Genomic DNA, 144,179 nt, shown 5'->3' on the forward strand with positions numbered 1-144,179 from the left:
GGAGCCAACTAAAACGTTGCGGATTCAGAGTTTCCACAATGCTTCAACAGGCTGGATGTTAAACCAACACAACGGCAATGGTGGGGGGGGGATGTAGAGGGTAGAGGGGGGGGCAGGAGAGTGAAGAAATTTTGTTCAGAGAGATGGATATTGAAGCTTTTATCACAGGGACGCACCCATAAGCAGCCTTTCTTCGTCTGCCATTCATTCACTTTCCACTAGGGGGTAGTAGTAAATGTAGCTAAACCACCTTTGATGGGCCAGTAGAGTTCAAGCAAGGCGACAGCACCCCCTGGTGAGTGACAGAAGGATTGCATCAGGTGGGTAGCCGTGTTGGTCTGTAGTAGAAGAGCAAGATTTGGGTCCAGTAGCACCTTAAAGACTGCAGCCATCATTTTCTTGGGGGAACATAGAAAGTCTGACTTGGGAATCAAGAAACTAGTCTAGATCTCCCAGAGCTAGCTATATAACTATGGCTTGGAGAGGGGAAGGGGGGAGATTGCAGGCACGTGAATAAAATTTGCATCTATGTCAAGCCAAGGACCATTCCCCTTAATCCCCTCTCCCACCCTTGTCAGTTACACTAAGTGTAGAGAGTTCAAAGACGTTTTAGCAGACGAATGGCTTGAAAGGAAAAATGTGGTTTTCGTAACTCTCGAGTTTCACTTTACCTTCAAGGGAACGTTTGGGGCTCATTTATTAATTTAAGGGAAGGCAGGTGGCTTTCAAAGGGGACGCTGAACCCAACAGTCATTTCATTGGAGAGGGAGAGAGAAGAAACAGAGGCCTGTGATGCAAAACTTAAGCACTCAGCAACTTTGCACTCCTGCGCGCCCCAACCTTCCATTTCTCTCCGACATACAAAGCCTGTAATTTGCAGAGAACTAACAGTTTAGAGGGGGTAGGATCCCACAGGCAACACATCTCAGAGTAGGGTTGCCAGCCACAGCCAGCAGCCCCCCAGGAGGAATTAGAGGGGCAAGGACAGGTGTTCCAGCATCACATCACAAGGCTGGTTCCAGGTTTTGCAGGGCAAACAATGCTCACGGGCCCCCTATGCCCACTACAAGCCCACCATCTTGCCCACCAACCCACCTGCTGTCACTTGCCCACTTGCAAGCGCTCCCTCTGCCTGCAGTCACAGCTGCACTTGGTCTGCGTGCCCTTTCCCCGATGCTATGGGGTGGTGGGTGCAGATAGGAGGGGGCCTGCCATGGCCAGCGGGAATGCTGATACACAACTCAGAGCCGAGTGCCCACCTAATTCCCTAATGGTAGAAATAGAAACGGCACCAATTCACCACGGTGTAATAATACTAATATTATTTTTGAAAGAAAGACCGATCGACCGATCGACCGATCGACCGACTGACCGACCAACCGAAAAAACAAAAGAACGAAAGAAAGAACGAAAGAACGAAAGAAAAAGATTACAGTTGGCATTTTGGAAGTTAACAACCAGAATGATGCTTTCCAACATGAACCAGGTGTCATTCTGAGAGTCATCCTGAGAACACGACAAAATGGTGGCCTGGAACCATCCCCATGCAAGGAATTATACTTGTATTCTGTGTACAAGCAGAACAATTGCAACAAATCCGCTCGGGTGGGGGGCACAGATGTGACCATAAGAGAGAAAGAACGAGAGAACGATAGGCTGATGAAAACTTTGGCTTGGACCAAGCGATGTTCAAGCAGAAACAGAATTAATGCAGTTCCACTTCCACAAGGTCTTGTGCAACAACTCATACTTTCCTCCCTATATATTGTTGTGGAGAGTGCCATCAAGTCATAGCTGCCTTATGGCGACCCCTGACAGGGTTTTCATGGCAGGAGACTAAGAGAGGCAGTTTACCATTGCCTGCCTCGGCCACCCTGGTCTTCATTGGAGGTCTCCTTCCCATCCCATTACTAACCAAGGCTAACCCTGCTTAGCTCAGAGTGCCAATGACTGGGTTGCACAAGAACTTGCACAAACAGAAATGCAAGAGGGGATACAGTAAGTTTGATTTTGAGCAAGCAGCCACCACACATACTCCCTTTCCCATTCCCACTTGTGCAAGAGCTGTAGCTCATGTGGAAATTTTGCACTGGAGCCAACCTAATATCTGGAACCTTAAATATTACTCTTTGTACCAAGGAGGGTAATTGTGATGCTTCGGGCTCATATCAGTATCTCTCAGTAACATTGCAGGCCTTGCTTGTTTCAATATATGGCCCATTTGTTGATTACCGTACTGGCTGCGTGTGTGTGTGGTGCCCCCAAGTCATAGCTGACTTATGGCGACCCTGGCGGGGTTTTCATGGCAAGCGTATCAGAGATGGTGTGCCACTGCCTGCCTCTGCAGCCCTGGTCTTCGTTGGAGGTCTCCCATCCGATTACTAACCAAGGCCAACCCTGCTTAGCTTCTTAGATCTGATGAGATCAGGCTCACCTGGGCTATTCAGGTCAGGCCAAATGGGGTGGGAACCTGCTATTAACACAAGACAGTTAACTGCAGCCATGCAAGGAATTCTACTTCCAAAAGCATTGGGAACTGCTGTTCAGCTGCCCTGTGGCTCGGGTTATCACGTGTGCAAGGAGGGCCTCCGGTCAATTTCATAAATGGTATGAAGGCAGGTAAATTAATTGCACAGTGACCATCCCAGCTGGCCTAAGGCAGGTTTCCAGTAATGAATTGCCTGCTGTTGTTGCCGCAGCATATTTGAGGCCTTTGGGATACTAACTGGGTAAAAAAGTAAGAGAAAATAAAGAGGCACACCAATCACAAAAAGATTTTTTTAAAGGCCAGTCTGATGGTGGAAAAAAAGGGGGGAAATTTATTACTGAGTTTAAAAATTCCCCAGATTCCCTACACGTTTCACCCAACAGGCTTCTGTTATTTTTTTCCCCAGTGTTCCTTCAACAGGAGCATAAGATAAATAGCAAAAAATATAAGAGCCACCTTATTGGATCAGAGCGAGGTCCGTTGATTTAGAAACCTGGTTCTGGCACTAGCCAGCTGGTTGCCCCTGGGAAAACCCCAAGCAGAGTGCGAGGATGCTAGCCTCTCTGCCCCAGCATAAGGCGATTTAAAAGCATATTACAACGGAACTCCCTAACAACCACCCTGCAAAGTAGGCCAGCACCTTCAAGTTAAAGAGATATGGCACATTCAGTGTACAGACACACTGGCATTTGCACCCTGATCTGAGAGCAGACTGCTGTCTCTGGGGTGGATCACAAAAATCGCTGCTAACAGAAGGAATTTCTGTAAGTACTTTGGGGGTTCTCTACTTCCCCCCTACCTCTGCAGCCTCAAATGTCCCCGATGGCATGACATTATTTTCGGGCTGAACCATGGCACTTCCACTGAATCCTAGAGTATCGTGATGGGCTCTTCCAGGTTCATCTTGGAAATGACATTACGCCATCAACACAGGGGCATTTTTCTTATCCGCCCCCCACCAGCCTAGGAAGCCATGTAGGGAGGGGATGGTTGCCAGCAAGGGACCTGGAAGCCTTAGGGACAGGGGACCCCTAAAGAACAGCATGAGAAAAGAGTCAAAGCTCTGCTGTGGGAATCAGAGAGAAACATTCCCTTTCCATCCGTGGAACTTTTCCGCTGGATCCAACTCCATTCTCTGCTTGTGCACACAGAGGTCACCGAAACTATGGAATGCCAAGCTCCATCTCACAGTCTTTTCAGACGAGGAGCTTCCGAGCCTGCAATCCAGTTGATAGGAAAGATGCTAGAGCCCTGGCTCCGCTCCACCATACTTCAAGATTTTGGTGGCATCCGAATGAACCCAAGTGCTGAAACGGGTCTCAGCTGAACCAGCTCCCGTCAGCCAAAACATGACCTCTGTGTAGGCTGAAGTTCTTGCCACCACTTGACTTCTCGAAGAACAATTTTTAAAATACAGTTCCCTGCTGAAAACCTTAAAGCATTTCCTCCTGACTGAGCATCCCTCGTTTGCCCCTATTTTCCCCCTTTATGTTGCGTGGTCTGTGTAACGAAACTGGCGGATCAGACCAACAGCGCATTTCACAAGCAAAGTTCAGAGAGCAAAGCCGAGCTGTCTTGGACCGAGTTTGCAAGGGTCGGTTGATAACCGCAAATGGTTGTTGTGGGTTTTCCGGGCTGTATTGCCGTGGTCTTGGCATTGTAGTTCCTGACGTTTCGCCAGCAGCTGTGGCTGGCATCTTCAGAGGTGTAGCACCAAAAGACAGAGATCTCTCAGTGTCACAGTCGATAACCGCAAAGTTGCTCCTCATGTTGCTCCTCATGTGGTAACCTTCTCTTGTGTAGCAACAACATTCTGTAAAAGGATTCCCAGGAAGCAACATCTGGAACTATAAACTAATCGGGCAAGGAAGGGTAAAATTGTGTTCTTTTTTTTAAAGAAAGTAGAAGATCAAACGTCAATCCAGTCCACCACCCTGAGAAGTCTAGGAAGTTATAGACAGGAAACAAAGGCAATAGTCTTTCCCCCTGGTTGCCCCTGGCATCTATTATTCAAAGGTATTCTGCTCCAGGTATGTTTATCATTTCGTTTATCAGGGCAAAAAACCCTGATAATGAGCATTCCAGTTAAACACAAAGCAGGAAGCAAACAGACTGGGGACCCCCTCCCGTAGCTTCTCTTGACAGGACCAAGAATTCCCGTCACATCCCATCCTGCCCTCTTTCATTAAGCAATCAAGAGACGGGATAATCAGCCAGTAATAGTAGCTCCGTGATAAACAAGTCAAAATATTGTGACTCTTCAGCGCGCTAGTAATTTACAGCTCAGATCTGGTTTTGAGTGCATGCTTTAAAAAAAAAAAAAGGAAGCAAAATCCAGTCCACATATTCATCACAAAATAACCTTCCGGATCGTGTAAGATTAACAAGCAACAGCCTCTACTGACAGTACCCTTGCATGTGAATACAGAATACTTGGATGCATTCCTATTTCTAGTCCGTTCCCATTCCGAGGGCTGGGAAACAAAACTCAGTCGTCGCCTGATAAAACACAAGACGATGCTTCTATTCGGATATATGTGATAAAATTAAGATTAATGCCATCTCAAAACTGCTCAGCTCCGGCCATAAAGGACCACACTATAAATGATGTTCGACACGTGGATGCTGCTGAAAATGGCAGCCCTTCCTCAAGACACCTTTCTTCCTTTCCTCAGAACATGTGGATGCTGTTCTCTTTGTTGGGAAATTTCTACAGATGGAAGAGGAGAGGCAATTTTTACTAATCCCCCGCCCCCAGGCAGACATGTAATTCCCCCTCCACGGTACGAAATCTGTCTGTTTTTATATTATTTATTTACATCAATATACCCCAACAGGAAACCAAAGTGGCTTCCATCATTCCCTTCTCCTCCATTTTATCTTCACAACTCGGTGAGGTAGGTTTGGCTGAGAGTATGGGACTAGCCCATTTAGGTTGCCCCGTACGTTGCGAGATCACTGAATTTTGAATCTTACCAGCCTCTGCGGCACATCATTTATTTAGTTATTTTACTTCACTTATAGCTCCATGGCTGAATCCACACACCCACGGAGCGTCCCGGCGTTGCGCTAAATGTTCGCTAAACACCTGGAAGTGTAGCGTCTTTCTAGCGCGATTCGCGCTAGAAAGACGCTACACTTCCAGGTGTTTAGCGAACATTTAGCGCAACGCCGGGACACTCCGCGGGTGTGTGGATTCAGCCCATGTTTCTCCCCAAAGGAGGCGCCAAAGCAACTTACATCGACATATTGTCGAAGGCTTTCAAGGCCGGAGAACGTTCGTTGTTGTAGATTTTCCAGGCTGTATGGCCGTGGTCTTGGTACTGACACTGAGAGATCTCTGTCTTTCGGTGCTACACCACTGAAGATGCCAGTCAGAGCTGCTGGCAAAATGTCAGGAACTACAATGCCAAGACCACGGCTATACAGCCCGGAAAATCCACAACAACCAACTTACATCGTTCTCTCCTTTTGATTCTCACAACAACCCTGTGAGGTAGGTTAGGCTGAGGGTATGGGACAGCAAACTTCTATGGCAGAGTGCAGATCTAAACCTGGTCCAACACTCTAACCACTACGCTACAGACGCTCGTTCTTTACATTTCCTCCCCTGCTCTAACCAAGCTAATTACATTTCACATTGCACCACCACGTCCTCTCTTACTTCTTTGCAGCACCCCTCCCACTTTCCAGCTGGGATAAAAAGACTCAGATCTCCCGTTCCTAACAAAGGGAGCTTTGACTCTTGAAAGCGAATACCCTAGAAACTCTCATTGGTCTTTAAGGTGGCACTGGGCTCTAACCTTGCTCTACTGCAGAGCGACACGGCTGCCCACCTGCAACTACACCACACTGCTTTCAGTAGCAGGAAAATGCACTCTGTCGTGATTGTGAGTCACATGTAAGGATGTTTAAACATAACAGGGAAGAGTTCAGCGATGAGATCCAATTTTCAGCAGTAGCGCACCACACCAAGTACAGTGTCTCAACCTGCCTTAAGAAACCGTATCTTAAGAACTTATTGCAGCCTACCTGAAAGAAAGAAAATTCCTGGACTTTGCTGTGCTCCAACGAAGAAGGAATTTGTTTATAGACCCACCCCTTTTCACAATTAGTACAGCCAAGGGGTTTGCAAAAGGTAAGCTAAATTGTAAAATGTATCATCTATCCAGACATCTTACACACTCTCCTAAATACGGGTAAGGAAGGAGCCGTTTTCCCTGCTACTCATTGCCAAGTTTCAAAACTGTAATCCTAACGGCTTCTATGAAACCACAACTCACAACTATCTGAATTAATTTTTAAAAATTGCAGATCTTCACCAAGAATTTTACTGCCTAAACAAGTGTAAATAATATGCTTCCAAACGTTCAGTCCCTTTGTATAAATTTTGCTTCTCCGAGTCCTGTCACAAAAAGAGCAAAAAGCTACACCGGACACAAAAGCTCTTCTTTTGGAGACTCCAACTCATCCCCATGTCTGGCTTCTGGCATTTCACATTGCTGTGTGTGTTCTAGAGCAACGTGGCCTAGAAACTTGGTTTGCGATTTAAAAGCGGGGGGAGGAAATAAAGGGAAATGATTACAGCGCACTTACATGGAATCCTGGGATACACCAAGCTTTGTTTATAATACCACAAGGTCTTGCATGGAAGACTGTAAGAAAGCAAAAAGCATTGGGGTGTTTTCCTGAAAGGTGGGGGGAGCACAGCTCTGGAACAGCTCTCAAAAATTCAAGCATGCTTTTTGTATATTTAAGACAAAGGCTGTTCAGTGGGTTTGACAGATGGCAAGAGGCTTTTTAAAAACAGACTTGCATATTCCAGGTTTCATGAGCGAACATTCTGGTTACTAATATGACAGGTTACAAACATCAGAAGATTTTGCTGTTAATTAGCCATTTGACAAATACCACGTCCCGGCAGCACACTCCAGACGCTTCCGTAGCACTTGGGTGACACCTGGTGGTCACACGTGGTTTTTCTTCTTCCCTGTGTCATACTCTGTGCGTGTGTGTGTGTGTGTTACATATATATTACACACACATACAGGGAAAGGATTGAAGTCCTTATCTTGCAGTAAACTCCATATGCATACATCAAACGCATCAAGAATTTTTCCAGTGCAAGGTCAACTAAAGGAGGTGGAAGGACACACCGACAGTTTTTTAAACCGCAACACCTAAAGAAGATTCTGCCCAGGCAAGCTGGCAGGATGGAGTTAACCATGGCTGCGTGTCAGCAGCAGGGTTGCCAACCTCCAGGTGGTGGCTGGAGATCTCTCAGAATTACAACTGATCTTCAAGTCACAGAGATTAGTTCCCTTTGGAGAAAACGGCAGCTTTGGCATTATACCTTGCCAAGCTCCCTTCCCTCTCCAAGCTCCACCCCCCCCCCCCAATTTCCAAGAATTTCCCAACCTGAACCTTGCAACCAAAGGGCTGTTCAAGCCAAGTAGGTTGTTGGTATGTACCATGTCTCCTTTGGGAAGCGCAACCCCTGGCTACGTGACAACCTACCTGGGCTTCATCAGTACATATGTTATCTGCCACTCTAAGCTCCTATCTGCTGTCATAGATGGAAGAGGAATAAAATGGCTGCAGAGATACTATTTAGACAGTATGGGGGCGAGGAGGGACCAGAAGCATCACTTACAATGTGTTTTAGACCACAGGATTGCTCGAGGTCACATATAGTACAGTGCAGACCACCCGTTCTAGCCACATTGATCACAACAATATAATGGTCCTACAAATCCAGAATAAGTCCCGCATGCACACGTTTCATAGGCCGCTGTATGGTTTGCGACAGTCATGCAGTTTGTTTGGATCAAATGAAAAGTGCCAGGAATCCATGTATTTCTCAGCAGGCAGGTGTGATCTGAAATGTAGGGTAGGTAACTGCCTTCTGTCCCCCACCATGCTGCCCATAAACAAGTGTACTTGCAGCCGTATACCTCTATGAGCAACTTCAACAAATGTTCACAAATTTGAAGGTAAGATTACAACGGTTCAAGAGCAGACCTTTAAGCCTTGAGCTTCCCTACTGAAACAGCAACCTGGCCAAAGCAATTCTGATTAGCTCTGTTCTCCAAAGGGTAGTCTGTGGGCTGGTGTTATGCCACGCAGCCCTCTACAATCTCTCTAGTAAAGCGCAAAACACTAAAGAGTCCAGTAGCACCTTTAAGACTAACTTTTTTGTAGCATAGGCTTTCGAGAGCCGCAGCTCTCCCCATGCATCTGACCAAGAGAGCTGTGGTTCTCGAAATCTTTTGCTACAACCAAGTTGGTTAGTCTTAAAGGTGCTATTGGACTCTTTAGTATTTTGCAGCTTAAAAGAGGTAGAGATTGAAAAACAAAATACAGGTCAAAAGCAAGCCTACTCCACGGAGGCCAATTCATTCGGATTTACCGGCAAGCCATCTATGGAAGCACAGACATATGTTCTCGGGCACGACTGTGCAAGACCACAGCTGCTGTATGCTAAAGATCTAACATTAAAGAGGGAGACCCTTTCACATGCAGCTAACACCAAATGCATTTTTTAATTCTTACACTTCATTAGCTGAGGGAACAGTTCAAATTCCGTTGTGGGCAGAATGAGGCCATTCAAAACTAATGCTATATTTAAGGGCCAGAAGAATCTCCCCGTCAGCAACTCGAGATACTCTGCAAATCCACTTTACTTAAAAAAAAAAAAATTCAATAGAAGAATTATGGTTATATAAAAAATATAGTCCACCGAGAAGAAGAAAAATCTTCTAGGATCAAATGGTACGCCGATGAATATGTATACCTGAAGGTCAGCTGCTTTCCTGTGAAAATGTCATTTGGTTTTTCTCAAGTATTACTCAAAATAAAACTGATACGATCTTGGGTTTTTCCCCCCCTTACATGGAAGGGGGGAAAGGCCTCCAAATTATTTAGACAGCTTGGCTTGAAAAACACAGATGCAATTTGTTAGAGTTGCTTTCCCCCCTTCCAGTTCTGCCATCCTTCCGTTTAATATGCAAAACTGTATTTGCATTTGTCTTAACCTTTCTAATCCCTCTTCCTCTCCCATCAATTCTGAGGTTTAGACAGCAAGGCCGTAAAGCATCGTAGGTCTCTGGGAACTCAAAGCAGCTGCCGATACATTTGTGCTGCAAAGATCACAAGTCTGAGACCCAGTTGGGTTGCTTCACAGCACAAGGCGGTCCGAGTGTATGGCAATCTGCCAAAGAGAGCAAGAGTGGAGGTAGAAGTGTTTACATAGCTAGCAAATGACATTACATGGCTGAGGAACTACTCTGAGTTTAGCCAACCACCAGGTCGCACAAACTTGCATTGCTTACTTGAAACCGAATGCAACCTTTCACAAAGTTCATCTAATTTGAGGCAGGCTAATACAAGTCCTTTTTTCATATCGATGACACTGTCTGTACCAGAGGTCCCCAACAGGGTGCCCACGGGCACCAGGCACCTACTGGTATGTTTGCCGGCACACACTTGTTTCTTTTCCAAAGCAAAGAACCAAACTTGCATTTTCACCAATTCGCTGGAGTAGACGGTGCTTCTGAAGAATCCAGGAAGTGTCCAAACACCTGTTTGGACCATCTGCCTCCATCGTCGCACCTCCCATTGTTTTGAGATTGGACTCAGCCAGTCATTTTGTTGTGGTGCCCACTGCCTGTTCTTAACGTTCCAGAAGCACCTAGATGATCAACAAGGGTGATCATCTTGATCCATACATTGTTATCCCATCCTTGCTTGAAGGAACGCAGGTGGGGAAATATTCTTCTTCCCTCCTCCATTCTATCCTAACATTATCAGGAGGTAGCTTAGGCAAGGAGCGACGGGGCCAAAGTCAGCCATCAAGCTTCATGACCAACTGGAGACTGGAACCCCAATGCAAAACCTTGGTTGATGGAAGGAATTTCCATCAGCAAGAAAGGATGTCTCCATCTCCTCCGTCCCACCACAGCTCCCAGGGGATAGCACTAGCATGGGAGGGGAGAAATTGACAGAGGCCAATTGACACACCGCATTCCAGTAGATCCAACCCCAAGTCTCCAAATAGCTAGCCCAACATTTCAACCACTGCACCAGAGCAGCTTGGGTGATATGGCTCACCCAGCTAGCTTCCCAAAGAGTAGCTCTTGCAGAGATTTGTTTTCAAGCACCTGCCCGTGCTGAGAGCATAACTTATGAAGACCACCATCAGATAAGTCAGGGGGGATGTGAAGCAGCAGAAGGAAAAGGATATTGCCTCTTACTCTGCTCAGGCGTTTCTGAGAAACAGGAGGCCAGACTGGGTGGGCCCTTTGGTCAAAGCCAGGACATTTCTCTTTCCATCAAGATAAGGAGGCCCATTCAGCTTATTCTGCATTAAAGCTTATTTCAGTCAGCACTGAGTCGCTCATGTAATTCACCACTTCTTCAAGCCCCATTCATTTCTATATAGAGTCCATATCCAATAGATCCTGTGGCAGTAGGACAAGAAAGCATTGCAGAGAAGAAAACTAAAAACATTACATTCAAACAACCTAGTTTCAGGTAGGTAGCCTTGTCGATCTGCAGTAGAACAGCAGCATTTGAGTCCAGTGGCACTTCAGAGACCAACAGGATTTTCAAGGCATAAGCTTTTGAGAATTGGAGCTCTCTGAAGAAGGAAGATTTGACTCTTGAAAGTTTATACCCTGGAAAATCTCACAGGTCTCAAAAGTGCCACTGGACTCAAATCCTGCGATAAGAACCTAGATTGATCTCCAAAAGAATACTTATGGAAACTTAAACCTATACTCATTTCAGTAGAGGCTCTGGAGAAGTTGACGGGTGTTCGCCTGTTCTGTAGTTCAAGTTGGCCCCACCGTTTTCCAGAAGCAGCCATAATCTCACAAAGAGATCATTGCTTTCTTATAAACCACCAGCAAAAGAGACTATCAGTTATGGCAACAGGAATGAGAAGGCCCCTCAAAGAGAGAAAGACTGTGTAATATTTTATATATGTGCCACAGCTAAAGCAAAAGTTTTGTGGGGTAGAATGAGTTTCCACACTTGTGAAATTTCCTAGTAGTTCTCAGTGTAGAGAACCTCTCCATCGTCACATGGAATGCAGTACTGGGCTGGGAATTCTGCTTTCAAAAAGTCTCAGCTTAAGCCATAGGGGATGGCCGAGTACAAGATCTAGAGCACAGCTCCCCCCCTCCCACCCCACCCCCATTTTTGCTCCTCTAGATTAGACAAATAAAATTAGGCGTTCAATTTGCAAGATTCAGCTTTCCCTGGTACAGAATTTGGACGGTCTGTGGGCAGAATTTTTATTTTCCAAACACATGGTGCTGAGCCTAATTTGTCTATGGTTAAGATGGGCAGTCTGGGAAGGACCAGTATGAAAATCGTGTTCTGGGGACTGCGGGGCTGCATATCTTCCCGGATCCCAGTAACTCTCTTTTCCCAGCTGTTTCAACCTGCACTAGCATCTTTTCACAAGATATTTTCGATGCCTTTTTTTAAAAAAAAATAAAAACTCATGGATAGACTTTCTAATGCAAACTCATCGTGTATACACATACACAAAATGCAACACTTACGTGCCCATCCAAGCTAAAGAACCCTCGCCTTTTCATTGCTATGGAGTTGCAGAAGCACCCACCCCTAAGGAGAGGCTATCATTTACGTGGAGAGCCGTACTTGTGAGCACAGAATGGCATCTAACCAGCAGCTGTTCAGTGGAACTGGGGGAGGGAGATGTCCTGACCTAGCAAAGCAATAGTTACATTCCTAACTTGAGGAAGCAGAAATGGGGTGGGGGAGGCCATCACTCCTACATTCCGAAAAATTAGCCGCCTCCAGGACTGATCCAAATCACAAGGTCCTTCCGTGCCCCCAAGTGTGCAAAGATGAGAGACTGGGTAGAACTCCATTAAATGTCAGTACTTTTTTGTCTCTCCAGCAGGCTGCAATTGTCATTTTAGCTGCTGTCACGCGTATGGCTATCAAATTTTTCTGAGGTGTTGGCATATTTAAATCATACCCCAAATTTAGCAAAATTGCTTCTGGTGTTAATGGTACTGAAATGGTTGTCATTTCTAATATTAATGTGGGTAACTTCTAAGTCCCACAAATCACAACTTGGTATTCGAAAATCTGGAATTATTTAATAATGGAAAAGATTGCAGACCAAATAAAAATGACAGAAAACACTAATTATGACTCCACCTTTTTCAAAACTTGGTAGCCCGTACTGGAATATATAGAGAAACAACATTCATCTACAGATAGTCAGATACATACCTCGTTCTATGAGTGGTTTGGATACTAAGAGAGCGTAATTCTCTTTTTTGTTGATCTAATGTCTAGTCACTTATAAAATTCTCCATATGATTATTTGGCATAACTTCTAGTTGTTGTTTAATCTGAAAGCTGACTGTTAATGTACAAATTGTTATTGTTTACTGGTAGTTACATATGGCGACTGATTAAATTTTAAAAAAAAATTAAATGTCAGTACTTAGCAGCTATAGAGAGGGGAGAACAGAATGAACCACCAGGATATTTTCTGTAATTTGAGTTTTTTAAATCCACCAAGCAAGAATTTGGAAGTCTCTCTCTAGGTAGTCTCTCGCATCTTGCAGTTAAAGGCAAGAAATCTGGTATGAAATTGCCGATCGACATGCGTACTTCAAGCAAGGCCTGCAATCTATCCATCGTGGGGCCTCCACTTCAATCGAGGCAGCAAGAAATCCCTGGCAGACAATAAAAGACATACAAGATTTACTGACAAGTACCAGTTTTCATTTTACAAAAATTCTGGAAGGTCAGAAGTTAATGCTAACAGTTTGCTCTAAAAAGGGCTGGCGACAACCCTTTTGAGGAACCGCAGAGGTGCTGCTTGGGGGATTTAAAAAACTTACAAGCCAGTAAAATGCACCCCTGATTTCCCTGACGTGCTGCTGTCCAAATTGCTCCAAATGATGAAAAAGGAAGTAAACTAAGGTGTCTTGACCTATCAGGAGCACTGGTAAGGATCATGCAGCTCAATTAACTAGCATGCCGAAGATATTGTAGAGTGAGATCTCAGACCACGAAGCAAAGAAGGGTTATCATAACCTAATGCAGGTCAATGCACATTCCAGGATTTTGTAAAGACGGGGAGCAAAAGTCAGCTTCCTGAGAATAATACGACGTTTAAGTTTCTAGCCCCTAGGACTTCGAGAAAATGATGCCTGACATTAACAAGGTATCAAGTTTCAGCATTCTAGGGTGTTTCTGCTTTTAATCTGCACAATATGGCTCATGAACGGTTATACCTCGGAAAATAAGGTTGATCTTTAAGGTGCTACTGATGCTTTAAGGTGCTACTTGAAATAAATTCGGGGGGAAATTGAGCCTCCTCTCTTGAGTTCTGGGAAACACCTGATATTCTGCATGCACAATCAGAGCTCCAGAATTTCTTGTTTCATACCAACAGCGGATGAGAGAGTATAAAATTATTCATGGGTTGTAAGAGAGAGGACAGCCTTGTTTAAACGGGCTTCTGTATTTTTAAAAAATCTGCCTAGGAAACATCACTGCTTACGGCTTCCCATCACAGCTGAATGACCTGCTAGTTTAGGAAGGTATTCGAAATGGATTGCTTTAAGGATCATCGAGGCCGATTTTAGATTTGTCACATCGTTCTCTTCATTGAATGGATGTCTAGAATTCTTTAAATTGTTATTGCAAGCTGCCTCTGCTCTGAGTAGAAAGACAGGATGCAAACCCTCAAAGCAAAACGAGCTCCAGCCCGATGTTTCCAACATAGCAGCTTCGAACGGAGGGAGTTCCTTCCATAGAGAAGAATTCCTGAATAGGATCTTCCACTTTCAGTAGCATGAATTAGTACAGTCCAAGATCAACCATATCCCCATCATCTGTGTGCTTACAAGGGGCAAAGCAAGGCAGGGAGGACACACCCTTCCATGCGAATACGTGTCCTGCGACTTGCTCAGTGGTTGAACATCTGCTTGGGAACAAAAGGGGTTAAATAACAACCTAAAAGTGTGTGTGTGTATGAAATATTTAAAAGTATTTATTATAAATGTGCACCAATGTGAATAAAAACAAGTTTAAAACATAAGGCCGGAATGGCAGGCTACATATATATACACTCTAAAACTTGCTAAAACATCTCAAGATACAGATGATGGTACAATGCAAGACCAAGGTGCAGTACTAACGGACCAGACGTGTTTCGGCCCTTAGGCCTTCCTCAGGGGTCAATTGTAAACAATTTATGATCAAACACACCCACAGATATGGAAACCGATCATGCAATGCTCCCGGTGTTTTATCTAGAGCTGTAACAAAAGAAGGGGGGGGGATTTTTTTAATATAATATAGTCCATTCTAAAGTGCTAGAAATATTCTACGTAAAATACTGGATCAAAATTTACCTCTAGTATTGTGTGATAAACGGCAAATATTGCAGTAGACCCAGGACTGCATTCACACAATGCTCTTCATGTACTGGTTTCCATATGTGTTTTAGAGTGTATATATATGTAGCCTGCCATTCAGGCCTTATGTTTTAAACTTGTTTTTATTCACATTGGTGCACATTTATAATAAATACTTTTTAATATTTCATATACACACACACACACACACACTTTATACACACTTTTAGGTTATATATACTTTTAGGTTGTTACTTAACTGCTTTTGTTCCCCTGCTTGTTTGGGTTGAGTTTGTGGGGGTTCCCCCCCCACCCCTTTTTTCTTCCTTGCTGAACATGTGCTTGGCCGGCAAAGGGCCCTGGTTCGACCCCTGACATCTCCAGTTAAAAGGACCAGGCAGTAAGTGATGTGAAAGATGTCCCCACCTGAGACCCAGGAGAACCACTGCCAGTCTGAGCGGGCAATATTGACCTTGATGAACCAATGGTCTGTTGCTATATATGGAAGTTCCATGTGGCCGCCACACATTTTGAACATGACGTGATCACCTTGGCATGTCCTCAGTTTGCTCACAATTGCATTGATTTTTTAAAGCCTCTACTATCCAAGTATCAGCTCCGAGGCCCACTATCCACCAGGCAAGATGGACCCAAAAGGACTGAAAGGATTAATGACAACAAAATTCAAGCTTCTTCAGAACCACAATCCAACATGAGAGGTTTCTAGCCATAATGGCTGTGAGAAAACATGGGCAGTGGGAAGTACCCACTGAGATCTGTGTGACCAAAAGGACAGCAGAAGGCGGCTTTGTGTCGTGGCTGCACACCAGTCATCCATGCCGTTCAGATGTTCTCTGTTCCCTGTATTGATTTGATCATACTGTGTAACTATATGCTCTCTTATTATGCTCATGTACCTTAGCCATTATATTCATGCCATCTCGAGCTTGCTTAAAAACGAAAGCACTAATGTTGAGACTGTTATCTCTGAAGCCTGCTACTGACCTTGTACTAAAATGTAACTCTCTGCACGAGACAGAGGGAGTTGAATTCCTTGTTATCTTCTTGCTTTCTCTGGCCAGACAAAGCTATTGTGTTGCTCGTGAGAATTGGGACTTTCACGCCTTTTTGCTAACTGCCCCAGGGGAGGGGGAATCCTGCTCCTTATATCAAAGTGCATACGCTTGTATTCTCATTCCTGCCAATCCTATTCATCTTTGGAGGACCTGTGAACTTAATGGATCTCTATAATAAAACCTTTTCAACCAAGACCCTGGAGTACTTGCTGTGAGGGGTTTGGGGATCTATCTGTCATGGACTGCTATCCCTACAACTGACACTTTGGCATTCTGCATCCTTGGATCTCCCTGTAGCTAGCTAAAATTACAGCTACAGAAGAAATAGAGACCGACGTGCAGCCTGCTCTTCTCACAATTCTGGGGAGCGGAGGAAACGCGCTACGTTGTAATAAGGACATGCTGCAGCTTCCAAGTCTCAGTCTTGACACTTATTTTTAAAAGCCAGATTCTAACTATTATGACCGCGGAATAGCTTAAAAGAGTCTGGAGAAACCTACGGAGGTCTCACAGCCCAGAGTTGGCTAGCCTGTTTCCAGAGCTTAGGGGCATGATTTCCCCAAATCACTCACTCATTCTATCCCTTCCCATGACTATTAAAACCAGAATAAGGGAAGAACACACGGTAAAAATAAAATTATGTAAAAAACATGCAAATGTGCCTAATCTGCATATTAGTATAGTCACAGAATTTAGCTTTCCTTGGTGGAGAATATGAATGTAAGGGGAACACAGGCACCGCTGGATGAAAATTCATTTCTTTTACTTAAGCAAAATGAGCGCGACCTTGAGTACGAAGCAGTTAAGTTACATAAATGTCTGGATCGGAAGCTGCAGGATTTCAGAATGAAGACGGTGAGAATCTTGATCAAGCAAATCCTTCCGTTTCTATCTGTGCTCGATTTTAAGCTTGGACAGACCGTTAGTGCCACATATTCAGATGACGAACATTCAAGGCCAAGATCCTTCTAGGCCATTGCTTGCAGAACCCATTCATCTTCGGCACCAGCCTTTTAGCACTGAACGCCATTACAGCAATTATCATTCCTGGCAAAAGACTCAAGAGTTGTCTTACGATTTTGTATTTTAATCATCTGGTTGCTTTGTGCTCACCCACTGTAAAAAAAAAATAAGCATCCACCATTTCTGCTTCACGACTGGGTCTTGTTTTCTTGTCTCCTATTCATAATACTGAAGAAAAAAAAGAGGATGTTCTAGTCTAAGGCTTACATGATGAATAGCTGAAAGGCATAGTTGCCACTAAACTGCCCTCATTTTGACAAATCCTCGCAAGCCCTCGTGAGCTTAAATAGAATATTCAACAAGTAATTGTTCAAAGTTCTAGAGCCTTATCAGAAAGCGCTTGTGGAGAATTTTTTACATGCGCTTCTCTAATGGAATTTGCTGCTCACCTCCGTGACTTCACGCTGTCAGCGACAGCATTTGCATGCTGATAAATTAAACTCTACTGACGCCAGGGCAGCAGCATGATGAAGAGAGACCTGCCTCGCCTACACTGGTTAGCGGTACAGTAGCCACGGCTAATACAAAGACTTCTCTCTCAGCTGACTGAACGAGCAAACGTTTTCTTGCATTATGAAATTAGAGGGGAGAGTGATCGCGATTGGAGAAAACTACTGTGCCAACACCACCACAAGAACTCTTAACTGGCAATTAAACCCATGCAGGCACATGCCAAGGACTGGGAATATTGTAGCATGATTCACCACCTTCCTACTGCCAGCATTCAAAAAGGGCTTCCTAGATTAAAATGGCTGTTGCCTTTTTTTTTCAAACCTTCAGCCCAGGTGAGAAAGCAACATTAGAAGTCCTGTGGGAAACATGCAAGGATCCCCCCAGAAGACAGGCAGTTTTGGGAAAGTGTCTCCTACGGTGAGCAAATTTGTAATACTGACGGATCACCAACAGCACCCACCTTTCCAAACCACAGTCTTTAGAGTTCTATCAATGAGGAGAGATGTCGCTGAATCCGACAGACCTGTTCCACTAACAGCAGTGCTTTCCTCCGGCAAAAGGAGCTCCCCTCACACCTTCCACTGCAGAAGAATGCCTGTGCTATCGGGGGAAATCCATGAGATCCAGTGCGCACACACAAAAAAAGTGCTATGTGCTGCAATTGATGCCTCCCACCACAGACTTCAGGAAGCTCATAGTAAGTTCTCGAGAATCCCTCTTTCGATTTTTAATAAGCATCTAGACAGCTTCCAGCAAACCTGAGATGGAATTCCACAACAGAGATGCCAGGCTCTCGCCCGTAACCCCACAACCCGTGTCTCCCCCCACCCTTCCCAATGACACCTCAGCACCTATTTTTGATTAAAAAGGGACATTCAAATAGAAGCTCACACATTGCACCAGTGCACCAGGTAAACTCGATCCGTCCACAAGCTCATTTGTAAGATTAACTCCAGGCCCGGGAGAAGTGATTGCACCCATTTTAATCCTGGAAGGACAAAAGGCAGACTTGCAAGGCAAGAAAGGAAGCAGGGAGACTGCATGGACATTAAGCTTCCGCACAGGATAGATGTACACAAGGATCTGCAGGTGTGAGTAGGCTTCGGTAGCAGGAGTAAGATGACAACACCCCATCAGCCCAAGAGGAGAAGGAGAGAGCAAGGATGAAACGCCATCACTGCCATGTTACCCACGAGTCACTTGAGGACAGGCCCCATAAGGAAGACCACCAAATCCAATTTAACGAACATCTCCATATTTTATTAGTATGGAAGTGCGTCTCGTACAAGGGATTGCTTTCAAACTGTAGGAACGTGGTGAACTAGTAGGCGCTCAATAAAAGAGTGAAATGACTTCAGCTTTTCTTTAATAGGATTTCCACAAACTAAAGAGACAGGCCAGTGTCCAACATATCCCTTTTCTTCCAACTTTCATGGGAATACAGAATGAAAAGACAGTCACAATGGGGACGGGGGAGTTAAGTTTAAAGGGGAGAAAGAAAGAGGTTCTAGCTGCTGTTATGGCATCGGGGTTGGTTTTCTACATTCAAAGCGTTATTGCATCAGAAAACTGGATCATGCACGTTTATGTTCAGACCAAAAAAAAAAAAAAAGTTTTAACCTGCATTATTCTCGTCATTTCTAGCTACGCTTCAAAGGTGCACCAAATTCTACAGTTTTGTAATTTCTTTTTTAGTTGCATGCTTTGTCTACGCGCATGCGTTAGATAATAAATATTAAATACAGGAAAGAACGTTAGAAAAAAAAGAGAGAACTAAACTGACACTTGGGGATATTTTGTGGCAGGTCTTGCCAGTTAAGGAGGATGTCAGAAAAAAGTTTGAGGTAATTACGTTGGCCGCACCGCTCAGCCCGAGACTCACTTGAAATAAATGGAAGTTTTTCCAAAAAAAAAATAAAAAAAATTCAAGTACAAATATCAGCTGGGGCTCTTCAAAATGCCAAAGGAGTCGTAGGGTTTTGTTGTTGTTGTTGGTTTGCTGCTGCTTTTCTCTTTTTTTTTTTTCCTTTCTTAATTTAGTCCATGAGCCGGCATTCACAGAGCTCCTTGTAAATCCTTTTTCGCACTCTAGGCATGTCTTCCTGGGAGAACTGAAAAGGCTGGTCTAAGGCGAGGCACTTGCAGTACTGCGGAGAGAACAGAAAAAACACAAATGTTATTAAACGGGGACCAGCAGTTTCACAAGCAAAATCTTTTTTTTTTTTTTAAGATTTGAGGGGAGAGAAGTGAGAGGGTGTCCCCCCACCTCCGCTCCTTACCTGGAGCACAAAGACTCCGCAGTCACTATCGTTTTTCTGTTGTGGAATGCACTAGAAGGAATTAAACACAGAGAGAGTTAAGCCGAGATGGACCTGGGCTTCCCACTAGGAACTCCAATGGGAACCCCCCCTCCCCCACTTTTCCCTCTGCCCTTTCTCTCCTTCGCAAATCCCTACTGGGCACTTTTATTATATTTAAATCCTGCTTTTCAGACAACTGTCACCCCAAAACTGCTGGGGGTTGTACTTAAATTTAAAGTTTTTTAAAAAAAGACTAGAAACAGAAGATTGGCCATCAAGGTGCAGAGGATACCCAGCTCTTTATCTTGCTATCCAAATCCTCTGATGATGCTGTAAAGAAAACAAACTGAAACTGAACCCAGACAAGACACAAGTGGTGCCGATTGGACAAGCTGATTATCTTGAAGGACGCTGTGCTTCTGACCTTTGACGGGGTTCAATTGACCCTGGCTGACTCAGTTAAAAGCCTAGTGGTTATATTGAATCCAATGCTGTTGCTCGAGAAGCAAGTAAACACTACTGCAAAAAAAAAAAAAAGGGCCTTCTTCCAACTCAGACCTGCCTGGAAGATGGCCCCCTAACCTTGATATGGCCACCTGGATTCATGCCACAGTAACGCTGAGACTAGACTACTGTAATGCACTCTACATAGGTCTCCCCCCAAAGTCAACTCGGAGACTCCAGCTAGTGGAGAACACTGCAGCTCTTTTACTTTCAGGAGCTAGATGGAACCTGCATATTAATGTCCATTCTGCAGTCACTCCACAGGCTACCCATCAGCTCCTGGGCTCGATTCATGGTCATAGCTACCATATTCAAAGCCCTTCACAGCCTTCACCCCTCCCTCCTATCTGTGCAACTGCCTCCCTCCCTACGTTCCACCATGGCAGCTTTGTTCATCTGGAGAGGAGCTTCTGCAGATACCACTCTGGAGTGGGGCAAAATCAACAGCTGCCTGGACATGGGCATTATCTGCACTAGTCCCCACGTTATGGAATGGCCTGCCTGAGGAGGTTAGGAAAGGAAATGCAAAACTGAATTATTCAGGAGGGTTGTCTACTCAGATTACAGGGCTGAGTCCTAAGAAATAGCTCAGAAAGATGCCTTGGTAAGGGACAGGGACTACAGACTATGCTACTGGGTACTGTCTGCTGATGTAGATACACTCCTACTAGATAGTTTCCATGTTGCTAACAGAAGTCATGTTAATTAGTTACACTTTGATTCAGAAAGGTTTCATCTCTGTATTTCAGCTTCATGCTCGTTTCCAATTTCTAAGTTTCTGATATCCTACCCTACTTCATTTGTTCAGTGAATGTCTGAACTGTGGATTATATTGTATTTTGCTCAGTGAATATCCTAGCCGTTGATTATATTGTATTCTCTTGCACTGTGTAATCTGCCCTGGATCTCAGCAAGAAAGGTGCATTATAAAATAATAAACAAACAAACAAATTTTTTAAAAAATGAGGACAGTATCTGTTTTGTCCTGGGACCAAGCTGACTGTCCCTGGCTGAAGATGCGACGGGGAAAACTAGGACCTTAATCCTTCAACTTGTGACAGAAGCCAGAGTGTTGTCCTTCGCCTCTTGACACGAGGAGTTACCCAGAATCCCCACCGGCCACTTCCAAGATGCCCAGAGGAGTTTAGACAGTGGCATGTCACTGCTGTTCCTTCCCGCCTTTGGACTGTCACCCCTGCATAAGACAGGGCGGGATGCTGCCTCATGGTCAAATAAAATGGAGCAGAGGAGAACGACGACAGCAGATTTCGGTCCTCACTGGGAGAGAGGCAGGGTATAAATGAAGTAAATAAATACCCCTCTCATTCTTCCCAACTGTGACAACTGGGGAAGGGACCTCAAGCTCACTCAGCAGCTACCTGCCTGCTTATTACACCTGTCCCCACCAGAACCCTCCAACTTCACTGCTTACTTGGAGCTTCTAACCAAGCCAAGAGGGAGGAAAGAGCAGCAATTGTACACCCCACCCTAGGAATACTGTTCAGAAAGGACGAGTCTCTGCCTAGTATGCTGGGAGGAAGAGGAGACAGCAAACCCCTCAATGACATGCAAAGAAAGGGAGGGTGTTCGCTTCAATTCCAATGAAGGAAGGTTCTCTCCCCTCTTGTAGATACCAATTCCCTATTTAAAAGAGCAATGCCACCCCTAACCTGTATATTTTCTCCCTTCCAAGGGAAATTGGCTCATTTTTATGTGAACCCAGTTCCTCCGAAGTGCACAGGAGCAACAAAACGTGGCCATAGAGTATGGCCAAGGTCTCTGCCTTCAGAGGCCCTCAGATCCTTGTATGGCTTGGCTGGAGTAATTTAACACAACGACGTATTTTATAATAGAAAAGCAATTACATCTTTCAACCCAACAGCGAAAAAATTTAATGACCGACAGTATGGTTCCTTCTCAATTATTTTAAGTAAATATTTGAACGCTGCTATCTGCCCTACACAGGAATAATTTATTTCACGCCTGCGCTCAGGCTGGTGCGTGCAAAGCAAGACATTCCAGCCTAGAGGGACATTTGTTTCTAGGCTCTGTTCTACGGGATCCCCGATTTCTATCACTCATTTCTACAAACCCCGAGAGCTACAAAAAGGCATTCCAAGGCAGTTGCACAAACTAGGCCACAGAAGTCACTTGCCGTCTGACAAACCCACACATGTGCTACTACTGCAATGGACTCTACGTACCGCTGCTCTCCTAGACATCACAGAAGCTCGCACGAATTGCCTAGTTTTGGCTCAAGCGAGGCAATCTTAATATTACCTGAGCTCTGAAAAACATCGGTCGCCACTTCTTTCCAGGCTCAACCCAAAGCACTGCTTCTAACTTTTAAAACCCTTCAGACATTCACGTACTATACAGATCATCTCTCCCTACGCTACTCACAACAATCCTGACTCTAGCATGAATATCCCTGGGTGACCTGGGATTAGTCATGCTCAGCCTAACCTACGCAGCCTGCATAACATAAGGACCACCGACCCCCATATGAACCTACCCGACCATTGCGGTCAGCCCTCTTTTGTGGGCCCCACCACCTGAGGCTAGATGGGTGGCAACCTGAGAGGAGGTCTTGTGGCACCAAAACTGAGCAATTCCCTTCCCTTCATTTTCCCCGCTCACTCATAATCTTCCACCAGCTTTTGTTTCATCTGCCGTACTCTCACTGACTATCCTCATCGCTGATTTAAATCGTGGGTTTTACAGCAATGTGTTGTTTTTAAAAGTTGGTTTTTAATTTCTTAATCGGTCACCGCCTTGATGGCGCTAATTGGGAGGAAATGCTCAATTTAAAACAAGCGCCTTAAATACATTAAATAAGCCTGCTCGTACAGAGTTGTGAGGACAAGATTGGGAAAGGGAGAACGCCGTTCGCTACCCTGAGCTCCTTGGAGGAAGGGGGAGATAAAATGACTGAGGTTGGGAGACACTTACACAGATTAATGGTTCTTTGTAAGGGGGTGCAATTGGGTCCAGGATTTGGGAAAGAAGCCACATTTTTGCCAATTTGGCAAATACAACTTTCCCGGATGACGATAGAGAATCCCAGATCCAATTCGGGTATCTGAATTTCTAACACAAATAGATGTGCATTAATTTGGGAATGATTAATGGGCTGTTTCCTTTGCTGTTTCCCAGGAAAGAAAAAGTAGTTCCCAACTATTTTGCGGGGGGGGGGGGGGGTATCATTTTTAATCCAAAATCCACCAAATTTGAAAAGCGCCTATTCCTGGCTGTCCTCTGAAGACCCCCCCCCACCAGGTTTCAGGAAGATTGGACCCCAGCATCCAATACTATGGGCCTCTGTACAGGGTGCCCAGCCATCCCATTTGTTTCTTTTGTGGGGGAAAAGTCAAAGCTGACCCCCGCGGATGAAAGACACAGGTGCGAGAACGTCATGGCCAAGGCACGCTCCCAAATGCAAGCTCAACACACAGAAAACTTAACAGAACCAAACTGAAGCTCCCTACTACCCAAGTGCTCCCTGAACAAGCTTCTCCGCCACTCTCCATTGTTCCCAATAAGAGGATATTTTCCAACCTGGTTCGCACGGGCAGAAAAATACCACTGGATTTCCCAGATTTGGGGGGGGGGGTGCATACCCCTAGTTCTTTGCATGACGATACCCACATTTTTGTACCTGTTTATTTTTAAACTGTTATTGTCTTTGCTGCAGTAAGTGAACTGCCTTGGGCTCCTTCTTGGGGGTGGAAAGATGCTGGGGGACAAGCATTTTAACATAAAACACGTAAGTTTACATTAATGTGAGTAATGTAGATGGGCTTGTTGGCTAAATGGGAAGAGGCCCCTTTCCTCAAGCTTCCCCACCTGGGTGCCCAGAATATTTTACTTCCAAAAGGTAGCCAGGCAAGGAAAATATATTGAGCAACAACTGCCCAGGAGATCCAGGAAGCAGCTCAGCACCATGGACTTAAGCCTGAGCACCACCGCCACACGTCCTCCTGGCACGTCCTCTCCTGGGGCGACTGGTGAAGGGAGAGAAGGAAGCACTTTGGGGCTGCGTCACAACAGCCTGACACATTCAACAGCCTCAAACTCACGGAGCCAGAGTGAGGGGCAACCTAGTTGCCAAGTCTTGACTGATGGCAGCCACACCCCCAGAGCTCACACAGCTGCCCCCCATCCCAGCTCCTGCAAGATATAAACAGCTGCAAAGACTGCTGCGTTTACACCTTTGCATTTTTTTTTCCAGTGGATACCTCAACATTTAACGTACACACTCACCCCAAAGCTTCCTGACAACTAAAATGGTTCTCTCAGTTCTCTGTCTCGTATCAGCACATCCTCCGAATTCTCCTTATCTAAGGAGAATTCGGAGGATGCAACCCGGTTTAACCCAAGAATACACATCCTCCGAATGTATTCTTGGGTTAAACCGGGTTGCATCCTAGATCTCAAACTGCCCTCTTCTTCTGCGCTGGTGTAGAAGTCACCAGTGCAAAGGAGGTGAATAGAGTCAGGGTGGGGAGAGCTACTTCCATACGGAAATAAAGCTTCGAGACGTCTCACTGTGAGCGGGAAGCCAACGGGAGGCTGTCTGATATTCAATGACCCGTTTTATGTCTTCAAAGCTATTACAGGAGACGGCTTTGCAAGTCACAAAAACCTCTCCCTTTGCACTTCTCGCAAGTTGTTCCCTTTTATCACCGCCTGATGACATTCGGTTGTAAGTAGCTGTCGTATTGGGAGTAATATGCCAGGCTCCATCACGCTGGAGGAAAAAGCCATCCTTCTCCACTTTTACAGCATCTGCCCAATGTTTAATTCCTCACCCCATCCCAACATGCAGCACGTCGCCTGCTCAGGATGATTGCTTGTACTGTAACACGCAGCTGAACCATAGATAAGCCGTTACACTTAACAGGTCTTGAGCAAACACGACTCTCTGCCTCTTCTTTCTCTCACCTTTACAGTAGCAGATAAAAGTTTATTGTGCAAAGGAAGGGGAGGCAGCACTCCACCAAACGCTGAAGCGATTTCTCCAAATCCTGATTCCACATTGGACTCGGATTTCATGATAATGTTGTTCCTCGGTAGCCAAAAGGTGAACATTTCACCTGACCGTTGGTCACCCACAGCTTCGAAGCATCCTGGCTTCGGCACTTAGACCAGCATTTCCCACCCCGTGGGTCAGGACCCAAAAGCGGGTTGCAGAGCCTCTGAAAGTGGGCCGCAGGCCAGCCATGCCCTTTGCATGCTTCTCTTTCTCTCCTCTTCTTCCTTTCCGGCTTCCCCCATTCTCGCCTCGCCCTCCCACTTTGTGACAATAAAGGGAGGGGGAGCTGTCTGGCAACTAGTAACATAACCATAGTCACTGGAAAAAGGGGGGGGGGAAGGCTAGACAGTAGGTGGGAGCTGTTCAGCGCATAGAAAAACGAGAGGAGGAGGGAAAGAAATGTGTGTAAGCATAGGCTATGTCTTGGTGCTGCTCCTTCAGCATCCCAACTTCTTGCCCAGCTCCCTGCAGTGCATCACTGCCCCCTACCTGCTGTGGCAGATGTACTACACTGAACCACTTGCCACCCACCTCTGCCAATAGCTGCCGTCTTCCCACATCTCCTCAACTGGGTGCCCCACCCAGCTCCTTCTCAGGCTCTTGCGTCAGCCCTGGATGGATCACCATACAAATGAAGTTTGGATTTGTGGTTCACCATATGAAGAAGGTTGGGAGTAGAGATGAGCATGAACCAAGAAAATGGCAGTTCATTGCGCTTCGTGGTTCGTTGCGTTTCACAAACCACGAACAATCATGAAATTGCCCAGTTTGCAAACCGGTTCATTTGGTTCATGAAAATGTCACTTCCAGGGCAGCAGAAGGTCTGCAGAAAGCCCCCCCTCCTTGCTGAGGAAACTGATTGATTGGCGCCAGGCTGTCTGCAGTGATGAATTGAAAAACGAACCAAACGAACCAGGGTAAAAATTATAGCAGTTCATCGCAGGTTGTCAGAAATGCCCTCTAACAAACTGCCGGTTCGCGAACGAAAAAACAGCCTAGTTTGTGACAAACTTTGTTTCTTATTTCAGTTCGTGCCCATTTCCTGTTGGAAGCCACTGATCATACTGAAGTTTGCATGAGGTGAGGGACCACAAAGCGCATTGCAAAACATTCAAAGATGCTACAGAAGGGACTATGGCATTTGTTTCTATTCATTGGTAGCAATGGCTAGCAAGATGCTCTCCTATGCACGTGACACAATAAATTCACAGTATAGTCCCATCTCTGCTTGATCTTCTCCTTAAGGCTGTCTCTGAAGGAAAGAAGAAAGAGGGCCTTTGGGCCTTTCACAGCGTATTCTCTTCACCAGTGCTGCTACTGGAACAGCCCATCTTTGGGAAACGAAAGCCTTATTGGGACAGGGATGGAAACTCACGGGATTCATCACAATAAATACCCTTGCCAGTTCAGATGTCAGGGCCAGTAGGATAAATTTCAACCAGTTTCCCTTTATCATGCCCAGTTTCCCTTTATCATGCATGAGCTTTCATACCTTCTGAACTGGGGTATATATATTCCATTATAATGGAACACTTTGCTCCGCCCCCCCCCTCCGATATTTGTGCAAGTTGGTTTAGTTTGTGTTTGTTAGCTGGAAGTGTAAACTGTATGAGCTCTCTTGCTCTGAAGCCAGTTGCTCCCATCCTTGTGAATAAATCAATGTTTTGAGCACAATTTAAGAGCAGCAGGCCTCTAATCTGGAGAGCCCGGTTTGATTCCCCACTCCTCCGCTTGAAGCCAGGTGGGTGACCTTGGGTCAGTCACAGCTCCTAGAAGCTCTTCTTAGCCCAACCCACCTCACAGGGTGATTGTCGTGAGGATAATAATAACACACATTGTAAACGGCTCTGAGTGGGCATTAAGTTGTCCTGAAAGGCAGCGTATAAATCGAATGTTATATAAACTGAATGTTGTTGTTGTTGTTATCCATCTCTGCGGCATGAACTTCAGAGGGGAATCTGAGTACCCTATTCCTGACTTAGAAGCAAAAGGGAACGTTACATAAACACTATTAAGAGCTGTTAAGGACTTGAGAGAGATTGCTGGGAAAGGGGAGCCCAACCTGTTTAGAATTCCTGGGGAATTTTCCTGGGGGAACCCACAAAGTATGCAGAAAACTGCACAGCCTGACTGCGGCATGGGAACCATCAGTTCTGCAAAGTGACGGAGCAGCTAGCCAGTTCTGTGCTCAGCAGAGAGAAGATGTGAAACTCTACGCCAACCCACTTTTCAACGCACAGCTAATACATGTTAACAGAATTACCCTGGGAGCAGTTCGCCCGTGCTTAAGAGAACTTTCTCGCACAGAAGCAAACGCATCATGACATGCAAAGCTTCTGGCAACCCTTTTCCACCCTGTAGCAGTTGCCATGTGGCTCAGCGGAAAAGCTGAGACATACACGTAGCCCCTTCTGCCTTATAGAAGCTGCCCCTAAGTCCACCCACACCGCTTACCTTTGTAACAGCAGTCTGCCAACCCTGAAGAAACTCAGGCTGGTTCTTCTCTTTAGCTTCTGTCAGCAAGTATTTCCGAATGTTCTTTAAGAGGATTAAAAACAAGAGTCAGTTCTCACACGAAGGATCTTTTAAGGGAGAATCCAATGCGAAAGTGCTGAATCAGGATTCATCAAAAGCTTCAACGCTATTGCTTCCGAAGGTCTGGACAAGGACTTCAGTTTCTTCCCTCACTCACTATAGGTGCTAACAACTCAGCATGACCCTTACAGATGCTAAATTGGTCAGCTATACCTTTATACTCCCCTAACCTGAATGGTCTAGGAAGCGCCATCTTGTCAGATCTCAGAAACTAGACAGGCTCGCCTTTGGTTAGTAACTGGATGGGAGACCACCAAGGAAGGCCAGGTTTGCTATGCAGAGGAAGGCAACGGCAAACCACCTCTGAACATCCCTTGCCTTGAAAACCTTAAGTTGGCCGCAACTTGAGGGCACAGGGGGAAAAAACCCACCCTACAACAACCTTGATTAGATCTCATTTTATGTTATTCCTCCTCTGCCTAACAACTGGGAGTGGTTCACTCTGAATGGGCTGGTTTCTCAAAAGGGCTTTTGTTTTAAACTGTTCTCTCCAACGCTTTTCTGTTGCTTGTAATTTCAGGCATAAAATTACCTAAAAGGATTTATACTTAATACATCTGATGAAGTGAGCTCTGACTCAAAAGCTTAAACTGGAATAAACTGTTCATCTTGGAGGTGTTCCGGGACTCTTGTTTTATCTTGCTTCCTTAGAGAGGCACCTAGATGCAGTGAGTGGGGTGTCAAAGTTAGGAAACACGGAATTAAATCCCCATTCGGTCAGGATCTTTACATGTAAGTTCAGGAAGCTCACCATGCACTCATCTCAGCCTAGGCTAGTTGATATGCCAAGTGCACTAACAAGGGGGTGGGATAGAAAAGTGATAAAACAAAGGCACAAGGTGACCGAAATGCATTTAGGATGGGCCTAAAAAGCAGACAGGAGTTGCCCCTTTCATACATGAGAAGTATTAATTAGAGCAAGGCTGGGGATAGGTCAAAGAAGGGTTAATTATACAAGCCTGGGCTTGGGGTTGTAAGAAGAAGGGGATTTGGGCAGACGAAGAAAGAGCAAGCGAGAGTCTTTGGGACAAGGACGTTCTTTGTCAGGGAGAACACGGTCATTGGCCAGAGGCTCTACAGGTTAGGGGATACCAAGACGGCAGGCAATTCAGGCAGAAGCACCGCCACAACCTGTCCCAGCATCGGCTTAGCACTGTCCTTTCTCTACCCTACTTTTATAACCTAGATGTTCCTCCAAGTGTGGGAGAGGTGTTGTGATTCTGAATTTCTTTGGGGGTGGGAAAATGTGAGTTTCTGCACTGCATCCTGCTCGTGGATTCTAGTTTAACCGACAAAGTTCTTCTGCCCTCTTTTAAGATGGAATCGACTGCGCTTTAACAACTGCTTGGGGAGTTGTGCCACTCAAAAACAGGCTTCAGTTCTAATGATCTGGGCAACAGACCCTGCACCAATGGAAGAGAATTAATACGCTGTTTTTGGTAAGGGCAGTCCAGAGATTAACAGATGAAAAATACGCAAAACTTGCAATTGACAGTTCTATGAAATGATGGCCCAGTTCTTGTTTTGAAAAAGACAAAAAGCACTTTATAAGAACACACCTCTTACCTCTACACAGAACTTAAAATGAATGCCTTGAGAGTCGTAGAATGAAATAATTCTGTTAGGGAGATTCACAGTAATGAGGGACCAGTGGACTTCCAGATGAATGGGAATTAACAAGAGGGTCTTTTTGAAGAGATCCACCTGACAGAGAAAAGCAAAGTCACCAAAAACTGCTTGGCTACATGAATCATGCAAATGGTGTTATACTTAATATGCGGGTGAGGCTGGAGGAGAAAAACGAAAAGCTGTTTCTTCCCTCCTTTTTACAAACTTGAAAATGTTTCTCCGGCACACGTTTAAGCCATGTGTTTAGCACAACTGCCTGCCGACATGCTATGAGACTCCATTCCCTCCATCCCTGTACTATTGCACCATGGGGCTGGGTGGCAATTAGGAGCTAGTGTGACAGTGGGTGTGACGGATCTGTCATGTCTGACAGACTGATTTGTGGAATCAGATACCAATGTGTCTCTGTTGGCACAGCCCAAGACGTTGACTCTGCTTGTCATAGACTTGCAAGACCAGTACAGCAGATAAAAAAGATTTGCCACGGAACCCTGGGGTAGTTCCTACCACACCACTGAGCAAAGCTTTATTTATTAACAGATATCCCACCTTTCCTTTTGGCTCATGTTTGAAGCCTTCTTCCAAGCGAAGGAGCCTTCCTCTACATTAAGTGGCTCTTTCATTGGAGTAACAAGTTGCAGGAAGTTTCAAGTGGGCAGCCATGTTGCCCTGCAGAAGGACAAGATTTGAGTCCAATCGCGCCTTAAAGACGAACAAGATTTCCAGGCAATAAGCCTTTTTGAGAGTCAAAGCTCCCTTCGACATCTGAAAGCTTATACCTTGGAAATCTTGTTAGACTTTAAGGTGTTACCGGACTCAATCCTTGCTCTTGAGGAAAGCTCCTTAGGTTGGAGAAAGGCTAACTGCAGGATGGTTAGATACATTTACCCGTCTTCCTGGTCCTAGACACTGCCTCCATCGGGAAATTTACCACTACATCTCAGCTTCACAAATGTTGCACAGAGACGATGACATCTCCCCGCACCCGCTCAACACCCTGAACTCCTTAGAGGAAGGACAGTGTCCTGACATGATAAAAGGAACAAAGAGGGTGGCGTAGTCAGACTCCAGCCCTCGCCCTCGAGAAATGGTGGCTATAAATCAAAGCACTGCTGAGATCAGTTCAAGGACGCCAAATGGAAAAGCACATCCCCACTGTGGCAGAACCTCACACAAGAGTGCCACATCCGGGCCTCCAAGGAGCACATTATCTGGCCAAAGGAAGCCACCACTTCAAGTGCTCTTTGGTTATGATGCTATAGCGGTCATCCAAGTGTTGAACAGAGTTCAGAAGCAGCATCTGGCTCGGCTGCTGCTGATTCTAGCCTGTTGAACAGACCAGTGAGGGAGGAAAGGAGGAAGAGGATAGCAGAGAGGCAGGTTAAGGAGAGACCTTTTTTTAAAAAAAAAAAAGTAAAGTAAGCCTTGAGGAATTCTAGAAAGGCACAGCTAATCAACATTGTTGACAGACAGAGCAGAGATGAGGCGTTAAGTGTCCGCTAAAGGATGAACATGAGAAGACCAGGAGAAAAGGATTTGGGGGTGTGGGAGACCAGTTAGATTCTTAACTGGAAGACCCTGGCATGGCTAGCCTTCACACTTGCGATCCCCTAAGCTCCGGCATGAGCAAGTTTTGAAACCTCCTTCTACTGGATTTCAGAAATGCAAGATGGGAAATCCAGGGTAAGCAGAAGGCGAAAGGCAAATTGAACTCTGAAAGCTCTAATGCAAGGTGACACTGAGAAGTCCACAGCTGCTATTTATACCTGAAACAACCTGCCTTCCTAAAAAATCTCTTTATTCAAGGTGGTTTACAGTATACTGACCTCTACCATCCTACCTTTAAAAAAAAACATTAACAGCACCATTAGCTTTGATTTAGTCATTTAACCGGTGCTAGAGGCCAAGCTAAAGAAGTCTACTGAAACAAGACTTCCCCACTCTCTCAAGCACTGGAGCTTACGTGGACAGAGGTGTTTCCTTGGGGAGACGCTGTGGCACAGTGGCAGAGCACAAACTTTGTATGCAGAAGGTCTCAGGTTCAAGTCTTGGCATTTCTAACAAAATGGATCTCAGACAGCAAGTGATGGAAGAGACCTTCATCTGTAGAAGGAAGTGGCGGGGCTGGATTCAGACAGAGCATCTGCTTTGCATGCAGAAGACCTCAGAAGTATTTCCAATTGAAGGAACTCAGAAAGCAAACATCGGTGGAAAGAGATCTCTCTGCCCAAGTCCCCAGAGAGCTGTTGCCAGTCAAAGTAAACAACACTGAGACACATGGGGCAACAGAGTGGTTATATGCTCAGGTTCAGCAACCCAGACTGCTGCCATGTCCTATACATGGCAGCTAACCAACCCAACGCACAATCATAAGCTCTATACAGCCCAAGCTGCAAATACGCTGGCATGTGAGTCAGTGGCACACACTTGGTGGCTCATGGAGAGCCACAACCGCAATTACCGCCAACCAAAAGAATGCCAGAGCACTGCAGAACACAAAAGTAATATTCATCTTTTTTAAAAAACAGAAAAGGTACTTAAAGAGCTCCTTAATGAAATCTGACAAATTAAGGGTTACGACGTCCCTTCGTTACCAGAAATTCTTCTTTTAGACCAATGGGACAAATGTAAGGCCCACATACCCACGATAAGAAAAGACCTTATAGCCACATGAGTGATTCCACACACGTTGGATAATGCACTTCCAATCCTCACTATAGATCATTTGGAACGGATTTTTTTGTGTGTGGAACAAAAAATCCACCTCAAATGACTGATAAAGTGCAATGAAAGTGCATTATCCAACGTGTGCGGAATCACTACATTACTAGTGGCCACCAAGTGTGCTATAGCTGCTCTTTGGAAATCGAAATCCGTCCCTTCAATTGACAACTGGCACACCAAAATTTGGGATCACTTTATCTCGGAGAAATTATATGATAAAGTTTATCAAGTAGAGCACTTTCCAAGAACTACAAATTTCATGGAGAAATAGTTTCCATTTTTTGAATACCTTGAAAGTAACAGTTCCCTACCAGGTTTAAAACTCTTTCATATGTATGCAAATGTGTAGGTTTTCCTGTGCTTTCATTAAACACTGTATTACTACGATAAGGTTGTTCATGTTGGACACTTTCTCTCTGTAACCTCTAATGAACCAGCTATGACCTCTTGTAACTCATTGCGCTATATATTGTTTGTGTTGTTTGTAATTTGCATTTTGCGACATCTTGTGTTCCTTGTATGTTTGTATTTTATAAAGTTTCAATTAAAAAGAAAAAGGTACTCCTGGTTCAATACTTTTTAGAACAAAACCACGGTTCAACAACTTTTATGTTTTCAAATCGGAATGCCAGAGGGATAAAGGGCTATTAAAAAAAAGAGGCCAAGCGGATTCTTACATTGACAGCCCTGGTCCCTCATGGGTTAAAGGAAAGCCTCAGATGGCTGTTTCTCATGAGATAAAAGACTGAGTCAGACCAGCACACTACATACACTCTCTGAAAAAGCGTCGATGTGGAAATCGCATGGCTTGCTAAAGTTCTTAATATTATTTTAAGATCCCTGCCTCCATCTTTGCATTGCATGTGTACCACATTTATAATATTCCACGGATTTATGGTTCTGGGTATATTTATACTCAGCAACCAAAAGGAAGACTGCAACTAAGAAATCAGAAGATTGAGACCTGGAAGAGCAGCCGTGAGGGAACTAGAAAAGATCCTTAAAGATAAGGATGTCTCTCTGAAGACGAAGATAATTCAAACCATGGTATTCCCCACTACTGTGTATGGCTATGAAAGTTGGACAGTGAAGAAAGCCGATAGGAAGAAAGTTGATTCATTTGAAATGCAGTGCTGGAGGAGAGTTTTGCAGAGACCACAGATAGCAAAAAAGACAAATAAACGGGCTATAGATCATATCAAGCCTGAATTCTTCCTACAAGCTAAAATGACAAAACTGAGGCTATCATACTTTGGAAACATCATGAGAAGACAAGACTCTACGAAAAAGTCAATAATGCTAGGAAAAGTGGAAGGCAGTAGGAAATGGGAAGCCAAAAAATGAGAGGGCTTGACTCAATAAAGGAAGCCACGGCCTTCAGTTTGCAAGACCTGAGCAAGACTGTCAATAAACAGGACATTTTGTAGGGCATTCATTCATAGGGCTGCAATAAATCAGAAGTGACCTGATGGCACATAACATACGCAAACACACACTCTCTGCACACACACACGCTCTACACATGTTCAGTGTTACGGTCTTTTAATGTGTTTTAACTGCATATTTTCTATTGATATTATTATAGATCCCCTGAAGAAACATCAGCGAAAGTTGCAGGGGCAGCATATTTGAATAAAGTAACTTTTTTTCCCACTCTACCATCGTTTTTTATTCTTGCATCAACCAAAAGAGCCACATGACTCCTGTAGGCCTGGCACACCACACCCTACTAAACACACAGATTAATTAAGATACAACTATTAATATTAAATATGTAATGATGACTAACCTTTTTTTAATTACCAGAGTGCCACTGTGCATGTCTTTCCCTGCCACTGCTCAACCAGCGACAGCCCTGATGTTATCTGGAGTGAAGGGAAGAGCTTCCCTCTCCGCCTTCCCATTCTGTCCTCAACAGAAGGCGCAGCAACTCAGGCAAGAGAGCGAGCCGATCGTGGAGAAAGGGGTGTAAAACCACCACCACCGCCGAACACTGGCTGGCTTGCTCTTTTCCTGGCTGGCTGCTGTGGGGCTTGTTCTGCTCTCTGCAACTGCCCAGGTGCTGGGATGAGAGAGTGCTGAGGCCATGCAGAAATGGGGGGGGGGGTTTGAGGTGTCTTTGCTTCTATTCCTCGCCCAAAGCCCCCTCCTCAGATTCTCAGCTTACCCATTCTGCAGTCTCTCTGGCAGCAGTTTTTAAAGCACCTGCTTGCAGGAAGCAAAGGACTTTGGAAGCAGGCGGGAGGGAGAAAACCTTTTGGCCCAACCCACAACACCTGCTGCATTTGTTTTACTGTAGGGAGCAATAAAAGCGATCCTCTACTTGCAACTGAGGATACAGTCCTTTCAGCCCCCTTCTCAGATGCAACTTTTTTGATGGCAGCCGGTTGCTGCAAAGATGCTTCAGTTCCTTGCGAATACCCTACGTACACTGAGTTCTTCAAAAATCATTATTTTGGACAGCGAGCGACATAGTGGTGCTGGATTTTAAGCATGGCATTAGCAATTCTATAAGGCCCGCACACACACATGCAGCAAGAGCCAATGAAGTAAGGCCACTCAGCTTCTACCCCTTGGTGAAGAACTGGAGGGCATCTGGAGAGACTGAAACAGCCTTGGGCAAGTGATGAGAATGGCAGCTTAATGGGTAGGGACAAACATTTTGGCAAGGCAGACTGCGTGTGTTAAATATTTAATGCTGCACATAAAACTGCCAGGGAATGCAAAGTGGATTCCTAGGACTCAATAAAAAATGGGCTGCTACTTTAAACAAATCAACAGTTCTATTGACACCTCCACCCCCATGGCTTCCGGCCTTGAGTACAGCACACAGGCTGTGTTAAGCAGGAGATTCGGCGGTGCTGATGTTCTTGGCTTTTAGCCTTCGTGTTTGCAGACAGAAGATGTGGGGAGGAGAGAACTGAGCAAGACCGAGCCTTGATTTGTTATCATCGGGGTTTGGTGCTGCAAACTGAGCAGCGGAGGGTTAGCACAAGTCTCTCCCCAACACTCTCTAAGGCAGGTATTTTGATACACCTATGCATGATGGCCCAAAGAGGGGGAAACTACACTAACTTGGACATCAAGCATATGGGCCTCCACAAGGAATATCTTAATGTAAAGGTGGGGGGGATCAGGGGATCAGCTTGTGCCTCTTCACCCACTGCTTTTAAGCACTCGCCTTCTGAAGAAACTGGGATTCTGCCTTCCCTACAGCTCTGCCCATCCTCTCCAGAATTTCTCCCCCAGATCATGAGGACTAGAAACCTCCCCATGAAAGTGAGAACAAAATGAGTGTTGACTTCCTCTGCCTGACACTGGTTTGTGCACTTAGGTGTGTACACAAAGGGATTTTTCCTTTAAACAAAATCACAATCCTGCTTATGGAAACCTCAGAATCCACCTTGCATTCTTTGGTGGTTCTGCACACAATGTTAAGAAACCAGAGGTGGCTTGGCAGGACTTCCCTGATAGACAAGTGAACTCCACCACTCAAGATTAGCAATACACTCATGCACTCCCCCCCAGCCCCTCATTCTCAGGCCATTTCAGTTCCACATTCTCTGAACATTTCAATCTGGGAAAATAAAGTTATATATTTACTTATTATCTACACCTAGGGATGGATTCAAACTACTACTGCAGTGATACTCAGCGGCTCAGGAAGTCCCAGGGAGTGCGCAATTTATTTAGAAATTCAGATAATTTCATCATCATTATAGGCCCTATTAAAAAACCTAACACAATATAACTTGCATATGATATAATCATATGTAGTCACTCCATTGGCTACCTATCAGCTACCGTGCTCAATTCAAGGTACTGGTTATTACATACAAAGCTATTCATGGCTTTGGCCCAACATACCTATGGGACCGCCCCCCTCCCTATGTCCCTCCACGGTAGCTTCGCTCATCCGAACAGGGTCTCTTGCAGGTGCCAGCCTGCACATGGGCAAAATCAACTGCAGCCCGTACACGGGCCTTCTCTGTGGTGGCCCCTACCCTATGAAACAGCCTGCCTGAGGAGGTCAGGAGAGCTCCCAAGCTCTTGGCTTTCTGCAAACAATGCAAAACTGAATTATTCAAAAAGGCTTTTTTACTCAGATAGGAGGGCGGTATTGTAGGGAGGGGGTCTCGGATGTTTCACTAATAGGAGGGCGGTATTGTAGGGAGGGGGTCTCGGATGTTTCACTAATAGGAGGGCGGTATTGTAGGGAGGGGGTCTCGGATGTTTCGCCAATGAGTTGGGAACCATGGGCTCCACCATTATGTTGCTTTGAATATGTACTCGTATATACTGCTTGTGCTTCATGTTGTCTAATGTCAATCCTGGAACTGATTACGTTCTGTTTCGGCAATCCTTCAACCCTGTATTGGATCCTTGCTAATGCTATGTCTCTGTAAACTTGTATTCATCTACCCTATGACACTGTTTATGGAAATGCCCACCCTTGTCCTTGCTACTTATTATACTGATCTCACACTATGTAATCTGCCTTGAGTCTCATTGAGAAAAGGTGGACTATAAATGACATAAATCATCATCATCATCATAATTATGTTGAATCAAGATTGGTCCAGCATACCTACAGCACCGCCTCTCTCCCTATGTCCCTCCACAGCAGCGTGGCTCAGCCGAACAGGGTCTCTTGCAGGTGCCAGCCTGCACATGGGTGAAATCAACAGCAGCCTGGACATGGGCCTTCTCTGTGGTGGCCCCTACCCTGCGGAACGGCCTGCCTGAAGAGGTCAGGAGAGCTCCCACCCTCCTAGCTTTCCACAAACAAAGCAAAACTGAATTATTCAAAAAGGCCTTTTTCTCAGCGAAGAGAACGGTATTGTAGGAAAGGGGTCCCAGAAGTTTCGCTAATGAGTTAGGAACCATAGATTTCACCATTATGTTGCCTTACATATTATCTGTTGCTTTAAATATGTACTCCTATATACTACCTGTGCTTCATGTTGTTTAATATGTCCCAGAATTGATTATGTTCTGTTTCAGCAATTTTTCAACCTCATATTGGATCCTTGCTAATACTATGTCTTTGTAAACTTGTGTTCATTTATCCAATGACATTGTTTATGGAAATGTTCTTGACACTGTATGGAAATGGCTGCTCTTGTCCTTACCATTGATTGTACTAATCTCACACTATATAATCCGCCTTGAGTCTCAGTGAAAAAGGCGGAATATAAATGACATAAATAAAATAAAAAATGTGGAGATGTAAGGGGGGGGGGTGTCTGCACATGAGCCTGGGTCAGCGCATGCAGCTGAACAAGATGGCAAAAAAGGGCACACCGCTGTTGAATGCTAACGCAGAAAACAAAACTCCTTGCATGCAGACAGCATAACAGGGAGAGAGGTTATATAACTACCCCTTCTCCCTGCAGAACCAGAGTAAAAGCTAAAGGGAACTGAGCCTGCTGGAAATGTGGGGAGCCTGCTGGAAATGTGGGGAGGGTGGAATAAAAGTCGAAAATAAAATAAATAAATAAATAAATTAATTAACACAGAGCAGCAAATTCTAGAGAATCTGAAAGCTTGCACATTTGTTGTGTGTTAAAACTGACTTGTGAGTCCTTCTACACCCTCCAAAACACAAGGCTGGTAAACGTTCAAGAACAGCGGAGAGAGACAACCCTACAGTTGTACATTATTGTTTGGGGTGTTGTGCAGGGCATACAACAGAATTCCCTCCTAAAGGGAGTTCACCTCGGCTCTTTTTTCAGCACCGAATGAAGGCTATGCTCCCTGAGCTTTTGGGACTTGTGTCCAACAAAACTAATGAAAAAAAAATGTTTGCAGTCTTTGCTTTTTGGCTTCCTGCTTCATTATTTCTTCGAACTGGTTGTGCACGACTCCGTATTGGGAGGGAGTGCATTATCCTTATTACCTGCTAGTTAATTGTGCTTTAGTGGATTTGTTTTGTTTCCTTGCAAACGCTTGCATAAAAGCGATGCATTTTTTAGTAAGTGCTGGAAAATATTCTTAGCTTTACAAAGAACACACATGACATCTTCACACTGAAATTCCCATGCCACAGCATACAATTTTGCCCAGAAGTAGCTGTTTGCAGTTTGCTCCCAAGGCAGTAGTACATAAAACTACAGGCATTAAATTGAATGCCGGAAAAGTCAGAGATGACGCAACAGGATCTCATGTTCCAGTCCTTGGTCAGCCATCAACTCAGGATAAATGAGGCATTGCAAAGATTCTTGGTAGGCCACAGAATACTTTTAGGCTCCCCGCCCCCCCCCCCCTTGCCACCTCTAAGAATATTCAAAGCAGGTCATCACATTGCAAGTTTCTCTGGCTCTATTGTGTTGCGAACAACCATTGACACCCTATTGATGCTTAATATCCTTTGAAGTTAAAAGAGGAAGAACAAGACACAGGCCTGCCGTCTTCACCAGCCATCTATCATCTACTGTGACATCTAGTGTCAATGAATTGACATGGGTAAACATCCACTGCCCGGGCATTGCTCATGTGAAGACAGAGACCGGGGCCCTTCTTGTATCGGCAAATAGAGAAGGGCAGACTATTGTGAGGGTCCCGATTGGGAAGGAAAAAGGAGATATAAATGAACAAACAGAATTCCTTCTGCTGGATATAACTGAGTATGACTAGCTAACAAAAATAAAATACAAGCCAGCGTGAAGCCAGTATGTGCTTAGGGCACAGGAAACCTACAATTCCTTGGTCCACCTTGGCTATGACTTCCAGATTCAAGCAGAAATGGCAGGGCAAATGCCAGCATAGCATTTTTAAAAATCGTTCTAAGGACAGACACCACATGCACTATCTTGGTGTAATCTTACAACATGGCCCAGGATAGCCTGATCTCCTCAGATCTCAGAAGCTAAGCAGGGTCAGTCCTGGAGAGTACTTGGATGGGGGACCACCAGAGAAAGCCCAGGGAGGCTAGGCAGAGGCAGGCAATGGCAAACCACCTCTGGATGTCTCTTGCCTTGAAAACCCTACAGGCTGCGATTTGAGGGTACTTTCCATCACCGGCCTTGTTAAGTTGGTTGCTATTATCGCTTACTGGGGGAGGAGGGATACAAGGTAAAGCAATGCTCCGCCTTTCATTTTTACAAGCAGAAAACCACGGCTGGGGTACAGGGCTTCTTTTCAAAGCTATCCTAGCGACTGGGTCCCTGCGACAAGTGATGAGCAAGAGCCTCATCTGACGGAAGCAGGAGGCCAGAAGCCGCCCAGCCAAGTTCACGACAAAGGCATTCCGATTCGAAGCTCAGAGTTTGTCACTCTGCTGTCTCAGGTTGCGCAAACTGAACAAAAAAGTCACCGCAGCCAGTTATCGGAAGCTTGGGGATAAAGTAAAAGCACTTTACTGCAAAGGGGAAAAAATGTTCTTATTCTGGGGTGAAAAGAAACAAGCACACACACTCTCAGTTTAATTAAAATCCAGTCGGCTGAAACACATGTCTGCTGCGGAATTCAGAATCCCAGACACAGCACAGAAGTACAAAGCAGCGTTCTAATATGCAAGCGAAGTAACAAAATCCAATTTAATTTCCTATTCCAAGTAGCAGAACTGTGCCTCTCAAATTATGAAGCCCTGCTTTAATGAACACTTAACAAAAGAGGATTGGAATTTTTTTTTAAAATCTGAAAAGAACTTGAAGGAGGTTGACCTATGGTGGCTATTGAAGTGATCACTTTTGCAGACGTGGAGGTACCAGAGGACAGCTGCATCTCAAAGGGGTGAGGAAACCAGTATGAGAGCACTGTTTGGGTATGCCTTTAAACCCATGCAGATGGGACTGTTCAGATGTACCTGGGTCTCCAGCAAGAACTTTCTGCAAGCAAAAGCTACATCGAGGCTCACTTGCGGTTTAAGAACCCACCAGAAAATACTATAGACTTTGAATCCAAAAGCTTTTCTGTATGGCTCCGAGATTGATTTGTGGTATCTTTTTATACACAAGAAGGTCAGCAGTACACTAAGAGACTAAGAGCCGAAACAGACGAGACGAGTTCCCTCAATTCAACCTGGGTTGAATTGCCTCAAGGTTTGACGGGAAATGTAGGCATTTCTCCTTCCCGTCGCTCAGAGGAGGAGGAGGGCTCCTCTCGCCCGGCCGCCGCTGTTCCCAAGCGCGAGGGACTCGAGGAGCCTGGAAAGTGGTGGGGGGGATGCTCTTAGGCTGGGGCGCGGCGGCGGCAGCGGCACTCTTGCTGCAGCCGCCCCCCACCCCCCCGTCCCAGCCTCTTCCTCTCGTCCTCCTTCCTCTCGGCTTCCTTCTCCAGCGGCGAGAGAGGCGGCGGCGGCGGCGAGCAGCAATAATTCCATGGACAGGGTTTAGTATCTGGTGTGAGAAGCAATCTTCCAAGGAAGTTTTGCTAAGGGGAAGAGCATTTTGCTCCATGCTGCAACCCTGCTTAAGATGTTTGATCTAGCTGAATTGTTTAGTAAACTAACCCTGGATTGCACAGGTCTTGTTCATTCTGCTCTTGGTGAAAGGTGAGTGTAATATGCACAATAATTGGGCTGACAGCGATCAAGTCCAGTAGCACCTTAAAGACCAACGAGATTTTCCACGGTATGAGCTTTCGAGAGTCAAGCTCCCTTCATTAGATACAAGTAGGAATGGAGATGTGATGAAGAGAGCCTGACTTTCGAAAGATTACTATCCTAGAAAATCTTGTTGGTCTTTAAGGTGCTACTGGATTTGAATTTTGCTCTTCCACTGCAGACCAACATGGCTACCCACCTGATACTGCGCTGCACAAGCAAGTCTAGCGGAAATATGAAAATGCCATAAACCAGAGGGAACGCGGCTCTCCAGGGACTAAAGAGATCTCTCTCAACATGATCTATCACAGTGATTCTTTGAACAGGAGGTGCCGGGAATGGAGCCTGATGCCTTTTGCATGCAAAACACATGCTCTTACTCAACTCTGCCACCTCAGTAATTATTTAACAGAAGATACATTATGCAAAGTTAATGTTGCATATTTATATAGGTTGCAGTAGTTATCTGTTCTTGCTGATAAAACTACAGTCTGGACAACAAGATTAACTCTGTAAAAAAAGGAGATGTATTGCGTGGAGTGAACCCAGAATGTGTCTATCGGGCCTCAGGGCACAAGGGCACAATGTTGAGATGTCAACTAAGAGGGAGGCCGATGGTGAAATACTTTCACCATCGTGGTCCTTAGGCTTCTACAGTAAGAGGTGCTATGCTTTTGAAACAACTCATTTAAGAAAACTACCAACCTGTTCTCCCTTGGAAACGTCGTTCGTTTCACAGTCATTCTTAAAAACAATCCCAACATTTTGCACATGCCTGAGATTTTCAGCTCCAAAGAGCGTACCTTTTTAGTCCATCGTTTAACCCCGTTATATCCTTTGGTTACCAGCTGTCTATGAAAAAAGCTGTTGAAGAAATGAACCTGCGGAGACAAGGCAGAAAATGACTCCACTGACCAAACCGACAATCAGTGCCTTCAATACTAAACAACGTCCAGGAGGAATGCCTGCATTACAGTCTTGTGACAACAATGTTATTGCAGCATACACTTTTGTCGACCTCTCCGGATGGATGATGCGTTTTCCTCAGTTTCCTACTGAGCCGTTATATCACCATCCCCACACACACACACCCAGGAGCTCGGAGAGGTAAACACTGCGCCCGCTCTCCTCCATTTTGCCCTGGTAGCAAGCAGGTTAGACACAGACCAAAGTTTACTCTGCAAACTTCATAGCTGAGTGGGATTTTAAACTGGGTTACTCAAGGAGCTAGTGGAACATGCTAAACGCTACACTGAGTATTTGAGTATTATTGGCAGATTTGCCTAGATGAACACATATACAAAGGCAGAGACTGGTGCCAAGGGGCTGAAACGTTCAAGAGATATGATTAATGTATTGTCGATGTATTGTCGATATGATTAAGTTAGAGGTATTTCTATTTGAAATTCAAATGAATACAAGGTGGCTTAGCACAATAGCAACGGCTGGTATGCTAAGCCAATCTAACACCTTTAAGAGAATAGAAATCCACAGTCCCAGTTCAAACTTAATCATTTCTTATCTTTTACGTGCAGCTCAAATATATACATGGGCAAATGTTGAGATGAAGGTGTCTGCCTGCTCAAGCCCCTGAGAATTTAGACTGTGTTGAATGGGCTTTGCCTATTTTTGTCCCCCCCCCAAATAATTCCTCAGGGTTCCCCAACTTGAGATCCGTGTGATTCTCAGACACACAAGCTGCCAACTTGGGGTAACACTAGCTGCATCTGCAGAAGCAGGCTCTACTTCACAACAGCTAATGCCACAATGACTCTTTACGGTGCCCAAGATCATTCATGGATTAAACAGACTGTATAGTTTTCCTAGTGCAAAGAAAAGACCAACAGTTAGTGCCGGTAATGTGGGCAAAATGGCTTTTACTTGGGTCAATGGAAACAACTAAATGCACACACAACAGCAGTTATGAGTATTTGGATCTGAGAAACAGCAAGCAGGCAGTCCAGGTCACAAGTATGAGAGTCCAAGAACAAGCTACAGTAACAAAACCAAAACTGTAAAGTTACTATCAGCTGCATTTCCAAATTCAGAGGACTCTGAATGCTGACAACTAAGCATCTGACTGCTTTGACAAATCACAGTGACTGTAGTAGACAACTAAAAAAGTCCCAGAAAGCATTAAGCAAGAGGCTTGGATGGCACATCAGAGTCTAAGAGTAGATTCAAATACAGTATTTTTAATTAAGGTGGCAAAGTTCTCACAGGACGAGGGTATCAACTGTTTTTATGTATGAACGGTGTTTAAAAGCACCACCCGAAGACAAAAAGCAGATCACAGAGGCGGCAGCTTGAAAACTAAGCCATCCAGTATGTTTTTGCCTCCAGTGACCCTTTCAAACACAGAGCTTCCAGCCCTTGCTCTCTGCCATATTCTCGTTTGCTGACATAAATTAGTCCAAGGTGCTGTACCCTTTACTGAGGCCCATTAATGTAGCATGAAGCAGCTTGGCCAGGACAAAATGAAACCAGGCTGATCTCCAAGGAAGCGACTATGGTTAACTGCAAAGAACACACTACCTCGGGCAATGGCGCAGCCAGCAGACACCAGAGCGGCTTCCACAGCTATAACTCTACTTATAGCAACACACTCTGATGGAAAGCACCTAGGTGTTATGGGACACACACCACTATTATTTGGCATTGTGGGACTCACAACACTATTATTTGTATTCTGCAGCAGAGTCCATACATAAAACAAATTTGTGACCAGCAAGATATGATGTCCTAGGAACCCGCTCAACATATTTTTAAAAACGGAAAATGTATTTTGTAGCATTCTCTTCATTCTATCAAAAGTAAGATTTTTATCCCACTTTTTTCTACTCCCATACAGCCGACTGGTACATTAAAAACACGCTTACCTTTTCAGGAACTGCATCCATTATTAGTTCGCCATACATGTTGATGATCTGAAATAGTTTATACAAGAAAATTTGTTTAGAAAAATAACATAAGGACACCGTGAGATACGTTGGGCCAAGAGTGCAACAAACATCGAATAGAAAGCAGATATTTGAACTTGGGTCTCATTTGAAGCTAACTACTATACCGTGTTGTCTCCAATATCAACATAAATAAGATAGTTATAACCTCAGATAGCAGGAACAAATTAAGTCTTCTTTAACAGAAGGTATCCTTATTAATGCTGCATCAGCCTATGGCGAATGAGATGTTCCAGCCTTCGGTTATATTTAGGCATTTCAACAGATATTCAGCAAATGACCTGGCTTTTTTTGAGCTCAACGTAGCAGATCTGACACATTTACTAACAGAGCAGATGGATTTTGCCTTTTGAAGCAGAAATGCTTCTCTCCTAATCCAGGCCTGGACCCAGGCTTTCCACTAACGCAAGGCATTTTCGGTCAGTGGAACAGAACTGTCCTGCCTTCCGCCGCAGTCCACTGAGCTCCCCAAAATGTTGCTCTTGGGGGTCAGGGGACCCTCAAGAATGGCACAAGGGGCAGATCTGGGTTCTGCAGAAGGAAGAGGAAACGGGCGGAAGATACACCTCCCCTTCTGTTACAGAGAAATTTAGACTGGAGCCGAACCCCAGAGAGTTGCAGTTCACATACTGTTGCCAAAAGTCCAGAGACAGAGATAGCTGCTGTAACAGATTATGCTTGCCCTTAACAAATTCAGATTTAAATATTATTTCCTGAAGAACACACTGCAAGCTCACATCTTCAGAACATTTTACTTCTCATTTTTGCTAAGACATGCAGACCGTCCTGCGAATGCAGCAGGCAAGCACAACAAAGGAAGATGTAATAATTCTCCGCTTTACAGTTCTGTCTTATTTTGCTTTTGCAACCGACTTCGTATTTGCAGGCTTCATTCTCTCACTCTGTTGAGTAAAAGTGTTAACACAGTAGGCCTCAATCCTAATAGGATTACATTTTTCAGTTCTAAGAATCCAATCTTCATTCTCTTGTTTGCCGCCGTAGCTAAAAAGGCACCTAGTTTGGTTCAGATCAAGGGACAGCTTAAGCAAAATCGTAAAACCAAAACAATTAACTACCTCCACCATGATTTTACTCCACAATGATTTGACCCAGTTTAGATTTCTGACACGCCATTACCTCAAAACGGAATCAAAAAGCATTTGTGCAGACTGTATTACAAATTACAACCCAGTGATTTTTTTAAAAAAAACTTCTCAGGAAAGCTGCACGTTTCTAGCCCTCAGTGTTGAAATCAACCTGAAACACACAATTTCAACGCTGAAATACGAGGACAAGTGAGCTAACAGAAGGGCCACGATGTTTCCTAAAAACTTATGTGCATCACCTAAAAATAAAGCATTATTTGGATCCACATTCTGCCCCCTTTCCACGCTGTTCCCAGGGGGCTGTTAATACGATCTCAGGGGCAGGCACAGCAGGCTACAATGGGAGAAGCTGAGAAGTTCACTTCTGGGAGGTTCACTCTATTCATGCTGAATAGCTTGTATAGCATATGCAGATACGAGTTAAGCTTATTCCTGACAAGTCAACCAAGATCTTTTAAATCAAGTAACAGCTTGCGCGTGTAGGCCATCTTTCACCGGCACATGCCTCAGTCGTCTTTGCTGAGCAGACTGGATGGCAAAGAACCACTCAACTGACACATGGAAGGACCAATCGAAGGGTCGCAGCATCCAGATCCATGCCATCAATCTACCTACGGGGTTGTTACCTGGACACAGTCCTCAGGATTCTATCAGATAAGGCTGCAGAGAAGCAGCTCAGCAGGTGCACGAAAGGGGCCAGAGATGCAGATGGATGCTATGAATAAAACTGTACACATATACACTGCTTGACCAATTCCAGGTGCCAGGTCACCATGGCACCTAGAAATTTCATTGTGGTGCCTAGTGTTTTTTGTTGCCGCAAGGGTTAGACAGTATGATCGTGCGTTAACGCTGATGACTGCCGTACAAGTCTGGCTCCTAAATTTGGGGGCCGGCTTCTAGAACCAAAGATTAATCAGGCATATAACTAAACTGAAATTGTTAGGAAACTTACACGTGCACCCTGGCATTCTGCTATGACAAAAGCCATCCAAGGAATCACTTCTTCCCGACTGGTAGTTGTAAGATGAACATCTTACTTGGGGATTCGGTCAACGCAAGTAATGTTAACATTGCAGAGGGCTCTAACAGATAACCCTTTGCAGCTCTGTTCTAAACTCTACTATCTTATTTATACAATAAGGTAAGCGGCAGAAGGGGTACAGAGGCCAAGTAATGATTTCCATCATCCCCAAGAGATACTCCATGAAGCTAGCCTGCCAACCAGGTCGGCATATCACAGAAGCAAAATGCTGATAGTGCTCGCCCACTCTCTCTCTCTCTCTCTCTCTCTCTCTCTCTAGCAACTTGCAAATCCTTACATTTCTCTCACCTGGTCATTTAGCCAGTTCTGACCATCCAGCGTTGTCAGATCATCCATATCTAGCATGTGCTTATTATAGAAGACTCGGAAACTGCAAGTGGAAGGTTTGGGATGCCTCGTTTGATATTTCATGATTTCCTTAGTGATAAATGGCTTTCTGGAACAGAATTAAGGCAGCTAAGACAGACAGACAAAGCCAAGTTATCCCCAGCACAGCCAACATGCATCTGTGCAGAAAAGCACACAGCAATTGAAATGTTGGGATTAAATTTCTCTCCTTTCAGTTTAAAATACATAATATGGCTACCAACCTATGGGAGAAGTCTTCGTTAAAGACTTCCTTTAATCTTCCCATGACATCCTTTTCACAAAGCGGAACTAAGCTGCCGTATTTCTTCATTACTTCATCTAGGAATCCTTTAAAATACAGCAAAGTTAAAAGATGCAGACAACCCGTCCTGTAAAAGGCAGCTGAGATTCCAGTGGAACAATTCCCCACAACCTCCCTCCCCGTATCAGAAAAAGGAGGAAGAGCACAAAATTAACATGCAGGATTAACAGATGGCAGGCAATACAAAGTAACGGTAAGGCTGGCCTTGAACATGGGTTCAAATGAACCTAGGGGATTACTTGCTTGAGCAATAGGAATCATGCACTGCCAAAGCACACTCATGAAAGGATATACTTATTTTTTTAAATTTAAATTGCCCGTTCCTATCGCTTCACAATAGTAAAAGCCTACAGGACGGCATGTGCAGCATAGAGGCCTAATAAAGCAGGTCATAGAATCATAGAATCATAGAGTTGGAAGGGGCCATACAGACCATCTAGTCCAACCCCCTGCCCAGTGCAGGATCAGCCTAAAGCATCTGATCTGAAAGTACTTCTGAATTCAGATCCAGTGAAAAACAGAGCATAATTTCCAAGCATGCGGAAGCTCCTATTTGGATATACTGCAGCCCCAGCAAAATAAATGGAGGTCATGCAGATCTAGCGCCTGACTGCACCCCTGCTGTGCAGTATGCCGTAGATTCCAATCAGCACCCCATTCATGTGTTTTGGGAGGACACACACTCCTAATATATGTACAAAAATGGGAGGAACACATAAGGAAATTCAGATGATTGGGGGCACAAGCTGATTGAAATCTGACTATGTATTCTGGAAGACTGCTAGGGAATTACTGGGAGGGAGAAAAAAGAGAGAATTAATGAATTACAAGAATGAACCTTTCATTCTCTAAATGCAGCAGAGCCACAAGAGTCAATACTGGTTACGGTAGGGGGTCCCCAACCTGGTGCCCATGGGCACCACTGCACCTGACACCTTTCCTGGTGCTGGCCAAGTGTTTTTACAAAGTGGGTGGGGCCGGGTGGGGCTTTTGCCAAGCATGGCTTCTGATTGGCTACTGGAGATTGGATTGGCTGTGCAGATTTTTAATAACACTACTTTGGCAGAAGCTGCTTCCATGGCACAAGATTTTTACCGTGTGGCTACAGGTAAGCTGTAGCAGCCGTTTTGTGACTGGCTCTGCCACCTGCGGCAGCCATTTTGTGGCTGCGCCCACCATACTGTGTCAGAAATCCACACGTGCCCACAGGCTCAAAAAGGCTGGGGGGAGACGGTCCTGGGTAAGCTATAGCTCACTTAACTGAACATAATATTCAAAATATGTGGGATAAAATCTTCCCAGTGAAAAATGTGTGAAATGTTATGTATTATACCAGCTAAATGGTTTATAGCACGGTTGTCAAACACAGGCCATGGAAAGTTTTGAGCATGAAACGCTATGAACTAAGATCCTGAATACCTCTTGGACTCCAGACTGAAGCTAGGACATAAGCTGGCACAAACCAAATGGCACACAACAACTTCCCGCACAGTGTAAGACATCTCAAAGGCCAATAGTTATCCTGGATGTTGACTGGTCATAGCCACAAACCCACCCACAAGCATTTTATATTAATAAAGCAGTACAATGTTCTAAAGATAAACAATCCTGAATTAAACAGGTTTGACGCCGTAACAAAAAATCTCTACATCAGGAACATGAGAGACAAACTGGAGCTCCAATCTGAAGCCAAGCATCTGGTGGCGCACACAGCCTGGGAGGCTAAGATGCCAATTCTTGTCCGCGAAGCTGCAAAAGCAGATCATCTGCAGGGCAAAATAAATTCTTCCCCGCCTGACGTTTTTTTCTGACGTGTTTTCTGATGTGGCAAACGTTTCTGAATTCTGGGAACAGAGTGGGGGCCCGAGAAGACAAGAAGGGGAAAAGCAGAAAGGGATGTTGAGTGTGCTACATGTTGTGATCACTGCAGGAAACTGCCTGCAAGCCGCTTGCATTTTCTGCTGCAAATACAGGAAGTGTGAAAATAAGATCTGGCACATATATTTTTAAACAGCATCAACATGCTTCTGAAAAACAGGGGCCAATGAGGCTCCCCCCAAAGGAGGTGTGTACGCATGGTTTACTTCCACACTTTACAGGCTTTCTGTAGAAGACCCTCATAACACAGCTTACTTCCTACAGGCCAGTATAACTGCTCTCACGTCAACACTGAAACGTGTACAATTCAAGACAACACAACCAACCCAGGTGTCATTTGTAACAATTTACACCACAAAAAGATGAAAGCTCCATTCGGCCTACTGTGTTCAGACCAGAATAAACGGGGTTTATTTTAGGTGAAGGGATGAATCTGGTGCGCTTGCCTTCATGCAGCAACTCCAAGATTCCTGGGAATTTGTAAGCATGTGAAAATTGTCACACTGGTTCATGCACGAGACTCAACAGCAAGCCACGTCTACCTAAGAACCAACGATCAACTGGTGAAATTTGGGAAAGTCACATCAACGCCCCACCACACCACTGCTTGCGCACACGTGCCCATAAGAATCCTGTAAATGCAAGATGTTAACACCAGAATCAACTCTGAACTATTCCAATCTGCGCGTCTTGATACGTTTCAGATGGCTCTTAAAAGAGCAAGTTTGTTAAGCAACAAAAATGGTCACTGCCATACAACTTATACCCTCCTAGTTTTTATTTCAGTACGGAAGTACTGCTTCGTGAATTCCTGGACTTAACTATTTTCAGACCATAAGCGACAGGAAAATGATCTCCAAAGTGATCTCCAAAGTGAAAATGATCTCCTCCATCTCTCTAGCCACATCTTCACACCATGAACACATCAGACACACCACCGTAAGTGATGAGTCATAATCTAACGTTTTGCAATGTCGCCACGGGGCAGCCTGCACAACCAAGAACCCACTGAGCTGAAGACAAATCAGCAAGTCATACATTATGGCCAGCCAGGGACAGAAGCAGACAGGTAACCAAAACCAGAGGAGTGAGCCTCTTATAGGCCACCACCACCACATACACTTGGCGAGTCATAAGCTAAGCTTGGCCATAAAAAAACAAGAACAACCCCAGCTGGATAATTCCCACAAGCCGGTTGCAAATCTTGTCTGAAACAAAATATTGGCTAAACAAAAGAGAAGCAGGTTTGACAACTACTTCATTTCCATATTTGCAAGACATGTTTTTCTCTGCTCAAGTTTTTGCTGTGTATCTTTGAAGAAGGCACGATGGTTGAAAAGATGGCCAGAATAACTGCATCGGCTTGTTCTGAGAACAAGTACAAAGTTTGTTACAAGTATTCCATGAGAAACTCATCTCAGGCCATGGGAAGGGTCAGATCGGTGCATACTGGTATGGTTCATAGGGCTTTCATGTCTAGCCACACCCAATTTGAGCTGTAACTTTCAGAAAATGCTTTGGTGAAATTCTTAAAACTGTATTTTATCTTCTACATCTAAGATACACAGGATAAGGGAATACGACATAAATGTTTACCTGCTTCTCTTTTTTATATGGAACTGCAATATGTATCCCTATCACACCCCTATGATCTGTGTTTATTTGACTACTTCAACATTAATGTTTAATTAATGTCTTAAAGACAATAATGAGTGATTATGGCTGAAAACACGTTTTTCATTTTATACTGGGAATAAATAACTTCAGACTTCTCCTAGCCAGAAGGCTGTTCACCTGTTAAAGATAAAGCTGTAGGAAAGAACAGCTACCTTAAATACAGTTCTACGGTTGAACGGTTAGAGCATGGCTCGAAAACAAAACCTCTTCTTGTTCCCACATGTCTGTTTTAAACATAATTCTCCCCCCACAGTAGATATTAAGCTGCACCAAGCCTACTATTTTGTATGCAGCATCCCAATTTCACTCCCCATGTACAAACATAGTGAAAAGCAACTGAGACAACAGCAGTTGTGGGAACGTCTTTAAGCAAAACCTGTAATAAGCGTGAAATGAGTATATATACCACAAAGCCACACCGCCAATTGCTCATCGTTGACGCAAGAAGCTCTCTGACTGCTTCTTTTGCCACTCTTTTGGGACCCTGATTTTTGTCCTGTGCTTTCTCTCCGAGGTTCATCGAGAGGGCTTTTACAGTAGGGGTGGTCTAACAGCTCTGCACCAAAAACGTCTGTGCTTACAGGCCCTTCTACTTCCATCTGGCTACAACTGTCCTCGTTCTGCACCGACTCCACAGAAACAGGCCCGTTCGTAAAACTCTCTTGCGTCCCCAAGTCCACCCTGGAGGACTCCAGCACTGTCGCGTCAGTCCCCATAACCGGATTAGAATCTCCATCCTCTAGACCTGAAACAGAAATCTCTTTTTCCGTCACAGAGATGAAAACGTCACCAGGGCAACCGTCCAGTGAGGGTGCACCCCCCGTTTCCTCATTGTGCGCTGCCGCCTGCACCCCACAAGAAGCTGCTCCATGCGACTGAGACCCGCAGATCTCGACGATGCCGTTTTGGTCTCTGAGGGCAAGTTCCTTACAGTGGACCTCGCTGCGCTGCAACGATCCATCCCGTGGAAGGGAGGCCCCCGGTGGATGCGTGCGACTCTCCTTGACTAAAGGTCCTGGCACGTGATTGTTCATATCTGACCAGCTGGACAGGTTCCAGGGAGGGGTACTTTTTGACCTCCAAGAGGAAAATAAGGGACAGGAAACACCTTCAAATGCCTCTTGGTGGAAGTCCTCTTGTCGATCTCTGGTGACTTTATCCACCCAGCTAAGCCTGTTTTTACTCGACTTGCAAGTTTTGCCTCTCCAAAACTTAGAACGAGATTTTAAAATTCTAACCCGAAACTTAACCATAGAAAGTTCCTTATACATCATAAATAGAGATCTGCGTTTTAAAGTATGCGGCTTAAATTTAGGCCTTCTCCTAGTAGTCAAGAGGCCACAGCTTCCGTTTCGCTTTAGCCTTCGGCAACAGCTCTTCCTCCTTGAGTTATTTAGAACGGTGACTCCATTGCTTCTGCCATTATTGCTCTCCTTAGCACTCTGAGCAAGGCTAGCCTCCGCTGCCCTTACAGTTGTACTGCTGGCCTCAGGGCAGTATTGCTTGTCTTGACAGATCTTTGAGTTAGTTTGCGAACTACTGTGTTCATTCAGCAATTCTCCTCTCTGAAAGGGTTGACTGTCCAGACTCTCTGCCCCTGCAAATGGTTCTCCAGCTCTGCACCTTGGAAAAGGACTTCGGGACACTGCGTCCAGGAAGGTGCCGTTTTCCACACGCACGTTTTGCTGGGTTTCTGCATCTGGGAACACTTCAGGAACCCAATTCCTCGCGGACCCCTTCGTTCTCCATGGTTTTGAGCATTTGCGGCTCCCCAATGTCCAAGTGCTATGACTCTTCTTTTTAAGTACAGAAAGATGCTTCCTTTGGAAGCAGTATTGCCTCAGCCCCCAAAACCCCAGTGTCCATTTTCGGCAACAGGTCAGCAACTGACGTCTCCGCTGTAAGTTTCTTCTATGCTCTTTCATTTTTCTGATGCATTATGATCCTCAAGTGCAGCTGCAACAGCAAAAAAAAAAGATATATGCATTATATTTCAGAGAACATACACATTAAAAATCAAGGCAGTATAGTTTACAATCCTACAGAAATGCAGCTGTCTAGAATCATGGATCCTGGCAAGCAAAAAGTTTCTGGACGGAGAGGCAACCACATGTCATGCATCTACCTTCTTTCCAGACCCTTATCAATGTCCGTCTTAAGCAGGCGGCAGGCCAGAACAAATGGTTCATGAAGGCTCGTACCCTACCACTAGTTTTCTTGGTCTTGTGGGTGCTACTGGACTCTTGCTGTTTTCCACTGCTACAGACAAACAGCTACACATCTTCATTAGAGATGCTTTAGGCTGATCCTGCACTGGGCAGGGGGTCGGACTAGATGGTCTGTATGGCCCCTTCCAACTCTATGAAATATCATGCTTCCCCATAAGGGCAACGCAAGTGCCTTCCTCTCTGATATCAACTAGTCCCAAGGACTCCTAGCACGGCTGGGATGCAGCTGGGAAGTTCAGGTTTAGCCTCCGGCTTGTTGCTCTATCCCTTCCTGCTCCAGTTCCCACTACTTCCCAAGCACCATATACCCGCACCGGTATTACTACTAGATTATGAGATTATGGCGTAGTTCATATCTGTATCAAAAGGAACGGAGAGTCCACAGGGGCATAATTTGAAAAGAAGGAGATTCTGGGGTATAAGAAAGACAGGTGGCTAGGAGCACAAGCCAGTTCAAGATTCTCTTCTTACACAAAATCACAAGGCATCCCGAAAGGAAGCAACTGTTTTCACCAACGTTCCTATCTATAACGGAGATAGCACAAGCCCAACTTGTGAAGTTTACCAAGAACACAATGTGCTGGGAATACTTGGATGCACTATGCAAACACACTGTTTATTAAAACACCACTTTATAATAATAACAACAACAGTTTGTTTGTATACCTAACTTATGGACAGATTGGTGACCACTCAGAGCGGTGAACAAAGTCTGTGTAATTATTATCCCCCCCCCCAATACAGCTGGGGAGCTGGGCTGAGAGGAGTGGCTTGCCCAAGGCCACCTGCTAAGCTCATGGCAGTGAACTGCAGAAGTGCAGCCCAGCTATTTAACCCCTACACTATACCAGCAAGACAGAAAAAGCATGTGCATGGAGCCACTTGAAGCTTGCTCTCTTTCAGAGGGGGGAAGAGTTGGAAGCAACAAATAAGGAGCAAGGAATTAGGACTTAAATTCATGTTCAAAAGGAGAAAAGTTTACATTAAAGCACTTTAAAACAAGTCAGGCAGGCAGAGGTGCCAGCTTCAAGATGAGTGGTGCGATAACCAGACCTGGTGCATTTTTCCAGCCCTGGCCTTTTTCACGCAGGGCCAGGAGTTGTGAAGTCTTCTACTTTCACTATGTTTCTTTTTCTCCCTCTAAGATGGTCACTAGCAAATAAGAAACCTGTTCCCCCTGTGCTTTCTCAGACAATGGATCAATAATAATAACAACAACAACAACATTCGATTTATATACCGCCCTTCAGGATGACTTAACACCCACTCAGAGCGGTTTACAAAGTATGCCATTATTATCCTCACAACAAATCACCCTGTGAGGTGGGTGGGGCTGAGAGAGCTCTGAGAGAGCTGTGATTGAGCCAAGGTCACCCAGCTGGCCTCAAGTGGAAGAGTAGGGAATCAAACCCGGTTCTCCAGATTAGAGTCCTGCCGCTCTTAACCACCACACCAAACTGGCTCTCAAAGGTATTCAAAGGTATTCTTCCCAGTGTGTCTAATTATAACTGCTCCTTGTAACTGCCAAAACTGTAAATTTGGTCATCCCACAAAACCATACCAGAATCAAGTGCAAACTGGGTTCACACAACCGCTTAGCTAAACCCTTCCCTGAAAGCCTCCATGGAAGGAAAAATAAATAAGCATCTTCTGGTATCTTAACAGCTAATAAAATTTTATTCCAGCACAAGCTTTTAGAGAGTAGCGTCACCAAATACAAATAGTTTCCAAGGAAGGAGATTACACAGGAGGAAAGAGAGGAAAGAACTGAATAGGTGGGGGGCAGCCCTATACAGAGTACCGCATTCAGTCATCTAGCTTAATGCTGTCTTTCTACTGGTAAAGCCTATGCACCAGACCTGAAAAGCAACTGCTAAGCTATAGCCATTATAAATGTTAGTTCCCTTAATTTTGCTAAACTCACTGAGTTACCAATTCCCGACAGTGACTGCAAAAATAAAGTCCATGTGATGCTCTTGTTTAAGGCCAGCCAAAGTGACAACACAGTGCGCAAGTTTTTCAAGTTATTAAAAAATATTCATCAGACTGGATGTTTACACACACACAGGGTGGGGGGACCACACTGTTTAAGGCCATGATCTTGAGGCCCGCCTCTGCAAGAGTCATGCAGACTTAGGAAGTGCTGAGGTGCAGGGCAATCTTGGTTTGGGACACCCTTGGCCTTGCAGGAAGAAGTCAGTGAGAACATTGGCAGGATAAAGGATAAAAACAAGCAGCTACTCAAATCTGCCCTGACCTGGATAGCCCAGGTGAGCCTGATCTCATCAGATCCCAGAAGCTAAGCAGGGTCGGCCTTGGTTAGTAATTAGATGGGAGACCTCCAACAAAAACCAGGGTTATGGAAGCAGGCACCGGCAAACCACCTCTGTTAGCGTCTTGACATGAAAATCCAAGCAGGGGTTGCCATAAGCCAGCTATGACTTGAGGGCACTCACCACCACCACCACCACCAATCAAATGTCTAACACCTTGTGCCCTGGTCCTTCCAAATCCCACGATTGCCCCAAAGGAGGAGACGGCCTCAAGATCATAACTTGAAACTCCCCTCCAACCCTCACAATCATGTGTGTTTTATGTCATCTAACCTGAGAAAGAATTCTAGAGAACTTGGAAACCGTTTACATTGTATTGTGTTATTTTGGCTACCCTTAAAGGGCATTCGAGGGATTTTGTTTACGGGTTTTTCTTTGGACCACCGCAGCATCTTGGAGCTTTGACCTAGATGGTCACTGTACTTTTTCTTATTAATTTTAAATGTTACATTATCACATCTCACCCCATATCTCCTGTGTTTCATGGTCATGACTGCCTAGCAAGAACCCATTACCTACAGGCCAGTTTGACGTAGTGGTTAAGAGCAACGGGACTCTAACCTGGTGAGCCAGGTTTGATTCCCCACTCCTCCACTTGAAGCCAGCTGGATGACCTTGGGTCAGTCGCAGCTCTCTCAGAACTCTCTCAGCCCCACCCACCTCACAGGGTGATTGTCATGAGGATAATAATAACACCCTTTGTAAGCCACTCTGAGTGGGCATTAAGTTGTCCTGAAAGGCAGTATACAAATCAAAAGTTATTATTGTTGTTGTTATAGGTGGCTTTAAAAGGGAATTAGATAAATGAAGAAGAGGTCCATCAGCAGCTACTAGCCATGGGAACTAAAAGGAACCTCCACATTAAAAGGCAGTAAACCTCTCAAAACTAGTGCCGGCAAAAACCTCAGGCTTTAGCCTCTATGTCGTTATTGGTCCTCCAAAGTTATTGGCTGGCCACTGTGTGAGATTACCGGACTAGACGGCCCGCTGGTCTGATTCAGCAGGGCTCTTCTTAAGTTCTTATTCACTTAACAAAGCTACAGTGCATAGAAACACATGCTCCAATAGCAGAGCTTTCTTCTGGGAAAAGAGGTGGTGGAACTCAGTGGGTTGCTGTTATGACCTTTACTTTCTTTAGGGTAGATTTTTCTTTTAATTTATCCCTTAACCCTCTGGGTAGTCTGCTGCCACCAGGAATACTTTATTCCAAGATATTTTATTTAAATTTTCCCTTTGGTAATGTTCCTAAGCGTCAGGCTCCTTCGTGGTTCTATGTGGCCCTGAGGATAGGAATGGGATATAACAATGACAGCTATTCTGGGATATAACAAAACAAAATAAACTTTTATTTAGTCAAGAAGCATATTGGTTTCATAAAAGTAGTTCTTAAAGTTACTTCATTTACTCTCATTCACACAGATCTCTTCTAAGGCTTCACACACAGTTAGCCTCTTTCTCTAACTCAATATTTGTCTCACAGAAATGCTTAAACTCCTCAGGCAGCACACAGCTGGCCTCCCTTTCCCTGACTGAGTGTCCTTTCACAAACATGCTCAGTTCAGGTTCCACACAGGTCATATTTCTCTCATAAACACTTCAACATACTCAGGCAGCACACAGCCAGCCTGCTTTCTTCTGACTCCTTTTCTCTCTCTCCCAGTCTAAACTCCATTCACTCCGCCCACAATCTCAGTCAACCAATCATATCGCTCACTCATTCCTCTCTTTCATCCCCACTCACCTAGCTCAAACCAAGCATTTAAAGATACATGCACCCATTTCTTGAAATCACATGCTCCAATAGCAGGGCTTTTTTCTGGGAAAAGAGGTGATGGAATTCAGTGGGTTGCCCTTGGAGAAAATGGTCACATGGCCGGTAGCCCTGCCCCCTGATCTCTGGAGCTCAGGGAGCGAGGCCACCAGCCATGTGACCATTTTCAAGAGGTTCCAGAACTCCGTTCCACCACGTTCCAGCTGTAAAAAAGCCCTGTCCAATAGAAATGGTTAATCTTTAAGGTGCCTTAAGATTTATTTATTTATTTCTGCTACAACGGACTAACACAGCTATTCTTCTGTACGTGCCTTGTTTTCATCTGAATCTTTATGTAAAGACAATACCTGTATTTCTGGCACTGATGGTCTTTAACACTGCAGTTTATGGATTTCTCTTCTCTACAACTGTTTTATTTTTCTGCCAACAGAAGGTCTACCTCATGCAACTGACGAAGGGGACTCTAGATGACAAAAATGAAGGCCCCAATACAGGCATCAGCCCCTTTATGTGCCACAAGATTCCTGGTTTTGCCAGTCACCAAAGATATTTTTGACTGCGTTCTACTAGGGAGCCACAGCTCCTCTCCCTCGCGCATGCTGGGCAAAGAAGAGGGAAGAACATTCCGAGCTTAATTAGAGGAAGCGACAGCAATGGAAAACTGTGCATACACTTACTGGATAAGGCTTGGGAAATCCCCACTCACACTTCAGGAGTTCACTCTACTCCCTCATATGGCAGCCTGGAGGAAGTCTCTGCCATCTGGGTGGCTAAGCCTCGCGCTGGCTTTTTCAGAGCCTGGCACTGAGCCTTAAAAGGGCCATGTCACACTTACAGTCCACCTTCAGGAAACAAATGCAAATCTAGCCGTTACAGCAGGAAGTTAGAAGTACCGTTTTCACATCCAACTATTCCTTCTTTCACTGCGGTCCTGAGACTGAGTATTCATGGCCTGCCCTGCCCTTTGGCTGCTGGTCTCTGTCAGCCCAACTCAAATGCCAGTAGCTGGCGTACTGACGCCACGGCAACACACGTGATGCAAAACGCCTGAACAAAAACGAAGGTCGCTTCTGTTACAGCTGCAGACCCAATCCGCTTGCCAGCCCTAAAATTTGAAAATTCCTAAAATTACATCTCTCTGTAAAAATTCACATCGAGACACAAAAATGACATTTCATTTCAACAGACTGCTTTTTAAAGAACCACATTTGCAATCAGCTTGTTGAAAAAAGCACCGTTGTGTGGCACACTGTAGGGCTAACGGTATTTGTTTTCTGTAGACGAATGGGTGGAAAGCAGTATATAGCGCTTAGAAGTAATTATACCCCTGCCCAGACAGCTTACAGTATGTAAAGAAGAAAAAGGGAAAAGTGAGAAGAGGGATAGATAAACAGAGAGAGAGAAAAAGAAAAAGGGAAAGAAGAGGGACAGATAAACACAGAGGGAAAAGAGGGCTTAACAGGCAGTAAACTATGCAAGAGGCATTTGTTTACTTCATTTACACCCTGCCTTTCTCTCCAGTAGGGAACCAAAGCGGCTTTCATTATTATTATTAATAATAATAATAGTAACAACAGCAGCAGCAGCAGCAACAAGTGTGCTTATATACTGCTCTTCTAGACAGATTAGTGCCCCACTCAGAGCAGTGAACAAGGTCAGTGTTATTATTATAATCCCCACAACAGAGCTGGGGAGCTGGGGCTGAGGGGAGTGGCTTGCCCGAGGACACCTACTGAGCTCATGGCAGGAATGGGAGGTGAACCAGCAGAGTGCTGATTCACAGCCCAGCCACTTAACCACTATGCTACAGTAGCTCTCCTCTCCTCCATTTTATCCTCACAACAGCCCTGTGAAGTAGGTTAGACTGGCCCAAGGCACCTAGCAAGCTTTCATAGCAAAGTGAGAATTCAAACTCAGGTCTCCCAGACCCTAGCCAGACACTCTAACAACCACACCGCATTGGCTCTCAAGAGTCATGGCTTGATTGACAGAAAATGCTCCTTTTACCATCTTTGGCAACATTTAGTCAAAATGCAGGTTCCCAGAACACTGATGGTGCACTCACAGCTCCTTGAGCAAGAGGAATGTGGTGTCAGCCAGAGTGCACCAAGAGATCAGGAGTGGCTTCTTCTCCATACCTCGAGTATGGACAGCTGTGGACAGGAAGGAACCTAAAGCCAAAGACAAGTCCCAGAGGTGCTCAGCTGCCCATTTATCCTTGAAAGCATACAGGAAGCCCCGTTAACCTTGAACCGCTTCATGCAGAGCCTCGGGATGAGAATTTTTTTACCTGGCTGGCCCAACAGCAGCTGCTTTACACGGTGACCAGGAGCCTTCAGACAATTTGCTCAATGATCTCAAAGATCACTGCCGAAGAAGAGAAAAACGGCTACAACAACTGTGTCTAGGGAGAGAAAAGAGAAGCACAAGGGATCTTTCTAAACGACTCACCTTGCCCTTCTCTTTTCTCTTCCTGCACTGCTGAACGCAGCCTTCAAAAAGTCTGTCTGGCCAGGTACAGCAGCAAAAAGCATAGTTCACTCCACAACAAGGCCGGAGGAATTGTTTGGATCAGTAACCTGACCAAAACAATCAGGGCAAAAGCGAAGACGGTAGACCTTCTTTGGACCCCAGCTAGAAGACGAGCCAAAAAAAAAACAGGGAGAGAGCAAACTTTGCTAGTGGCCATGAATATGGGCCGGGGGAGGGGGAAGAGTTCTCTGCTGCTGAATAGCATTTCACAGCCTGGGATGAGGGCCATTTTTAGAGAGCAACCATTCCCACACCAGAAGCGTCGCTTCTGAGCAGAGTAATCCATCCCTGTTCTTTTAACAGCTCAGAGAAAGGGCTTCTTAGCAACATCTAACTCCATAAGTAGACATTAAGTGCTTTCGTGCATGTGAATGTTTTAGAAGCTTGATCACTTCAAAAGGAAACTCTGGAACAGTTCAATTACACTAGTACAAAGCAGATAAATATTCCTATTCAATTAATATAAGGGAGGACTCGACACCTGTCTAGCCTGCTTTATAATTCATCTATTCTTATAGCAATTCTGTATTTCTCGAGAAAATAAAAATCCTGGCTGCCACCACGTGCCACCTTTGCTCATGTTCTGAGACTGCCAGCTCAGGACTTCAGAGTCCTGAACTACCAGGTACAATAAAAGCATAAAAATCAGAAACTGCCTCCTTAAATCATGAATAGGGTTATTTATTCTCCAAACTTTTCTGCTTTGATCCTGTTAAATCGCAAGTGGGCACACAGATTGTGGCTACAGAGTTTGACGCTGCCGCAAGCACACACACACACACACCCCGGCAGTCTGTACAGAAGGAATACGACGCGGAACTCCGAGACGAGTATTTAGGTTTTAAAAGAACAGGGCAAGCCAAGGCTAAGATAGCCAACGCTGAGTATTTCAGAATGCCCAGTGTACACCAAGCACCACATCAAAGCACAAACAGAAAGGAAAGTTCAACTCATTCGCCTGTTTTCTTTGTCCAAAGAACACAGAGCAGCACAAGTGGATACGCTCATGCATGGAAACCGTTTGCACATTCCACAGGTTGCTGAAATTAAAGTTTTTGATGACCAACATCTTTTTCCAAGTTGAAAAGCATCCGAATCTCCTGCTGACACCACAGTGGAAGCAATCCGTCCATTTATCATATTAAGATTTGTGTTTGAACAGCAGACATTTTGCGTGCGCTGGGCTCCACATTCTGCAAGTAAGACATTTTATTCCAATACCAACATTTGCTAGCTGACCACATCATTGGCAAGTAACAGAAGCTACACAAGCAAACTCCAAAAGGAGAAGTGGGCCACTTACTCAGAGCCAAGAGGCCCTCTGGAAAAGTCCGGCCAGAAGACTGAAATTAATCTAAGCATTTTTACTACATGGAGCAATATAATTATGAAAACAAAAAAAGGTAATGAAACACTAAGTCTTACTTGCAAAAGATCTTTCTAAAGATCTTTCTGCCGCTATCATTATATAATAGGCTAAACGCTGAACATGTACAAACCCCAAACTCCTAGCACAATTTATTTAAAAAAATTTATACTCAGCCTTTCGGTTCTCATAAGAGCCACCAAGGTGGCTAACAAATTAAAAACATACATAACAAAATCACATTTTAAAACCCATTAAAACCAACAAAAATTATTAAAACGATTAAAACCAGAGCTATAATAGACATACAAAACCAAAAAAACCCCAATTCAAACATTAAAGAGTCCAGTAGCACCTTTAAGACTAACCAACTTTATTGTAGCATAAGCTTTTGAGAACCACAGCTCTCTGCATTTGATGAAGAGAGCTGTGGTTCTTGAAAGCTTATACTAGAATAAAGTTGGTTAAGTCTTAAAGGTGCTAGTGGACTCTTTACTATTTTGCGACTACAGACTAACACGGCTAACTCCTCTGAATTAAAACACTGTCCAGGAAGGAGGGAGGGTTGTTTTTTCCTACAATGACTGAATCTTATAAAATTTACAAGACAAATCTACACATACTTACTTGTGAATACTGTGGGGGTGTATTCCAAGTAGACTTGCACAGGACTGCACTGTTGGCCTGAAAGAATCTTGAGTCACCTGTAACCTATTTCAAAGTACGGATGAAGTGAGCCAAGACACTGAAATCTGCAATAAACTTGCCCTCTGCAAGCTTTTGTATACAAGCTTGACAGCTCAGCCTGTTGTCAAGAAGCAAGGAGGGGTGCAGGCACTAGAGCATTAAGCGGAAGTGTGGCATGTAGCTCACTACTCTGAACAGATTTAACAAAACACCAAGAGGTAAGCCTATTTTGTTTCCTGTTTTGACTGTGCACCATCAAGAGAACTCCTGCCCATCTCAAGCAGCAGCTCAGATCTTACCTTGCAAAATTTAGTACACTAACTGCCGTTGCGATGACCTCAACTAAAAAATATACAAACTCTACAGTTGCACTAAGTTCCTAACAACAGAAGTTACTTTATGCACATCATGCAAGCTTTTGACCAATTGCAGATACAGGGAGATATTTCATTCATTCATCCAAGAATGCTCCACAGAAGCAAATATCCATGCCCTTCAATTCTGTTCCCTCCATGCTAGAACTAGAGGGCTTTCTCTACTGCTATGCTTTTCAAGGCAATATGCACACGATCCCTAGCAAAGACCTAATTTACTAAAAATCTAGTCTGTCGAATCTTAAATAGAGCAGATCACACTGTCCCAAGACAAAACAATTCAATACACCAAGCTTCAGACGACTACACCAGGATGAACGACAGCTTGCGATCAACTCTGTCTTCCTTCCATGCCTGCTAGCACACGTAGAATTCAGTGCTGTTCTCAAGTGCGTGGATGAACTTGGAAGAGTCTACGTTTCCAGAACTACAGTGATGAGAAGCTGAAAAGCAACTCTGAAAATTTTAAGGGCTAAGAGGCTTATTTTATTTTAAACGGATTGATCAGGCAGGAAAGAATGTCTAATGAACATCTAGAACAAAGTACAACACTGAGAGAGTCACAATTTCTCCTTTTCAAATAAACTATCCATGCAGTGACAATTATTATTCCATGTGTTCTTTACCCAATCCCAGCTGCCTCAACTCGTTTACCTCTAGACCCCCAATTCAAACTCCCACCCTTTGCCCTCCATGGAAATTTGGTTTTCTCCAAAATCACTGGTCACGGCTAAGTTAAAATGTTTTTACTCTTTTCTCACACTTTTCAGCATGTCTTTGATACAGTTGAAGTGATCTGAGTTTTCTGGAAAAACATGAATCAGAACATTTCCCAATTCCCTAGACCGAGCATGAACAATTTTGGCATATTTATTTTGACTTATATTTAGTAAACAGCTAAAAAGTACTTCATATTAATTTCATGTTCTAAAAGCAAAACAGCATCTCAACTGAAATATTTGATGGGGAGGGAAAGATTGGTTTAAATGGTCAAAGCTTTCTAGAAATTAATACTCAGAAAAATTAATATAGCATGTATGTCCTTTATATTGTTTAAATTTAAGAAAAGAATGACAGCATGGAAAACTGTTAACAGAAATTTTAGATCACCCTAAGAACTGTGCATGACATGTTGTGGACACGTTGTCCACTCATCTTTTTCAACAGAATTTAACTTTGCTGCCGTGTGAGAAGAGACAAAAATTAGGTTTGGCTTTGATTGGACCTGCACATCCAATTTGGTGAATTCATCATGTGATTTTTTAAAATTTGAACTGTTGTATGTATGACATTTTAGGGTATGTATAACATTGTTGCATGTATGACACACCCCGTTTACAAATACCTGTGCGCTCTCAAGCAATTCCTAGGGATAATCACCTAAACCATTAATAACAATTTTGAAACTTCCAAGCTTGCGTAATATTGCACACAAGCAATAATATCCCTTCACTATTACTTTTGTGAAGCAATTAATCTTTAGCTCTTCTCTCCCCAGTGGATCCTCCAAGGTCTTGTCCTTGCCCTTTTCCATTGTCTTCCTTCCATGGTGACACATGCTATCAAATTCTTCCCAGCGTTACCTCCCTGCCCCGAACTTTCTCCTTCCATTCAATCTCCTAACGTCAATGCCTGCTGTTATTTCCATATGTATTTATTATTATTATTAATAATAATAAACATTTTAATTTACATAAAAACACATAAAAGCAGATAAAACATTACAATAAAATTTAAAACACTACATACAATAAAAACTGTATGAAAAAAAATATGGAGCTGCTTGATATTGAATCAGAACATGGGTCCATCAAGGTTATTATTATGCACTCAGACTGACAGCAGCTCTCCAAAGTCTCAGGTGGAGATCTTTCAAATCACCTCTTTCTTGATCTTTATAATTGGAGATACTGGGGATTGAAGCTAGGACCTTCTGCATGCAAAGCGGACACTTAACCACTGAGTCATAGCCCCCTCCCTCAGATCTGGCTATCTCATTGTCACTTCAAGCTCTGCATGTCCAAGGCTGAACTTCGCTTTCCTCCAGAGTTGCCTTCTTACATTTCCATTGTGTCAGTGCCACCATCCATAATATAATATAGAATATATGATGCCTTAGGGTTTCTTTGCCAAAAAAGTCACATCATTTATCCTTTTAGAACACTGGGGAGGGGATCGTGTTTTCCTCTTCATCACTTAGTGCAATCTCCTATTCACATTCTCAAGACATGCATCCACCTGGAATGAATCAAGACCTAGGCTTTCTGTCTCATTACCAATGCTGATTTCTCCACATCCACTACCCCTCTGCATACTCCACCTAATCCAATCATGCCTGTTCTTGTTATTCGCTGGCTACTGTCATTTAGCATCTGAAATCACTCTACTCTCCAAGATACAAAGACAGATGGACTCACTTTCTAGCTCTACCTAAAGAAGTAAGCTGTGACTCACGAAACCCAACCACACATTTTGTTAGTCTTATATGCGCTACTGGGCTCTTGCTCTTTTCTACTGCTACAGACAGACTAACATGGCTACCCATCTTGATCTATTCACATTCTAACTGTCTCTCATATTTGGCAATGTCGCCCCTCAGCCCCTGCCTACAGCTTTGCACTCAAACTCATTCAGTTCTCTCATTGTCCTGACCACATGGCACCCCTCTCTTTCAAACCTTATATTGGCTTCCTGCATGCTCGTGGCTCCGAACAAGCTCCCTGGGCTTGCCTTCCAATCCTTCCATGGCCCTGACTTCCCCTAATTTATTTAAAACGTTTCTATGACGCCTTTCCACCCTGCTCTCCTACGCCAATGCATCCTTGACCACAAACTTCACACCTGCAAGGCTGTCACTCGCAGATATCTGATGATCTCATGTTCCTGCAAGTGGTTCCAGCCTCTCCCCTCTCCCTGCCTTTTGCATCTGCTGCATATCAGAACTCCCAGGGGACGCCGCTTCTCACGCGTTGTTCCAATTACTCAACACCAACCTTCTCCTTTGGCACAACCTCTCCGCTCTCTTCCCCTACTGAAACTAAAACCAAATATATGTAATGAAATTAATGTACTTGGTGTTTCTCCTTTTCCTCTCTGCTGCCCACTGCTTCTCCGTTTTGACTGCCTGGTCTCACATTTTAGCTTGCATGCTCCTCCAGACAGGGACTGTCAGTCCCTGGCAGTTAGGTTCCTCAAGCCCTCCACAGGTAACACACAGGTGTTCCAGCTGAAGCAGCTTCATTGAGATCCATTCAGTACAGGTGTTCACCCAAAGGTGCAGAAATTGGCAGAAGTGACAATTCAAACAAAGGTCTGACTATTAGAGGAAAACTTCCCACCCTCTTGGGTCCATTGGCATTCTGGCGCGAAACCTCAAAGAGATAGCATGGGAACAAAGTAGTTTAGACTACATGAAATACAAAGAAAATCTGTCTCTGGGAAAGTTACAGTGTTTGCTGGTAGCAGCTCCTTCAAGGACACTTGCTGTGAAAAGTGAAAGCACATATATGCAACAGATAATGGGGGGCCCACTGGCACTTAATATCAGAAGTTAAGACACTCTCAGATGAGCGCACAGAGTTACAGCATATAATTCAGGTAACCAGAACCATACAGCATTGGCCATTATAAAATGCAGAACACAATCATGGCAGGTATGGTGGCCTACATGACAGGGACCTGCCTTCTTGTACTCAGTGAAGTGCCATACAATGCAGCTAATGTAGGATTAGAGAATCGACCTGAGGCAGTTTCACTGTGCAATTATTTACAGGCTTAGACTCAGGTCACCGATGTGACCCTTAGCCTAGCCCCAGCATACGGCACCAACTGCAGCTTTTCTTTGGTAAACAAGATCTAGCCAAGTTTATCCAGGCTTTGATCACAACCAGATTGGACTACTGCGACCTGCTCTATGTGGGGCTGCCCTCTGAGACTAGTGGAAATTCACTTAGTACCAAATCCAGTAGAAAGGCTGATTGCTGTCACATTATGGATACAGAGAGTACATTATGTCAGTATTAAAAGCTTCCTGTAGGCTTCCAGGCACAATTCAAGCTGCTGGTTATTATCTAGAAAGCACTAAAAGGTTTGGATAAGTAAGGAAATGGCTGTTCCTACATATGTCTGCCTGTCAGACAAGATCTTCTCCATCACCCCTGCCCCATTTCAGGAGATGCATATTATCAGAGGCAAAGCCTCTTCTATGTTGATACGTCACCTCTGGAATTCTCTCTACAGAGATCTGCCGGGCACCAAACCGGTCTAGTTCTAGCCACCAGATGAAAAGGCCTCTTTTGTAAGGCTCTGAGTCTCCTCCTTCTCGCCAGGCCTTGTTCCTGCAATGTTATTGTGCAGGCTTTAGTCAGACTTTTTTTTTTTAATCAACAACTGGTTTTATCACTTTTCTGTTAACTATTGTTCTTACTGACTGCTAACTTTGGGTGTTCTGGAAGTTGCCTTGGGAACCCTTTAGGATGAGCATTGTGGGGTAAAAATTGCTTAGGTGTACACCGATAGCATTACACAAAGAGCAGGAGAAAATACCATTCGTCACCCCTTCCACCCTAGGCCACCCTCCAATGATTTGTCTCTATCTTCTGAAGGCCACGTCAGCTCAATCCTATACATAGTTAATCTAAATAGGATTTCTTTCCAGACGTGCAACAGAAAAATCAGTCCTGACTCCTGAAAAGAAACACCCTCCACCCCCATTCACTATTGTTTTTTGCTTCACACATTCTCCAGCCATCCGACGAGACAGCTTTCAAAATCACAACCATTAATAAGTAAAATAGCAAAATAGTTATTAGAAGGCACTTGTTATACTTTCGCTCTTGTGTGAGAACGTGAAACATGAATAATCAAAGTGCGACTGAGCTCTCCTAAGCAGTTTCATAAGTTTAAGAATGCTCACAAGCAGTACAAGGTACAACCCTACCCAGCAGCTACTGAACGGCCACTGATGGTGCCAAGTTTACTAAACTTGTATCTTCTTGTAACCTTCCCACATTGGTATCAGACAGCAAGTCAGCACAGGGGGCACCTAGTGGGATCACAAAGCTTATTAACCAGGCTATACTGCCTAACAAAACTCCAGCATAATCAGCAAGGACTTCTAGCGATGTTTTCAAGCAGCATTAGCAGTCACAGAAGCTGCAATGTTAGCAAGGGGTTCTTATGCCCTACGACACAAACGCAGGGACCAGTTAAACGTAAACCATTTCAACCAATGCATCTCACCCGAGTTGCAACAGATACTTTGTGGAATTTGACATTTTGCTCTAGTACAATTTCAACTTCTATTCTACTGAGGAGAAGGGAGGGTGAGAGGACAACAAATTATCAGCAGGGCTTCCATTCAGCTTTTTTTCCCCCCACATCAATATGAACACCATACTTGCCTTGAGCACTTTTGGAGGAAAGGCAGCTAAACAAATGGAAATACTCTCCTGCTCTTGGGGCAAACTTCAAAAGACTGCAGTCAATACACTTATTTTGCATGCATGCTGATGAGCAGGTCCCCAGTTCACCCTCTTGACTTTGGGAAACAAGGAGAGAGATTCTTTACACAACCCTCATCAGATGAATGCATTCACATGGACTATATTATCAAAGTATAAATATATGGGAAAATATTGTGAGATGTGCAAATACCATTCTAAGAAGCCTAGATGGATGACAGACAAAACTTTTAAAATTGCTAGAGAGACGAGAAGCAAAAGTAAAAGGTGACAGAAATTGCTGAAAAGCTGCACTTAGACTTTTGATTCAATCTGCACATAGAGACAAAGAGAACTATTATAATAAACAGTGTCAAGAAGTCAAAGAGAACAAAAACAGAAGAATAAGAGATCTGTTCCTCAAGTTTCAGGAAATCAAAGGGAACTTCAGATTCTGACTAGAGATACTGAAAGATCAACACAAAAATACAGCACCTGATCAGGACAACATAAAGATAGAAATGCTACACTGAAGAACTACAGAGAAGAGATAAAAATATGACAGATTCCTTCAAAGAAAAATATTTTGACGAAAGACCTGTAATTTTAGAAAGAGACGTGAAAGCTGCACTCAAAGCAACAGGGAGAAACAAATCACTTGGAGGAGATGGGGTATCTTCTAGAGCTATTCCAAGCTACAGAAACGGTGTCCATCAAAGTCTTTACAACAGTATGTCAATGGGGCAAACAAAACAATGGCCCACACACTGGAAACACTCGAATATTCCAGTTCTGAAAAAAGGAGAATCCAAAGATTGCAGCAATTATTGGACCACTGCATTAATTTCCCACGTAAAGAAGGGGATGCTCAAGATTCTACAATAAAGACTCACCATTCATGGAATGAGAAATGCCAGACGTTCAAGTGCCATGCATCTGAAAAGGAAGAGGCACTAGAGATCACACTGCAGATTTACAAAAGCTAATGGAGCATACAAGAGAATTTTGGAAGAAAATCTGCCTGTGTTTTACAGATTACAGAAAAGTTTTGAACTGTGTGGAGCATGAAAAGCTATGGATGGAGTTTAAAGAAATGGGTGAACCACAATGCACAACCTGTATGCTCAACAAGAGGCTACTGTTAAAACAGAATATGGGGAAACAGAACGGTCTCCAATTGGCAAAGGTGTCAGATGAGGATTATATTATTTCTCTAGCAGTTCAACCTATATGCAGAACATCTAAGGAAAACTAGATCAGATTTAGGTGAAGATGGAATGAAAATTGGAGATATGCAGGTGACACCACATTATTGACTGAAAACAGTGAAGACCTGAAACAACTACTGATGAAGGTTAAAGGATAAAGTGCCAAAGCGGGATTAAAGCTGAAAAAGATTAAAATAATAACTACCGAAGAATTACACAGGTTTAAGGTTGACAATTAAGAAACTGAAATTGTTAAAAGTTTTCTACTCCTTGGCTCAATCATCAACCAAAAGGGAGAGCGCAACCAAGAAATCAGAAGGAGAGACTTGGAAAGGCAGCCATGAAAGAACTGGAAAAGATCCTTAAGGATACGGTGCTGGGGACAAAGCTCAAGCTAACTCATACTATGGTATTCTCTATTACTATGTATGGATATGAATGTTGGCAGTAAGAAAACAGATTCATTTGAAATATGGTGGTGTTGAAAGTTTTATGGATACCACGGACAGCGAAGAAGAAAAATAAGTGGGTTCTAGATCAAAACCTGAATTCTCCCTAGAAGCCAGAAAGACAAAACTTTTACTTCAAATCATGAAAAGACAAGCCTCACTGGGAAAGACAATAATGCTGGGAAAAGCTGAAGGCGGCAGCAGAAGAGGAAGACCCAAAATGAGATGGTTTGACTCAATAAAGGAAGGCTTGGCCCTCAGTTTGCAACATCTGAGCAAGAGTCTTATTGATAGGGCATTTTGGAGATCACCAATTCATTCAGTCACCATAAATCAGAAGCGACCTGATAGCATATCACACACATATATTTTATCAAAGTGTAAATGTATATGGGGCGAAAACTGTGAGAAGCTGGTTTAACCTTACTCCAAAACAACGGGACTGGGTATGATTTTGGCAAATCCTCCAATGTGTTGTGGAAGTCAGTACAGTACACTCCTACACAACAAAACACACAAGAATATATTTTTATTTATTTACTTTAATTTTTTTAGCCCACTGTTCTCCCTAACGGTGACCTAAAGTAGCTAACTACCTGCCCTCTATTCTATCCTCACAACAACCCTGTAAGGGAGGTTAGGCAGAGTGTCTCTGACTGGCCCAAGGTCATGCAGCCAGGAATCACACCGGGGCATTTCAGATTTTGGTCTAACCTTCTAAACTCTACACCAGGCTGGTTCTCACAAGTCAGTGCACACAGTAGGAGCTATATCACACTATATCTTTATTTACTTCATTTAATACTCCACCTTTCTCACCAATGAGGACCCAAAATGGCTTACATTGTTTTCCCTAGGAACTGAGCAGAAAGCAACAGCTGGAAGACATACATTCAATTCTCAACTCACTCTTCAACATCACTCTTTTTCCCACACTATACAATACCCTGCACTTTCCAATCCTCTTCCCAAACATCATCTCCTTCAGACTCATTCTCAAAAGCTCACCCTTTCCATGTATCTTTTGGACTAGCCCCATAATCCTCATCCAAGCCTGAAAGTGCATATCCACACCATCATCCATTATTACCCCTCTCTCCACTATCATCTTCCTTACTGTGAAAAAAATGGATTATAAGTTCCTGAAAAACAGAGGAACTTTGCAGAGCAGTACTGTAGGGAGGGTACAGCATAAACTAGTATTATTAATTTTAAACATGTTCTCTTCTCACTACGAGAGCAATGAAACTGTGTTTCCATTCATTTCTCCCCACCAGCCACCACCCACCTTACAACACAAAGCCACTAATCAAGAGATGCAGGATTTGAGTCTATCGTCACCTTAGAAACTAACAAGATTTTCAGGGTATAAGCTTTCAAGAGTCAAAGCTCCCTTCCCCAGATACAGTTCTGACTCTCAAAATCTTATATCCTGAAAATCTTGTTGGTCTCTAAGGTGACGATGGACTCAAATCCTGCTGTACCACTGCAGACCAACACAGCTACCTACCTGAAACTAGCATCAAGAGCTACATCTCAGTCCCTGTAAGCACCCACCTCAACCCTCCACAAATCATTCCCACCACACATGAAGTTACCTTGTCCTGATTCAGACCATCGGTCCATCAAGGTTGCCTACTGACTGGCAACAGCTCTCCAGTGTCTGAGACATAGGTCTTTCACATTACCCACTACCTGGGACCTTTTTCCTATAAAGCAGATGCTCTACCACACAGCCATACTCCACTTCTGTGCCAACCACGTTCCACTCACTGAACTGTTGCCGAGGTTGGAGATTTAGATTACCCAGGTAGCTTGAATCAGGGACAGCATCTTCCTTTCCACTGGAGATGGCAGAGACTGAACCTGGGACCTTCTGCATACAAAGTAGATGCTCTGTCAGCGTGTCATGCACCCTCCCCACTCAAGGTTGCCAACCTCCGATAGCTGGAGATCTGGAATTACAAGTGATCTCCAGGCCATAGAGATCAGTTCCTCCCGGAGAAAATAGCAGCTTTGGAGGGCAGACTCTATGGTGTTATACCCCACTGAGGTCCCTCCACTCCTCAAAGTCCACCTCTCCAGGCCTCCTTCCAAAATCTCCAGGAATTTCGCAACCTGGAGCTGGCAACCCCATGACCCCATCACAACAGCGCCTTTGCAGGGCTGAAGGTCCCCTCGCTCAGTGGAAGTCTCAGTGCCTTGGCAGGTTTCAGACACCACACACACACACGCCCCCTCCCCCAAAGGTGTCCTCCTCAGCCATTCCCCTCAGACATCAGGGCTTCCACGGGCGACCCCCACCCTGGCCCAGGAATCCTTCGCCGCCCTCACTGGAGACGGCCTAAGAAGGCGAGCCAGGCCGCCGCGCTGAGGAGCTCCCCGGCCAAGCCCCCCTCAGGGGGGAAGCGAAGAAGCGCTGAGCCGGACCCCGCCTCCCCGCCCGCCCGTACCTTTGTCGCTGGGCACATCCCGGCCGCCGAGAGGGCCCCCCCTCGCTCGCCACCCTCCCCGCCGAACACGCGCGCCGGGCAACGGCGACCGGCAGCGACTCCGCGACGCCTCACGTGGGCCAGGCGCACAACCTGCACGGCAACCACCGGCCCTGGGCCTCGACGTCACTCCCCGGCGACGCGAAGGAAAAGGCGGGGGCGGGGAGGGAGGAGAAAGAAAGGCGGCTTCCGACGAGAGACGTCTCCTGCGCGTGCGTGATCAGGCTTGTGAGTGGGAAAGGGGAGATGGTTTCCGCCGGGCGCGGGGGAGGGAGGGGGGCGTAGTGAGGAAGTAGTGCGCGTGCGTCGGGAGAAACGGGTCGTTTGGGTTTCCCGGCCTAGTGCGCGTGCGTGCTTGACGAACGGTTGCTAGGAGAAGAGGGATTTCTGCGTCTGTGCGGGGAAAGGGCCTAACCCGGCCCACGATAGATTTAAAGCAACAGTATCGTTATTGTTATTTTCCACAGTCCATATTATTATCATCATCATTAGCCCTATGTTCTACAGTCCATCTTATTATTACTAGATTCCACTGTACTTATTAGCACCATCAGCTATCAATACCAGTATCCCTATGTTCTACGGTCAATAGTATTATTAGTTTCCACAGTCCTGATTACCATCATCAGTTATCATTATTATTATCCCTATGCTTTACAGCCCATAGTAGTAGTATTAGTTTCCACAGTCCATATTGTCATCAGTTATCAATATCATTATTATCATTATCCTTATGTTCTACAGCCCATATTATTATTACTAGTTTCCACAGTCCTTATTATCATCAGTTATCAATATCATTATTATCATTTTCCTTATTTTCCACAGTAATTATTATTATTATAGTTGTGCTGGATCTTTTTTTGGGTCCATCACCAAATTGGATTGTATTTAAAGATATTGTTTTTGTTGTTGTGATTGTTATTACCGTTACTTTTATCAAAAAGAGTCCAGTAGCACCTTTAAGACTAACCAATTTTATTGTAGCATAAGCTTTCGAGAATCAAGTTCTCTTAGTCAGATGCCTGGTACAGAAACTGGTCAAATATAGAAGAGGACGGGGGAGGGGAGGGGAGCTCCTCATCTCTGGGAGTGGAGCTGAGTTCTTTTTGCAATACGGGAGGCATCTCTGGCCACCTTTTAAACTCTGCAGCTCAGCAAACCTCAGCCCTCCCCTTCCTTCACTAAGGCGAATAGGGATTCTCTGGTTTGATGGTTTTCTCTCTAGGAAACAACAGAGAGCGGCCGGGGGCAGCTTGTTCAAGGACACATAGCACTGGATCCCAGGGTCCAATCTTCTCATAATTTGGGGGGTCTTTAGGAATAGTCAGGTGTAGGTTCCCCACAAATTTGGTAGAGTTTACTTGAAAAATACCCACCATCCTCCCTGGACATTCCCCCCCCCCCATAGGAAATAATCACTGGATAAATTCAGGATTCTCTAATTAGATGAGAGTATTTGCCCCGGAATTCAGGGATACCAAGTTTTTCTTTTATATCCCTGAAACCTGGATCTGAGCCATCCGGTGCACACCCCTGGTCTACAGTCCTAGTCCCTTTTCCAGTACGTCTCTCTACACTTTTTCTTACAGCACAAGCTATTGCCTGAATAAAAAGCTCTCCTAAACAATTCATTTTGCCACAGTTTGCAGAAACCCAGGAGAGGGGGAGCTTTCCTCAACTCCTCAGGAAGGTAATCCTATAAGGTGGGAGGCCACTAAGGAGAGTGTGCCTGTGCGGTGCAGCCCCCGGGACCCTAGCCTCACAGAGATCCCATTTTGATGTCCCCATTTTGATCTCAGCATGGGCAGAGAAGTAAAAAAATGGAACCTGCATTAAACCAACGTACTGATACCAGGTGGCTGTAAGTCACAACTAGGTCGCAAAAGGTGAAGAGTCATGCCACAAGCCCAATGGAACGCAGAGCAGGGCATCCATCCATTAAGCAGGGGCCTTCCCAAAAAAGAATAAATGAAGGGGTGGCACCTGCAGAAGGCCCAGTTCAGAGGAGCGAATCTGCTGTGGTGGACGTAGATACAGAGGCCGTCCCGTAATTTTTTTTCATAAGCCTAGTGCTGCTGTAGTGCAGTCGTGTTCCCATGTGGCCTTCCTGGTTTTTTTCTTACTGTTCTGGAATCGCAAACTTGGACGCGTGGAGGGTTCCCCTCTTCACACTGTTATGGCTTACTGAAGGTACAATTCTTCCCACAGACTCAGCATGCATTTCCTTGCCTGAAAATCTGCCGTCCTCTGCGTGACTTCTGCAGCCTGGCGCACTTCAGTTGCCTTTGCTAACGGAAGATCTTTGGCTTCTAGAAATTCACTTGTCCTCTTAAAATCATGGACACCTACAACAATCTGATCCATTCTTAATGAGTCAGCAAGCCCTGTGGAGTCACATGTCGGACTTGGGTCTCTCAGATGAGCCACCGAGACCTCTGTCTGGCTTTGTTTCCTTGTATGAAAAAGTATATTTATTTCTTTAGGGAATTTTTATGCTGCCTCTCCAGAGAGCCTGACTGAGGTGGCTGAGAAAGCACAGCGTAAAGAAAACCTAAAAGATTAACAGGTATTTCAGCATAAAAAACCCAGCCAGTGGGTAAAAACATAGATCCTTGAATTGCAACAAATCGGGCTTTGTAGACTGAAAGCAACCTATCAGATAGTATTCACAGATCTTACTTTAAAAGGTACCCTTCAAAAACCTCATTTTTATTCGGCATATAAACCTCTTCCAACTTGTTATTATATTTAGAGTTCTTATCTGCACAGTTAGTAGAAAGGTATGATACCAGTCAGTGGGTTGGGGCCCTGCAAGCTTCCAAATTGGGGTCCCCTTATTCGTCTCTGGCTCCTCTGTGGCTTCCATGGACAAGCCAAACGGCTGTGGAAATCTTCTCCAGTTGTCTGCAGCATGATTCGACAGATCCAGCATCTCTGGGACTCTCAGCTGCTCCATTCTGTTCCTGGTTCACTCTTTCTAACTTGTCAACCATTTTATAAATATGCACTCCACTCCTGGTCCCAGGTAATGTTCTCTGGCATCTGAATGATGCAGGAATCTTTAGTTTATAGTTTAGCAACAAGTGGGGACCTGGAAGAACTTTTGAGGACATCTCATTTCCCCCTTCCCCACCATATTCTCTTTCCCTTCCTTGCCCCCATAGCTTCTCCCCCTTTCCTGCTTCCTTCTCTCTTTCCCACCCACCTTCCTCTGCCCCGTTCTTCACCTTTCCCCTGTCATGTTCCCCTTATCACCTTCCTGACACTATTTCCTCTTTCCCTCCTCCTAGCAGCCTCCATATGTTCACCTTTCCCTATATCCTTCTCTCCTTCATTCCCATTAAAAAATTACCTTTTATCTGCCCCCCATCTTCATCTACGTATTCATCTGTATCTATATATTTATTATTTATTTACTTCATTTATATATTGTGTTTCTCCACTATGGGAGCCCAAAGCAGCTGACATCATTCTCCTTGCCTCCATGTTAACATCACAACAACCCTGAAAGGTAGGCTAGGCTGTAGTGTGTGACTGGATCAATGTGATCCAGTGAGCTTCCACAGCGGAGTGGATAAATTCAGGATTCTCTAATTAGATGAGAGTATTTGCCCCGGAATTCAGGGATACCAAGTTTTTCTTTTATATCCCTGAAACCTGGATCTGAGCCATCCGGTGCACACCCCTGGTCTACAGTCCTAGTCCCTTTTCCAGTACGTCTCTCTACACTTTTTCTTACAGCACAAGCTATTGCCTGAATAAAAAGCTCTCCTAAACAATTCATTTTGCCACAGTTTGCAGAAACCCAGGAGAGGGGGAGCTTTCCTCAACTCCTCAGGAAGGTAATCCTATAAGGTGGGAGGCCACTAAGGAGAGTGTGCCTGTGCGGTGCAGCCCCCGGGACCCTAGCCTCACAGAGATCCCATTTTGATGTCCCCATTTTGATCTCAGCATGGGCAGAGAAGTAAAAAAATGGAACCTGCATTAAACCAACGTACTGATACCAGGTGGCTGTAAGTCACAACTAGGTCGCAAAAGGTGAAGAGTCATGCCACAAGCCCAATGGAACGCAGAGCAGGGCATCCATCCATTAAGCAGGGGCCTTCCCAAAAAAGAATAAATGAAGGGGTGGCACCTGCAGAAGGCCCAGTTCAGAGGAGCGAATCTGCTGTGGTGGACGTAGATACAGAGGCCGTCCCGTAATTTTTTTTCATAAGCCTAGTGCTGCTGTAGTGCAGTCGTGTTCCCATGTGGCCTTCCTGGTTTTTTTCTTACTGTTCTGGAATCGCAAACTTGGACGCGTGGAGGGTTCCCCTCTTCACACTGTTATGGCTTACTGAAGGTACAATTCTTCCCACAGACTCAGCATGCATTTCCTTGCCTGAAAATCTGCCGTCCTCTGCGTGACTTCTGCAGCCTGGCGCACTTCAGTTGCCTTTGCTAACGGAAGATCTTTGGCTTCTAGAAATTCACTTGTCCTCTTAAAATCATGGACACCTACAACAATCTGATCCATTCTTAATGAGTCAGCAAGCCCTGTGGAGTCACATGTCGGACTTGGGTCTCTCAGATGAGCCACCGAGACCTCTGTCTGGCTTTGTTTCCTTGTATGAAAAAGTATATTTATTTCTTTAGGGAATTTTTATGCTGCCTCTCCAGAGAGCCTGACTGAGGTGGCTGAGAAAGCACAGCGTAAAGAAAACCTAAAAGATTAACAGGTATTTCAGCATAAAAAACCCAGCCAGTGGGTAAAAACATAGATCCTTGAATTGCAACAAATCGGGCTTTGTAGACTGAAAGCAACCTATCAGATAGTATTCACAGATCTTACTTTAAAAGGTACCCTTCAAAAACCTCATTTTTATTCGGCATATAAACCTCTTCCAACTTGTTATTATATTTAGAGTTCTTATCTGCACAGTTAGTAGAAAGGTATGATACCAGTCAGTGGGTTGGGGCCCTGCAAGCTTCCAAATTGGGGTCCCCTTATTCGTCTCTGGCTCCTCTGTGGCTTCCATGGACAAGCCAAACGGCTGTGGAAATCTTCTCCAGTTGTCTGCAGCATGATTCGACAGATCCAGCATCTCTGGGACTCTCAGCTGCTCCATTCTGTTCCTGGTTCACTCTTTCTAACTTGTCAACCATTTTATAAATATGCACTCCACTCCTGGTCCCAGGTAATGTTCTCTGGCATCTGAATGATGCAGGAATCTTTAGTTTATAGTTTAGCAACAAGTGGGGACCTGGAAGAACTTTTGAGGACATCTCATTTCCCCCTTCCCCACCATATTCTCTTTCCCTTCCTTGCCCCCATAGCTTCTCCCCCTTTCCTGCTTCCTTCTCTCTTTCCCACCCACCTTCCTCTGCCCCGTTCTTCACCTTTCCCCTGTCATGTTCCCCTTATCACCTTCCTGACACTATTTCCTCTTTCCCTCCTCCTAGCAGCCTCCATATGTTCACCTTTCCCTATATCCTTCTCTCCTTCATTCCCATTAAAAAATTACCTTTTATCTGCCCCCCATCTTCATCTACGTATTCATCTGTATCTATATATTTATTATTTATTTACTTCATTTATATATTGTGTTTCTCCACTATGGGAGCCCAAAGCAGCTGACATCATTCTCCTTGCCTCCATGTTAACATCACAACAACCCTGAAAGGTAGGCTAGGCTGTAGTGTGTGACTGGATCAATGTGATCCAGTGAGCTTCCACAGCGGAGTGGTGGTTTGAACCTGGGCCTTTCAGATCCTGCTTTGAAACTCTGGCCAATACACTACACTGGCTTTTGGGGGAGGGGATGTTTTTGAACAGGAGCAAGAAGCCAGGCCTGGGTGGTTCCTGCAAGTCATGTGGTATCAATTGGTCAGGTGGTTGTTTCTGAGCCTGGCCTAAATGAATCATCCCTGAGAGGCCAAAATAGCCCCAGAAAGGGCCCTGTCCCTTCCCCCTGCATTTTACTGAGACCAAGCCTGGAATATTGAATGAACTATCATGGTTGCCTAGCAACAGCCATTGCAACAGGCATCTGGTTAAAGCTACAGGGACTCCTTTTATCATTTTGGGTTTTTTAAAAAACCCATTTTTATTTTTTTATGATATTTTTTTTTTTTTTAGATTTCAGTTTTTTACAAAGACCAATCTGGATTTATTCCACATAGAGATTTAACTAACAACATCTATAAAACTTTAAATTTAATTTCATATTGTCAAAAAACCCGTTTAGAATCAGCTTTTTTATCTCTCGATATTGAGAAAGCTTTTGATCCTATTGATTCTATTGAAATCCAATACCTCAAATCAATATTACAACATATGGAGTTTGGTAGTAATTTTCATAGAATCATAAACACTATCTACGCACAACCCTCAGCACAGGTCAAGATTAATGGGCATATGTCTAATAAAATTCCTAGTCAGAGAGGTACTAGACAGGGTTGTCCGCTTTCACCCCTTTTATTTGCTATAGCCATAGAGCCCTTAGCAGCAACAATTAGAGAAAATATGTACACAAGGTATTAAAACAGAACGTTATAATTTCAAGCTTAGCCTTTTTGCAGACGATATGTTGATTTATCTTACAGACCCTATAAACTCATTAAAACACCTTCAAACCACACTCACGAATTTTAGTTCAATTTCAGGTCTAACTATTAACCAGTCCAAATCACAACTACTCCCGGTATTCATTCAACCTGATATAATTAAAATTATAAAGCAAACGAATAAATTTCAATGGGCACCTAACCAACTTTTATATTTGGGCATAGTTATCCCAACAGATCTGAAACAGCTGCAGAAGCTAAATCATGATAAAGTTATGAACCAAATTAAAATAAACTTAGATAAGTGGAATAAAATGAACCCTTCATGGTTAGAGAGATATCATCTAATAAAAGCCTTTGTATTACCTAAACTTCTGTTTCACGTGCGAGCAATCCCTTTAAAGATACAGCAAAAAGCATTAAGACAATGGCAAAGCTCTCTAAACAAGTTCCTATGGAACAAAAAGAAACCAAGAATTGCATTTACCACAATTTTCCCTGTTAGGGGCGCGCGAGAGCGGGCCTGCGCAGTGGAATCCCAGTGAGTCATCTGAAATACGCTGAGGCTTTTATTTAGTAAGATAGGTCCAATAGATCAGTCTTCTCTTTGCAGGAGGTCATAGATTCGGAATCGAGCAGAAGAGGAAGGCGATCCACTGGTGCAGGTACAGGCTGTTTGGACAGGAAGGGAGGATGAGGGGAGAGCTGGACTCAGTCATTACAGAAGCAAGAAAAAGCCCTGATGCCACAGAGGCTGGGCGCAGAAGTGAACTGTGGGAAGGAACCATGCAGAAGAGCCTGGGAAAGGATTTTCTCCCTTCAGATGTGCAGCACCAGCAATTCCAGCACTTCCGTTACCAGGAAGCTGAAGGGCCCCGAAAGGTCTTTAGCCAACTCCACCGCCTTTGCCACCAGTGGCTGAAGCCAGAAAGGCACAGCAAGAAGGAGATCCTGGACCTGGTGATCCTCGATCGGTTCCTGGCCATCCTGCCTCCGGAGATGGAGAGCTGGGTCAGGGAATTCAGGCCAGAGAGCACTTCCACACCGATGACAAGAATCCAGACCAGGAGGTAAGAGGGATTACTCTAGATAGTATGTGGGATAGAGGATGTGATCAGGGATACCCTTGAAATCCATAAAGATGGCCCCAACTTTTGTAGACACCCTTCCCCCACTTTAATACTGGTTCTTTTCTCAACAGTTTTCCATTTGTGGGATCCCCACTTCTCTTTCAGGTGCAGGAAAGGATCAACTGTTGCCACGGAGCAGCGGGTAAGATTAAAAGGGCTGTCCTACCCACTCAATGGCCTCTTTGAGTTTAGGGGAGTCGCTTTTATTCCCCCGACCTCAGTCTAGTGTGGGAAAGGTGTTCACTTGAGCTTCTCAGTTTAGAAATATCCATTTGGGGAAGCAAAAACCTAGAATTGATTTAAAATCAGTGGAAATTAATTGGAATAATAACAACAACAACATTCGGTTTGTATACGGCCCTTCAGGACAACTTAATGCCCACTCAAAGCGGTTTTACAAAGTATGTCATTATTATCCCCACAACAAAACACCGAAAATAATAGTTTAGGCCATACCTTTTCTACAATCATACTATATTTGCGATGAGTAACATGGTTAACCAGCTGGGTAATTACTTGGTAAAAATGCCAGTAGGTTTGTGGTTGAGGATAAAGAAAAATGATATGACTTTACCATGATAAAGTCATAAGTGAGACACTACTAAATGTATGAGAGAAAATACGGCAAAAACGTTTTTGGTCCTCCTCACATCTGGTGTCAGAGCGTTGAGAACAAATGCAAAAAATGCAAAAAAAAATGACCACTTATGTAAATTAACATTAAAAATTGAGAAGGTAGCATGTGGGGCCAATAAGAAGAGGAAGAAAACTATAAGCCTTGAGGATATCTTATGCCATAGTAACTGTTGTTCCGACGCAGTTCAACATCCCTGCAGAGGCTACAGTTCAGGATTTTAGGCCTCGATGATAACCACGGACCTGTCTCCAGTAATAACAAGCCCCACATACTGCTCAGGACACACACTCTTCATGTGGTGTCTTGCTCAGGGCAGGACGAAGGTGATGTGAAGGATGGGGGACTAAGACGGTCCCATTCTCATGGGCAGATCGCTATTTGCTTGGATTTAAGATTACAGGACTGCACAGTGGCGTGGGAACATTTAAGGTGATCTGCCTCCACAGCTTGATGCGTCGGACTGATGTTCAGATAAGACTGGGGGATTTTCCTGCCGATTTGGTTGGCGCTTCTGTCTGTAAGCAGGCTGGAATGACAAAGTGACCTGGGGAATTGACACGTCTGCTCCTAGGCAACATTAATAACAACAACAACAACATTCAATTTATATACCGCCCTTCTGGACAACTTTACGCCCACTCAGAGTGCTTTACAAAGTATTACTATCCCCACAACAATCACCCTGTTAGGTGGGTGGGACTGAGAGAGCTCCGAGAAGCTGTGACTGATCCAAGGTCACCCAGCTGGCTTTAAGCAGAGGAGTGGGGAATCAAACCTGGCTATCCAGATTAGACTCCTGCCACTCTTAACTACTACACCAAACTGTCGTTAGACAGCCACTTTGTTTGCTGAAAAACTCAGGAGATGAAAAGACAAAGGGAGGTGGCAGGGGAGACTGCAAAAGCTCACTTTAAAGCCTACTCTGTGGTAGTTAGGACGGCAAAGATCACTTCTAAGCCACCCTTGCATCTGCAATCTGGATGGAGGAGGAAGTCGAGGAGTCAGTGGCCCGCTGTGACTCTTTTTGCTCAGCACTGACTCAGCTCTGACTTGGACTCTGCATGAGCAGTGACAGGATCAGATGGTGCCAGGGGGAGACTTGTTGGGCTGTTTGGGGAACTTTTTAGTGTATCCAGTCTCAGGATATGGGCAGGATCTTTGGGGTCTTGAGGCCTATGACCTGCTTTTATGCCCTTGCCTCCCTGGCTAATGTAATCTGCCAGGGTAGGCCTGGTTGGCTTGATTTAGGAGGGAGATAATGCCTCCTTGACCGAGAGGGAGGTCACCCGAGCCTCAAACCAACTGTGTTGCACCACATCTAAAGAAGCCTACAAAGGACCCAGGACATCTCAGAGCTAAGCTACAAGAGACAAATAACACGAGGAGGAGCACATGAAGGGAGTCGCAATGTTAGCCGGGAAGCAGAGTTTTAAAAGAAATCAGAAGTCTTTGTCAATTTCCCCTCTCTGCAGAGCCAGGGAGATGGCTGCTCAGAAGGTATGTTAGTTTCACCTCCCCTTCTAAGAGGCCAAGAGGAAATAAATAAACCTGAGCAGGGATCTCCCTGGCTCTCTGGAGAGGAGACATTGACAAAGCCTTTCAATCTCTTTCAAAACAGCTTCCCCACTAACATTGCGACTCCTTCATGTGCTCCTCTTCATGTAATTTGTCTCTTGTAGTTTAGCTCTCAATTGACAAGTCTGAAAGATTCCTTTCTTAAGTAAGGTGATTGAACAGGCGGTGGCTGGACAAAATTAAGATTTCCTGGATGAGGGAAATTGTTTAGATCCTTTCCAGTCTGATTTTAGGCTTCGTCATGGGACTGAAATAGCCTTGGTGACCCTGGTGGATGACCTGCGCCAGGAGATGAACAGAAGAAGCACCTCCCAGCAGAGTGGGAAGTGGCATTTTACCAATAGCAAGCCTGCCTTTTTCCATATGTGCCTGTCTTGCCCATGTGCAAAGAGATTCTTGAGTTTAGTAGCTGCGATTCTATAAGTGGGTTCAGAGCTGCTTCTACCTTTCATTTCAGAGTTCTTCCTTTTTTATTCTGTGAATTCTGTACCATTGGAGAATCAGGCTTACATTTGTCTATGATTACCTTAGCAAGATTGGATTTTGAAAATGCATGGAATCAAACAATTATCCTCTGTAAAGAAGCGAGGGTAGTTGTGGCCATGAGCCAAGAGAATCTTTTTCCCCCAGTCAAGGAACTGAAATGCTAAATACTGAAAAAGATTGGGAAAATCTTCCAATTATCTTTTGATTCTTCCAGGCGAGGCCTTGAAACTGACAATAAATTCTTTGCCATATCTTTGCAGCAGAGAGAAAGCAGCTTCTATGTGGCCAGAGCAGGTAAGTGTGGAACTGCTAATCATGACCTCAGGTGCCTCTGTGCACCACCCACGCCTCTCACGCCCAGAGAGAACCCCTCGCTCTCTTTGCCTTAGTTGCTATCTGTGCCATTCACTAGAAGTAAAATTGAAAGGTCTGATGGAAGTTTAAATGGTGCAAACAAACTTCTGAGTATACTCATTTTGGCTGGTCCTCATAAGGGGAAGATTTGTTCCATTCTCTGAGAGGACAGAGGGGTTTCTTTTTTCAGGGTCTGGTGACCTTCGACGAGGTGTCTGTTCATTTCACTGAGGAGGAGTGGGCTCTACTGGATCTGGAAAAAAGAAGTCTTCACAAGGAAGTCATGGAGGACAATTTTCAGAATGTGGCCTCTGGGTAAGGGTACCGTTTCCCTTAATCACAGCTACTGAAGGCAGAAAACGCTCCTTCTAAGAAAGACTCTCGTAGGGCCCTTCTGATGAACAGGTGACTGGGGCAGCTCCACACGCAGGCAAACGAGGGGCTTCTGCATATCTAGTGGACTCCTTCTAAAGGATGGGCGGGATAAGCGACGTTCCAAACAGAAAATCAGATTTAGAAGTGTTAAAAAGAATTTTTGGATCTTTGGTAGGAATTTGAGGTTTTAGGGATTGATCAATACTTTCCCCCACCCTACAAGGAGTCCAAGGCCTCTTAAAAGAGAGGGGAGTCCTTAGTAGACCTTCCTCAGGGATGCCTTAGGTGGTGTCAGACTGGAATGCTGGATCCTGCATGCCTTCGAAGGGGCTGAGATACTACACCATGGTGGCTCTGTCTGGGCTAGGGCTTCCCTTCCCTATGCTGGAGTGCCCTGCTCTCTCTCCTTCTCTGGGGTACCAGTGGGATCAGTAGACGGAGACTTCTGGAGCTAAGCACTAGCCTCCTCCCCTCTCATGCAGTAACTTTTTCTTTTCCCACAAGGAGGACTTCTGGTTCCCAGACCTGACTAGTTCCTTCATTCAAGGAAATGGAAATCCATTTTTCCAGGACCCAGAGGAAAGAGAGAGATCAGCAGGTATGAACTTCCTTGTGTAGTGCGGACTTTTTTCTGGTGTATTAGGATAGGACTTCTTGGGCTAACCTTCAGTCGCTGAAGAACAGAGAGATTTTTGAAGAGGAAACAGGCAAGAATAGATAGGAACGCTTTCTCAAACGGTTAAAACAGAGAACAAAATGTAGGCTTGTTGGCGCCTGATCTTGGAGGAAATTTGTATACACTATCCAGTTGTATTCAACATTTTTTTATTATTTAAATGACTTTCCAAGTAACACAACATGAATTACCAATAACAAAATTTAAACTAGGATCAGAACATTTCCACAGGAGAGAAGCAGACCACAGAACACCTAAGAATGAGAAACCCTTTAGTTCAAATGAAAAATTATCACCAGGTGACAGAAAGATAACAATGTAAGCTCCAGGGAGGAGTTACCACTGAAAAGGCCCCATCTCTGGTGACAGCCAGGGCTTGTGGGGCGGTGGGGGGGAGACCTTAACAGACTGATGGGTCACAGTCTGGCCAGAAGCAAACCCAGAAGTACTCCAGCCTTGTATAGGGCCTTAAAAATTAGAACCAGAACCACTTGGAGCTGCTCCAATTGGTCCCCTGAGACCAGAAGTGTTTCTTCTGATTGGTAGTAGTTCTCTGGAGAGAGGGAATTGGACCTGGGGTGTGATGAGTCCAGGGCAGGTGATCTGTTGAGGGGAGGGCAACAGGCCCATCCCTTTATTTCTTGTTTTCTGTGAATTCTTACCTCTTATCCTGCCCTTCTTTCAAAGAATACAAAGCAAAATTGGTGAGATCCCATTTACTTGCACAACGACCCTGTGAAGTAGGGAAAACTGGGGAAGAGTGATTAGTCGAAGCCCACTGCAGTGTGCTGTAAACCAAGGGAGCTCTACTTTGGTCCCCATAGTTCACGTCTAAAGCTCTGTTCCAGAATGTCTTTCTGTTCTGTGTTGGAATACAGGAAAAGGTCTGCCAGAGGTCCATCTAACCCTGATTCCCATTGCCCTACTGGCCTGCTAGAGTCCCTGGAACATTCACAAGCAGAGGAGCAGAGCCACAGCCTCCCCCTGGGATTGTCCTGCTGGCAACCATCCTTCAGAGAGATATTGCCTGTAAAGATGGAAGTTCCTCTGAGTCCCCTTGGAAGAGGTCGGCCCGGTGCAGGAAGAGGAAAGTGGGATTTTAATAGATGATAGAGAGAGGGCAGAACTGCTCAGTTTCTAGTTTGCCTTGGTCTTTTCTTGCCAGGGAAACTCTGCTCAGCCTGGCAAAAAGAGAACACATGATGAAGGAAGGGAGTTGAAGCCTAGAGTAGGCGTCAGGGTGATCTATAAACACCTAGCTTCCTTAACTGAAAATAATGTCCCCAGGGCCAGATTGCACCCTAGAGTACTATTGGACCTTTCTGGTGTAATTTTGGAGACTTTAACGAGCGTCCCTTTTATTTATTCATCCATGTCATTTAGAATGATTTAGAACAACAGAGGGCCCAGGAGAGATCCCTACTTGTCATTCCTCCCCAGTGAAGACGAGGAACCATTTACAAGCACACTTTTGGTATGATCTGTTACCAAATTGTAAATCCACCATACAGCAGCAGCATCCAAATCACATTTGTCAACAAATGCTGACAAGAAAGCCTTACTGAAAAGCCTTATTGTAATCAAGAGAAACTATGTCCACAGAATTCCCCTCATCTGCCAAAGTAATGACTCGAACTAAAAAGGAGATAAGGTTAGTCTAGCATGACTTGCCCTTGAGGAACACAGGTTGCCTCTTCGTAATCACAGCCCTCTTTTTGAAGTGCTCCAGGAGAGACTTGTTCAGGATTTGTCCTAAAAGGTGGGAAGCTGAAAGATCGGTAGTTACCTGCACCCTCCTTTTTCCCCTTCTGGAAGTTGGGGACAACACATGCCATCTTGGATCTTCTGGCACCTCACCTGTTCTCCAAGAATTCTCAAAAATGCTCAAAGATTCTAGATTATAGACAGAGTCTCCAAAATTTGCCCTGGTTCTTATAGGGCAAAACATGTCCTGAGGCTGGGGGCGCCCCCTCAGCTGTTGGGACAAAGACTGTAAAGGTCAGTCTCTGGAAATGACAAAGGTTCGGTTACCTTTGATTTGTTCTGCAGGGGGTGTGACAAAGGGAATGCAAACTTTCTCCTGGAGCTTCACAAAGAAGCAGTTTGCTAATGGATTCCACTAGAGCTGACTTGATTAATTTAGATATGAAAAATATATCAGAATGTGCTATGGGATGACTCAGCGAGGTCCTATCTTATCACAAGCTCATACTCGCAGCTGGGGAGGCAGTAAATTCAATCACCACCTGTCCTCAGCATTTGCATTTGGCATTCCATGCATGCCTTAATCTCCCAGGTGAGACTCAGCAACTCTCCACCCAGCCAGTTGGAATTTCCCTCTGATGCAGATCCAGGCTGCATTAATCTAGGGGCCCTATGATTTTATATCACAGGTAGCTCTAAACAGCTATTAAACATGGCAGCGGCTGCGGCCGACCACTTACAGAATGCCATCTGTCAGCACTGCTGAGTCTGTCACTCAGTACGAACTTAAGCAGATTGTGAGAAGGAAAGCAGGAAGAAATGAGCCAGTGCTCTGCTCCTGAGGCGCTTTCTTATGTTTCCAGAGCAGTGCTAATAGCCACTTTGGAGTCAGGAAAGAATTTCTCTCCACGCCAGATTGGCCTGGGATCCTGGAGGGGTTTTTTTGCCTTCCTCTGGACATAGGGCAGGAGTCACTGAGCAAGTAGCTGTAAATTTCCTGTGTTGTGCATGAAGTTGCACTAGATGACCCTTTGGATCCCTTCTGGCTCTATTTTTCTATGTTTACCCACCATGAACACTCAATACTCAAAACTCGATACATGGCAGAATGTCTCCCCTTCAAGTGATTTTTGTTCTTTTGTTATCAGGAGCTGTTAATGGCCATTTTTCCTTGATTCTGCTTTTGTTTTAAAGTCTTACCAGTATCCTCTTTATTTCAGAGGCTGATGGTCCCCAGAGAAAGCCTAAGGGAGAACCACAACAACTCCCATTGGAAAGGAAGCAGCACGGGAGAAGCAATGGGACAAAACTGAAGAGGGGGGATGAACCATCCCTTCAACAAATCCACACAGGGGAGAAACCATATAAATGTGTGGAGTGTGGGAAGAGCTTTACTCAGAAGAAAGATCTTACTGATCATTGACGAATCCACACAGGGGAGAAGCCATATAAATGTGTGGAGTGTGGGAAGAGCCTTACTCAGAAGAAAGATCTTACTGACCATCGACAAATCCACACAGGGGAGAAGCCATATAAATGTGAGGAGTGTGGGAAGAGCTTTGCTCACAGGTCCAACCTTAATTACCATCGAGGAATTCACACAGAGGAGAAACCATATAAATGTTTGGACTGTGGGAAAAGCTTTACGTAGAAGAAAAGTCTTACTGTCCATCAACGATTCCACACAGGGGAGAAACCATTCAAATGTGTGGACTGTGGGAAGAGTTTTGCTTGGAAGACACATCTTACTGCCCATCGAGGAATCTACACAGGGGAGAAGCTATATGAATGCATGGAGTGTGGGAAGAGCTTTCCTCAGAGGTCACACCTTACTACCCATTGACATAGGAGAGAAACCATATAACTGTGCAGACTGTGGGAAGAGCTTTGCCAGAGCTTCTGCCTTACCTTATCTATCTAACACGGGAGAAACCATATGAATGTGTGGAGTGTGGGAAGAGCTTTGCTAAGAATACACATCTGACTTCCCATTGACGAATCCATACAGAGAAGCCATATAAATGTGTGGTTTGTGGTAAGAGCTTTTCTCAGAGTTCACAGATGTTGAACATGTGTCCATCAACAAATCCACACGGGAGAAGCCATATAAACGTGTTGGATGTGTTGGACTTTTCCTCGGCTTTTCTCCAGAGTGTCTTGTATTCCAATGCTAGCATTAGGGAGGAATTTTGTTGCATCAGAGACCTGAAGTCGAAAATTTTGACTAAGGTCCTGCTACGAAACACTCTTATAAGCCAGCCATGTTGGCAACTTCGCACTACAAATGGCAGTGAGGTGTACATTTGTTTGTTTGTTTGTTTGTGTCATTTATAGTCCGCCTTTCTCACTGAGACTCAAGGCAGATTACATAGCGTGACATTAGTACAATCAGTATCGAGGACATTTCCATACAGTATCAAAGCCATTTCCATACAGTGTCAAGGGCATTTCCACAAAAAAATGTTGTGGGATTTTACAAAGACGTAACGTTGCAGCTTCCCTACCAAGCAGGAAAATATTGTGGCTGCCAAAGGTGGCAGATCTGGACTGCAACTCATGGGCTGCGCACTGCTGTTAGTTTGCACACTGCGCACTGCTGTTAGACACGATGGAGGCCCTGCAGACCAAAAGTTGATGCCTCCGGGTTCTTCTGAAACATCTCCTGCTCCAGTGAAGTGGAGGAAAGCCAAGATGGGCTCTATGCTTTGGAGAAGAGATGCTTTGTCAAAGAATCTGGTAGCCTTCCAGAAACTGATCAGCAGCCACCATGGCGTCCACAAGTACCATGTTGGATGTTATTGGTCTACTAGCTAAGTCCTTTGATTGTGGATGCCAGGGACTGGATCTGAGACCTTCTGCATATCATGTAGATGCTCAGCCACTGAGCTATGGCCCACCCTTGCCCTGTGATGAATTCTCCTTCTATTTCTGGGGTGGGGTAGGGCAGCCTTATGGTCCTGCAGCACTGCTTGACATTACTGCCAACATTAACCCCTCGATCAGAGCCAGAGTTTTTTCAGCTCTGGTGCCAACCTGGTAGAGCACCCTCCTGTTGAGATCAAGGCCCTGCAGGATTTATTGCAATCCCGCAGGGCCCGTAAAATGGAGATGTTCTGCCAGGCTTCTGACGGAGGCAATAACAGTTTATCTCCACTGGCCTCCTCTGCTTTGTGCTCCCTTGCGTGTCCTCCCCTGCTTTAGTTTTCTTGGCAGATTTTATCCACTTATCTGCACTGTTGTCTACAGTTACTATACTCTGACGTGTTTAGCAGGCACCGTCAAATTTGCAGTATTGCTCAATGGGGATTTTAGATTTTATAGATTAGTGCTTTTACTGTAAATTTTTATTGTGGTTTTATTGTATACTATTTAATGCTATTGTCACCCGCCCTGAGCCTCCTTGCAAGAAGGGAGGGCTAAATATGGACCAAATAAATATCAAACAAACAAATACATAGATAATAACATTAAAACATTAACAGCTGTGCCCCCTTTTCACTGTGAGTTCTGTGAGGAGACTTATAGTCCAAGATGAAAACGGCACGAGATAAAATTTACGTGATTTTAAATTTAAAATGTCAAACTAAAAAAAAACATGCCATACATCACTATAAGAGGATACAATAGCAATGAGAATTCTGTGTTAGAAAGCCTTAGAACTACATTTTTCAACGTTCTCTGCAGAGGAAAAAAAAATTATTACTAAGTTTCTTTAAAGACATGAGGAACAACAGCCCTGGAAAGTTTAGAGCCAAGTAAGGGGAAAAAACCTGATCAGAAGGCGGGAAATGTGTCATTTTGATTTGTAGGTGAAGAAACTGTGAGAGAAATTGCCCAGAAAGGTTTTTTTTTTTTTTAAATCACTAGGCGTGCAGAATGCATTTAAACGGGGTTATCAGCAACATTTATTATCTTCCTGAACAGACAGCCAGATTTGCTGAAAAAGATTCTCGTGCTCTTGAGGTCTGCCGCAATGCTAAGCAATTACCCACATATTCAAACAGGGTTTCTTTCCAATCTTTATATATACACCCACACCAGTAAAATAATTTTTACCCTCCCACGGGGCACAAGTTGCCGAAGAACATGACTCTAGCCACATCTGCTGGACGTTCCCTGTTATTGCATTTGCATATATTTGGGGGGGGGGGTTAATAAGCGAGAAATGCAGTTAAACGTTTAAAACAGTTCCAATTGTCCAGACTCAAAAAAGAAAAAGAAACCCAGACCTATAAATCCAATTCATTTCCTTCCAAGAATGAATAATTTATGCAGCAGAACCGATTCTGAACGATGATCAATGCCACTTGCTGCGCCAACGTTATTCCCGTCTCACTAACAAAATTAACATGAAAGAAAGAGGAGGCTGTTCTTTCTCTAATGCATTAACATCGCCAGTCTTTAATCACCCTTGGCCTTCCACAAGCAGTTGCCTTGACCTTTGAAAATATTATTATTTTAGAAAAGAAAGCCCCGCTGGTACCCACTTGATTCTCCCTGAAGGGGCCTGCCTTTTATTAAGTGTTTGCCAAAAAGACTTGGGTAGTCATTGTTCCCTGTGATCAAGGGCTCTCCTCCTTTCTCTACAGAGCCCCAGTACACAGTACGTTTGGGCCAGATGTACTTAACTCAGTTCAAGTAGTTGTTTCAAGAAAATGAAGTCATTCTTTCTCTCTTGCTTGGCCTTCCCAGTTTGTCTGTAGTCCCTGGCCGTTTCCAGACGGCTGACCTGCACCCGGGACATCGTGCCACGTTTCGGATCGTGCCGGGGAAAATGCGAAATATTGTGTGTTCCCACGCGAGTTTTGCGCGATGTCGCGCAAAGCTCGCGTGAGAAAATGCGATATTTCGCATTTTCCCCGGCACGATCCGAAACGTGGCGCGATGTCCCGGGTGCAGGTCAGCCGTCTGGAAACGGCCCCTGTTGGAGTTGACCAGGCAAATTGCTGCCACTCCTTATTCCCTCATCAGAAGAAACTGCAACGTCTGGAGCAATCTGTACTTCATAAAATACTTCATAAAATTAGTGGTTCACTTGAGGAACTCATGGCCACAGTGATAGGGTTGCATGGGCAGGAGCTTTGGGGAGGGGGCAAGTGTAGGGCTGCCAACCTCTAGATGGTCCTAGAGGTCTCTTGAATTACAACTGGTCCCCAGACAACAGAGGTCAGTTCCCTTGGAGAAACTGGCTGCTCTGGAGAGTTAAGTCTATGGTATTATATCTTGTTGATTTGTTTCTCCTTCCCAAACCTTGCCCTCAGCAGTCTCTACCCACAAATCTCCAGGAATTTCCCAACCAGGCAGGTGATATAGCAGTGTCACTTCCAGGTGAAGACAGAAGTGACATCACTGTGTCAAATGACACTCTAGGAATTCTCCCAATCTCTATAGTAAAAAGATTGGGGGAATTCCTAGCAAGTTGTCCAATGCGGTGATGTCATTCCCTCCCATCCATTTTTCTCCTGCCAATCCAGTGAGCGGGCAAGGGGGAAGAGGAATATGGCCAGGAATTTGCCGAACTGACAAATCTACATAGTGAAAAACACTTAAGACAGTTCTGAAAAGGGGTTAGACAAATCCATAGTTGAGAGTTGCTATGATTGCTTACTCTTCACCAACTCCATTTCCAGCCCACACTCTGGATCACAGCCAAGCTGAATCGGCAGCTCAGGGCTGGGAAATGGAGTTGTAGGGTTGCCAGCCTCTGGTAATCTCCCAGAATTACAAATGATCTCCAGATCATCAGTTCCCCTGTTGGAAATGGGAACTTTGGAGGGCAGACTCTATGGCATCACATCCCCACTGAGTTCCCTCCACAATCTCCACCCTACCAGGCACAACACAAGACATTTACCAAGCCAGAATTGGCAACCCTCGTGGAATGGCTCACAGTCAGACTCTCCTGTCTCAAATACTAGCTGCCCACAGAAAGCTAGCATTTTAGGAAGATGGTCTTTAGTCTTCCCCCTGACATGCTATTTTTCTACATGCAGGGACAACCGTTTACATTCAGGAAACACTTAAGCATGTGATTACTACCTCCTGACCTACATACTATAAGACAAGCTCTTCCTTCTAAGCAAGTGGATTAGCTCTTAATACGTATCCCCAAATGGGCAAAACAAAGTGTTGTAAAATGTAAGTGCAAGATACTTAATGTGGCATAAGGAAGTAATTTTTTGGCACTGATCGTGTGACCTGTATCCAGTTGAGCAGTTCCAAGTCTTAAGAGTACTTCTCTCTGCAGAACAGGAGGCAACGATTTCTTCTCTCCCACTGCAGAGCCCCCACTTCCACTCACCCCTAAAAAATTTGTGAGAGTTCACGAGTCCCAGGATCTCAGTTTCAGAGTTCTCAGTGGCTTGCAGTGGGAGAAGCAGCAAAATCCAGTTTTGTGATTGTGGAATGTCCTTTCTGCAGCCTGTTCTCATAGCAGGTGAAAACATTCCTGTTCACCCAAGGCTACTACGACTGATTCTCCTTCTCCCTCTCTCTGTTGGTTAAATTGTTATAGTGTTTCTAGAGATGGGTGTTGAATGTTATGGTTCATGTTATATTTGGGGTGTTTTGTTGTTGCTGCTGTTGTTGTGTTGTTTTTAACTTGACAGTGTTACTTTTAGCAGGTTATTTTCTAAGCTGCCTGGGAAACTTTCAGGTGCAGAGGTGGGATTTAAGGCTTTCGAACTGTTGTTACATTTGTGAAGCTGTGAAAAGGACGTATTGCTAGTTTGGCTGGGTTCCCCGCCCTTTGCTCCTTTATCCAAAGCTGGGTGGCATCACATCAGCTGCTGCCCAGCTTGATATCTCCCAACTAGTCAACCTGTTATTTGTACTTTCATTTTGTTAGTAAAGCAATTCAAAAGGAGAACAAACCAAAATAGCATCCCCGAGTCCTTAGAATCCTACCGAAAAAAATTGAGAATGAGTTTCCTAATTTTTCTCCTTCCGTCGCCAGCATTCTCCTCCAGATACTGTCAGAGTGATCTGCCTCAGTCTAGGTAAGATAGCTTGCCTCCACTTCACAATCCGCCCATTCTGGGAATTGTTTTTTCCTTGCTGAAGTATATTAATAGCAGGTACTTGAGCCTCTGATTAACAGTGCAATCCTGTGGAGAGTTACTCCAGTCTAAGCCCATTGACTTCAATGGGCTTAGACTGGAGTAACTCTCCATAGGATTGCACTGTAAATGTGGGCTTCTAAAACTCAACACTCGGGTGGTTAATAATTCTCTCCTTCACCCACCTCCACCCCAATAGAGACCCTTGCCGATAGATGACTCATTCAGAGCGAGGGCCCAAATTAACAGAGGTGCTATGAGGTATTGCCTCACTGCCAAGAGAGAGAAATAGAAACTCATCATAAAAGACTGTTATCTGCCACTTTAGCACAACAAAACATTCTATGGGGATTTTTGGGAAGCGCTGTACGGGTTGTAGGTCTTCCAGGTATGTACAGCTGCTTGTTGAGTTGTTGTTGTGATGTTGAGAACATGTGTTCTTGGTTGCCATCTCTGTTAAATAAGTGCCACGTACTCTGTGCATAAAAACAGTCTAGTGTGGCACTGCTCAGAGCCAAATAGGCTGCATGAGCAGTATCATTAAAGTAAGTATGTATAAAAACAGCAACCAAATGTGCTTTTGGGTGCAACTTCAAATTAAACAATGCAATAAAATATATGATTTTTTAGATTTTGATTTTTTAAAAAATACTCTGCAAGGGTCACGAGCCCCATGGCACAGAGTGGTAAGCTGCAGTACTGCAGTCCAAGCTCTGCTCACGACCTGAGTTCGATCTCGGCGGAAGCAGGGTTCAGGTAGCCGGCTCAAGGATGACTCAGCCTTCCATCCTTCTGAGGTCAGTAAAATGAGTACCCAGTTTCCTGGGGGTAAAGTGTAGATGACTGGGGAAGGCAACGGCAAACCACCCCATAAAAAGTCTGCCAAGAAAATGTCGTGATGCAACATCCCCCCATGGGTCAGTAATGACTCGGTGCTTGCATAGGGGACTACCTTTATCTTTACCTTTACTACTCTGCAAGGATAACAGACAAGAGATGGGGAAATGGGGAAACCAGAGTGCAAACACACATGAACAAAATCAGTTACATTTAGGGGGGGAAATAACATTGTTGATGCTGAGCATTTGAAGGCATGCGTTGCAATCCAAACAGACTGAGCATTCCAGATTCCACCCCCCGCCACCCCCGCTGTTCTGCATAAAACATAAAACATGTTTATGGACGCAACTGTGCAAAATCATAGATTATTAATAACAAGGAGACCCAAATGAAGTTCCTGAGCGTACAATTCAAGGACTGGGAAATATCAACGTACGAGAAACTCACAAAGATGATACACGGGTCAGGTTGCAAAATGAATAAAATGAGATGAAATGAAAGATGATGGGATTATTTTGTGGCGACAAACCCTAAGCGGCTTCACAAGCCACTTCTTCGTAGAGGATATTATTTTCTGTGCATCATTTCTGTTTCGTGTAGTCCCAAGCACAGAACTGAAGCTAAATGAATGTTAAGACGGGGCAGTAAATGTTCCTCCATTTATCTCCATGGCAAGAGGCCAAATGACCTTCTCTTTCACCGTCAAGCTGGTTCTCGTTTTTTAACAAACTGAAGATTATTCCATTTGCTCTTAATAGTGTTGCTGAATTGGACACTCGTAACACCCGGCTTGCCCATTATGTCACTCAGATATTACATTACCTTCTTTCCCCTACGCTTTTACTTTGTAGCTGATCATCATGGTAATAAAGCGATTTGTCTTCTAATTGTATGCTTGGTGCTTTAGGGGACCTTGGCAGTTCATTAGATGCCTCTGCTACAGTCTCATTCCACCCACAAGCAGACATTGATGTGGAATGCAAAAAACCTGGAAAAGCCAGCCAAATTCACAGCAGTAACATGCAGTTTAAAAAGTGCAGGAAAATTGAGGGGAGGAAGAAGGAGCCAAGGACAGGCCAACGGGCAAGGAAGTACTCATTATTATTATTTTTTGCCATCGACCCCATAGAGTTCCAAGGCAAGAACTAGAAATACCAATGAAAACTTGAGGTTTTCACATTCCAGTTGACAACTGCTTTACTTTTAATTCTATTTACTTACTTAAGGGGACTACCCTGCTTTAGATCCCGGTGGGAAGCCAAAGCCAAGCGGCTTTGAAATCGCAATATGGGAATTGCAATCCCAGTTGAGTCCCAGCTGAGCAGGAATTGCAATTGGAATTGCAACAAAAGTACAATTTAAACGAGCAAATGGGGAAAGGGGAGGAAGCCCAAGAACCACAACCTGGGTTAGACCTGATCGGCTGGCTGGCCCAGCTCACTCCGGGTCACAGAAGGCCCTGAGTGAGCTGAAGGGCCAAGAGCCCCGTGGCCAAGCCCAGGCTACATACCTCAAACAGAGGAGAAACAGAAGCTCAGTCCAGATCTCATTCAGCTGCCATAAAGATTTTATGAGAGCCATTGTGGAGTAGCAGCTCGAATGATGGAGGGCGATCTGGGAGTGGGAGACCCCCGCTGGAATCCCCGCTCTGCCATGGAAGCTCACTGGATGACCTTGGACTGGCCACTCATTCTCAGCCTAACTTACCTCACTGGGTTGTTTTGAGGATAAAATGGAAGACAGAAGGATTGTAAGTTGCTTTGGATCCCTGTTGGGGAGAAGGGTGAAGTATAAATGAGGTAATTAAATAAATATATCAAATCTTCAGCTGTTTGGGGGCAAGTGGAGGATGAAAAAGAGGCCTCATTCTGGAAAGACGGGGCTATGTTTCTCTTTGATAAAGTTGAAAATGCACCCCTCTAAGCTGGTGGCTTTTCACATGAACAGGGAAACACCCATGAAATGGCTAAGATTTAATAGCCACATTCAGGTGGGTTAAAAGTGCCATCATTGCCACATTACAAGCTACCTGGATCATATTGACAGGGTTTTTTACTGGAGAGCTAGTTTGGTGTAGTGGTTAGGAGCGGCAGGACTCTAATCTGGAGAACCAGGTTTGATTCCCCACTCCTCCGCTTGAAACCAGCGGAGTGATCTTGGGTCAGTCACAGCTAAGAATAAAACTGATTTGGGTTTCCGATTTGGGTTTTTAACCACTTGCAAGGGGCAACAAAAGTGTTGCTTTGAGCTTTGTTGCACTCTGTAAAGATTCGGAGCCCACCGAAGATTCGGAGCATACTGAAGCGGTTTAAACATCCAAATCCATGACGACAGCTTCAAGACCGGAGACCAAACTTTGATATCAAGGACAGACTCTGTCAGGCCATGCCAAGATGCTCCATCTTGGAGCCATTATCTGGACGGAAACTGTAGAAGCTCTTTGTAGCTATCTGATCAGCTAGCAAAATACTGATTCATGCTTCTTTCTAATATTCTGTCTAAAAATACCTGTCTATGGATTGTTCTGAACTAGTGTCACTACTTTCTATGATTCACGTTTAGTTATCAAAGTTTTATTACAGTCTTGGTCTTTAGGTATGAACTGACTTCTCAGAGAAATCCTGCTCATGTTTCGCCAGATGCTTAGTTATGTTCATCAGAGTTCGGCCACTGCTAAAATGGACAGAACTAGCTGACAGATACAGACAAGAAGGTGAAAAGAAGAGGGGACTCCACATACTTCTACTTCTCTTACACAAAATACAGAGAGAGAGAGAGAGATTTTCAGGCTTGGAAAAGGAGCCAGGTTCAAAAGAATTCCCTTTTGCTGGTGGCAGCTCATACCAAAGAGATTCCAAACGAGAGCGGATGTCCCCCTGGGGGTTGGAAAATAAAGTATTAAAAGGGAAGAAACCCAAAAGGTAGAATGGAGCAAGGCATCCCAGAGCATCTAAGGGTTTGTTTGCGCATCTTCAGTCCTTGATTTACTCTTTAAGGTGTTATAGTCATCCCAGCTGTGCTTTGAATGGATGAATTAAGACAAAACTGGCTGTAGATGGAATGAACGACTGTTGGGGGGATAAAACTTCCTAAGAGGGAAAAAGAGGCCCAAGCAGCAACATTTTGAATCATATCATCTGGACTTCTCTTGTGGTGTGTCAGGTTTGGCTGTAAATAACAATGACAACAACATTTGATTTCTATACCGCCCTTCAGGACAACTTAATGCCCACTCAGAATGGTTTACAAAGTGTTATTATTATCCCTACAACAACAATCACCCTGTGAGTGGGTGGGGCTGAGAGTGCTCTGAGAGAGCTGTGATTGACCCAAGGTCACCCCGCTGGCTTCAAGTGGAGGAGTGGGGAATCAAAACCAGTTGTCCAGATTAGCGTCCTGTCGCTCTTAACCACTTCACCAATATCCAATATTGGAACATAATTCAAATTTCAAAATGCAAAAGATTTTTAGACAAAAATCTTTCCCATTTTTTCATTTTAAATTTAAATTTAGTATTTTCACACTTGTTTTCAGTTTTGCTAGAGTCCTGTGAGGTGTGTGTGTGGTGCCCTCAATTCATAACTGACTTATATATACCCCTGGTGGGGTTTTCATGGCAAGAGACTATCAGAGGTGGTTTGCCATTGCCTGCCTCTTCAACCCAGGTCTTCATTGGAGGTCTCCCATCCAATTACTAACCATGGCCGACCCTACTTAGCTTCTGAGATCTGATGAGATCAGGCTCACTTGGGCTATCCAGGGCAGGGTTCCTGTGAGATAAATGACTTCAAAAGTTTGCCGGGATTGAGCTAACCAGGGTAAAGTTGAACAAATGACCTTGTAAGAAAAAGAAATTGTGTTAAGCAAGCAAATCCCTGAAGAAATCCTTTAAGACTCTTCTACCCGTCGGGGAGAATGAGTCTTTACAATTAATAACCATTCGAAAAAGGAAGACCCGGAGAGCTCATTCTGACAAGGAAGGCCAATCTCAGCAGCTAACCAGAAGTTCAGCTGCATTTCTCCTCCTCCGTCTACTGCTGCACATCTTTAACCTTTAATTCTCAATCATCAATCTGTGCCAGAGGACTTACGAGAAGTTGAAAAGCATAATACAGACTCTTGGTGCTTTCTCTGCAGTGACAGCAGTAGAATCTCCCAGAACTGCAGATCTTGGATTGTCAAATGATGGATGCCCATGGCTGAGACTCTAATGAAACTCGCAGGCATTCTTTGATTTTTTTAAAAATCTAGTTTAAAAAGCCTCTTAGAAGAGAACAAGCATGGAAAAGGGGATTTTTTTGCAAGATGGAAAGGATTGCCAGAGTGTATCAGACCAATCGTTTGTTTGCTTTAATACCCAGTTTCTCTTTATGTTTCTGGCTAGCATGCAGATCCCTGGTGTTGGCATCCAGTAGGAGATAAGTATGATGCCTCTGTGTTTTATGTGCCATCAAGTCGTCTCTGACCTATGGCAACCCTATGAATGAAAGACCTCCAAAATGTCCTATAATTAACAGACTTGCTCAGATCCTGCAAACTGGAGGATGTGGCATCTTTTACTGAGTCAAGCCATCTCGTTTCAGGTCTTCCTCTTTTCCTGCTGCCTTCCACTTTTCCTAGCATTATTGAATTTTCCAGAGAATCTTGTCCTCTCATAATGTGACCGAAGTACGATAGCTTCATTTTAGTCTTTTCATTTTAGTTTCTAAGGAGAATTCCGGCTTGATTTGATCTAGTGCCCACTTGTTTGTCTTTTTGGCAGTCCAGGGTATCCACAAAACTCTCCTCCAACACCACATTTCAAATGAATCAAAGTTCTTCCTGTCAGCTTTCTTTACCATCCAACTTTCACATCCATACATGGGAATGGGGAATACCATAGTTTGGATTATCTTGATCTTGGTTCCCAGAGACACATCTTTATCTTTAAGGATCTTCTCTAGCTCCCTCACAGCTGCTCTTCCAAGTCTCACTCTTCTTCTGATTTCTTCATTGGAGTCTTCCTGTTGGTTGATGATTGAGCCAAGGCTGAAAGACCGCAAGCTCATGTACCATCTGGAGATGGGAAAAGATGAAAAAGTACATCTTGTTTTCCTGCTTCAGATTTAATATGTCAGGTCTCAGCTAGTGTGATGCAAATGAGCTCCAGAAGCCATCAGGGTTTGTTTCACTTTGTATATTATAGCAACTTGTGCTTTTTCTTTGCCTGCTTCTAAGTCCCAGTTCAAACATACTAGTGATGGTGGTGTAGTATATCAAAAGGAACATAAGATGGGCCAGGAACCTATTAAAGACGGGTCCCATTAACCTATTAAAGGTATATAATTGGACCTTAGCAGAGTAGCATCAATTGCAGAGAAAACGTAATTGGTGTTTGGAGCTGGTGTGCTGGCTGGTGTGAGTGTGAGAGAAAATAACAAACTTACACTTAGCTTATGTTTAGAAAAGAAATGAGGTCTTTATTATAGGAACTCCATACCCTGATAGAAAAGTGGAGAGATAGATTTCTATCTACCTATCTAGTCTAAGGGTGGACATGGATGGCAGGATGTCAGAACAAGAGGGCAGCCATCTTCACATTAAAATCCTTGTCTCTGAAAGTGAAAAGGCATCACAATGGTGCAAAAGGCTGGAAGAGAATGAACTGCTACAGCTCTGTGTTATAGTAGCCTCTTTTGACATTGTCTCTGCATTACTGTAAAGCCTCTTAGAAGGACATTTCCAGATCTCTTACATCCCATGCAAAGCTGCTATGGAATAGTTCTTCGTCAGCGTCTGTGATACATAATATACCTTCCAGATATATTCATAATGCTTACATGTTTTTGATGTCTACCCAATCTTACCTAGTATTCTCCCTCTATTCTTGTCTTCTGCCAGCAGGTGAAGACTTTTCGTTTTGTTTGGCATACTGCTAATAACTGTTACTGGCCGTCCTCCCTAGTTTTGGTTTTGTTGTTGTGTGTGTTTATATTTTTTTATTGAACTGTTTTATATACACTCTATCTTCGACAGTGTTTTAATATTGAAATGCTTCCCAGTTTTCATGTGTGCCAACTTAGGGACCCTATTTGGGTGGAACGGTGGTATTAAAATGTTTTAAATTCCTAAATAATAGTACGTAATAGTGATAGTTCCTTGTTAATGGAACCTGATTTGACTAGTAGAGTCTGTACTCTTTGCCCTGGGAGCAGATCAGGAATTCACACTGTCCCTACTGAGGAATAGAATGTGGATTTCTGAAAATTTTGGGAATGATACATGTTTCTAACATGCAGATTAATGACATCTAAACAGGGCTTTTTTTCTGGGAAAAGAGGTGGTGGAACGCAGTGGGTTGCCCTCGGAGAAAATGGTCACATGGCTGGTGGCCCCGCCCCCTGATCTCCAGACAGAGGAGAGTTGAGATTGCCCTCCACGCCGCAATCTAAACTCCCCTCTGTCTGGAGATCAGGGGGCGGGGCCACCAGCCATGTGACCATTTTCTCCGAGGGCAACCCACTGCGTTCCACCACCTCTTTTCCCAGAAAAAAAGCCCTGCACGCAACTGCTGTTTTCTTTGAAAAGGGGAATGTGTGCATTTTCAGCTTTAGTCAATGTGAACTAGAAGCTTTGAGCTGAAGCTGAAAATATGTGTGTTGCCCCTTTAAGACAAAACAGTAAGCTTGTATGTCCGGAAGATGTTGTGTAGAGTGCTCTCCCCCTATGTGTGATAGGAGCCCCAGAACCACAACAACTAAAAGGGGGTTGGGTTAATTCTGTTTCATCATTGCAGCCCAAGTAGCTCGGGTCCAAAAATTCGGGGCTTCCCCACCCACAAGGCATCCTTTAAAAATTGATTAAAAAGTAAAAATGTGTTGCCTTTGGGGAAAAAATATTTCTAGCCAGTCATGAAGTATGCATTTGGCAATAAAGTAGATAATAAATATTCCTCTTTTTGCCCCCTCTGTGTGTTGACTCACCCACATTAGACTAAGGAATAGCACTCAGAAAAGAGCCAATGGGAAAACCTTTTTACTTTAAAAATATGAATAAAAGTAGTAAATCAACACAAGCATGAACCCATCCAGCGGCCTCCTCCAGAGAGAAAACAATTTTTTTCCCCCCAAGATATCAGTAAGGAACGTAACATTACTGGTGGCATTTTTCTTTCATCGTTTTTGCGATAACTGGGGAGCTATCGGGCTTTGGATTAATGTGACAAGCTGTATCTATTTTATTTTTAAAATTCAGTCAGCCTTGCCAATCCAGTTGCTGTTTGTTGATATTTTTTTAAAGAAACTCCAACTGTTGTAAGAATCATAAAACTTTATTTATTTGCTTCTTAGGAGGCTGTTTATCTTGACATTCATTCCTTCCTATCTAAATTATTCTAAATCTTCCTCTGGACTGTCAGAACGGCGGTCTGCCACTTCGGTGGCCTAAGCTCCCTCTACTTTGCCAAGGCAGTGTGGGTGCCAGACTGTCTAATCCACGCAAGGAATATCTCCAGGCCATTTTGTACCACTGCCAGACTTATAGAGCCTGCTTTTTCTGTTCAAATGTTATTTATTTTTAACATTTCTATCTGCCATTCTATCCAACCGGGGTATATTTTATAAAGCAGGAAGAGGCATATAGAAACACTACAAGGGAAACCTTTAAAATTACACCACACATGAAGATAACGATAGCATTTGCAATCATAATTAAACTGACTGAAGAAGGGCGCTCTGACTGTCAAAAGCTTACACTCTGAAAATCTTGTCGGTCTCTAAGGTGCCGCTGGACTCAAATCCTTCTGTTTGACCAAAATTAAATTGTAGCTCTTTTCAGAAGCACAATCTTGAGTGACGTGCATATGAAGCTCTTTCTCTGCGTTCCAAAACCAGCAGTGATTTTTTTATTTTGGCTTCTGTATAACATCACTGTGTTTCTGCCAAACTCCTGGGTTAGGGTTGCCAATCTCCAGCTGTGGCCTGGAGTTCTCCCAGAACTGATTTTCTAGCTGCAAAGATCAGTTTCCCTGGAGAAAATGAGAGCTTTGGAGGGCAGACGCTATGGCATCACGTCTCCACTGAGCTCCGTTCCCCACAGCAATGACATCACTTCCAGAAGCGATGTTGTCACATGGGGGACAGGAGCCATGCACACTCCCATGCCCCCATGTGACAACATTACTTCCAGAAGTGATGTCATCGCTCCCAGTTGCCAGGGAGTCCTGACACTCGTAGCACCCCATGTCCTCATCCCCCCTGTCTCCCACTGGTTGCCAGGCCAAGGTTGCCAACCTTCTAACACTGTGGCCTGAAATATGTGCTTCCCATCCCTCTATCTTTTAAATCCTTAAAATTTCGTAACATCCAGCCTGATGAAGGCCATTTTCACGCGGCCAAAGCCTCCGGAAGGTCGCGCGAAACTCACGGAATGAAGCATCTTTCTAGCGTGATTTCCCGGCACGATCCTATTTAATGGTGCGATTTCTGATGTCATCGCACCCTTAAAGGGGATCGCGCCGAAAAATCGTGCTAGGAAGACGCTTCGTTCCATGAGTTTCGCGCATGGAACACGCCGAAGAGTTCTTGTGAGTTCAAAAGTGCGCCCACTGTTTTGTATCAGTTTGGTTGCTTTTATATCAGGGTGGCTATTCTCAGAACTCAAAGTAATACCTCCTATAAGTTGGTTTTGACTAAAAGTTTACTGACCTGGAGTCCATTATCACTCCTAAAGCAGTTGATCCTTTGGATACATTCCATTAGTGCCTTAATTACCCGCTAAATGACCAGCCTTTTCCTGTTTAGGTTCAGTGACTGTAATGTTCAACGTATTCACAATCACAATATGGTCCGTTGTTTCGTGTGGCAGGAGGTGGGTTGTGGAGAGAAGAGTCGCATTGCAATTTATGGTGAAGCTCTCACCGAATGCTTCACCCTGAAACTTGGTCAAGTGTTTGTCATCTAAAGCAGGCCGAGTGAATATGTCACAAGAAATAATCAGGTGACCACTTCACAGGAGATAAACAGAAACCACAAATTTATGTGGATTGCTTTGATCCACAAGAAAACACCGATGTAATTCTTGCAAGTCGTTTCATGTTGTAACCGTCTTTGGAAACTGTCAGACTGCAAATTTCGCTGGCTTGTTTTCGCCCGGCCTCTGTATCATTAATCCCATAAAACAGGGCAGCACCAAGATTTGTCACATCCAACCAGTAACTTATGCTTGGGTCAGCTCTGAGAAAGGAGAGAGCAGAAGCCCCAACAAACTCCCTTAAAAAATGCAAATGTTATATGGAGTCTATATTGTAAATTGGTGTTTATAACAGCTGGGTCTGTCCCCAGCCAGCCAGTAACGATCCTACTAGTCCATTCCACTGGGTGCGTTTCTCCAGTGCAATAAGACTTCTATTGATCAAAGAGGCTCTTCCATTGCTGAAGATGGCTTATGAATCAGAGAAATACCACAATGCAACCGGACACACTGGTAGGATCCAATCCATTCATGGCACTGTTAACAATGCTCACAGTGAGTTCTTCACTTATGATGGGAAACCAGATTTATAACTTGTCTCACATTAGTTCAGAGATTCATGTCAAGTATCGGATCAGCTTTTCCTTCCTTCGTCCTGCTTCAATTAGGCCGTCTGTCATATATATATATATATATATATATATATATATATATATATATATATATAACCAGGGCTTTTTTTCTGGGAAAAGAGGTGGTGGAACTCAGTGGGTTGCCCTCGGAGAAAATGGTCACATGGCTGGTGGCCCCGCCCCCTGATCTCCAGACAGAGGGGAGTTTAGATTGCCCTCCGCGAGGGCAATCTCAATCCCCCTCTGTCTGGAGATCAGGGGGCGGGGCCACCAGTCATGTGACCATTTTCAAGAGGTTCCGGAACTCCGTTCCACCGCGTTCTTGCTGAAAAAAAGCCCTGTAAATAACTACATTCTATACCTTCTTCTTTCTTCACCTTCAGAAATTAATTTCACAGTTTCTCCAGGTATTAGAGAAAGGAGGTGTGTTGGTGATACACAGACAAGAGGCAATTGGTTATAGATGCCCACCACAGCCTACTTTTTCCGGATAATCTGTTGTCTACAGAAACGCACCCCCGCCCAAAGTTAGCTCTAGAGAATAATGATCCATATATTTTCAGTGCAGCCAAACTAATTTCAGATCCGCTATAACACCCACTCAAAGTCTGTCTTCAACAGCAAATCACTGCATGCCATAAACTGAGAGCAGGTGTGCTACAGAAGTTACCTGCAAAGCAAATTGTTCCGGACAATTCAAGCATGACTACAGCAAGGAAGGACAACCAAGGGGGAAAGGAAGGGTGCCGTGAGGTTAGGGAAGTCAGATGCAAAAAGGTATTTAAAATGTATTCTGAGATGGCAGAACCGGCCGCCCCCCAGCACACACACAGTGTTCCCAGGTTCCAGAAACAGTCTGGTTTTGTTCTTTCTGTCTCAGCAGGTGGACTTGGGAGTGCTTCTCCTCTGCCTTGTAAGCCAGAGAGAATTTTTGATAACTGTGCAAACGGATCTAAAATTCACAAAGTCTCTTTCCCTGAGTTCACAAATTGCTCTTTCCTAGTAGCCTTTCTCGGCTGGCGGGGAAAGGGGGGGCGGGGGGGGGGTAAAGGAAGTGGCAATTCCCAGAGGACTCACAGGGTTGTGACTGTGCCTCAACATGGCAAGAAGAACAATCTGCTGTGCAAATTTGCTGCACACAGACACTTATGGAACTTGAATCTTTATGTTTTTAAAGTCTCTTGATCTTTCTTCTGAGTTTACCCTTTCAGGCCTCACCAGTAACGAAGTAGAGTACCACTACCGCCATCTTCTGCTGGAAAATCAGTACTGCAATTTATTTAACTATGTTTTCCTAATAGCCTTGAGCCCTTTATAGCGTTGTTACAAGGAAGGAAACATCTTTTCCCCCAAACTTACTTTCTTAGGTGTAGCCATTGAGTTCTCTAATTATCTCTTTTAAAAGAGGGATTTTTTCATTTCTCTTTGATTTTTCTTTGTAGGGAAATCAGTGTTCTCCTTTTGTAACCTCAGCCCTTGCGGTTGGTTTTATGTCACACACCACAAGGTGGTGCTCTGGAAGAAGGGAAGGGAAGTTTGGGAAGTCACTGCCTGCCTCTGAGCATGTACAGAGTGAAATTCTGAAATTTTGCAGACCCTCTCTTCCTGCCCCTCCTTTCTTCGGATGTCTCTTGGATCAAAGCAGAATTTATTAGACTCGCAATTTCTAAAAAGATGGAAAGAAACAGATTGTTAGATTTCAGAGAGAAATTGGGAAAAGAGGAACTAAGAGGATTTCTCTTAACAATGCTAGCTCATTGCATGATGTCTGATAGTTAATGCTTAAGAGAAGGAAGTAGAGCGTAATCTGAATGAACATTCTAACCAGTGTACCTTTTAGGGTTAAGAAGAAAGATGTACCTTTTTTTCTAAGCTTGGGCAAACACTGGACAAAACCAGTTGTACGAGTTTTCAGCATGGTTGTTTGAAGTGCGGCTATTGGCTGGCTCCTATAACATCACCATCAAACATGTACCAACAAAATTCCTCAAAGCAGTTTTGTGATCTTTTAAAAACAAACAAATAGAAGTTTGGGGGGGGGGAGTATTTTTTGCGAATATACAGAGAAAGATAAATGTGCTGATTTTATGTTTAAAAATATGCATTGATGTAGATGTTGAAAAACAAGGTTGAAGGATGATCCGACGTTTGATTCACTGTATTTGTATGTTTGTATAGGAAAGCCAGTTATCGTAAAGAACCCGTTGCAATTATTAGGACTGGTACATTTGTTACATGGAGTCTGCTGCTATTAGCAGGATCCACTCGTGTTGTTAGCCAGGGTTAGTTCCAGGTGTAGGGAGGGACCCTGGGTAGAGAGTGTTCAGCCACCCCCCCCCATATCAACTCCTAGGCTCCCCTTCCTGCCCTCCCATCCATGCACCCCCACATGCCTGCGCATCCTTCCTTTGCCCACTCACAAGCTCTCCCTCCACCTGCAGTCACAGCTGCCCACGTTACCTGCACAACCTTTCCATGATGGTACTGGATGGTGGGTGCAGCTAGGAGTGCCACTGCTCTGGCCACCAGCAATGCTAATGCTTTGTGCACCACATTACACGCCCTTCTCCAGCAGTGCTAGGCAGCATATCCAACTGAGAGCAGAGGCGACAAAGCATTCACAAGCAGGCAGCAGAAGGGCACGAGTGCAGGCTTCAGGGGAGATGTACGAGTACACAGTCAGCAACAGTGGGCTCCACCAGAAGTCACTGGCTCTGGCAGCTGCCCCACCTCACCATGTGCTGTGATGGCCCTGTTGTTAGCATTGCATTAGGTGTCTTTTCTCCATTAGCCTCCTCCTTCCAGGACAAGTTTTTACAATCTTCTATTCCTCTTCAAATAGGTAGCACAATGGTATCATGCCATCTTGCCATAATATTATGAACATAAAATTGCAGTATTTGGAAACCAGAGGGGGAATGTTTCAGTCTTTCTGGTCATACTGCTTCTGATCAAAAAAATCACTGCTCTCCTACAAAGCAAAGGGAGAATCCAGCACCCAAGTGCTGACTGGGATTCAACAAAGACTCATTCCCTATAGGTGTTAACACCTCAGCATGACCCACCCTTTACAGATGTTTAATTCTGTTTATCGTGCTTCACACTGCGCCCTCTTTGCTTAGATTTTACATTTATCCTACGTTGCTCATGTTCTCCAATTAGGAGTGAGCCTGCACTCTGCACGGATCGATTTGTCTTTGGGGATTGTTTCAAACTGGTCTTTCTTTGTGACGACTCCACACGCCTTGTTGCTTTTCGCTCTAAGCTATATAACTGCCATGGCTTCATTGCATCTGACGAAGTTACCTTTAACAGTTGAAAGTGCAAGCTAGAACCATAACAAATTGGAATCTGTCTGCAGAATGATTTCTCTTGCTTCTCTCGGCATCTTCCTTTGGCTGAATTCTGAGGATCTTCCCAACGATCACTTTTTAAAAAAAAAATTCAGATCCTAAAATGGACTGCCTAGCTTCATCCATTGATCCTGAAAGTTTTTTAAACTGTTATTTCATTTGGTTTGCTGATAGTTGGCAAGACTCTCTTTAATGCGTGTGAATGGCTTAGTGAAAGATCCTCTGCTGCCTCAGTCCTGTACAGTAGGTAGTGTAGAGAAGTACAGGAAGCATAACCTCTGGCAATCTTTACGGGGAAAAACATGAGGGCGAATTATAAAAGGGCCTTTAGAAATTGACTTGCTGTTGTGCCGATTGTATCTGTTGTTGCTGGTTTTAATGTTTATGGTATTATCTGTATATTTGGGAAGTGCTTTGATAGTATGACTGAAAGGGAGTATGTAAATGTTTTAAATAAAATGAGTGAATAAATATTTAGAATGAAAAGCAATTAACTGGCTGGCCAAGATAACACCCCCAACCCACCATTTGACAGCCATGGGTTTAATGATTTTGCTACTATGTTTAGTGGCAAGAGTGATGGGAGGACCAGAATAACAATACATTCGTTTGTTCATAGCTTTTAGGAATCACAGGAAAGAAGTTTTCCTGGTTTGTCAGCAATGGAATCGGTTGCCTAGGGATGTGGTTGGTTCCTCCTCATTGATTGGACGAATACTTGTCAGGAATGCTTTAGGCTGATCCTGCACTGGGCAGGGGGTTGGACTAGATGGTCTGTAAGGCCCCTTCCGGCTCTATGATTCTATGTCTATGTCTATGTCAATCCCCAGAATCTCCAGATAAAAGAATCAAGTAATGTGAAGGTCCTCTTCCTGAAATCCTGGAGATCTACGGAGCTGACAATCAAGTTTTGACTCCAGTCGTATCAGGTACTAGATCAACTAGATTTCTAGGGTATGAGATTTCGAGAGTCAAGGCTCCCTTTATCAGATGTGGGGAAAGGAAGGAGTCCTTATAATCCAGGCAGAGGGTGGGAGGGGCAGGGCTCATTTTGAGGGGGAACGCGCAGGAATGCAGTTCTGGCAGTTTTCTAAAAAGGTCACATTTGGGGGCCTTTTCGGCCTGGATTGGGGCCGAAACAGCCTAGATCGGATCGGTGCTGGGCAGGGGGAACCCTCCCCTGCCCAGCACTGACCAGATCTAGGCCATTTCGGCCCAAAATGGCCATTTTCGGTCATTTAGGGCCCCTTTTTGCCATTTTGAGCCCAATTTTGGCCCTGAATGGCCAGGATTGGGTCCAAAACAGCCAGAATAGGTGATGTCAGGGGGTGTGGCATATGCAAATCAGTTATGCTAATGACACACTTCTGGTGATGTCAAGGGGCATGGCATATGCTAATGTTAATGAGTTTTGCTAATGAGTTCCTCCAGCTCTTTTTCTACGAAATGACCCCTGGGGAGGGGTATTGTAAATTAGAGGGTCAGAAGCGCAATACTGACCTTGATAGATCAATGATCTCTTTCAGTATAAAGCCGGTTCATCTGAGTTCAGTGGTCAGTGAAACTGACAGGAAAGCGGCTTGAATGAGAAATGAGGCGAGTTTAAATGGGGCTTGTAGAAGTAGAAGCTTTGCACCAGCAACAACATTTGTGCAAATCTATACAAACCTCTCTGTAAACCTCAGTCCTAAAGATGTCTAAAGTTTTGTAAGTTGGTTCAGCATTCCTAGTAAAACTACCAGGGGTCCAATTATATTGAGTGCCTTGTCATTTCTTCAGTTGTATTGAGATAATTTTTTTTGCTGTAATCTTATGGTTCCAAAAGTGTGCATGAAATGTGCCTTAATGTGATTGCATCCCCACCAAAGCATGTTACTGGGAATGTAATCATATTACGGCAGATTTTTAAAAAATGTATATTCGATATCTATGGACACAGTGGGCAGTTTTGTAGCAACGTTGGCCTGGGTGATGATAAATACTGTAGACACGGTAATGATCTGGAATGTATTGATGCCAGCTAAAATAACAATTGCCAATAACTGGAAAAAATAAAGAAATGCCCTGATTTTTATTAGAGTGGTTACATAAAATCTGGGGTACTGCACAGCTATAATGAAACTTATTAATACTATTTGTTTTCACGAAGGAAGACACAGACAATATGCTTATTACAAATTGGATTTTGTTTGCTTGCCTTTTCAAATGACAAGTATGATAATAACAGAAGCTTGCACAACTTGTTTCCCTTCCCTTTTTTGCAAATTTGTATGCCTTTGGACCTAATTTAATTTTTTAAAGGGAGAGCAAAAAGCCCACCCTAATTTTAAATTAAATTAGTTAAATCCAGAGACGTGTATTCAAATGTGTCTCACAACAGTTTAGTTGTTGTGTACATAGCGTTGGAGCATTACCTTCAAATAAACATATTTTGAGAAGCAGAAAACCAGGTTTCTTAAATTCATACTAAATGGGGCAACTGTGAGCCGAACTACACAAGACGAGTTACTAGAGTTCTACATGTGTCTGCTTCCTTCAAGGTTTGATGGGAAGTGTAGGAAGTGTAGGCGTCCTTGCAGCTTTAAGTTTAACATTTACAGAGCGGCATGGAGGGGAGTGCAGGCATTGGGCTCTTGCGCTCTGCGGGGGCCGGGCAAGCAGGAGGGGGGGAGATGCAGCAACACAGCTTGTGTGCCCAGCCATAGCATCACTGCCTTTCTCCCTGCTTGCCTGGCCCCCGCTCGAAGCCACGCCACGTGGGCTGGAGCTGCATAGCCTGGTGGCACTCTACAGGAGCCGGGCAAGCAGAGATACAATGACGCTCTGGGTGCCCTGTCTGCTGACCTCTTCGCCCGGCCCCTGCCCGAAGCTGCGCTAGCAGCTAGCAGTGGCCAGGCGCTCTATCTGCTGTGCGGGGAAGGGGGGCAGATGAGGGCCCCCGAAACCTCACACACCCAGCGGAGGGGAAGGGGGGCGCCCAGCAAGAGCCCAACGCCTGCACTCCCCTCCCCACCACTCTGTAAATGTTAAACTTAAAGCTGCAAGGACGCCTACACTTCCTACACTTCCCATCAAACCTTGAGGGAAGCAGACACATGTAGAACTCTAGTAACTCATCTCGTGTAGTTCTGCTCTGTGTTAGAATGTTTCTGATCTCTGAGAGTCTGAAAAGTATGGAAACTAGGATAATACATGTTTGGGGCCCTTGGAGGACTTGCATGGGAAAAGTCTCTTTTCTCCATTGAAGTAGCAGCTGTTGCGGGAAGTATATGTTAGCAACCTCCAACGAGTGCTGAGCCATGTTGGTGCAGTGATTAGAGTGTCAGACTAGGATCTGGGAGACCTGGGTTTGAATCCCCACTCTGCCATGGAAAGAAGCTTGCTGGGTGATCTTGGGCCATCCACTCCCTCAACCTAGCCTACCTCATGGGGTGGTGGCCTATCCCCTCTTCACCCAGCTTGGATCAGGACTGGAGAAGGTGGCAATGCCTGACCCCACCTTGACCTAGCTGGGATCAGGCATGGAGCAGGTGGCAATGCCTGCCCCCCTTCACCCAACCAGAATCAGCCATGGAGCAGGCGGAAATGCCCACCCCCTTCACCCAGCTGGGATCAGAAGTGGAGCAGGTGGCAATGCCTGCCCCTTTCACCTGTCCGGGATCAGGTGAGGAGCAGGTGACAATCCCTGCCCCCTTTCACTCAGCTTGGATCAGGTGCAGAGCAGGAGGTAATGCCTGCCACCAACTTCACCCAGTAGGGATCAGGAGTGGAGCAAGTGGCAATGCCTGCCCCCTGTACCCAGCCGGGATCAGATGAGAAAATTACAATGCCCGCCTCCTTCACCCAGCTGGGATCAGGAATGTAGCATGAGACAATGCCCGCCCCCTTTCGCCCAGCCTGGGTCAGGCACAGAGCAGGAAGCAATGCCTGGCCCCAGTTCAACCTGCCAGAATCAGGTGCAGAGCAGGCAGCAATGCCCCCCCCCCCATTTCACCCAGCTGGAATCAGGAGCAGAGTAGGAGGCAATGCCCACCCCCTTTCACCCAAGCAGAATCAGGTGCGGAGGAGGTGGTCATGCCTACTTCCTCTGCCTTCATGCAGCCGGGATCAGTGATGGAGAAGGAGGGAATGCCTGCCCGCCTGCCCTCCCCTTTCTAGAGCCCATTGTATTTTTTCCCACAACAGGCTTTGTTGCAAGTAATAATAAACGTGCTTATATACTGCTCTTCTAGGCAGATTAGTGCAACACTCAAGAGTAGTTAACAGTCAGTGTAATTATTATCCCCCAAAACAGTCACCCTGTGAGGTAGATTGAGCTGAGAGAGCCCTAAGAGAGCTGTGACTGCCCTAAGGTCACCCAGCTGGCTTCACCTGGTTCTCTAGATTAGAGTCCTATCATCCTTAACCACTACACCAAACTGGCTAGAATGATCTAAGCTGCTTTTTGCCCCCAGTTGGAAGAAAGGCAGCATACAAGTGAAGTAAATGAATAAATAAATAAATAACAATTGGTCTCAGCTTACCAGTTGCCCACCCGCAGCAGGCAACCTCCAGCCCCTATGCTGCACCCCTCCCCCATACTTGCTTAAGGCAACAGCGGGAGGAAAAATGGGGAGTGATGGTGCAGACAGCATGACGTCACTTGTGGGTGAGAACACATAAGTGGTGTCATGGTATCTGTGACACTCTAGGAACTCCCCTAAATCTCTATACTTTTTACCATAGAAATTGGGGAAATTCCTAGAGCATTGAGGATGCCATGATGTCATGTACAGGTTCTCACCCACAAGTGACGTCAAGGTGCCCATTATGCTTCCACTCCCCAGATTCCACACCCCAATGCTCCCAGCATTGCCAGTGTAAGGCTGGCATCCCTAGTTGGGGTGGAGGCTTATTCATTCTGTCCTACTAATGTCTGTAGCACTAGGCCTTATGAGGATTTAGCTGTATGCATTGGGAGGGGGGTTCGAGCCAGTAAGGGCAAGCTGCACAGCCCTAATACAGCAGGGAGTAGGCAAAGTGCTCCGCCTCATTCTCCTTATGCTGTCTGGGATAATCCTCTTTCCTTCTTTGAGAGGAGGAAGCAAGGTCCTAAAAAACTTTAGGTTCAAAAATGACATTTGCAGCCTGCTCTTGCCACTCTGTCATGAAGGCTTATACCCTCCCCTGTTCTGATGTTATCTTCAGACAAGCTGTTCTCTCTCTCTCTCTCCTCCCCTCAGAGAAAGATATGTATTCAATCGACCTGAAGCAATGATTTAGCAGGGGAAGATGCCACCTCCGATGGAACAACAGAGAGGGGGAGTAGCTTACCTAACTGTTGTATCTCCCCTCTCCCCACTCAGGACACAATGGATCTTCACAAGCCCTTTGGTGGCAGTTGGCCAAGGGATGGACACCTCAGCAGAAATCACCATTCACCAGGACGAGGATAGCTTGGCAGCTTTAAGTTGTTGTTCTGTCTCATCTCCTTAGGATAAGACAGTTCATCTTGGGAAAGAGGTAGCAGCTTAGTGTTAGAGCACCTGATCTGCTTCCCTTCCCCCCCTCCCCCAGCTGAGGGAATATCACGAACTAAAGGGAAGCAGAAATGGCAGCCAAAGACAACTGCCGTGTTTACAAAAGCTGCTTTTGAGGCACAGAAAAGGTGGAGATAAAAGTTAACATAGGCCAGCGCTGCAAAGGTATTAAAGGAATATTTCAGCAAATTCCTATGCCTTTAAAAGTGGTAAACAGTTAAATACTGACCTCTCTCTCATTCCCCTTATCATCTGGCAACCAGCCGGTAAGGGAAAAAACCAGTCATGCCAGTGGAAACTGGCTAGTTGCAAATCCTGCCTGCCCTCTAAAATTATTTTGACAGACTGTAGAGTTGCTACCTGAAGAACTTCAAAAAAGGAATACGTAAGACCAAAAGAAAATGTCAGACTGTGTGCAGAATATTACCAGAGGTCTGACTCTCGAAAGCTTACGCTCTAAAAATCTTGTTGATCTCTAAGGGTCACTCTAAATGTTACTTCTTTTACGAGTTCGCCACAGAGCCAACCCGTGCTCTGCACAGTCACACAGCAGCTTTGGGGAAAGGCTTCTATTAAAAAAGGAGAGCTCAAATGGGCTTGAAAAGCTGCCTTTCTCCTGAACTTTTTTCCCTGTGCAAAAACAATGTGTGTGTGTGTGCCTTTTCCACTTACGACGCATCTTTTCTTGTTTGTGAATATTTCTTAAATAAATAAATAAGAGGCGGTAAACACATTCAGGCACTATTCCAATTCAGGGTGATGCACACGTGTAACCCCCCCACACACACACACACACAAATTCCAGCTTCTTCCTCACATTTCAGAAAGCAACGTGTACCCATGACTATACAATGCAGCCATATACTTAAATGGTATGTCAAGGTTAGCATTGTCTGCTCTGACCGGCAACAGTTCTCCAGGATCTCTGGCAGAAGTCCTTTATCACATCACCTCCTACCTGATCCTTTTAACTGGAGATGTCAAGGTTTGAACATGGCATCTTTTGCACCCAAAGCAGATGCTCAAGCTCTGAGCCATGGCCCCTCCCCAATATAGAAGAGTTGTTCATGTGAACATGGACGAAACAGCTCCTGAAGAGGGACAGGAATGCCTAGTCCTGATCCTTCTCAACGTGTTCCTAGCGAACGAACAAACTGTGTCTCTGGATTAGATACTCGTGCATGGCCAATCGATATAGCTCAAACCACACTGGAAAAATTCAACCTACGTTGAGTGTTGTACAGATGTATGTGAAGCTTGCCTGTGTTGTGAGTTAAACTATCACCAGAGGTTATGAGATAAGATAAGGGGGGAGAAAAAAATAGCCCTTTCGTTTATTCACCCAAGTTCATAGAGAGCATTCTGAGCAAATACTAAGATAAGAAGTCCTGCAATCTGAATTATTAACATAGCGAGCTGGATTCTGAGTTCATTCCCATTGGTGTAGAACCAGAAGAATTTAAAGACACTTCCATTGCTGTACTCTGGTGGGATGTTATGTATGCTGCTGAGATTATAATCTCAAACTATGAGTACATATGATCCCTCTCTCTCTATTTACTAGGAATATACTCTATTTTCTGATATCTGCCCCTGATAAAACACTCTTCCTATTTTATCTCCCTTTTCTTGGAGCAGACAGACGAATGCATCTTGTCCCAATTGGGCTTGCAGCTAAATGCGTGCGCATGAGCACTAAGGCCCCATGTAGTGCACCACCTGCCGTCTTACATCCTGTAACTGCTATTTGTTAAACCACTGGTAAAGTATTAAAGACTTTTTGTCTATAATACTTTACCAGTTTTGCTACTAGGCCTTTAGCCAAAAGGAAGAGGCTATTATACGGGAAATGAAAACCACATTTAACAAGCAGAACAGATCGTTCTATCATGTGACATAATGGGGAGCATGGCTAAGCCACAGGTCCTTACTTTAAAAGAGGGAATGTGAGTGTGGAACAGATACAAAAGCCGGGTTTGTGCAAAATCCATTAAAAAAAAGGAAATAAACAAAATTCTGTGTCCTATCCTAATTCTGCATAATGAAAAACTGGATTCTATGACTTCCATAAATTAAGCAAAAGTCCTTGGTTGCCCTTATTTTGCATAATTTATTCCACTTTTTCCTATTTTGCATAATATGTGCTGGGTTTTACCACTAGATTATTAGTGGTGGGCTATCACAAGGTCCTACGCATAGCATTGAAAGGCCACCTCCAAACACAAGAAATCTTATTCTACCACCTCTTGGGCGTCTGAGATTTCAGCAGATGCTGCTCACACATATTCAAACTCATTTGTGCATTAGAAACTTTTTTAAAAACTTGAAAACTTTTTTAAAAATGAAAGATGAGATTCTCTACCATCTGAATTGTATAGCTAAGACTTTAGGGATTCTGCACTTCTATACTGCCAGTTGCTGCAGAAGATCTGTAATTCTAAGCTGGTTCTAATTGCATTTCTTCGTGCTGATTTGTCCAAAGTACCCAGACATATAACTGGTCTGTGCAGATCAAAGTACTCACTAGAACTGAAGCCAATAGCACATATTTGAAATCTGGCAAACTTTTTCAATTCTGCCCTCCAGAATTCGTACGTGAGGTCTTAGAAACATAGAATAATAGGGTTCGAAGGGACGTCCAGGGTCATCTAGTCAACCCTCTGCACAATGCAGGAAATTCTCAATTACCTCCCTCCCACACACCCCCAGTGACCGCCTGCTCCATGCCCAGAAAATGGCAAAACATCTCCAGGATCCCTAGAAAAACTGGTCTGGGGAAAATTCCTTCCTGACCCCAAAGTGGCAATCAGCGTTACCCTAGTAGGCGTGTAACAAAGGGCCACCAGAACTAAGAACGTATGTAACCCTTTCTGCCCTCCCTCTCATAATCTGTCTAGGTTCACAGCATCAGCATTGCTATCTGATGGCCATTTAGCCTCTGCTTAAAAACCTCCAAAGGAGGAGAGCCCACCACCTCCCGAGGAAGCCTGTTCCACTGAGGGACCGCTCTGTCAGGAAGTTCTTCCTAATGTTTAGCCGAAAAACCTTTTGACTTAATTTCAACCCATTGGTTCTGGCCCGACCTTCTGGGGCAACAGAAAACAATTCCACACCATCCTCTATACGACAGCCCTTCAAGTACTTGAAGATGGTTATCATATCACCTCTCAGACATCTCATCTCCATGTTAAACATACCAAGCTCCTCCAACCTTTCCTCATAGGACTTCATCTTGAGACTGTAATTTTTTAATGTGAATGTGAAAAATTCCCTTCAACATAAGTAATCTAGACTTTGATTGGGAACTGGTTTCTTCGTCTTCTAGCCTGACTGTTGTTCTGTTACTAGATTGTTGGTGTTCCAAAATTTGCTCTTCCTGCTGCCAGTTCTGTGGGCGGATGGTGCCAGACTTCACCATGTTTTATACTGGCAAGTTAAGACTTTGCAAGGCAACTGGGTGAGTGGGGGGGACAAAATCATCTCCTGGCAACACTATCAGGCAATGCATTATATGACGCCAAACGGAATCTAACATTGCAAATAAAAAGCAAAGAAAGAAGGGACGAAGTCACAGCAGCAGCCTAGCATCCAGTATCCAAAGTCCAAGCGAAGCATTTTGAAATGCATCAGATACGTATCTGATGCACAGCATCAGCCCTGCACCAGCAAACCACGGGAGATTTTCAGATAGTGCCAAGGGAGGGTGGAGTTTTAGGGGGTGACTCTCTAGGAATTCCTCTAATCTCTATAGTAAAGACTAAAAAGACTGGGGAGATTTATAGAACATCAAAGAGGAAGTGAATAAAAGTTGTTTGTATTGGTCCAAAATCCAAATACAAACCACATTCCACATAATAGTTTTATTAAGACCATCTACAGGGTGGAGGGATATGTGCATGATGTCACTTCCAGGGGACGCTCTAGGAATCCATTCATACAGTCTTTACCATACAGAATGGCAAAACTCCTAGAGTAGAGCATCTCCACTGTCTTCCTCCCCATGTTTTTTCCCACTTCTCAAATCATCACGAGTGGGGAACTATGGGTGAGGGCAGGAGTTTTGCCCACCGAGAGGGGATGAATGGCAAACCTATGTGCAGCCAAACTCAGATTCCGCATGCCTACGCATCCATTCCATGTTGATTCCATGCCTATCTCCTACACTCCACAACAGAAGCTGTGATGGGCCAGTTTTGCACAGCAAAGGCCATGTTATGAGTCCACAGAATAATTAATCTGCTTTCACTGCGTACTCGCTTACTGTGTACTTCCTACACTCCTGGCTTAGTGCACATGTGCCAGACTGAGTGAGCAGGCTCCAGAATGTACCCAAATCCTCACATTATGATTGCACTCCCCTTCAGACCAAGCAGGTGATCCTGTGTTCCTGGAGAGCAGGGTGCAGAAAGACTCCCCATGAGGCCACACCAGGACATTTCTTCACCATGTTGTCCACCCACAGGACATTCTACAGCCATAAGAAGCCAAGAAGAGCCCTGCTGGATTAGACCAATGGTCCAACTAGTGCAGTATTCTGTTTCTGACAATGGTCAACCAGTTACTCTGGAGGGCCGACAAAAGGGTATAGATGCCAAGGCCTTCCTTGATGTTGCCTCCTGGCACTGGGTTTTATATAGGGTTACTAGACCTCTGCTGGGGTCAGAAAATCCCCTGGCCCCCAGCTGCTACCCCATCACACTCATCATTTACCTGGCCAGCAGGAAGTAGACGGGGAAATGGAAGCAACTTACCTGCTGCTGTGGGCCCTTGCCAGTGACATCATCATGTTGCTGGTGACATAATGACATCATTTCCTTTGCACTCAGAATTGACATCATCATATTGACTGTGAAGCCATGGTTTGGGGACAAAAAACATAGTTTTCACCCCAAATCAGAGCTGTTCCAGTGTACCGCCCATGTGATGACATCACTTCCAGAAGTGATGTCATTATGCCACCAGCGATATGGTAACATTGCCAGCAAGGGCCTGCAGCGGCAGCAGCTAAGCTATGTCTCCCTTCCCCCACCTGTTGCCAGGGGTAATGTGACCTGGCAAACCTGATTTCAGAGGTTTACTGCATATGCAGATTCCCTTTACTCACGGTGGCTGAACCTCTCTTCCATGAATCTGTCTAACCCCTTTTTGTATGAACTGCAACCAATCAAAGAACAAACAAAAAGAAGTCATATAGGTAAATATTATTAATAATAAAAATAATTTAAAAATGAATATCATTTAGTAATATCACTGTTCATATGTATTCATTATTCTGGGGCTTGCCTGTCTGGTTTAGAGTCAATGGAGGTCAGAGGGAGTGGGAGGAGAGAAGGTAGAAGGGCAAAGGATCACGTAATTGACATAGAAGCTTTCCTTTTCTCCCATACTTGCTTACACATCTGGCTGGATCAAAGACTGGGACTTCAGCTGCCATTGCTGATGCACAGGATCTAACCCTCTTTTGTGCAGGGCTGTTCCTTCCCTACTGCAAGTCACTTGAGTGCCATGAACTTGAGAAGGAGCGTAGAGGTACGTGAGAGCCTCAGAACATTGCCAACAGCTTAGGGCACACCTAGCACAGCAGCAGGAATATGGAGGTGGCCTAGACAGAGAACACAGAGTTCAGCCCTTGCACAATTGCGGCCATAATGTGTTCTGCGAGAGCAAACCCATGTCCTTTAAAAACAACCTGAGAAGACATTGGAGCAGGAGCAAGACCACCAAGTCTGCATGCAGTGGGAGGGGGGAGTTATTACAGCCTGCCCATGAACTTGGAATGGGTTACATCAGGGGTTATTGATTTTGGCCATTTTTCAAAGGAAGACATTGGTTCTGTTGATTTAAACTTTGTTCCTTCGCCCTCCTATGTAGAACAGATCTTCTAACCTTGAGCATGTTTGATGCCTTTGGTCTAGACAAGTCACCCCCTCCCCCTCCCCTGCTTATAGGATGTTACATATTATCAGTCACTCCATTATTTTACCCATAGTGGTTATTAATAATGAAAATATACAACTGGATATGTGGAGTTCTCACACCACAGGTTCTTATTTGGTGAGTCTTAGTATGAACATACGAGCAGAAACCACCAAAAAGCATCTAGTACAGTGTTTCTGCCAGTGCAGGGACTTCCACACATAGGATTACCAGGCTGAGCCTGATAATCCGTGGGAAGGTGGGGGGGGGAGGTGGGAGAAAAAGAAATAAAAATAAGGCTCTGATCTAGTTGCTGGCACATCACTTCTGGGGTGCAACCCAGAAGTGACAATGGGTAGCTCTAGAAACGGCAAGACTCTACAGTAAAATTGTATGGTTTTACCAGAGAGTTTCTGTCTGTTTCTAGACCTACCCTGTGTCACTTTCAAGTTTTTATCAGAAGTGATGTAGCACTGCAGCCAGTACTGTGCCCTCCCAACAACTCTACCATTTGCTGGGCTCTCGACAGCTGCTAACTGGGCAACCCACAGGGTCTGCTTGACCTGAGGCCCCTCCCCATACACGGCACTCCTGAACACCCCGCCTCTCCCTGCCTCACCCGAGGCTTCCCAAGCAGTTCTTAGCTGCCCCTATAAAAAACTCAGCATCAAAGGAGACTGGCTGGGCACCTGTTGATGCTGTTGTCAACGGACACATTTTTCCAGACAGACGGGGAATTCTGCTGGCCAGCTCACTGCTGCTGCCTCTCCTCCCCAACAACCTGGGGTTTTCTGGCCCATCTACTGTCACCTGTGGGTCCCTGGGAGATGAGTGGGGCTCATCGGCTTATCTCGAGCCACAACTGTCCTTCGGGATACGGCCTAGGGGGCAGCTGCTCTGAGTCCTGGGCGATCCCCAGACAGAAGCAAACAGCTGCACTGTATTCAGTCCATAGATTTAACACAAATGTCTTTATTTATTATTCTAGCCCTCCATTTGTATGAAGGATTCCTCTTCTTATTGACTCATTTTTCATATGTGAATGAAGGAGGAGGGCCGCACCAAAGAGAGAGGAAAAGAATAATTTTCAAAAATGGCGCTGTAGGGAAAAGAATTATTTTACACCATTATGCTGCATTATCCATGCCAGGGCCATTTCCACACGGCTTACCTTCTTCCGGAAAACAGCGTCTTCACGCGTGAAATCACACGAGAAGACACTGTTATCGTGGAAGACAGCATCTTCTCGTGCGATAACAGCGTCTTCTCGCGTGATTTCGCGCATGAAGATGCTGTTTTCTGGAAGAAGGTAAGCCGTGTGGAAACAGCCCAGGTGAAATACTGTAGATGGATCTTCACCTCACCTCAGTCACAACGCTTCTCAGTGCAGGCAAGAGCCTTTCTCTGCTCCACACGTGCTTTGCATCCACATACATGCCCTGCACAGTTCAGGGACTGACTCTGGATTCTGGGGGATCTCTGCTTTGATAACAACAAACATCTGGTCCTTGTGAACACAAGTTCTTATTCTTTTGCCTGTCTATGCTCAGGCTTACATACCTGCAACAAGAAGCAAAACAGTAGGTCAGCCTAGATACTATCACGACCAGTAGTCTCTCTACGTAAGACATCTGAAACATGGAGAACACATGTCAGAAAGCACAATGTTAGCCAGGAAGGATAGATTAAAAAAACAGAGCCGGCAGCATGACAAAGGCTTTGCTGTACACTGGAGCTGTGTGAAGGGGCTGTGAAATGCCAGAAGGAAAACTTCAGCCCATTAGAGCCTCTCCAGGTCCAAGCCCAGCTCTGAAAGGCAGCTCCAGCCCATTTCCATTCCTTGCTGCCCTCTGGTTGTGATCTCACACAGTTTTAGACTGGACAGGTGAAATTGACAGAGCCTTTGGGGAGGCAAAGATAAAATTAACAAACCATCTAAAGAGCGATCTCCGCCGGCTCTGTCTTTTAAAACTACCCTTCCTGGCTAACATTGCATCTCCCTGCCCTTGACAAACACACGCTGAGGCGTCTTGCGTAGAGAGACTCCAGGTTCTGTGGAGAAGCAGTATATAAATATTCTACATAAATAATGCAACTGGCAGAGATGTCCCCAAGACTCTTCTCCCTGCTAGAAACTACTCTGGATATACCCAGTACCTGCAAGGAAAAGAGAAGACCAGCTGAGTCTTATGCAGCTGGCTGGGATGCCCACGTGTTAATTATGCATTGTGTGCTCCAATTCCAGGTTTACCAATTGTCCGCTTATGGTGGGCAATCTCCAGGTAATTTTCTCTGTTGCCCACTGCTGCTTTGAGAAGCAGCAAGAGAAAAATAAATAAAAATAAGGCTCTGGCCCAGTCGCTGGCACATCACTTCCAGGGTACAACCTGGAAGCGATAGTGGTAGCTCTGGGAATGGCTCTATGGTTAAACTCTATGCTTTCCCCATAAAGTTCTGTAATTCCTAGAGCTACCCATTGTCACTCCCAGGTTGTACCCCAGAAGAGACATGCAGGGATGAGGATGGAGCCTTATTTTTATTTAATTTCCTTCTGCTGCCCTGCACTGTCAGGCTGCTTGCCAGACTCGGTCTGGCAACCCTATCCAATCCCTTTATCATTTTGGCTGTCGTTTCCTGCACTACACCCATATCCGTTGTGAAAAGGCATGGCCAAAACTAGATACGGTATTCCATACACAAACACAAGGGCATTATAATACTAGCTGTTTTATCTTCTATCTTGCAGCATTTTAATAGCTGTAATGTAATTTATTACATGGTTGATATTTAGAAGTGGGTTCTCTTATGGAGACCATAGTCTGTTGCTGGGCAGACCGAGCCCTCTATATTGAAAGAAAGAGGAAAGCAAAGGAAGGAGAGAAAGATGGAGGAGAAAGTAGAATGGTGGCTGGAAGAGGTACAGAAGAATAAAACCCATATGTTAAGAATCCTGCCTTGGATTGTCTCCTTTCCTACATTAAGTTACAAAACCAATTGGTGAAGAAATTGTGAACCACAGAGAGACCACATTCGGTTCTTCACACATCCAGGGCCTACTTTTCCCATGGCCTAATTGTTAGTGGTTTTCTAGACAGCACAAGCGAATATGTTGATGTTGATTGATAGCCTCCAGTACAATTCTGACTGATTGCCCAAGCATTGCATTTTGAAAGATTTGCCAGTTATTCCTGGACCTGGAAATCCCATTTACTTTTGTCCAGCAACCAAGACAGGGTTCAGTTCTTTGAAAGCTCCAAATTTGCTCCCAGTAGTACCACAAAGGTATAAATTCCATCTCTACCTTTCTTCATTTCTGTCCCGGAAGAATCACCACTCTCATGGGAACAATGGAAATCTTATTTCTGTAATTATTTGCTAGTTGTAGAAATTGCTGACCTCAATCCAGAAAGGAAAAAAGGCCTTGCTTCTACATTGCTTGTCCTGAATTGGGTTCCCAGGTGCCTGCCAGTGGTGGGCAAACTCCTGGGGGTTTGTCCTCTTATCCATCAATCTGCCAGCCACTAGTAGGCACCCCAGGGACACATGCATGTTCAAGGGGGCGTGGCAGCATCACTTCTGAAAGTGATGTCATCGCACCAGCTGTGGGAATACTCCTACGCCTGGTTTATGGCCAATTTTGGCCCCTAACAGGCTGGATCAGCTGTACACAGAGCTCAGGAGTACTCCCATGGCTGGCACAATAACATAACAACAACAACATTCAATTTATATAACGCCCTTCAGAGCAGTTTACTAAGTATGTTATTATTATCCCCACAACAACAATCACCCCGTGAGGTGGATGGGACTGAGAGAGCTCCGAGAAGCTGTGACTGACCCAAGGTCACCCAGCTGGCTTCAAGTGGAAGAGTGGGGAATCAGACCTGGCTCTCCAGGGCCGATTCCAGATGGGCACAAATAGAGCGAGTACTTTCGCTTTTTCAGCGACCTCACTTGTAAAAACCCGCAATTTCCCGTCCCGGCTTACCTGCGGTCCATGGCGCTCAGTTGCGCTCTATAAGCGGACGGTGTGAACGCGGTATTGCAGGTTTGCACACTTCTGGACGCTTTGTCGCCGCAGAGAAGCCCTCCCCTTTCCCTCCTTCCTTTGCCGGCTGGCTGGCCGGCAACAATATTCCCTTAATTTTTTTTTTAAACCAGGTGCCATTTGCGCAGTCACATGTTTGCACAAATGCACAAAAGCGCACAAAAGCCAATGCTGCATATTCACATACCTGCATGTTTGCGCATTTGCGCAGAACACGTAAAAAAATTTTTTTAAAAAAAACCCGAAATGCGAACCAATGAAGGCCCCCGACGTCAACTGTGACGGGGAGGAAACAACCAATCCCGGGTACCTCAGTTGGCCGTGCGAACATCCGGAAGCGGGACGGCACGGCACGCTGCGAGACAAAGCGGATGGAGATGAAAGTGAACGCGTGGCCAGTAAGCGATTATTTCCACAGAAAAACCGCAATTTCTGGCCATCTGGAATCGGCCCAGATTAGAGTCCTGCTGCTCTTAACCACTACACCAAACTGGCTCTTAACGTCGCTCTGGAAGTGACATCATCATGCAGGCGCCAGGGCACGTGTAAAGGAAGCTAACACGGTAAGTGTCAGGTACTCCTCCTCCTCCCAGAAGGATATAAGGAGCAGGCAACCCTAGATCTAAAGGGCAGAAAATCTTCAGACATCTTCCTCCTGTCACTGAATTGCCACGAGACCCTACTCTGTATGATGCCGCTATCCATGCTCTGGTAGATCATTTTAATGCATTATTAAATGCTATATCAGAACATTTCAAGCTCTTCTCTTGCTCACAGTTGCCACATGAGCACATTGATCAGTACATAGCAGTGCTGTGTGGATTTTTTAAAAATTTACATTATTTATAGGTTGCCTTTCTTACTGAAACTCAAGGCAGATTACACAGTGTGAGTCAGTACAGTCAGTTTCAAGGATATATTGTCGAAATTTCAAGGATAGTTCAATAAACAATGTAATAGGGTATACAAATGTGAATCTGCAAAGATTTAAAGCCAATACAGAGTTGATGGAAAGCTGAAACAGGGCATAAGCAATTCTAAGACTGACATACAAAACAACATAGAACTACCCAGTAGGATCATACTTAAAGCAACAGATATAAGGTGGCCAGGTCCCTTATGCTCCTGTTTGCGGGAGGAGGAGGCCAACTGATCAAGGGAAAAAATATAAGGAGGCTGAGTACATTCTAATGCTTAAATTCAATGGATAGTAATTATTTATATACAAAGTACAAGTGCTCTAAAGTGCAACTGTATAATGATAGATTACAATAAATACAGAAATATCTGTAGTATCGTTACATCCATCTAATAGGATATCCACCCTATGTAAATATCTTATTGTCTGATCCAATGCAAAAAGTTCAAGTAATTAAGGTAAGTGTATCAAATAACTTCATATAAGTCATTCCTTGTCAGGGCTTTTTTTCAGCTGGAACGCGGTGGAACGGAGTTCTGGAACCTCTTGAAAATGGTCACATGGCTGGTGGCCCCGCCCCCTGATCTCCAGACAGAGGGGAGTTGAGATCGCCCTCCACGCCAGAGCGGCATGGAGGGCACTCTAAACTCCCCTCTGTCTGGAGATCAGGGGGCGGGGCCACCAGCCATGTGACCATTTTCTCCTAGGGCAGCCCACTGAGTTCCACCACCTCTTTTCCCAGAAAAAAAGCCCTGTTCCTTGTTAATAATAGTTTTTTTCTTTCTTTTCACAGAGGGAGAGAAGAATGTCTCTTCCGACGTCGTTCCAATGAAGGAGCAACCAAACGCTAAAGAGTAGGCGAAGGCAACGGGCGTGCTAGCTACTAATCTAGCCCATTTCACAAAGCTTCCTCATTAGCCTTAATAAATTTCCCCAAAGAGACATTACATTACATTATATTACATTACATTGCCTCCACTTGTTGTAACCTTTTCTGTACACTGACTTGCTGATTTGAATCGATTACCTGTAATGCGGAATATCTAAACTCACGTTCACTGCGATGGTGTTGAGAAAAATGCTGAACCAACGGAGCACCGATGCTCTGGTTACGTATTTTAGAAAGATGCTCTTGCATTCTAATTTTCACTGGGCCTGTTGTACTTCCTATGTATAACAATCCACATACACATTTCATGATGCATATCACATTTGGTGTGGCACACGTAGAAAAACATTTCTTGTAGAGAGATTTACCAGTTCTTGGATGTATAAAGGAATTGGTATTTACAGTTAGAGCACAAACATTACAACAGCCACAGGCAAAGTGGCCACGTGGGAGACGTTGATCCTCAAGAACCTCATTAAAATCAATGCACCAGGGTGTACCTGGGGTGGGGGAAGAACTTGGCACTCATCTTTAGTACGTCTTCGTGGGTGTGCTTTGTGGTGCCAACGCAACGACATCACTTCCAAGTGTGACATCATTGCACAGGCTGCGGGAGCGCTCCAACATTTGGGGCCCAAATCAGCCTGGCATGAAGGCTGGAGCAGTCCCATGGAAGTGCGCTGGGAGCGTCCCCAAGAGGCAGGTTCCTGTGCCCTTCCCCCCCACAGGTCAGGTGAGTGGTAGCGAGGGGGGTGGAGGCTGGCCGTGGGGGATGCCTCGCTCCCACCGGGGAATCAGCAACCCTAAACAGAAAGTACATATTAATACATAGTAGTAAAGTCTATGGTCCCTATAGCTTTTCTGATGCATCTCTCTGAAACTACTTCATTACAGTGCAGCCCTCCCATCTCAGTAAAAAGATGGGAGGGCTGCACTTGAATAATTTAGAGAGCAATCCTAAGCAGGTCTCCTCAGAACAAACTCCAGATTTATTCAATTGGGCTTACTCCCAGGAAAGTGTTCTCAGGATTTCAGTTTTAGTTTTACATCGTTTGCGGAAAGCCAAGAGAAGGGTAACTTTCCTGACCTCTCCAGGTAGGCCGTTCCATAGCGTGGGGGACACCACAAAGAATGCATGTGTATGGGCAGCTGCTGAATTTGCACATGTGCAAGGTTGAAACTTGTGAATTTGCAAACCTTACAGATGAAATTATCAGAGAGACCAGTAGTCATCAGACATATAATTCTAAAATCCAAGAAAACTTCTCATGACAAAGAAATTGACTTTGGAAGAATCCATAGAAACTGCCTGAAAGGTGGAAAGTTATCTCTACAATGCTAAGTCAGAAAGTAGACCAGGGGATATAAGAAGGACAGAAGAACAGACTATCTTGCCTCGGGTTATCTCATTTCTTTCATTAAGCTACAAAAATAATAACTCCTAGCATTGCCATATGAGTTGATATATTCATTGATTTGTACACCACGACTCCAAGTTTTCTTTCCTGCTATGTCCCTGTGTTTCAAAGGATAAAAACCATGTGTTCATGTACAGTTCTCCAGCAGTGTAGCGGGAGAGATCTGATCGTGCAGAAATGGAACTTTAGGAACATTTGGGTGATCTTTTTTTTTTTGCTGACACCATCTTCCTTTTAGCACACTTTGCAATTTTTCTCTTATCTAATGAAATTGATTTTGCCTCTATGTCCCAATATATTTACTTTTTCTCATGTTTGCAGTCACTTCTTGGACCTGGGACAAATATTGCAGCCCTTCACTTCTGGAAATGTTGATTGTCGCGTCTCCTATAAATGGGGGCCCTGCTCGGCTTTCTTCTACTCTTCTTTCCAGCAGCCTTCTCCTCCTAGATCTTCCGTGCACCAAGCCATGAAATCGCTGGTTGCTCTGGTGCTCTTGGCTCAGCTTCTCAGTTGCAAAGCTGGGTTGGTTCCAGACATCCCTCCAGAAGTCCTTCCCCACAAACATCTCGCCTGTGATGACCCAGAGACTGAAGCAGCTGCTGCTGTAGCAGTGAACTACATCAATAATCGCCTTAAGCATGGATATAAACTTGTCCTCAACAGGATTGAAAAGGTCGTTGAGCACGAAAGGGTAAGTGCCGCATGGAAATTGCATCATTCTCCTGAGAATGCGTGGGAAGTGAGGGCCTTACTTTCCCCATCACCCCTCAAAGGGATGCCAGTCCAAAAACCTGTCTCCACATGAATCCATAGCCATGTTACTTGATGCACCAATTTCCTGTGAAGACCATTCCAAGGCGGGCAGCTATCGGGGAGGGGGGCACAGATCTCCTCCTTCCTATGAGGTTCAATCAGCAGTGGTCTTAGTGATTCTGGGCCCAGGACAAAAGCCCAGGATGGGCCCCAGAATCACTGCCCCCCCCATACCAGGGCAAGCTGGGGCCACCAAGAAGGAGCAAGCTGCGGCAGCAGTGGAAATCTGTGCTTTTTCTCCTCGTCCTCCTGCTGGAGGGATGGGGTGAGATGGTCAGCCCCCCCCCCAGCACAGGGCCCTTGGTAGATCCCCAGTTGTCCATCGGTGAAGGCCACCCCTGGGTTCAGTGATAGAGTTTATGATGATATCAGAGCTCTGCTCTGTAAATGAACCTCAAGGAAGGAAAGTAAGCAGCTGAAACCGTCCCAGGCTGTAACCACACTCGTTCCTTTCCTCCATTATCCCAGTATGACTAGAGCTGCCAAAAAGGCGGAGCTAAAGAAACGTGATATGGGGAGGGAGCAGTCAGCCATAGAGCTGGGCAAGTCATGTGATTTGTTTTCATATGAAGTTTGGGTTAAAGTTCCAGAAATTTGAAGGAAGCTCGGGCGGAATCTTGGTCTGGGGACCCATGATGGCTTTTGACAGCCCTGATTGTGGGACTTGCTTCATTTTTATCCTGTTCTTGCTCCACGAACTCAGGACGGTGCCAGTGGAGACCAATCCCCAGGAGAGATGAGGGGTCAAGAACAAGTTTTGTGCCTTTCAGTTCTAGACAAATCCTCTTGTGGGCATAGAACAAGGGGGGGGGGGCTACGTGTGCAGAAGTTCCCTGGATTTTCAGGGTGCCCATAGAAGTTCAGGTCAGGAGCTGCGAAACAAAGATTTTAAAATCTAGCATTTTAGACTTTTGAAATCTGGGGAACGTATCTGATGCAGTGGGATATGGCCCATGATAGCATTTGCCACAATAAAGTCTTTAGTCTTTTAAGGGGCCTCTTCGGAAACTTTAATGTTGAATGGAGAGCATGTTGATGACTCTTTCAAGAATTAAATAAGATGCATCTTGAGGCCCTTCAGAGTTTGAATTCAGCTATTGGTGATAAACTGCAAAGGAAAACAGATGAGAAGGATGAACATTATTATTGTTTTGCATAGTAATCATTTCATACGTAACCCTTCTTCAGGCCCTCATGACATCCATTTAGCATCTGATAGATCCTCTAGTCTTTGTTTTTATGTACCAAAGTGCTCTAAAAAAAAAAGAGTCAGCATGTAGGTAGTGTCAGCCTAGGATTAACTTCCCACTCCACCATAGAAGCTTGCTAGGTGGCCTTCAGCAAATCACTCTCTCTCAGAAGGAAACTATACGATACGCATGGGCACGTGTCGGGTCTTGCAAGTTTTTCTGGGAAGTGTAGTCTTACAAAGAACAGCCGCTGGATGAATCACTTGTTTGAAAGCACCAAGCAGAAGTTCCCTTTTTATTTGTTTTGCTGAGAGTCGGGTGCAATTGAAGTTGACCAACATTTGTCAATTTCACCTCCTAGCTAGAGGTGAAATTAACTGGCCTCCTCTACTTAGTTAGAAGGTGTAATTGACAAAGTTTGGTCAATTTCAGTTGCACCAGGCTCTCTGCAAAAAGAATAAGAACTTCCCTTGGTGCTTTCAAACCAATGAATCATCGATCCTGCAATAGATGTAACATTTTTTAAAAAAGAGGAAAGAGGGGCGGGGAGATGGAAAGAAGGAGAGAAGGAGCGTCTGGACAGACAATCACAATGAAGTGAGAATTGCAATGGGAGGGATTTTCTCTCTCTCTCTCTTTCAAGACGCCATTCGGCTCGGGTTTTCCCGTGGGAGCTTGGGGGCAGGAGAAGGTGGGACATTGTCAGGCTCTGCTAGGGGGGATCCTCTCAGACTCCTTCACTTCATCAGGCCACCAGGCTGTATGAGTTAAAGGTCTTTATTAAAGGATTACTACCATTCTAGATCTCAGTACAGGGTCATTGCCAGGACTACCAGAGTAAAGCCCAGGAGGCCAGTTGTACCCTCTCCTCCCCTCCCCCTTTCCCTCAAGCAAAAGTCTGTTATTCTTGGCTCGCAGGCCCCATGGGAACGGTGGAAGGAGAAAGACAGAAAGATGAAAGAGAGATACAAGCTCCAAGGTCATTCAGTGATTCTCAGACGCCTAGAGATAAAGACAGCTGGGTGCAGGGCAGCAACAGCGAAACTACTGAAAGAACAGCAGACCTACAATCTATGCCCCACCCCCCACAAAATAAAAATCACTGAATATGGCAGGCAGGTCACAGGCCTGCTTGACAGACGTAATAGGAAGCAGGAAAAAAGCCTGCCTCCTGTTATGTCCCCCTCACCCCCCAAGCTCCTGGAGAAAAACTAAGCCGAGTAGCTTTTTGAAAGAGAGAGAGAGATTCCCCGGAAGAGAATATCACTGAGCAGCTGTTCTTTGTAAGACTAGCCCTCCCAGGGATCCTTGAAGGACCCAACACATGTCTGGCATCTCATGTAGTTTGGCCCTCAGCCTAACCTACGTCACAGGGTCACTGTGAGGATAAAGTGAAGGGGGGGGATCGTGTCGTAAGCCCCCTTTGGGTTCCCATTGGGGTCAAAAGCGGGGATGTAAATATCTAAATAAAAATGTATAAATAAATACATTTTAGACAATGAATCAATCAATCCATAAAATTTGAGATCTAGAGGCAAATTTACTGTGTTTGGACATATCAATCAAACGAGAACTGATCACCCTGTCTGTTCAAATCATGGCCAACAATTGCAAATAATAATAATATTTGATTTATATACCGCCCTTCAGAACAACTTAACACCCACTCAGAGCGGTTTACTAAGTATGTTATTATTACCCCCACAACAAAACACCCTGTGAGGTGGTGGGGCTGAGAGAGCGCCAAAAGAGCTGTGACTGACCCCCAAGGTCACCCAGCTGGCTTTGAGTGGAGGAGTGGGGAATCAAACCCGGCTCTCCAGATTAGAGTCCCGCACTCTTAACCACTACACCAAACTGGCTGTCGAATAGATTTGCATCAGGTTTTTGCAAACATGCACATGTACTCTGCCAGTTCAAACAGGTCAGCATCCATTAACATTTCTATGGACTACTTAGGTAAACACCAAAAGCATGGATTAAAAACAAACAAACATAAAAACATTTTAAAAAATTAAAAATATTTATTACATGACATTCTTGTGGGAATTTTCTGTGCAGTTTCCTCCATCAGACACTATTTCTCCTGCATTTTTCCACGGCTGTGCTACTGAAGGGCTTTTTAAAAAAAACAAAAATAGAGAAAGCGCATATGAATGTTTTGATGATTTTTTGCCATAATCTGCTAGATCCAATGAATTCTCAGATATAATTTTTTAAAAAATAAGTCTTGTCTTTATTGTTGCAGAGATATTTATTGAAAGGTGCAGCCTTTATATCTCCACAATGAAAAGGGCTAAAGACTTACTTTTAAAAAAAATGAAAGCTAGGAATTCAGAGGAACCAGTAGATCATGGCAACAGTATCTTATAATGTTAGAGCACACTTTCACAATAACAATGACTGATATTTTTTAAAGCCCTGTGGGTGGGGACACAGCAGGGAAAATGGTGGCTGTGAGTGGCTTGCAGGACATTTAAGCAAGCACTTGCCTAACAGAGTGGTCGCACAATGAGGAAGAAAAAAGCAGAACTCAATTAGGCTGTGAGAGAATGCACAACAAGCTAATGGTACTGTATTACACTGTTAGGAAGGAATACTGCAAAGCAACCTGCTGAGCAGCCACAAATGGGCTGACAGTCATTTGAATCCATCATCAAAAAACTCGGTTCCTTGTTTGTGACGGGCAAAGACAATTGGCCGAACCAGTAGATATACCCAATATCCCTAAAAGTGCATCTGGTGTATTATCTGTCTTCTTTATGTTTTGTCTCTATCATTATTGGGGAAGCATTTGGAATCACCTTGTAAGTGGTATGTTGGTTAACTCATGGACAAAATATAACCATGCTAGAGAAATCTATCACGGGTAAAATTTAGCTATAATTTTCTCCCCCCGCCGTTGTTCGGTTTCGTTTTCTCCGCCATGTCGGACGCTCCTCTTCGCTGGCTCGAGAGGAAGCGGCGGAGCACCCTGTCCGGGCGGCTGATCTGCGAAGATTAGCCCCCAAAACTCCCAGTGAGGGAGGCTGGGTCCGGGACGCTGCGGGAAGAGCCCCCCGGAATCGATGCGGGGGGTTAATTGCCCGTTTGTCCCTACGGAGGCCGGCGGACGTGCGCGGCGCCTCGAGTGCTGCCGGGCCATGAGAAACGGCAAAGAGCAGAACTAGGCGAGAGCCTACAAGTAAGCGAATTCCTTCTGTTATTACAAGCGTACGTGAAGGAGAGGTGAGATCTGAAGCTAAGAAGGCTCACTCTTCCCCTTTGCTGAGTCTCAAAATTTGGTTGGTGCCCCCCCCCCAAAATGGCAACAAAAAAACAAAGTCCTGCCCTTGGCAAGTCAGTTTCGGCTGCCTTAAAGGGAGAATCGCTGGAGGAAATTGTACGGAGGGCAGTTGGTGAAGCTATAAAACCCTTTGTTGACAAGCTGAATGAAACAGATCAAAGGGTGGGCTTAATTGAGAGCGAAGTGAAAACCATCAAGGAAGCAGCGGGGGGGGCAGAGAAGTCTGCTCGGGAAAGTGCGTCACTCGTGAAGGCTACGAATAAAGAGCTTAAACTGGTGGAGAATCAGTTGATCGGGCTACAAGTGGAACGAACACAGACAATTTTGCGCCTCCAGAATGTGAAAGAGGAGGAAAACGAGGACTTACGGGGTCTTGTCTCGGAACTATTGGCGATACCCGCGAGGGCAACTAAAGAAGAAGTTAAAAGCGCCATTTTGGAAGCCCGTCGGGCTACTTCAAAGTATGCAATGAAGCGTCAGTTGCCGCGCGAGATCATCATCGATTTTTCATCTAAGAGGATCCGGGACACTATCCTATACAATTCATATAATGCGGATTTGGACTTTTTGGGCAATAAAATTAAGATATTGAAAGACGTCCCATTTCTAGTCCGGAAAAGACGTTTTAAGTATAAAAAGTTCGCAGCTCTTCTGAGAGAACGTGGAATAAAGTACAAATGGTTATTTCCAGAAGGAATCTGGTTCACCCATAAAGATCAAGCCTTTAAGATATTATCAGAAGATCAACTAAGGGATTTTGAGGACAGGAACCCAGAATTCCAGTGCACCAAGCTAGACGAAAAGGAGAAGCCTGAGGGGGAGGGGGAGGAAACGAGCACTGCGGCTGCAGTTGCGCAGAGAGAACTCCGTCCGGGACCCAGGAGGGGAAGAAAAATCTAACTTGAAATTAAATTGTAATTTGCATTTAGTAAGGTCAACCACTCCATCAATATAATATAAAGCTTTAACTTTTGAATAATGGCAGTATGAAGGGAAAACAGAAATGTAGTGTTTAGTGTTTAGTGTTTGTAGGGTACCTTCCCCTTTTCTCCACCCCTCCCTCCCTCTCTCTTTTTTCTCTCTTCTTTCCTACCCCTTGTGCTATTGTAGTCTTTTGTAGTTACTGTTTTGTAGGGGGAAAAAAAAAAAAAAAAAAATAATTTTCTCCCCCCGCCCAGAGACCACATGGAAAGATACTGGAACTTGAGTTGGACTTACTAGAGACTGTATGCCACATTGTGAGCCCAATGCCTGCTGAAAATTGTACAGTTCGGGAGCGGACACAGCACGTAAGTGCCTGAACTTCTGGTTAGCTGTTATGTATTTGGGCGCATTTTGATTGCTTTTCATCTGAGAGAGCTCATTTTTTTATGTGGGCAACTGTTTTATTAGAATATCCTCTGATCATCTTGTATATTTTCTATTTCTATAGTTTATCTTCTCTGTATATTATATCTTATATATTTTATATTTACAAAGCACCAGAAGAGATGCAGTTATCTCTTTGGTGGTAGACATGACAAGCCTGCATTCAGTTATTTTGAATTTTAAAGTAACTTTCTAGACTCTATCAAGGTGCATTGAGCTTTGATTGTTTGTTGGTTTTGCAAGAATCCCAGCATCAACCTTAAATTGCCACCCTGGTTCATATCAAAAGAGGCAGTCCCTCAAGTATGTAGGCCCTGGCTCATAAACGGTATAACGCCCCCCCTTCACTCCCCTACTCTGAGGTAGATTTTCCCGCCAAAATCCAAGTTTGCTTGCTTTAGCTGAGCAGCCTCAAGTAGCATGTCTCTTGTGGTTTTAAAGTCCATTTTGTCCCACCCTGATAAGCAGTTATAATTTTGGCTTTTTAGCCCAGCCCAGAAACGTGATGGGGGGAGAGCAGGAGCCCTCTTCCTCTATGTTACAAATGGCACTGGAGGCTGTATAATGTTCAAAATAAACAACTTCATTGAACAGGCAGGGATGGAATAAGGGCAGTCCAAGTATGAAAGCGCTGAGGTAAATTTCATTTGTAAAACAGAATACTCTTTAATTCACAGGCAAAATAGTTTCCTTTAAGCTTAGTTAATCCTTAACAACGAGAAGTGTTTTGTTTAATACTTTGGTTACAGCAACAATGTTTCTTTACAGAGTTCTCTTTTACAACTCAGTTTTTCTGACATTAGTTCCAAAACTGTTTTCCCCTTACAACAGAGCCAAACCCCCTTTAGAAACTGGGCACAAATTAATCTTCTCTTAAGAAGAATGAACACTTCTTCACTTGGCTTGAATGGAAGTCTCCACTTACTACCCAATCACTCTTTGCCAAAGACACACACACACCCAGTTCTATGGTGGCTGTGTAAACAGGTTTCAGCTTGTGCTGGCTTTTATGTTTGAAATTCTTAACTAGAAATCTTCCTCAAGACAATGATGTTACAGTAAAGGCAAAAGATTTCTTTTTCCTCACACCAGAGGGGAACCTGACTGCCCTTCCCTGTGAGACTCTCACACACACTCTCCCAAAATCCTGTTAGCAACCATCATCCTGAAGGTTGGTTCTGACTGGCCAACCAGAGTGGAGGGAGCAGCCTGTCAATCAAGCTCTCATTCCAGGCAGTTGTTAACTCCTACCCTTCCAGCTCTCTGAGTGCTGCACTTAGGAAACCTTCTTTAAAGTGCTTTCCATGACAAAGGGCTTTAAAAGTAAGCTCCAACACCTTAAATTAAATAGGCAGCCAGCTAAGAGATTTCAGGCTTGGTATAATGTTTTCTTGAAGTGCAAATCATGATAATAAATGGGTTGCCTCATTTTGTACCAGCTGGAATTTCTTTATTATCTTCAAGGGAAGCCCTCTGTAGAACAAGTTACAGTAATCTAGCCTCAAGGCTACCATAGCATATACCAGTGTGGCCAGATCAGATATCTATAGAAACCAGGTCAAATTCCAAACTAAGTGCAAGTGGAACAAACCAATTTTTGCTAGCTGATCTGGGGAAAATACAGGGGTCAAGTTACAACCTAAAATGTAAAATATATTCCAGAAAGGTATTTATTATGGGTGTGCACAAAATTCAAGTTAAAAACATAGGGCCTGAATGGCTGCTACTTGCATATGTTAAAAATTGCTAGAACGGTCTCCATACACAGATGATGATACAGTCCAAGGACCAACACAAAGACAGACCATACGTGTTTCGGCCCTAAGGCCTTTCTCAGTGGTCAGTTGTACAATATTTATGATAATCAAACACACCCACACATTCAGAAACCAATATAAAAAATGCTCCTGATGCTCTTATCTCTTGTATTGTGTGGTATAATACAAATTGTTGCAGCAGGCCATGGACTGCACTCACACAACGCTCTTCATTTGGTATTGTATTCTGAGGCTTTCTAATGTATTTGGGTGTGTTTCATCAATCCCCCCCCACCCCCTTCTCTTCTTTGTTGTCAACTCTGAAACGAAGCAAGAAATCTTAATTCATCCCATTATTTCTAGAATTGAGCCTTTGCCAGTTTCATAAACCATGGATGCTGTCAGATGAATACTGTTGCCAGCCCTCTAGTGTGGACAATGAATCCCCCACCCCAACTCCGGTTTCCTGCCGCCATTCAAAAATGGCTGTCAGGCCAATGGCATGGTGTCACTTGTGGGGAAAGCACATAAGCGATATCATTCCTCTCTGTAAATTGTCGGAAACTCTATGGTTTTACCATAAAGTTTCTGGCTATTTCTACAGAGGTGTGACATCATTTCTGGGTTTTCCTGAAAGTGACATTGTGCCATCATTAATTTCTGCCCCCTATTTTTCCCTGCCAGTCTTCTGCTGGCTGCCAGGCCATGTCTGGCAACCCGAGCTTATATGCTACTGGATCGATCATTCTGTTTGCTGGGTCTGCTCTGAGGACAGTTTCATTGTATGTGAGAAAATTGTCATATGGACTAGAAACCAGATATAGGTCCCACTTCCCAGTGTGCTCAACCTAGTTCAAGTCCAGAATTTCATCCATTTATGTGGGATGTTTTTATGCCACTTCTTCAGAGACCTGGTCCAGCTGGCTTACAATTAAAATCAATATTAAAAACAAGCTGTGGGACATAAATGGCTTAAAAAACTATCCATAAAACAAAAGCAGACCATTAAAAAGCTGGTAAGAGTAAAGCCCTAATTGAAAGCCTGGATTTAAAAATGTGTTTTGGGAGGGTACCTTAAAGAAAGTAAAATAGGAAGCAGGCATGCCTCAAGGGAGAGAATGTTCCAAAGGTTGGATGCCACCACGGAAAATGCCCTGCCTTTAGTCACACCACCTGGGCCGATTCCAGACGACTAACCTGAAGGCGCTGCATGCCGCCATGTTCCGGATCGCGAAGGGGAAAACGCGAAATATCGTGTTTTCTCGCGCAAGTTTGGCATGACGTCGCACCAAACTCGCGCGAGAAAATGCGATATTTCACGTTTTCCCCGTCGCAATCCGGAACATGGTGGCATGCAGCGCCTTCAGGTTAGTCGTCTGGAATTGGCCCTGCATCACCTCAAAAGGCAGAGAGCAAGGCTTGAGAGGTGGATCTTAATAGGATAGTCTAGGTTTTTTCCTATAGGAACAACCACAGTGCATATATAAATATAAATATAAATATATATAAATAAATTATGGAGTTATAGTATGCTTCAACTACTTGCTTGTTTTCATTCATCCTTTCCAGAATGAATTGGTAAGCATGGAAAACAGCCATCTTATGGGTCAACATACCTAGTTGTTCCCTACAGAGCTGAGTAGTTAACTCTAACTGCTGGGTGGCCACCCATTAGAAGTTCAGCGCACATAAATCCAACTGGTGCTGACAAAAGGCATCAAGAAGCAAGCAATGAAGAATCAAGAAGGAAAATGAGTGTGGTTGTAGCCATGATCACAATGAAGTCCACAAAAGTTAGGGTCTCAGATGCTTCGCTAATGAGTTAGGGACCATAGACTTCATCACTATATTGCCTTACATATTATCTGCTGCTTTAAATATGTACTCCTATGTACCACCAGTGCTCCATGTTGTCTAATGTTAGTCCTAGAATTGATTATGTTCTTCTTCAGTATTTTTTCTACTCTGTACTGGATTCTTGCTAATACTATGTCTTTTAAACTTGTATCTATTTACCCTATGGCCAGGGCCGGCACACCCATTCCCAACCTGGAGGCATTTCTTACTTGCTATATGTGATCAGGTGGCTGCTTACAAGCACTTGCTTGGCAGCTTGGTTCGCCTTCTGAGACAACTGTAACCATGTCACTCCAAGCTTGCCTGGATGTGATTAGCCAGGGCTTGCAATGGGATATCACGACTTGCTTTTTCCTCTAAAGTCTTCTTCACCCTCATTGCAGCCTGTAATTCTCTGCTTTTGAATCTCCAGGCTGTTGAAGCAGACTGTGACGTTAAGCTGCTCAAGGATAACGGACCTTATAAGGTGCTGCTCAGTAAATGCCACTCCTCTCCAGGTAACGGCTTAGTTGCTTTGGGGACCTCAGAAGAACTGTTGGATATTTCATGTAGCTGATAAAAAGCTAATGGGGGTATGATTTCTCTGTAAAGGCCATACCAGGATCCTACATATATGGAGGGAGAGCTTTATAAGTAGAGGGCATAGATAACGCTACACCTCTTCCCTCCATCTTGAGTTATCAAAAATCCACCAGGAATACTGAAGGGGGAATTTGCTGCAGCCAGCACCTTTCTTTCCTTTAAAATGGTTGCCAGGTGATAATAGCATCCTACAGCATCCTACAAGAGCTTCTGTATATAATGTGCCCACCTCCTGTGAGGTAAAAGGAGCAGAACTCTGTCTTGAAGGGAGGGGACGTGGCCCAATTCAGAGAACAGGATTTCTATGAGTCAGGGACTGAAACATGTTCTCCACCCATCTCTAGAGGCTGGGATCCCAAGGTACTTTTTGAGGAGGAGGAAGAAAAGAAGATATTTCCCCCAAACCATAACACAATGTTCATTCTATGGTCTCACCTTCCCTTTTTGAAATGTAGATTGTTAAGTTCCTCAGGGCAAGGTTTGGGAAGTGCCATATACTCTGGATTATCATTTGCCCAATGAAAGTTGGCAATCTCCTGCCTGCACCGTCAGTCCCCCATCCTTGATCATTTGAGGAGATATAATGGGGGGGGGGATGATATTGATGGTGAACTCTAGGAATTTCCTCAATCTCTGTGGTAAAGAAGATAAAGGTCAGGGAAAATCCTAGAGCATCACTCAAACTCCTCTCTCCTGAGCTACTGCTCTCCTGAGCTGCTGCTCTCCAAATCTCTCAGTGTTCACTGCCATGTGGCTAGCATCCCTGCATGTGCGACGCCATCCCCCCACCTCACTCCACAGACTCTGAGGCAGATTTCCCTGCCAAAATCAAAGTTTGCTCGCTGTGGCTGAGCAGTCTCAAGTAGTGTGTCTCTGTTTATAGTCTAAAGATCTTTTTGTCCCATCCTGAGAAGCAGTTATATTTTTGGCTTTTTAGCCCAGCCCAGAAACTTGATAGGAGAGAAGCAGGAATCCTCTTCTTCTTTATATGAAATGGCACTGGAGGCTGAGTAACTCACAAAAGAAACAGTAAGTTTATTGAACAGGCAGGGATGGAATATGGGTAGGCAGGGAATGAAATGCTGAGGCAAGATTTGTTGGTATAACAGAATACTTTAAAAGTAATTGGCACAATAGTTTGTTTGCAGATTAAGTTTCAATGTTTACAATCCTTAAGAGTGAAAGGTTTGTAGTTTCATACTTTGGTTTAAGTAACAATGTTTCTCCACAGATTTCTCTTTACAACACAGGTATCCTGACATTAGTTCAACACAGTTTTTCCCTTTACAACAGACCCAGGATCCTCCTTAGAGCCAAAAACCCCTTTCTAGACACTGGGCAGAAATTATTATTCTTCATAAGACATCTCCCTGTTCACTTGACTGAATGAGAGTCTCCTCTTACTACACACTGAGTCTGCCAAAAAAGGAGCTCTGACTCTCAAAAGCTCATTCCCTGGAAATCTAGTTGGTCTTTAAGATGCTACTGGATCTATTTCTTCTGTTGTTTCTTATTTTTGTAATCCTAGTCCTATTGGGTTGTTTGTTGAATGCCTCGTGCTATTTGATTGTGTTGTTTTACATTGTGTAATTCGCCTTGAGTCTCAGCAAAAAAGTAAATAAAGTAAGTAAATAAATATGAGATGCAGAGGCAATGAGATGATTGACGAGTACACAGCACATTTTTCTGAAATGTTATTTGTTCAAGGGACATAATTCTTTCAGTAGCTGATGTACAGACCTTCCACACCGCACAGGATAATACTTGTCTGTCATGCAGTTACAGCATCCAGTGCTGTATTCAAAGCACTGGATAACACACAAACAGACACTGTGTGTGATAGACCCATGCAGAAAGAAAGAATACTTAAAGTAACAAGCTTAAACAATATCTGATTTTGTAGGGCCACACATGGGTGTTGTAACAGAAGCTGATTCTGCACTACCAACCAATCGTGTTATAATTAATTGTACTCATGTCTTGATGTCATGAAGGTTATAAGAACTCTGCTGCTCATAGGTGGGGCAGAGGGAACCATTTTTTGGCATCAAATCGCCTTAGGGGTCTCCCCTTATTGTAATAAGAGTTGTTATAAATCAATCTCTCTCAGCTCTAGTGCTTTGTGTCTAATGGATAAGGCATAGGGTTACAACAAGTCCTCCAGTGGGAGAGGGGCATCTCCCACTCCCACCCTCTGCCCCCCGCCACCACTTACCTGGCCGGCAGAGGGAAAGGCGGGGGAATGCACCTTTCGGGGCACGCTCCTGGGTGGTGTGGCAAGCTCCTGCTCTCCGCAGTGGGCTCCAAATGGGAGCACTCCAGGACCCTGTGCCCTGCCCCGGGAGTGCTCCCGCACACTGCAGCAGGCCAAGTTCAGCCCCAAACAGGCCCGATTTGACCCATTGCAGAGCATGAGAGCACTACTGGGCAGACCCTGGAGTGCTCCTGCCCTTTCCAGTGGGCCAGTTTAGGCCGCAAACAGGCCAAAATCAGGCTTCTGCGGAGCATGGGAGCGCTCCCAGGGTGGCACGATGCCTTGTGTGATGCTGTCACAGAGGCATAGTAAATAGGAAGGTAAGTGCTGGGATCCCCCCTCCTGCCAGGAGGGTAAGAAGGCCTGGCAACCCCAATAAGGCATAGAGGGTGGGCTGTTTTCTGGGATAACAATACCACCGGTCACAGACAACCTCAGCAGCCACTACAAAGAATGCTCGGCTCGGTTTGCGCCTAGGCCCAATCTGCCTCTGAAAGTAGACTGGCACCAATGCCGCCTTCATGAAAAACAAACGTTCTTTTCTCTGTTTCTTTCTTTAGATTCACATGAGGATTTGGTGAAATTCTGCCCCAATTGCTCACCTCTGTCGCTTCTGAATGACTCAAATGTGGTGAACACTGTTAATGCTGCACTGGCCAAGTACAATGCTATCAATACCACTCAGGGCCACTACGAGCTCCTTGAAATTGCTCGAGGGCAGCACAGCGTGAGTGTTGGAGTCACAGCAGGCCAAGTTCCATTGGCTCCATTATGAAACACAGTCCATGTGGCAACAGAGGCTAGTGAAGGCTTGTGCCCTGTGCATCTTGAGTGCTTAGAGATGCCAACCTCCAGGTGGGGCCTGGAGTTCTCCTGGAATTGCATCTGATCTACAGACTGCAGATATCAGTTGCTCTGGAGGAAAGGGTAGCTTCAGATGGCAGACTCTATGGTATACCATAGTCTGGAAGAAATAGAAGTGACACCGCATCCCCAATGAGCTCCCTCCCCTCTCCAAACGGAAGCACTGCCCTCCAAATGTCCAGGAATTTCCCCAGCCTGGGTTGGCAACCCTAGAGGTGGAAGGAGAAGCAGCAGTTGGGAGCATATGCCTTTCACAGCTGTAATGCATGAGGTATTCTAGCACTGACACTTTCTGACACGAGAGAGAAAAGCAACCCCCTACTGACATCCTCAGTTCTGCACAGCGAATAAGAAGTTCTGTCCCTTTTGGCTGGCAATAAAAAGTGTGGGTGTATTCCTGAGGGAAAACACCAGCCTTCTCTTAAGGGGCTTTCCCTATTCCTAGATAAGCATCCTTCCAGCAGAAATCCAAGAAGTTGTTTCTTTGGACTTCCTCAAAGAAAGGGAAGGGAGTGCCCGTAGTTCAGTAGTAGCACACGGGCGTTTCATTTCATGCACAAATACCTCTGTTCAGTTACTAACATCTCCAGCTTTAAAAGGCCATTTTCACACGCCAGTAAGCCTCCGGAAAATTGCGCAAAACTCATGCCATTAAACGGGATCATGATGGGAAATCACGCTATGAAGATGCCTTCGTGCCGTGAGTTTTGTGTGATTTTCTGGAGGCTTACAGGCATGTGACAAAGGCCAGAGTCTCAGATGGAAGGACCCTAGAGGGTGGGCAACACTGGACAAGATAGAGCAGCCTGATGCCCAGGGCTTTTTTTTCTGGGAAAAGCAGTGGTGGAACTCAGTGAGTTGCCCTCAGAGAAAATGGTCACATGGCTGGTGGCCCTGCCCCCTGATCTCCAGACAGAGGGGAGTTTAGAGTGCCCTCCATGCCGCTCAGCGGCGTGGAGAGCAATCTCAACTCCCCTCTGTCTGGAGATCAGGGGGAGGGGCCACCAGCCATGTGACCATTTTCAAGAGGTTCTGGAACTCCGTTCCCCCGCGTTCCCCCTGAAAATAAGCCCTGCTGATGCCAGATAAGTAGCTTCAGAGGCTCAAAGGTTGGAGACCCTCGGTGTGGACGTTGAGGGATTCATTAGGTTTTCTGGGGTGCCAGTTGATTTTTTAGCTGGATATCAACAAACTAGATATGGAGCAACCAGAGTGTGCTCTACAAGATACACACATGGATCATGCCTATAGCTTCTCCTGTAAAATCAAAGGCAGAGGTTTTAACCAACAAGCATTTGCAGAATCCAAAAGTTATTCATTACATTGAGATTAGCAGACTTGAGATAAAGCATGGGATTCCTAAATTATGAGAGTGACCCAGGTGCTGCAAAAATGCCAAGATTCCAATTTTTATCCTTTTTAAAAAATGCACGGGTTTATTAAGATTTTTTTTAAAAGGTAAAGGTCATTCCCTGTGCAAGCACCGAGTCATTACTGACCCATGGGGGGATGTCGCAGACTTTTTACAGGGTGGTTTGTCATTGCCTTCCCTCCTCAGAACCGGTGGAGAGCACTCAGAAGGGGATGGATTCTCTCACAGCCCTCCACAGCTTCTGGCGTCTCCCCTTCTGGAGCCTTTGCCCTGTCAAGGCTTGGTTAATTCAAAGTTTCAAGCAGGGAGGGTGGCAGGGTAAAAGCTCCAGAAGAGGAGACAGTCCAGAAAGCCAGATGCAGCAGAGGGCTGTGAGAGAATCCCTCCCCTCCAGAGAGATCTCCGCTGGCTCTGTCTTTTTAAAACTATGCATCCTGGCTAACATTGCATCTCCCGACACTTGACAAACACGCGCCTAGGCATCTCGTGTGGAGAGGTAGTTTACCAGATAAAAGTGGAAAACTTGCGATTAAAGATTCACAATAGAGAAGAACTTCTGCCATTCATAACATTGTCCTTATAAGTCTATTTAATAGACCAAAACACGAGAGATTCCTGGAATTTTGATAAGAAAATAGTTCCATTACCCGTGCAGGTGGCTTTAAGGGTGAAAAAATAGGAATGAATAAGGAAAAGCACAGAGGGGATCTCTGGTAATACCATGAAGGATATAGTTCTACCGCTAAATAAAAGAGTGGTTCGAAGCAAACAAGAAAGGATGAGATGAACCATTTAAAAGTTTGTTGCTCACTAAATTCCAAACCTGGAAGTTGCAGGGTCATGGGAGAGAAAGCCTCCTGTTGAGGCCGTCGTGCCTACAAGACTGCACATAGGCTGCCCCCGTAGCTCCAGTGTCTCATAGCCACTGTTCACAAAATTCATAGGTTCGATTCATCCCAAGTCCTTTGTACTTTCTCCGTACAGAGATGACTAAAACATTCTTTGCTGTGTTCCTAGCATTTGGCCAACAGTTGGTACGTGGAGTTTGCCATTATCAACACCAATTGCTCAGCCCAGCATGCGAAGGAACATAAAGAAGACTGTCATGTGGAAACAGGCGAGAACCAAGTAAGCAGAAGTGATGATTCAGTCATGATTCATGTATGCAGAGAGAACCTGGGGTCAGATAGAATGATATGCTCCTCTTTTTTTGTGTAGCGGTTAAGGGCGGCAGGACTGTAATCTGGACAACTGGGTTTGATTCCCCAATCCTCCGCTTGAAGCTAGCTGGGTGACCTTGGGTCAGTCACAGCTTCTCAGAGCTCTCTCAGCCCCAACCAACTCACAGGAGATATTAATAACACTGTTGTGGGGATAATAATAACACTGACTTATTAACCGTTCTCAGTGTGGCATTAAGTTGTCTTGAAGGGTGGTATATAAATTGAATTTTGTTGTTGTTGTTGTTGTTGTTGTTGTTAAGATATTTGGACAATGGGCAGAATAGAGATTTCTGACCTCTGTGGTTCCAAAACTCTCTAAAAAACTGCATGTGTAAATCTTTTGACCTACAAATGATGCCTCTTGCGTTATGATTGACAACCATGGGACACCTCAAAGCTCCAACTTCCTCCAAGTTGAGAAAAGGGGGAGGAAAAGAGGGATACTGTCATGTTCACTGCATGGGAGCACATGGCCCTGCTAAGCCCACAAGCCGAGTCCCAAGACTTCCTCTCCGAAGTCCAGTCCAGACAGCAACACTGTTTGCAAGCCTCCTTATCCTGAAACCTTAACCTACACCCCTTACCCTACTATCATATTGCATAGAAGCCCTCAAAAAGATCTGAGGCAATAAGAATAAATATTTTTCAAGGAGCACGTGTGGATGCAGAAGTGCTAGAGTCTGAGGAACACACCAAGCAGTGGAGGATGCTCCACAGCAGACAGAGAGAAGCACGCAGAGAATGCAGTCCTAGGATCCAAGCCTTGGAGAGGAGGTGGCAGCAGTAGAAAGTGCCGTCAAGTCCTACCTTACTTACAGCAACCCCTGGTGGGGTTTTCAAGGCAGGAGACTAATAGAGGTGGTTTGCCATTGCCTGCCTCTGCAACTCTGGTCTTCACTGGAGGTCTCCCACCCAATTACCAACCAAAGCCGACCCTGCTTAGCTTTCGAGATCTGACAAGCTTGGGCTTGCTTGGGCTATCCAGATCAGAGCTGGAAGGGGGAGGCTATTTTCTGGACTATGCTACATGAGTAGAAACCATACTTATTTTGCGAATACCTAACAGTGTCTCAACCCTTGGTTTGTTTGTTTGTCTGTTTCTTTTTCAGCACTTTGGGTTCTGTAAAGCAACCTTTACCAAGAGCCTTGTAGAGGGCACTGAGGATCATCAGGACGTGGACTGCATCGTCTATGACCATCAGGTACTAACTTCACGTTAGCAGAGCAGTTTAGCCAGTGCAGTTAGGCTTGTGACATCATCAGGCCAGGCCAGGAGTGCGCGGACGAGAAGAAAAATGCCAGGTTCTCCCTTCTTCCGGGATGACAAGGGGACCTGGCAACCCTAAGTGTGTGTGTGGTGTTGGGGGAGTCTGTCTTTCCACATGGCATGTTGCGTGTGTGGGTTTCTCCCCAGACAGATTGGGGTGGAGGGGGGGAGCTTTCACATGATGCTGTGTTCTTTCTGAGCATGATACGTGGGGCCCTCAGAGCGTTTCCCCTTTAAGCTGAAGTGAAAAGAAAAACCTCCTTTGCTTCGGCTTAAAGGAGAAATGCTGGGCAGGCTGCAGGTCTGTCTCTGAAATGGTGGAACCTACATCCGCTTTTCTCCCCCCCCCCACCCTCCTTTCAGCCCTTTAAGGGGATTTTTTCAATGGAAGGGGAAGGGGAAGGAAGATACCAGGCCATGGAGGAGTGGCAGCTTCCAGCAAGTGATGGCAAGTGATGGAAGAGCGGGGCAGAGACAGCCGTAAATGGCATGGGTATGGGGCGTGCGGACCCTGTCCCCACCCACTTCAACCTCGCTTGCTGCTGCTTCCACAGCAGGGAGGTCTTTCCCCCCATGCCCATGTGGAACCAGCTCAGACCTGCCCACACAGTTGATCTTCTGCCAAATACCTTCTGGAATAAAACCAGCCTTCAGTAGGCTATGCCAGAGGACTTAGTTTTTGCCCTATGAACAATTCTAGGCGGGTGCCACCAGGAGAAGACTGTCAGTGATGACAATTGCCTTGTAAAGTTGCTTATTTGCCTCAGATATCGTTAGCAAGGTCTAGAAAGCTTCTTTGCATACATACATATGTGCCATCAAGTCGCAACCAACGTATGGCGACCCTGGGCAAGGGGCTTTCCAGGCAAGTGAGAAGCAGAGGCGGTTTGCCATTGCCCCTCTCTGCAGAGCAGCCCTCTTCGTCCCTGGTGGTCTCCCATCCAAGTTCTGACCAGGGCCAACTCCACTTAGCTTCCAAGATCTGATGAGTTCGGGCTATACCATGCCCTCCCAAAAGCTTCTTTAGCAGCAGCCAAATACAACAGAGGTCCTTTCACAGGAGTGTAGGAATGGCAATTTCAGCAGAGGCAACTTGTCACTGCAAGAATAGAGGCTCGTGTCAAAACACCCCGTTTGGTAGCACCCAATCATTTCAGTCCTTGAAGGCACTCTGGATGTGGCAAATCTTTCTTTAGGTCATAGTGGCTGTATGCCAGGGAATGGTAAGGCTCCCAGAAAGACAGAAGGATAAACACACCTTCACTTCCTTTTCTTCATGAGGCAACTGAGCATGTCCACAGGGATCTGTACCAGAACCCTGAACCAAAAGATTGCCACGAGGCCTGCGCTCTCAATCAGTGGCTCAAACAGTCTGCTCATAATTCTTTTATTTTCCAGGCTGGAGTTGCCCACGTTCACTTGATCGAGGAACATTTAAAAGGAAACCTTGGGCAAGCCGGAAGAGGCTATACTTTCCATAACATCATTCATTCCCACAATAGCACAAGCCATTCACATTCCCACTCCGATGAAGTCGTACCGGTCGAAAAAGTAAGCGCCCTGGTGAAGAGAGCAGTCTTTGTAGCGCTGCCGGACTGTCCTGGAAGGTATCGGCATTATGATATCTAAGACAGCCTCTCAAAGTGCTGAACCCGGTGATGAATGAGAGGACCTGTATGGTATCCCATGGGTAAGAACCTGTAGAAACCATGGGACCAACCTGGGAGAGGAATCACATTCCATATCATCCTGTGTGAGCTCAGATTCTTAAATCCAGAGAAATGTTACCCTGATGAGTTACAGCACATATCAAGGGTCAACTCTCTGTTATCATAAGGGTTATGTTTATTTTGCCAAGTTACTGCTTTCAGCCTCTTCCACCTTAGGGCCAAGTTAGAAGCGACAAATTACACTTGAATGGCAAGTGAACAAACTCACATGTATTCCTCCCTGTTCACTTGCGCTCCACGCAATTGTGTGGAGCGCAAGTGGAGTGCAACTGAACATGGAGGAATACATGTGAGTCTGTTCACTTGCCATTCAAGTGTAATGCGTCACTTGTAGCTTGGCTCATAGTTGCATCTCTCTTCATGGAACATGGTTCTTCTAATACTTACTGTTAATGCAGAAGAGATGCAGGTTGGGCCAGCTGAAATCTTAGGAGGAGGAGAGCTGAATGAAATACCCATTTGTCTAGGTGGTCTTTGTACCTCTCCCTGGCTAGCAAAAAAATATTACATAAATTAAAGAATGGCAGGCTAATTTGGATGCTGGATTCAGGTTGCAAGTGAATGTTGCTCTACTCCAGGGA

At 44.7% G+C, this 144,179-nt stretch overlaps 2 protein-coding genes across 3 annotated transcripts in view; one reads left to right on the top strand and one right to left on the bottom strand.

Annotated features, from left to right (window-relative positions):
- Positions 1 to 18,712: 18,712 nt before the first annotated feature.
- Positions 18,713 to 71,104, bottom strand: SENP5 (SUMO specific peptidase 5). 2 transcript variants are annotated; one of them, XM_054984256.1, is made up of 10 exons: positions 70,967 to 71,104; positions 50,531 to 52,080; positions 46,490 to 46,595; positions 46,188 to 46,335; positions 43,668 to 43,715; positions 41,592 to 41,669; positions 29,457 to 29,594; positions 27,750 to 27,833; positions 19,736 to 19,786; positions 18,713 to 19,603 (listed from the first exon to the last, which is right to left on the bottom strand). In XM_054984256.1, exons 2-10 carry the CDS (start codon positions 52,047 to 52,049, stop codon positions 19,493 to 19,495), a joined length of 2,283 nt encoding a protein of 760 aa, XP_054840231.1. In that variant the 5' UTR covers positions 52,050 to 52,080; positions 70,967 to 71,104; the 3' UTR covers positions 18,713 to 19,492. The 2 variants fall into 2 exon arrangements, with proteins under 2 accessions (XP_054840231.1, XP_054840232.1); XM_054984257.1 differs by lacking the exon at positions 70,967 to 71,104 and adding an exon at positions 65,635 to 65,721.
- Positions 71,105 to 124,432: 53,328 nt separating this feature from the next.
- AHSG (alpha 2-HS glycoprotein) overlaps positions 124,433 to 144,179 on the top strand; it is a 19,957-nt gene continuing 210 nt past the window's right edge. The window contains exons 1-7 of the mRNA XM_054982829.1: positions 124,433 to 124,726; positions 130,503 to 130,613; positions 134,719 to 134,803; positions 137,703 to 137,869; positions 140,396 to 140,506; positions 141,711 to 141,803; positions 143,267 to 144,179. The exon at positions 143,267 to 144,179 is cut by the window's right edge and continues 210 nt beyond it. Coding sequence (XP_054838804.1) covers positions 124,502 to 124,726; positions 130,503 to 130,613; positions 134,719 to 134,803; positions 137,703 to 137,869; positions 140,396 to 140,506; positions 141,711 to 141,803; positions 143,267 to 143,497 — 1,023 coding nt within the window. The 5' untranslated portion in view covers positions 124,433 to 124,501 and the 3' untranslated portion in view covers positions 143,498 to 144,179. The remainder of the gene's footprint in view (positions 124,727 to 130,502; positions 130,614 to 134,718; positions 134,804 to 137,702; positions 137,870 to 140,395; positions 140,507 to 141,710; positions 141,804 to 143,266) is intronic.

Source organism: Eublepharis macularius, chromosome 6 (genome assembly GCF_028583425.1).
Source record: "Eublepharis macularius isolate TG4126 chromosome 6, MPM_Emac_v1.0, whole genome shotgun sequence".
Taxonomy (NCBI): Eukaryota; Metazoa; Chordata; class Lepidosauria; order Squamata; family Eublepharidae; genus Eublepharis; species Eublepharis macularius.

What these genes read in the sequence shown, in the direction of transcription:
- SENP5 (XM_054984256.1), bottom strand. Translation starts at nt 52,049, where the DNA reads ATGAAAGAGCATAGAAGAAACTTACAGCGGAGACGTCAGTTGCTGACC. An exon ending in GGCAGACTGCTGTTACAAAG is followed by an intron (nt 19,787 to 27,749) that starts GTAAGCGGTGTG and finishes AATTCCTTCTAG; the next exon opens with TGCATTCCACAACAGAAAAA. An exon ending in GCGGAGTCTTTGTGCTCCAG is followed by an intron (nt 19,604 to 19,735) that starts GTAAGGAGCGGA and finishes TTCTCTCCGCAG; the next exon opens with TACTGCAAGTGCCTCGCCTT.